General features: G+C 45.3%; 10 protein-coding genes and 2 pseudogenes across 15 annotated transcripts; 5 read left to right on the top strand and 7 right to left on the bottom strand.

Annotated features, from left to right (window-relative positions):
• Positions 1–5009: 5009 nt before the first annotated feature.
• LOC124707443 lies at positions 5010–15000 on the bottom strand (annotated as a pseudogene).
• A 4916-nt stretch (positions 15001–19916) lies between these two features.
• Positions 19917–26110, top strand: LOC124707192 (annotated as a pseudogene).
• Positions 26111–31473: 5363 nt separating this feature from the next.
• LOC124707193 lies at positions 31474–36290 on the bottom strand. Of its 6 annotated transcripts, none has more exons than XM_047238853.1 (7): positions 36003–36290; positions 34962–35021; positions 34747–34818; positions 34088–34202; positions 32812–33441; positions 32561–32688; positions 31474–31693 (listed from the first exon to the last, which is right to left on the bottom strand). In XM_047238853.1, exons 1-5 carry the CDS (start codon positions 36042–36044, stop codon positions 33386–33388), a joined length of 345 nt encoding a protein of 114 aa, XP_047094809.1. In that variant the 5' UTR covers positions 36045–36290; the 3' UTR covers positions 31474–31693; positions 32561–32688; positions 32812–33385. The 6 variants fall into 6 exon arrangements, with proteins under 6 accessions (XP_047094809.1, XP_047094807.1, XP_047094810.1 ...); XM_047238851.1 differs by having other exon boundaries at positions 32630–32688; XM_047238854.1 differs by having other exon boundaries at positions 31474–31683; positions 32630–32688.
• Positions 36291–57013: 20723 nt separating this feature from the next.
• LOC124648343 (ABC transporter B family member 5-like) lies at positions 57014–63083 on the top strand. Its single transcript, XM_047188127.1, has 12 exons — positions 57014–57283; positions 57491–57545; positions 58486–58661; positions 58875–59096; positions 59167–59405; positions 59552–60077; positions 60156–60429; positions 60506–61112; positions 61190–61418; positions 61664–61930; positions 62007–62270; positions 62385–63083. Exons 1-12 carry the CDS (start codon positions 57041–57043, stop codon positions 63081–63083), a joined length of 3801 nt encoding a protein of 1266 aa, XP_047044083.1. The 5' UTR covers positions 57014–57040.
• Positions 63084–63982: 899 nt separating this feature from the next.
• On the top strand, positions 63983–65290 carry LOC124648342 (pentatricopeptide repeat-containing protein At1g07740, mitochondrial-like). The gene has a single exon (XM_047188126.1). The coding sequence runs from the start codon at positions 63983–63985 to the stop codon at positions 65288–65290; it is 1308 nt and encodes a 435-aa protein (XP_047044082.1).
• A 428-nt stretch (positions 65291–65718) lies between these two features.
• On the bottom strand, positions 65719–68208 carry LOC124649686 (uncharacterized membrane protein YuiD-like). Its single transcript, XM_047189277.1, has 5 exons — positions 67990–68208; positions 67210–67366; positions 66449–66499; positions 66211–66306; positions 65719–65897 (listed from the first exon to the last, which is right to left on the bottom strand). The coding sequence occupies exons 1-5, from the start codon at positions 68178–68180 to the stop codon at positions 65838–65840; spliced, it is 555 nt and encodes a 184-aa protein (XP_047045233.1). The 5' UTR covers positions 68181–68208; the 3' UTR covers positions 65719–65837.
• Positions 68209–72614: 4406 nt separating this feature from the next.
• LOC124705686 (protein HEAT INTOLERANT 4-like) lies at positions 72615–77427 on the bottom strand. Its single transcript, XM_047237387.1, has 14 exons — positions 77272–77427; positions 76806–76844; positions 76664–76717; positions 76508–76571; positions 75910–75980; positions 74980–75104; positions 74815–74874; positions 74650–74708; positions 73686–73756; positions 73336–73374; positions 73197–73259; positions 73024–73071; positions 72814–72942; positions 72615–72728 (listed from the first exon to the last, which is right to left on the bottom strand). The coding sequence occupies exons 1-14, from the start codon at positions 77425–77427 to the stop codon at positions 72681–72683; spliced, it is 1026 nt and encodes a 341-aa protein (XP_047093343.1). The 3' UTR covers positions 72615–72680.
• Positions 77428–80650: 3223 nt separating this feature from the next.
• Positions 80651–81196, top strand: LOC124705987 (membrane protein PM19L-like). The gene has a single exon (XM_047237665.1). It carries the CDS (start codon positions 80651–80653, stop codon positions 81194–81196), a length of 546 nt encoding a protein of 181 aa, XP_047093621.1.
• A 3296-nt stretch (positions 81197–84492) lies between these two features.
• Positions 84493–85044, top strand: LOC124648341 (membrane protein PM19L-like). Its single transcript, XM_047188125.1, has one exon. The coding sequence runs from the start codon at positions 84493–84495 to the stop codon at positions 85042–85044; it is 552 nt and encodes a 183-aa protein (XP_047044081.1).
• A 4955-nt stretch (positions 85045–89999) lies between these two features.
• On the bottom strand, positions 90000–95621 carry LOC124707189 (phosphomethylethanolamine N-methyltransferase-like). The gene is made up of 12 exons (XM_047238847.1): positions 95323–95621; positions 95090–95214; positions 92517–92654; positions 92280–92420; positions 91970–92113; positions 91621–91731; positions 91397–91538; positions 90983–91263; positions 90708–90869; positions 90572–90625; positions 90405–90479; positions 90000–90327 (listed from the first exon to the last, which is right to left on the bottom strand). Exons 1-12 carry the CDS (start codon positions 95348–95350, stop codon positions 90232–90234), a joined length of 1497 nt encoding a protein of 498 aa, XP_047094803.1. The 5' UTR covers positions 95351–95621; the 3' UTR covers positions 90000–90231.
• Positions 95622–98749: 3128 nt separating this feature from the next.
• Positions 98750–105594, bottom strand: LOC124707188 (putative clathrin assembly protein At2g01600). The gene is made up of 15 exons (XM_047238846.1): positions 105479–105594; positions 105238–105307; positions 104930–105027; positions 104273–104411; positions 104068–104195; positions 103854–103946; positions 103691–103741; positions 102984–103049; positions 102826–102891; positions 102646–102726; positions 102484–102561; positions 101227–101403; positions 101083–101158; positions 100867–100991; positions 98750–99378 (listed from the first exon to the last, which is right to left on the bottom strand). Exons 1-15 carry the CDS (start codon positions 105566–105568, stop codon positions 99025–99027), a joined length of 1692 nt encoding a protein of 563 aa, XP_047094802.1. The 5' UTR covers positions 105569–105594; the 3' UTR covers positions 98750–99024.
• Positions 105595–108104: 2510 nt separating this feature from the next.
• LOC124707187 (serine/threonine-protein kinase STN7, chloroplastic) lies at positions 108105–114172 on the bottom strand. Its single transcript, XM_047238845.1, has 10 exons — positions 113788–114172; positions 113619–113708; positions 113078–113197; positions 112893–112994; positions 112289–112457; positions 112114–112207; positions 111917–112010; positions 111748–111804; positions 108567–108980; positions 108105–108421 (listed from the first exon to the last, which is right to left on the bottom strand). The coding sequence occupies exons 1-10, from the start codon at positions 114160–114162 to the stop codon at positions 108263–108265; spliced, it is 1674 nt and encodes a 557-aa protein (XP_047094801.1). The 5' UTR covers positions 114163–114172; the 3' UTR covers positions 108105–108262.
• Positions 114173–142193: the final 28021 nt, after the last annotated feature.

The following is a 142193-nucleotide window of genomic DNA, read 5'->3' as shown; positions in this document are numbered from 1 at the left end:
TGAAGAAGGGGATGCCTTGGGCATCCCCAAGCTTAGACGCTTGAGTCTTCTTGATATATGCAGGGGTGAACCACCGGGTGCATCCCCAAGCTTAGAGCTTTCACTCTCCTTGATCATGTTGCATCATACTCCTCTCTTGATCCTTGAAAACTTCCTCCACACCAAACTCGAAACAACTCATTAGAGGGTTAGTGCACAATATAAATTGACATATTCAGAGGTGACACAATCATTCTTAACACTTCTGGACATTGCATAATGCTACTGGACATTAATGGATCAAAGAAATTCATCCAACATAGCGAAAGAGGCAATGCGAAATAAAAGGCAGAATCTGTCAAAACAGAACAGTTCGTATTGACGAATTTTAAAATGGCACCAGACTTGCTCAAATGAAAATGCTCAAATTGAATGAAAGTTGCGTACATATCTGAGGATCATGCTCGTAAATTGGCGTAATTTTCTGAGCTACCTACAGGGAGGTGGACCCAGATTCGTGACAGCAAAGAAATCTGGAACTGCGCAGTAATCCAAATCTAGTACTTACTTTTCTATCAACGGCTTAACTTGGCACAACAAAACTCAAAACTAAGATAAGGAGAGGTTGCTACAGTAGTAAACAACTTCCAAGACACAAAATAAAAACAAAGTACTGTAGGTAAAAACATGGGTTGTCTCCCATAAGCGCTTTTCTTTAACGCCTTTCAGCTAGGCGCAGAAAGTGTGTATCAAGTAACATCGAGAGATGAAGCATCAACATCATAATTTGTTCTAATAATAGAATCATAAGGTACCTTTATTCTCTTTCTAGGGAAGTGTTCCATACCTTTCTTGAGAGGAAATTGATATTTTATATTACCTTCCCTCATATCAATAATAGCGCCAACAGTTCGAAGAAAAGGTCTTCCCAATATAATTGGACAAGATGCATTGCATTCAATATCCAAGACAACAAAATCAACGGGAACAAGATTATTGTTAACGGTAATGCGAACATTATCAACTTTACCCAAAGGTTTCTTTGTAGAATGATCAGCAAGATTAACATCCAAATAACAATTTTTCAGCGGTGGCAAGTCAAGCATATTATAAATTTTCTTAGGCATAACAGAAATACTTGCACCAAGATCACATAAAGCATTACAATCAAAATCTTTAACCTTCATCTTAATGATGGGCTCCCAACCATCTTCTAGCTTTTTAGGAATAGAGGCTTCGCGCTCTAGTTTCTCTTCTCTAGCTTTTATGAGAGCATTTGTAATATGATGCGTGAAAGCCAAATTTATAGCACTAGCATTAGGACTTTTAGCAAGTTTTTGCAAGAACTTTATAACTTCAGAGATGTGGCAATCATCAAAATTCAAACCATTATAATCTAAAGCAATGGGATCATCATCCTCAATGTTGGAAAAAATTTCAGCAGCTTTATCACAGGCAGTTTCAGCAGTTTTAGTAGTTTCAGGCAGTTTTTCGCGCTTTGCATTAGAAGTGGAAACATTGCTAACACCAATTCATTTATTAGTATGAGTAGGAGGTGCAGCAACATGTGTAGCATTAGCATTACTAGTGGTGGTAATAGTCCAAACTTTAGCTATATTCTTCTCTTTAGCTAGTTTTTCATTTTCTTCTCTATCCCACCTAGCACGCAGTTCAGCCATTAATCTTATATTCTCATTAATTCTAACTTGGATGGAATTTGCTGTAGTAACAATTTTATTTTCAATATCCCTATTAGGCATAACTTTCGATTTCAAAAGATCAACATCGGAGGCAAGACTATCAACTCTAGAAACAAGAATATCAATTTTATTGAGCTTTTCCTCAACAGATTTGTTAAAGGCAGTTTGTGTACTAATAAATTCTTTAAGCATGGCCTCAAGTCCAGGGGGTGTATTCCTATTATTGTTGTAAGAATTTCCATAAGAATTACCATAGCCGTTGCCATTATTATAAGGATATGGCCTATAGTTGTTACTAGAATTGTTCCGGTAAGCATTGTTGTTGAAATTATTATTTTTAATGAAGTTTACATCAACATGTTCTTCTTGTGCAACCAATGAAGCTAACGGAACATTATTAGGATCAATATTAGTCCTATCATTCACAAGCATAGACATAATAGCATCAACCTTATCATTCAAGGAAGAGGATTCTTCAACAGAATTTACCTTCTTACCTTGTGGAGCTCTTTCCGTGTGCCATTCAGAGTAGTTGATCATCATATTATCAAGAAGCCTTGTTGCTTCACCAAGAGTGATGGACATAAAGGTACCTCCAGCAGCTGAATCCAATAAATTCCGCGAAGAAAAATTTAGTCCTGCATAGAAGGTTTGGATGATCATCCAAGTAGTCGATCCATGGGTTGGGCAATTTTTAACCGAGAGATTTCATTCTTTCCCAAGCTTGAGCAACATGTTCAGTATCTAATTGTTTAAAATTCATTATGCTACTCCTCAAAGATATAATTTTAGCAGGGGGATAATATCTACCAATAAAAGCATCCTTGCATTTAGTCCATGAATCAATACTATTCTTAGGCGAGAGATAGCAGCCAATCTTTAGCTCTTCCTCTTAATGAGAAAGGGAACAATTTTAGTTTAATAATATCACCATCTACATCTTTATATTTTTGCATTTCGCATAGTTCAACAAAATTATTAAGATGGGCAGCAGCATCATCAGAACTAATTCCGGAAAATTGATCTTTCATAACAAGATTCGAGTAAAGCGAGGTTTAATTTCAAAGAATTCTCGCTGTAGTAGCAGGTGGAGCAATAGGTGTGCATAAGAAATCATTATTATTTGTGGTTGTGAAGTCACACAACTTAGTATTTTCAGGGGTAGCCATTTTAGCAATAGTAAATAAAGCAAACTAGATAAAGTAAATGCAAGTAAACTAATTTTTTTGTGTTTTTGATATAGCAAACAAGATAGCAAATAAAGTAAAACTAGCAACTAATTTTTTGTATTTTGATTTAGTGCAGCAAACAAAGTAGTAAATAAAACTAAGCAAGACAAAAACAAAGTAAAGAGATTGAGAAGTGGAGACTCCCCTTGCAGCGTGTCTTGATCTCCCCGGCAACGGCGCCAGAAAATATGCTGGCGCGTAGTTGACGTGGGAGTTAGAAATCTTTGTGGTGTAGCTTTTCTTCGTTCCCCGGCAACGGCGCCAGAAAATATGCTTGATGGCGTGTATTTCACACGTTCGTTGGGCAACCCCAAGAGGAAGGTATGATGAGCACAGCAGCAAGTTTTCCCTCAGAAAGAAACCAAGGTTTATCGAACCGGGAGGAGCCAAGAAGCACGTTGAAGGTTGATGGCGGCGGGATGTAGTGCGGCGCAACACCGGAGATTCCGGCGCCAACGTGGAACCCGCACAACACAACCAAAGTACTTTGCCCCAACGAAACAGTGAGGTTGTCAATCTCACCGGCTTGCTGTAACAAAGGATTAACCGTATTGTGTGGAAGATGATTGTTTGCGAGAAAACGAGTAAAAACAAGTATTGCAGTAGATTGTATTTCAGTAAAGAGAATTGGACCGGGGTCCACAGTTCACTAGAGGTGTCTCTCCCATAAGACGAACAGCATGTTGGGTGAACAAATTACGGTTGGGCAATTGACAAATAAAGAGAGCATGACAATGCACATACATATCATGATGAGTATAGTGAGATTTAATTGGGCATTACGACAAAGTACATAGACCGCCATCCAACTCGCATCTATGCCTAAAAAGTCCACCTTCGGGTTATCATCCGAACCCCTCCGAGTATTAAGTTGCAAGCAACGAGACAATTGCATTAAGTATGGTGCGTAATGTAATCAACAACTACATCCTTAGACATAGCATCAATGTTTTATCCCTAGTGGCAACAAGCACAACACAACCTTAGAACTTTCGTCACTCGTCCCGGTGTCAATGCGGGCATGAACCCACTATCGAGCATAAGTACTCCCTCTTGGAGTTAAAAGCATCTACTTGGCCGGAGCATCTACTAGTAACGGAGAGCATGCAAGATCATAAACAACACATAAGCATAACTTTGATAATCAACATAACAAGTATTCTCTATTCATCGGATCCCAACAAACGCAACATATAGAATTACGGATAGATGATCTTGATCATGATAGGCAGCTCACAAGATCCGACAATGATAGCACAATGGGGAGAAGACAACCATCTAGCTACTGCTATGGACCCATAGTCCAGGGGTAGACTACTCACTCATCACTCCGGAGGCGACCATGGCGGTGTAGAGTCCTCCGGGAGATGATTCCCCTCTCCGGCGGGGTGCCGGAGGCGATCTCCGAGGATCCCCGAGATGGGATCGGCGGCGACGGCGTCTCGGTAAGGTTTTCCGTATCGTGGCTCTCGGTACTGGAAGTTTCGTCACGGAGGCTTTAAGTAGGCGGAAGGGCAAGTCGAGAGGGGGCACGGGGGCCCCGGATGACGAGGTGGCGCGGCCAAGGGGGGCCGCGCCGCCCTAGGGTTTGGCTCCCCTGTGGCCCCACTTCCTTTCGTCTTCGGACTTCTGGAAGCTTCGTGAGAAAATAGGCCTCTGGGCTTTTATTTCGTCCAATTCCGAGAATATTTCTTTACTAGGATTTCTGAAACCAAAAACAGCAGAAAACAACAACTGGCACTTCGGCATCTTGTTAATAGGTTAGTTCCAGAAAATGCACGAATATGACATAAAGTGTGCATAAAACATGTAGATAACATCAATAATGTGGCATGGAACACAAGAAATTATCGATACGTTGGAGACGTATCAAACCCCAAGAGGAAGGTGTGATGCGCACAGCGGCAAGTTTCCCTCAGTAAGAAACCAAGGTTTAATCGGACCAGTAGAAGTCAAGAAGCACGTTGAAGGTTGATGGCGGCGAGATGTAGTGCGGCGCAACACCAGGGATTCCGGCGCCAACGTGGAACCTGCACAACACAACCAAAGTACTTTGCCCCAACGAAACAGTGAGGTTGTCAATCTCACCGGCTTGCTGTAACAAAGGATTAACCGTATTGTGTGGAAGATGATTGTTTGCAGAGAAAACGAGTAAAACAAGTATTGCGAGTAGATTGTATTTCGAGTAAAGAGAATTGGACCGGGGTCCACGGTTCACTAGAGGTGTCTCTCCCATAAGACGAACGAGCATGTTGGGTGAACAAATTACAGTTGGGCAATTAACAAATAAAGAGAGCATGACAATGCACATACATATCATGATGAGTATAGTGAGATTTAATTGGGCATTACGACAAAGTACATAGACCGCCATCCAACTGCATCTATGCCTAAAAAGTCCACCTTCAGGTTATCATCCGAACCCGCTCCAGTATTAAGTTGCAAGCAACAGACAATTGCATTAAGTATGGTGCGTAATGTAATCAACAACTACATCCTTAGACATAGCATCAATGTTTTATCCCTAGTGGCAACAGCACAACACAACCTTAGAACTTTCTGTCACTGTCCCGGGTGTCAATGCAGGCATGAACCCACTATCGAGCATAAGTACTCCCTCTTGGAGTTACAAGCATCTACTTGGCCAGCGCATCTACTAGTAACGGAGAGCATGCAAGATCATAAACAACACATAAGCATAACTTTGATAATCAACATAACAAGTATTCTCTATTCATCGGATCCCAACAAACGCAACATATAGAATTACAGATAGATGATCTTGATCATGTTAGGCAGCTCACAAGATCCGACAATGATAGCACAATGGGGAGAAGACAACCATCTAGCTACTGCTATGGACCCATAGTCCAGGGGTAGACTACTCACACATCACACCGGAGGCGACCATGGCGGCGTAGAGTCCTCCGGGGATGATTCCCCTCTCCGGCGAGGGTGCCGGAGGCGATCTCCTGGATCCCCCGAGATGGGATCGGCGGCGACGGCGTCTCCGGAAGGTTTTCCGTATCGTGGCTCTCGGTGCGGGGGTTTCGTCACGGAGGCTTTAAGTAGGCGGAAGGGCAAGTCAAGAGGAGGCACGGGGGCCCACACCATAGGCCGGCGCGGCCGGGGGTGGGGCCGCGCCGCCCTAGGGTTTGGCCACCCCGTGGCCCCTCTTCGTCTCGTCTTCGGACTTCGGAAGCTTCGTGGAAAAATAGGCCCCCGGGCTTTGATTTCGTCCAATTCCGAGAATATTTCCTTACTAGGATTTCCGAAACCAAAAACAGCAGAAAACAGAAGCGGCACTTCGGCATCTTGTTAATAGGTTAGTTCCATAAAATGCACGAATATGACATAAAGTGTGCATAAAACATGTAGATAACATCAATAATGTGGCATGGAACATAAGAAATTATCGATACGTCGGAGACGTATCACCAGCCATGCTTGCTTTTCCGGTTCTAAGCCAACTGCAGGAGCTGGGCTCTGGAGGTTTGTCGGAGTGGCGTACTTAGCTAACCGCGTTTGCTTCTCAAGATCGGCTCCCGACGTTCCTCCTGCTGTTCCAGAGGCCCCTGCTGTCGCAACCTGGTTCGAGAGTGCCCAGGTGTTGCAGTCTGGTACGTACGCGCACGCGTATCCGTGCGGGATCTCCTTGGGTGCCTCAGGTAGGAATTGGTAGTCACTAGGATCACCACCAATCTTGTAGACGACGTATGCCGATGAGTTCGGCACTTCGGTGCTGCCCATGCGAACGGCAGCGGAGGATGGGACCGGAGTGGCATCTCTCCTTTGTAAGTCCCTAGAGCTGGTCCCGACGGAGAATACCGGTGGCTCATGATTTCCTGGACCACGCGCGGAGCGACACGCTCCAAAGTGTTCACCGAGGCTCTCGAGTGGCGGTGCAGCGAATGAGCCACCATGTAGTTGATCTCCTGACGCAGCGACCTGGTGCGTTCTTCTGACGGGGCGGACAGGTCCACTCCATCGAGTGCGCCTTCAGGTGTGAACCCCTTCCATCTGACGCCATGAGAGCGGGTTCTGTGGAAAGAGCCGATGAGTTCGGCTTCGAGGACCGCCTTGATCTCGTCATGCTTTTTCTTGAGTTCATCAGGCAGATCCTCGTACTTGACCGGAGTGCTTCCCGCCATCTCGGATGTAGATGGCGATGCGGTGGATGTCGAAGATGGTCCCACCGGGCGTGCCAGAATGTGTTGACGTCAGAAACCCACTGGCGGGCAGCGACGGGCAACACAGTAGAGCCGGGAACAACTAGGGCTGCGGCTGGCCCCAGTCCCTCAGAGCGACGGCCCGCAAAGCCTCCCTGGTCACACGTCCGATGCTATCGCAAGGGCGTGCCACCTGACCTATACCTGGTCGGGAAGGTGTTGGATGATGCCTCGCTTAGTTTCCTGCATGGCATACACGTAAACATTAAATACGAGCCTCGATCGGCTCTCGAGTTATCTCGTGAATCGGCTCAAAGAGCCGATCCACCCATGATTCGTACAAGGTGTCCGAATATATGGTGGTCCTGCTTGATCAAGGTAAAGATAATGCAATCTACGACGATTTAGGGTTTTCACCGCATAATCGGATCATCCTACTCACGATTGGGCCTCGCGCTCGCGCACGGTGACCGTAAGCCGATCCTAGACAGGGCCTAAAAACCAACACGAGGTTGATCCTCGGAACGTCCTGTCTAGGGCTAGCGAACTCCACCCTACACGCCGCTGGATCCTCCAACCCTTTGTAAGGCCTAACTATTGCGGATGTTAAACTAATCCTTGCAGAACAAGGAGCAACCGTAACGGATCAGATCTACTAAACTATGATCAAGCGGGGTGCCGCCCCTACACCTAAGATAGGTGTAAGGGCGGCTAGATGCATGAGGGTTGCACTACGACAGCATAGGATACGAAGAACAATGCAAACCCTAACACATCTAAGATAACTACGTTGCTCGCCATCAAAAAGGCTTCAGCACGAGCAACGCATGAACAACGAGATAGGCTTGTGCTGCCTAGATCGCAAGATGCGATCTAGGCAGCATGGTGCTTACCGGAGAAACCCTCGAGACGAAGGAGTTGGCGATGCGCCGAGATTTGTTTGTGTTGAACGTTGGTTGTTGTTTATTCCATAAACCCTAGATACATATTTATAGTCCAAGGGACTTCCTAATTCAGGCGCGCACCTAACCGTGCACGGGTAAAACTCTAACTCCTAACCGACACGTAATCTAATATGTTACAGATACAAGGGCAAACTAGCCCAAACTTTGCATGTAAGGCCGATTCACGTATTTCTTCTATATATATATTCTTCAAGTCCATCTTGATCGCGGCCCACCTCTGACTCGGTCAAATTCTGGTGATAACACGCCCACAAAACCATTGTGTTCTACTCGTGCAACCATCTATGCATAGACACGGCTCTGATACCACTGTAGGATAACGTTGCATAGAAAACAAAAAATTTCCTACCGCGAACACGCAATCCAAGCCAAAATGCAATCTAGAAGACGGTAGCAACGAGGGGGTATCGAGTCTCACCCTTGAAGAAATTCCAAAGCCTACAAGATGAGGCTCTTGTTGCTGCGGTAGACGTTCACTTGCCGCTTGCAAAAGCGCGTAGAAGATCTTGATCACGATCGCTTCCGGCGCCACGAACGGGCAGCACCTCCGTACTCGGTCACACGTTCGGTTGTTGATGAAGACGACGTCCACCTCCCCGTTCCAGCGGGCAGCGGAAGTAGTAGCTCCTCTTGAATCCGACAGCACGACGGCGTGGTGTCGGTGGTGGTGGAGAAATCCGGCGGAGCTTCGCTTAGGCGTGCGGGATGTGGTGGAGGAGAGATACCGCTAGGGTTTGGGGAGAGAGGGGGAGGCTAGGGCGCCGGCCAAGGGCAACCCTAGGTGGTGCGGCCAAGAGTGGGCAGCCCCCTCCCTCTCCTCCTCATTATATAGGTGGAAATCCCCAAGTGTTGGTATCCAAGTCTTCGAATAAGACCCCAACAATGAAACCTCCCATATGTAGGGAAACCTACCCAAGGTGGGAATCCCACTTGGGGTGGGATTCCCCCTTCCATGAGGGGGTTGGCCGGCCACCCTAGGGGAGTCCACCTTGGACTCCTCCCCTTTAGGGTTGGCTGGCCATGCAAGGTGGAGTCCCTCCGGGACTCTACTTTCCATGGTGATTTCTTCCGGACTTTTCTAGAACCTTCTAGAACCTGCCATAAATGCACCGGATCATTTCCAAACTTGGAATATGACTTCCTATATATGAATCTTATTCTCCGGACCATTCCGGAACTCCTCGTGATGTCCGGGATCTCATCCGGGACTCCGAACAAATATTCGAACTCCATTCCATATTCAAGATCTACCATTTCAACATCCAACTTTAAGTGTGTCACCCTACGGTTCGTGAACTATGCGGACATGGTTGAGTACTCACTCCGACCAATAACCAATAGCGGGATCCGGAGATCCATAATGGCTCCCACATATTCAACGATGACTTCGGTGATCGAATGAACCATTCACATACGATACCAATTCCCTTTGTCACGCGATATTTTTACTTGTCCGAGGTTTGATCATCGGTATCACTCTATACCTTGTTCAACCTCGTCTCCCGACAAGTACTCTTTACTCGTACCGTGGTATGTGGTCTCTTATGAACTTATTCATATGCTTGCAAGACATTAGACGACATTCCACCGAGAGGGCCCAGAGTATATCTATCCGTCATCGGGATGGACAAATCCCACTGTTGATCCATATGCCTCAACTCATACTTTCCGGATACTTAATCCCACCTTTATAACCACCCATTTACGCAGTGGCGTTTGATGTAATCAAAGTACCTTTTCGGTATAAGTGATTTACATGATCTCATGGTCATAAGGACTAGGTAACTGTGTATCGAAAGCTTATAGCAAATAACTTAATGACGAGATCTTATGCTATGCTTAATTGGGTGTGTCCATTACATCATTCATATAATGATATAACCTTGTTATTAATAACATCCAATGTTCATGATTATGAAACTAATCATCCATTAATCAACAAGCTAGTTTAAGAGGCATACTAGGGACTTCTTGTTGTCTACATATCACACATGTACTAATGTTTCGGTTAATACAATTATAGCATGATATATAAACATTTATCATAAATATAAAGATATAAATAATAACCACTTTATTATTGCCTCTAGGGCATATCTCCTTCAGGCTTTATTGCACTTGGTGAAATGTCCGAAGAAGCTTCATCGTCGCCAACGCGCTTAGTGGCACACCGGGGGAAGGCGAACAAGATACATCCATCCAACGAAATCCTATGAGGCAACTTTCCAGAAACACACTATACACACGACCAATGTTTCCCACAGTCTGAGATGGCACGAAGAAGCCGAAATGCTCGAAATATGCGACACATATCAAACCGATTGCACATGATCTCAAGTTAGTTCTCAACTACCGCAGTCGTGTGTGATGAGCATCATGAATGCTGACAATGTCTGATATCTTTCTCACGTTCTGTATTTGTAAATCGTGTAGAGCTACCAACACACCGTGGATATTTAGGCCATAAGGGATCTTTCACATTGCACACGGGTTACCCTTCCTTCTGTGACGCGGGACCTAGAAAACCCTAATTTGTATTTGTGTGTGAAGCATCTAGAAGTGTTGCATGTAGTGTATGTACTCCCTCCTTTCATAATTAGGATGCATATAATTTGAGTTAAAGTCACGTAAACTTTGACTAAATGTATTGAAAATAATATTGGCATATACTACCGCCGCTTCATGAGTAAGGCTTATATTTTTTCTAAAAATCAAACTATGTAAAGTTTGACTAGATTTTTAGAATAAATTATTAACATGTACAATACAAAATCAATATTGTTATATACAAGTTTTCTCTAAACGTTTGGTTAAAGTTTAGATAGCTTGACTTTAAAAAAGAATTATAAGACTTATTCATTTGGTGAGGGAGTACAAGATTAACTCAATGATATGCAATTGGTATTACTATAAAAGGTTAATATTTTTATATATATTTAGTCAAATTTGATTTGACTTTGACCAAAACCAATACATATCCTAAATTAGGAAGGAGGGAGTAACAACCATGCTTTGAAGAAATAGTTAGACATGTACTCCAAATCATGGTTGCTGCTCCCTACTATATCAATATTTTTTGGGTTGAGTAACAATATACTAGAGTATATGTTAATATTTTTTTGCGCGCCTTCGTGCAGAAAAGATTACTGCTTCTCGGGCTCGATCCTACCGCCGAGCAAACATGGCTGAGTAATATCAGCTCAGCAACTACCAATGTCAGATTCTTTCAAGCGGTCGCGACACTATTATTTAGTACCTTGCTATATGAGCGAGAATGACTCAATGATCGTCACCGGCGCTTTTGTAGGCTGTGCGACCCTTGGCTCACATCGGTTTAGTATTTTTTTTGGCTCGTTTGGCTACTTGGCCGAACCCGTGTTCTTGCACGAACCGCTTCTCGAAGCACCCTCGGGCCAGGTCCTGGAGAAACATCCGGTTCGTCCGTTTCTAGCGAGCCACCCCTGTTTCGGTAGAACTCGATAACGCCGCGTTCCCGCAGAGCACCGCGGGAGATGGCGCGAGCTCGCGCGGGACAGCAAAATCTCGGCGGGATGAATTCGGTCGCCGCGCATGAAATTTCGTCACCGTATATAAGGGCGGCTCTCTCACCGCCAAATCCAAATCCCCCGTTTCCCCCCTTTTCGAGCTCATCAACCCTTCATGATCTAGCGACATGGCCGGCTCTTCCTCACCCGCACGGTCGGCGAGGCTTGCAGCGGCGACGATGGATGTGGCTGCGTCTACTGTCCGCAGATGGTCGTCTTCTTCCTCTGCATCGATGACTTCGGTTGTGGTAAGCTTCTGCAAACCTAGCCTTAGATCCAGATCTTGTGGGTACACAGGGATGGTTTGAACGTATCCATTGTAGGACATTCCTTCGTCCCCGGTCGAGGTTGTCCAGGTTGCATCTGACTCTACCATTGGGACGCTGGTGCTGCCTGCATCTTCGCCAGGGTCCCCTACTTCCCCGACCTCAGTGTTGCGTGGGGCACCTCTGATTGTAAGACCACTCTTACTTTTCTCGCTCTTCATTGATGTGGTACTGCTTAAGGATGTGGATGTGGATGTGGTAGTGGTAGTGCTTAAGGATGTGAATGTGGTAGTGGTAGTTCATTGATCTGCTAGTGGTACTGCTTAAGGATGTTGATGTGGTAGTGCTAGTTCATTGATCTGCTAGTGGTACTGCTTAAGGATGTGGATGTGGTACTGGTAGTTCATTGATCTGCTAGTGGTACTTCTTAAGGATGTGGATGTGGTACCGGTAGTTCATTGATCTGGTAGTGTTTTTCATGTAGGCGATCATACTATTGGGCTCCCCTGATCTTTTTGCTCCTACTGTCAATGTTGAGAAATCTCTGATTTCAAGCAAACCAGTCATGGTTTGGAAACCTGAGCTATCAGATTTTGTGCTCAACTGGTTGGTTCAGCTCGTCCATAGCGGCGTCTGTTTTAACATGGGATTCAAATGAAGAAGGTAGTTGCTGATGTACTTACATTCGCTGGCATACATGTGACCACTCTTCAGCTGTACAACCACATAAGAAAGTATTGGAGGACCAGTGGAGCGTCATACTGAAGATGAAAACTAATGGTAATCTGGACTAGAGCGAAGATGGTTGCTGCTTCTGTGCTGCTGATGAAGATACAGTAGGCGAGTACATTCAGGTAGTAAGCCTCATTGAGTTCCTTCATAGATCTATATATGTGAATGTCGTCCGCACTAACAGTTGTTCCTTGTAGATTGCAGTGCAACCCTAGGCATCGTCAGTACGTCGGGACCCCGATCACGAACTATGCTCATATGAACACGATCTTCACGGTTTATCAGCAGGGTGCAGCTGTACCAACCTAAGTTGATAATCAGGGCTATCAACTTAATTGCGGACAACGAAGAAGAGTATGCCCAGTACCGTAAGCTGCAGTCACCGGAGAGGAGGAGCTGGATAATGACCCGGCTTCGCAACCAGTTTCCAATTTCCTGCTTAGTGCTTCTGCATCCTTGGTCATGATCTGCTCATTTTGGGAGGTGGTCTCGTATCCCTCCATTAGCTAGGACTTGATTGAAACTGATCCCCGGTATGTAATGATGAACTTGTTCGAGGTGGTATATACTAACCCCTCGCGTGAACCTGCGATGCATCACAAAATATAGTTGCTTCGTCCACTAAGTAGTTGTTGTGTATTACCAGCACCTTTTGTGATGAACTAAATCTGTTGTGTGTTGTAATTCAATTATTAGCAGTGCTGGGTAACCTCACCACTGTAAATGGAGGGGTTACCAATACCACAGCTCGCCCCTATCTACAACCAAACAGCATGTGGGCTGCACGAGCAGGAAAGAAAGTAGTCTGTTCAGGCACCCAAACAATGGGGTGCAGGAAACAAAGCTTCCTTCTCCGGCTCAGAAAAGGCCACTCAGGCTACCAAACGATCAACATTTCATGCCCCATGACCCGTTCGCGACGGAGTGGTGCAGGAAATCCATGTAGGCTACCAAACGCGCCCCACATGTACATGCCAGTTTGTTTTTCGAAGTCATTTTCGATCCAAATTTTCAATTCGGCAACTTTTGGTTTCAATTTCAGTGAAAACTTAGCGGAAATTGGATTGTAGCCGGCCGTCCATTTTTCAGCAGAAAAGTGGGCACTGTTTTCATCGGAAAGTTCAGTTCTTGGGGTTCACTGAAGTGACTGAAATTCCGGTGACAAATGCCAAGCATTTGCTGGAACTTGTGCTTAGCGATAGCAACCCTGTCTCGGACCTCAGTTCATGAGTTTGAATGGCAGCATCGAATCAAGCACAGATTCATTCACGAATGATTCAGTACTCAGAAACGTAGTCCAACACAAACTTCACATGTGTCCGAGCTCAAGATACGTAGTAGTTGCAAAGAACATACTAAACGTAATGACGGGACATGGCAAACATGTGCCAAGGACCTGCCAAGAATCAAGAAATCAAAGCGTTAATGTCATGGAGGCCGGCGGACCGAGCATCCGGCAAGTGTTCAGGCGAAGAGCATCTGGGCGTGCGGGGTGAGGTCCTTTTGCGCCTCCTTGATGGTGCCCTCTGCGACGCCGGTGGCGGCGGCCACGTCCTTGACGGACCTGGCGGCGCCGGTGCGCTGCACGACCATGTAGATGACGGCGGCGGCGATGGACTCGGGGTTGCGGCGCACGTCGAGGCCCTGCTCGAGCCTCCGCACGGCCTCCCCGGCGTCGCGCACCTCCTGGTTGCCTAGGCCGAGGCGGGAGCAGAAGCGGCGCAGGTAGTCGGCGGAGCGCACGACGCCGATGTCGAGCACCTGGCCGCCGCCCTCCTCGCCGAGGACGCGCTTGATGTGCGTCGTCATCTTGCCGATGGCCTTCCGGGACTCGGCGCCGTCGGCGGTGACGGAGGCGAGCTCCTTGTAGGTGCGCGGCATGCCGAGGTTGCGGCAGGCGATGTAGAGGCAGGCGGCGTAGAGGGCGTCCTTGCCGCGGCCGCGCGGCGGGCAGCCCTTGGCGTCGTCGAGCCGCTTGTACGTGTCCTTGGCCTGGTCCCGGACGGTGGCGACGAGGCCGAGCCGGTCCGCCATGTCGGCGATGCCGCGGAAGGCGTCGGCGAGGGCCCTGTCGGCGGCGGAGTCCAAGGGCACCGACATCCTGGGGAGCGACTTGGCGTTGTCGCCGCCTGCGGCGGCGGCGGGGTTCTTGGAGTAGGCGATGGCGGTGGAGAGCTTGGCGTCGAGGAAGGGGTCGCCCGTGGAGCCGACGCGGCTGGGGTCGCGGTCGTCGCCGCCGCCGCCGGCGTCGCCGCTGAAGGTGCGCCACTCGGAGCCCTCGTCGATGAAGTGCGCGTCGAGGACGAGCGCGCACTCGGTGCAGATGGTGTCGCCGGTGGCGTGGTCGAGCACCACCTCCGTCGCGCGGTGGCAGTCCGGGCAGAACACCCGCTCGTCCGCGGCCGAGCCGACCATGGCTGCTGCTGCTGCCGCGGCGCGCGAGCTCGTCTCGATTTGGGGATGAATCGAGGCTGCGGCGGCGCGTGGGGAAAGTAAAGAGGATCGTTGAGAGGGGTGGTGGGCTGGCATTTATAGACGGAGTAGGTCGGTTGAGAGACGCGGCGGTGGGTGGGCCGTGCGCGTCACGGACAGGGACGCGAGTTCGACTCGGGTACGAGATTCCACCTAGGGAGAACTTTCCTTGCTGTTTCAGTTCCACTCACTCGTCACCACGTGGCTGAACTAATTATCGCAACAACGCACTTTGGTATCTTCCAAACCAACCAGGCAGGAGCTTTTTATTACACACTAAAGTGAGCATTGCATGAATATATTTGTAAATCAAGAGAAGCAGATTGGTGCACATCTGCGTTTTAAAAAATATTTAAAAATTATAGTTTTTAAAATATTTAAAATTTGGTGCACCTAGGGAGAAGCAGTACCAGAACTTCCAGTTTTTAAAATATTTAAAAATTGTACATCTGCGTTTTAAAAAATCGTCACGTTTATTCCACGAATACATAAACATCTCCTAAATGTTAATGCAAAGTTTCGGTAGAAATTGCATTTTATTTTAAACTACAGGAAAAAAAAAGTTTGTGGCTATAGTGGTAGATATCTGTCAGAAATTTGTCTTTTTTACACCTCGAAATACAACATATTTTTCTACAAAATTTCTACCGTACCTTCGAAATGTTTATATGTATGTAGGGTATTTAATTTCAAATTTTCTGAAACTAAAAAAATTTGATTTTCAAAAATCAGGAGCACTCATGCTCATGTGCCAAAGATACTTTTGCTAAATCAAGTGACAAAATAGTTAATTCACAAATATATATTTTGTTACTAGATGAACAAACGGTGTACCATGGTGAAAACCTTATTATACCCTATATAGAAACTAAACGATTTAGCGCCTCCGGTTAGATTTCTATGAATAATTGAATTCTCGGTCGAATCCCAAGGGCATGTTTATCATTAAAAGACATCAAGAAAGTCCACTACTCCATGTGTCGTAGATAATATTTCCTGCTGCAGGCTGCAAAACAAAAATGACAGTAAAATTTATTAAGACGAGCTTGGCATGTGTAAGACGTGTGGCACAGAAGATGCATCCATTTCTCTATTTTCTTACCATTCCAATTGATATTAGTGAGATTGGCGTTGTGAAGAATGTCATCTCACAACACCACGAATAAACAAACTGCCCCCCTGCCCCTTTCAAAAAAAAAAGTCATAAAATTGGCAAGGAGAGTGTATACAACACCCCCCCCCCCCCCCCCCATAGAGGTGGACTACATCCCACATGACTAGGTATAAGTGACGCACCTTTACCGGTGGTGGTCATCTCATGATGGTAGGTTGTGTCCGGCCACTCCTCACATATATCAATTAATGGCTAAGATTCCCTTGTGGTGCATGAGCCATGTGAATGTCTTACAAAGGTTCTATTGGCGTCGTCTAGAACTTCTCGCCTTGAATATTGGGTCCGACCAATTGAATTGGATGAGATATGAAGCTCATTCAGTACTATCATATGGAGTCGGTACTTTAGTAGGCAAAGAGGGTTAGAGCATCTCTACTAGACTCCTATAAAGGTTTCCAAAAGGTCGCTTTTGGGAGAGGGGAAATGATTTCCTGGGATCAATGACCGATGTTATCCACTAACTTCCTTAAAATTGCTCCTTGCAATTTCTGTGTTGCTTAAAAAATATTTATACAACTATTCCATGCATCTAGCTAGCCTAAAATTTTGAATGCAACCACGATTAGGATAAAATGTAGCACCGAGTGCATATTCTAGAAAATATCCTTCCCGGGAGATTTTTTTCTTCGCCTTTAATTTGGTTGTATTTTCTTTGATATTGTGTTCATTAACAACATCATCCCGATGTTGCTCCATATGCATACTTTATTCTTCAATCCTCTTGTTTACTTCCTAAAACTTCTTCATTTTTCTCCACCTTCATGGGTGCCTCATTTTTCTAGCTCCAGCCTCTTTTATGCCTTCTTTCTATTTTCATCGGCTTTGTTGTTCTCCTCGATTATGATGTTCAAATCTTCCAATAGAAGCATATTTTTCTTCAACAAACAATCTAAACTTCGCTTCCGTAACACAACCACACGAAGATTACTAGAAAATCCTAAAACAACTTGAATTGGAAAAAGTTCACATAATCCCTAATCGAGCAAGCCTTACAAACTTTACCTCGACAGACGAGTATGTGTTGTTCCTGATGCCGTTGAGGGGCTTTCCGTCCTTGTTCTCCATCCATGAAATCATGACAGTTGTGGTGGCGATCTCACTTGGAGAGCAGGAGTCAGGGTCACGAGAACACATTGGAGGAGAGCTGGCGGGGTTGTGGGAGCCTAAGCTGACAAGAGGTTGTGATAGCAAGGTCGTGTTGTGGTGGGAGACACCCTGCCAAGCTCCTAGAGGCCCTTATGAGTCATCGGCTCATTCGTACTCGTAGCTCTAGGTCGGCCAAATTAGGGTCGGTCGAGGAATATTCATTGGTGCAGAACGGTGGCGGGAGCTTAGGGAAGGGTAATTTCACGGGAAGGCATCCGGACGGAAAGGGTTAGACTGAAGGCGGCAAAAATGGCCCCGAGTGAAATTTCATTGAGGCGATTGTTCTCCTGGATGGTGAAAGTGTTGGAAGATTTTTTTCCTGGGCTCTGATGGAGCACCCTTTTCTAGGTTTTATGGTTTATTGGGATCAAGTGTGAACATATGGGGACTGGTGGAGATGCTTTCATAGGCCAAGGAAATCAAATGCTACGTAGGTTTGGGGTTGAGATGGTTGAAACCTAGTTTGTGTTGCAGGGCTCATTATAAACCGTTATGTGATTTCAAGTGCAACCTTGAGAGCTTTGCTTTTCCTTTCCTTCTTGGCAGGCATCGCCGCAACCCTAAGTCAATCGTGGGTTAGAGGTGTGCATGGGTGAGGCCATGAAAAGATATCGTTTGTGCCACTCTTAGAAATGTATGGCATCATTACATAATTTTAAGAGTATTTGCTCCCTACAAAAATCAGGATTATCATATTCATTCAAATAATGGGTATGAAGGGTGCAATCAGAGAGGATACAATCGGATAGTGGAGAAACCACATCCACAACCATGTTTTTTCAGATTATGAACCAAACCGGGGAGTGGCTACACAACATATATGAACGGAAACAGGGGCCTTCAGTCACGAATGCGGAGCAAATACAAGGTGGGTACTACTTGGTCGTGAATATTTGTCTAATGTTGCACTGAAAATATGACTTGTGTAAGAACTAGCTAAATACGTGTGATCTGCTAAAGAACAATAAAAATAGGGTGTTGATCAAAATAACTTTGTGTTCCACGAAAGTACGTCATGTGTTGTTTCCATCAATGTCATGACACACATCATCGTTCTCCTATCGTTTGCACCCATCATTTGGAACTCAGGAACTGTCGCCTCCTCTTATCTTAGAGAAAAGACAATACACCATTCTTCCCCCCCCCCCTCCCCCCCCTCCTCTCATCTTACACCCCATGTTTGCCTCTGGTCCATCACTCCATCCCCCGTGCTTTATACTGTAATTTTCTTAATAGTCAGAGTGAATTTTCGGACCTAGATAGAATTGATCTATTTTAAAACTATTTTACATTAAAATATAATTGAAAAAATTATGTAAGTTGACACACATAACTTGTCATGCTTAGATCTACTTTGTAATTTCCGAACAGGTCACCAACTTTTCATTATGCATCAAAACGGTAAATTATTCCAAACAAGTCACGAAACATTTATTATGTATATCAAAACTGTAAATTATTTAGTATAAATGAAGAAATCTCACAAGTTGTAAAAAACAAAATCAGATAAAACACATTTCTTGATGTACTCAAAGGACATAATTTTTACTGCACTCCGCATACTTGAAGATATAAAATGTGCTAATGGGCAGCGACATATCCGGCCCATTTAGCTTGTGCTTTCATACCGAGCGTTCTTCCTTCTGAAAGCCGACCTTCTTTTTCACCCCACGGCCCATAGCTACGAAACTTGGACGCTAACTCGACAGTGAAAAACGAGACCGGAAAATCTAAAAAAAAGGAACGGTCAACGTCATACTGATACCGCTACCATGTGAATTTTTGGGCCCGCATAATGAATATGACTTCCACTTTAAATTCCTCAGGATAAGACTGCAAAACGATGAAGATCAACATTCAGCATGCGTGCATATAAACCAGGATCTGCCAGATTTGCACCTCCCAGTCCTTAACATATCTCAGCATCTAGAACCTCGATGAAAAGTAATATCCTTGAGCATAGAAATTTTGCAAGAGCTCTGGCTTGCAGCTAGCGAACCGACAACTTCGAGCGCACGAGAAATACCACCGGAAATCACGGACCAGATATAACCTGACAAAACAAAGAGAAGACAGGTAAGACGACACATAGTAACCATCAGAGTTGCCAACCTAACGACTGGGTCAAAGCTGCTTAGTAGTAGTAATATTAGGAGAGTGGTGAAACCTGTGAATATGTTTGGGCAGACTCTGCCGAAATGTCTTGGGCATCAGCTGACGTAAAGAGCTGCTGAAGACAGCTGGGCGTATTACATTAGCTTCAAAATGTCTCCAGTCTGCAGTCAACCAATAAGAGTCCCCAAGGGACGGTGCTTCCAAATTTCCAACCCTCGGTCAAAAAGATCTCAGATTCTAGTGGCTATCACCATGCATTCGGTCTTGCTGATTCCCTGACTTGGACTTATCATACTGGTCGTCTCTAGGTTGTCCACACATCCTGTTGACACATTATCTATGCCATTTTCCTTTTGTTACTCGACTATGCAGCTGCCTGCTAAGTAAAAAGGCGACAGTTAGCCAAGCAACAGGTAGGGATAGCATGGGAGACACAACCAGTGCAAGAGCCGCTGACAGAGTGATGAGCGGAGCAGAAGAGGAGAATGGCTCGAAAAAGATGGCCAAGGGTGGCAAGGCGCCGTTCCATGACCTTTTCAGGAACGCAGACGCCATGGACGTGGTGCTGATGCTGGTTGGCACAATCGGCGCACTTGAGAGCGGCATGTCACAGGTGATCATGGCCATCATCTTCGGGCAGGTGGTCGATGCCTTTGGGGCGCAACCCCCGGCACCATCCTTCCCCGAGTAAACAAGGTACCCTTCTGATTCTGCATGAATCTGCAAGCCTGCAGCACAACTGAAACCTGTTACAGATTGGCCGATAGCTTACAGGACAATGATACGAAATTCAACATTGGTATAGATTATTCTGCAAAGAGATTTTCATTTGGCATGCCCTTGATTTGTAAATGTAAACATAGTTTTTTCTTTTGACAATACCAGCAGAATACTGATTTTGTAATCTGGCTGGCATGTTTCTTTCAGGTAGTTCTAGAGTTTGTCTACTTAGCCTTTGGAACACTGCCAGTTTGTTTTCTCCGTAAGTACGACAGATGCATATGTATGGTATCTTTGCATGGATTTTCCTGTTATGTACATACTTTCCAGAACTCTGTAAATATGACTGATAAACATGACCTTCATGGTATATTTGCATGGATTTCATATTATTTATATACTATCAAGAAGCAAGCAGATCCTAGCAAATGCTACATAGTACTATTTTTCATTTAAGAACATCTCTTCTGGTAACCCAGCCATGGGTATGATACTCAGCTACCATAAAGGAATCATACGATTCTCAACAGTGAAAAATATTGCAGACACTTCAGTACCATGGCATAATAGTTAATTATTGCAAACAAGTATCATGTTGCAGATACTTAACCATGTAAATACAACATATGAGTATGTTTGACAATAGTTGAACTCAGTATTATATTTCAGCTATTGATATCTTCGAAGACCATATGCTCAAAATCAAACATTTTGAGCACCCTAATATCTATAAATACCAGAGGCACACATAGTCAATATCAGATGTCCATTGACGCTTTTGCTGAATCATTAGACTTCAGAATGTCACTGGAATCATTATTTTCCATAACAACCATGCTCAACAGAGATATCATGTTGGACGGTGACTGGGGAGAGGCAGGCAGCTCGTATTCGATCTTTGTACCTCAAGTCGATTCTGAGACAAGACATGGCGTTCTTTGACACAGAAATGAGAAGTGGACAAGTAGTCTCTGGTATATCTGCTGACACAATTCTAATTCAGGATGCTATTGGCGAGAAGGTACAAACCCTGCACCTTCCGATTTGATTTACGTGCTAAAAAAGATAAATATGTTGCTCCGCTACTTTTCTAGTGATGATTCAGCTTATATATTACTGTATAGCAGTGGCGGGCCCAGAAATTTGACAATGGGTATTCAAAATTAAAAAATATTGAAAAAAAACACAGCCGAAATTAGTGAATATGTACTGGTAGTCGATCCGATGAGCAGCTGTTACCAAGCACTAGTTCTAACCAACAACACAAGTGAGCGCTCATGTCATACATGCATGGTATTTCAAAGAAAACAGACTAGAATTAATGAATCTAGCACTAGGTTTAAATGTTTTTAAAAAATTTATGGGTATTCAGCAGAATACCCATGATACCACATGTGCCCGCCCATGCGTATAGATCCTTCCGTGGTGTCATCTTTTTGTTAGGGGAGTTTGTGGACCATCTCCGGAAGCCAATTACAATGACAATAATTTTACTAGTAGTAAGACTCTGATATAATTTTGTATTAACAGTTTGCAATAAGTCATAATCTTATATAGTTTTACATTTCCCCATTCCATTTTTTAGGTCGGGAAGTTTCTACAGCTTCTTACCACTTTCCTTGGTAGTTTCGTGTTGGCGTTCATCAAAGGCTGGCTCCTAACTCTTGTAATGCTTTCTACTATACTACCATTAATCGTGGCAGCTGGAGTCATCTCAAAGACGCTGTCCAAAATATCTACCATGGGCCTAGCATCATACAGAGATGCAGGGGATATCGTTGAACAGACACTTGGATCCATAAGGACGGTAGGCCACTTGTTGATCCCGCAATCAAGCATGACAAATCCTGCACTAACCAGTACTCTATTATAACAGGTTGTTTCATTCAATGGCGAAAATAAAGCTATGGTCCTATACAACAATCTCATAAACAAGGCATACAAGGGTATGGTAAAAGAAGGGACTGTCCAAGGCTTTGGCATGGGTTTCATTTCCCTCATCAATTTCTCCAGTTTTGGCCTAATTGTATGGTATGGCAGTAAGTTAACCCTCAGCAGAGGATATAGTGGAGCAGATATCATGATTATATTGCTATCTGTCTTGATAGGTGCAAGGTTAGTACTAACACTATCAAAGGTTCTTCTCCAGCTTACTAACTAAATTCAACCATCAGATGACATGTTGTAGGATTTTATAACAACTTGCTGATACTAGCTAGTTTTGATGCATGTAATAATACATCCACAAATCAGATCTTAATATGTTATCCTTTTTTAACGTGGAACTTTTCAACTGTTTGGGGTAGGTCATTGGGTGATGCAACCCCCTGCATTGTTGCCTTTGAGGAAGGAAGAGGTGCAGCTTACAGATTGTTTAAAACCATCAACAGGAAACCAGAGATTGATTATAATGATAGTACTGGTGCTGTGTTAGAAGACCTCAAGGGTGATATAGAGCTGAGGGTGTGTTTTTCAGTTATCCAAGCAGGCCAGAGCAACTAATATTCAGTGGATTTTCAATGCATGTATCAAGTGGCACAACTATGGCCATAGTTGGGGAGAGTGGGAGTGGCAAATCAACTGTGATAAATCTGGTTGAGCGATTTTATGATCCACAGGATGGCGAAGTGCTGATCGATGGAATGAATATCAAGAGTTTTAAGCTAGACTGGATTAGAGGGAAGATTGGCCTTGTTAGCCAGGAGCCACTGCTCTTCATGACATCCATCAAGGAGAATATAACCTACGGAAAAGAGGATGCAACACTGGAAGAGATTAAAAGAGCAGCTGAGCTTGCCAATGCGGCAGGATTCATTGAAAATTTACCTAATGTACGCAATCTCTTCAACAATAGGCCAATCCCACGTATATAAACATAAACCTGATGCTGTCTCCATATGATTTCAGGGTTATGAAACAACAGTTGGCCAACGTGGTGCTCAGCTCTCAGGGGGACAGAAGCAAAGGATTGCGGTCGCGAGAGCCATCCTTAAAAATCCAAAAATTCTTTTGCTCGATGAAGCAACCAGTGCATTGGATTTGGAGTCTGAGAGGATAGTCCAAGAAGCACTAAACAAAATCATGACTGGGAGAACCACGGTTATTGTGGCACACCGTTTAAGCACTGTTAGAAATGTCCACTGCATCTCAGTTGTTTCTGAAGGAAAAATAGTCGAACAAGGTTAGTATCTCTCCTGCTTGATCTTTACTTTGATTTTGTGCCAAAACAGATAAATTCAATTGAAATGGTTCACTTAGGACATCATGATAAATTGGTTACGGATCCTGCTGGGGTATACTCTCAGCTTATTCAGCTACAAGAGGCACACCAGGAAACTAGCTACTCCCTCCGGTCCATATTAATTGACTCTAATGTGGATGTATCTAGACACATTTTAGTTCTAGATACATCCATATTGAAGTCAATTAATATGAATCGGAGGGAGTACCAATTGAATGCTGGATCAGGTCAATTATCGAAAAGAAGTCAATCACTCAGGCGATCAATTAGTAGAAGTTCAGCTGGGAGCAACCATCATTCTTCAATCCTCACTGTCAGCTTGTCTGGCCCCACTGCAGTACTGCAATATGATGGCGCAGATGGTGAGACGCAAAACAAGAATACTGATGGCAAAGTATCCAAGAAGGGCCCAATTGGCCGCCTAATTAACCTAGCCAAACCAGAAACAACAGTTCTTCTATTTGGTTCTCTCGCAGCAGCAATTGATGGAACTGTTTATCCAATGATGGGTTTGGTATTTGGTAGTGCTGCAAAAACATTCTATGAATTACCAGCAGAGAAGCGAAAGAAAGACTCTGTATTTTGGGGATTGCTATGTGTTGGCCTGGGTGTGATCGGTATGATATCCAAGCTAGCAAATAGTTTTCTATTTGCAATAGCTGGTGGGAAACTCACAAAACGCATTCGTGCTTTGACATTTCAAACCATAGTGTACCAAGAGGCTGCTTGGTTTGATCATCCTGCAAATTCCAGGTAAGCTTTGCTGATCAATTTTCACAATGGAACATCAAGTTCAAGATACTAACTGCCTCTTTCTTACAGTGGAGCGCTTGGTGGAAGGCTATGTATTGATGCTCTTAATGTGAGACGTCTTGTAGGGGATAACTTAGCCTTAATGGTTCACTGTACTGCAACACTTCTTTGTGGAATAATAATAGCAATGAGCGCAGACTGGAAGCTTTCATTGGTCATCTTAGTTGTGATTCTTTAATGGGTCTCCAGGGCTATGCTCAAGTGAAGTTCTTAGAGGGATTTAGTCAAGATGCTAAGGTGAGCCATGGATTAGCTTTATTTAGTCCCATTTGCCAAATTTTCCCTTTCTAAAGTGTAAACTCTGATAAGTGGACTCAGTACATACCTCATGCTGACAAAAGGTGGTTAAGTTAGCACATTTCATTAACACTAACATCTGTCCTACAATGCTGTAACAATAAGAAATTTAGGGAACATGGGTACACTTTTAGTTCATCTTTCCCTTTCAATTCGTTTCTAATTGATTCGTGATCATAGGCCATGTATGAAGAAGCAAGTCAAATTGCAACTGAAGCAGTTGGTAGCATCAGAACAGTATCATCATTTTGTGCCGAGAAGAGGGTAATGAAAAAACAGAAATGTCAAGGTTCTAAGAATCAGGGAATTCGAACCGGAATAGTTGGAGGCCTTGGTTTTGGCTTCTCAAATATGATGTTATATCTCACTGCTGCTCTTTGCTACTATGTTGGTGCAAAGTTTGTTAGTCAGGGCGATTCCAATTTTGGCGATGTTTTCAAGGTAGGTAACCACTAAGAATTATTTCAACAACATCAAAAATTGCTCTTGATTATCCTATCTTGATATGTGCTTCAAATTAATATAATGCAGGCTCTGTTTGCTTTAGTTTTGACCGTGGTTGGAGCAGCACAAACTAGTGCTATGGCTTCTGATTCAACCAAGGCAAAAGATTCTGCAACTTCAATATTCACAATCTTAGATAGAAAATCTCAAATCGATTCCAGCAGCAAAGAAGGTTCAACCATGGAGCATGTCAATGGTGACATTGATTTTGTGCATATAAGCTTCATATATCCTTCCCGTCCAGATATTCAAATATTCAGTGATTTCAACTTGAGCATTCCCTCTAGACAGGTCTTATTGAAATTTGAAACCAGAATTTAAACTTTTCATTTTCTCAAAAGTATTTCGAGGATTCAATTTACTTTCTAAGGACTAACTTAGTAACATGCTTACTGCAGACTGTTGCGCTTGTTGGTCAAAGTGGCAGTGGAAAATCTACAATAATTGCTTTACTAGAACGTTTCTATGATCCTGATTCTGGTGTAATCTTACTCGACGGAGTGGAAATTAAAACTCTAAAGCTCAGTTGGTTGAGAGATCAGATGGGATTGGTAAGCCAAGAACCAGCACTTTTCAATGACACAATACGTGCCAACATAGCATATGGGAAGCATGACGAGGCAACCGAGGAAGAGATTGCCGTGGCTGCAAAAGCAGCCAATGCCCATGAATTCATATCAAGCATGCCAGAGGGGTACAGCACGACAGTTGGAGAGAGAGGAACCCAGCTTTCAGGCGGGCAGAAACAGCGCATAGCTATTGCAAGGGCTATTCTCAAGGACCCAAGGATATTGCTCCTCAATGAGGCAACCAGCGCGCTGGATGCCGAGTCGGAGCGCATCGTTCAGGACGCATTGGACCACATGAGGGTTGGCAGGACAACTGTCATCGTGGCACACCGCCTCTCAACGATCCAAGGGGCCGATATAATTGCAGTTCTGAAGGATGGCATGATCGTGGAGCAAGGAAGGCATGACGCGCTGATGGGCATCGCTGGTGGAGCCTAGTTTTCGCTCTTAGAACTCCGCCCCAAGGCAACATGATGCAAATGCTTCGGCAACAGAGTGAATTTGAACTAGTACAATGTACAGTTGGCTTGGACAATCGAGATACACTACTAATGTAGATATAAAATGTTCCATGTGTGATTTCTGTAAAAAGTGTAGCAGAGAGTGTATCTGAACTTGAGCTGGATTGCCAGCAACTTTGCATACAGCCTGTAGGCACATTGTTACTATCAAAATAAGTCCATACATCATCGAAATCCTTGGAATAATTTTCTTTGTTTGGGGGTTACTGTTGGATAATTAGGCACAATTTCCATGATTAATTCCGGAATATAAAGCATGACGAAAGTAACTACTAACATGTGAAACTCGAACATACTAGATGCAGTGATCAACATGAACGAGTAGCAGAGCAAACGGTACAACATCCATCGCTAAACAGATCGAGATATGTCGCACGTACCGATCTGGTGGAGGTGGCGGTGGAGGTGTAGCAGACGATGTCGCAGCAGTAACGTTGTTGATGACAACGTTGTTGACGACGGGAACGATGGGTCGAAGTAGACGGCGTTGAAGACGACGGTAGGCAGCACCGCCCGACTTGGACGGAAGGCGACCCGTGATGAAGAGCTTGAGCAGTCGCGCGAGCGCTTCCCAAAAACCTAATTCGCCCTCTCCCGTACAGGATCGCAAGGACGAGCGGTTCCGGAGACCTGCTCTCCCGTTCGCCGATGCACGTCGGCGCGCGGGATGGAGTAGGCTACGGTGGCGGCGCAAGCAGAGAGAGGTGGAAACCCTAATTCGTGTATTAGATGTATTTCTGCGGTAGCCGGGCAAGAGATTATATAGGCTCGGGAAACCCTAGGCAACGTGGGCCACGCCCACATCGCACGAACGTTTCGAGTCGGTTACAGATAGCCCACGACCCGGGAGCGACCCGAACCGACTAACTGTGACGCGTCCGTCTAGGACTCTGTTCGTTTTCCTGAGGTGCAAAAAGTAAGGAAAGTCTCGGCTTCGAGGCTCAATCCACTCAACACGAGCGCGGCGCGCGCGTCGTGACGTGTCGAGTCGAGACGAGCGAGCGAGGAGGAGGAGGAGCGCGCGTGTGTAGCACTCCTATTCTCACTCACTTACTAGTGGTGAAACAACCCACCTTATAAGGTGGTCTAACTTCCTCCCAACTTTCCATGTGGGACTAAACTTCCCACCTCTTGCCACTCCCTAGTGAGCTGCCACCTACTTGGGCTCAAACTCACATGGCTGCCACTATGTGGGCTTTGAGATTTATAGGAAAAACTGAAATCTAATTTGGGCCACTAAAAGTGGGCCCAATATTTCAACAATCCCCCACCAGATCTCAAATCCCCATTTAGAGATTTACCAATACTCGCTGCTTGTTTATATACCGAGTGTTTCGGCGGAGACTGTTAAGTTGAACTTCCGCCTAGAACCTTAAGCTACATCCATTCACACTTGAACAATGGACTAAGCCTTGAATTGCAAGTTTTGCGTGAACGGGGTTTCACTCAAAGTCATGACCGAGTACATGGCTGCCGGTAGCCTACCCCGCGGGTGAAGCATATGCGTCATACTTCGTGGTCTCTTCATGAGTTTACTAGAGATCACCCAAATCTCATAGATTGCGACGTTTAACAATCGGACTCATATAGGTGTGTTATTTCAAGAATGCTCCGTAGGACAGCACCTTTGCTAAAATAGCCAACATAAACACATTAAGGCTTGTTGCCAACCTGCCTTACAGACAATTGAGAGTTGTGCATCTTCACATAGAGAGGGTTACAGAATACTCTCCTCAATTAAACCACTAGTTTGTTCTTCCCGAGTCCTAATTCACGGGATCTCCGATCACAAAGGTTGGGTTACCACTATGGTGTAACATCAACGGGTCTCAAACCCATCTCCCTCGATGCACTTTCTATCACATTACGTGATAGTCCCTTTGTAAAGGGATCTGCCGGGTTTTTGTCTGTTTGAATATATGTAACGATTATTACTCCGGAGTTTCGCAATTTCCGACGGACTTCAAACGTCTCTTGACGTGTCTTGATGACTTCGCGTTATCCTTAGAATTGTTCACTTTGACAATTACGGTTTGATTGTCACAATTCAAAAGGATTGCCGGAACAGGTTTTTAACCACGAGGCAAGTCCATCAAGAGCTCACGCAACCATTCTGATTCAACAGTGGTTGTGTCTAAAGCAGTAAGTTCTGCTTCCATAGTTGACCTCGTCAATATGGTTTGCTTGCAAGATCTCCATGACACTGTGCCACCCCCAAAGGTAAATACATACCCACTTGTGGCGTACAGATCAGCTACATCTGAGATCCAATTCGAATCACTATATCCTTCAAGCACAGCTGGGTGCCCTGAATAGTGAATCCCATAACTCATTGTACGACATAGGTAGCGCATGACCCTATCAAGTGCATGCCAATGATCAGTACCCGGGTTTGACATGAACCTACTCAACTTGCTAACGAGCAAAAGAGATGTCGGGTCTAGTCGCGCTCGCTAAGTACATGAGTGAGCCAACGATCTGAGAATATCTCAATTGATCTATGGCAATCCTCCGGTTCTTGCGTAGTGTCACACTGGGATCATAAGGTGTTGAAGAAGGCTTGCTATCAATATAGCCGAACCGGCTCAAGATCTCCTCAACATAATGGGATTGCGTTAGAGTAATCCCACTCTCGTTCTTAATCAGCTTGATGTTCGGAATCACATCGGCTTCTCCCGGATCTTTCATATCAAAGCTCTTTGACAAGAAAGACTTGACCTCGTGTATTACTTTCATGTTTGTACCAAAGATCAGAATATCATCCACATACAAACATAGTATAACACCTTCGCCCCCACCATGGCGATAGTAAACGCACTTGTCGGCCTCATTGACAACAAAGCCTACAGAAGTCAAAGTTCGTCAAACTTCTCATGCCATTGCTTAGGTGCTTGTTTCGGGCCATATAAAGATTTCAGCAACTTGCACACCTTTCTCTCTGCACCTTTTACTACAAACCCATCGAGGCTGATCCATATAGATTTCCTCTTCCAACTCTCCATTAAGGAAAGGCTGTCTTTACGTCCATTTGATGAACGATAAGACCATAGGAGGCAGCCATGGATAGTAGTACTCGAATGGTGGTAAGTCTAGCGACGAGTGAATAGGTGTCGAAGTAATCTTCGCCTTCTCTCTGTGTGTAGCCTTTCGCTACAAGCCGCGCCTTGTACTTTTCAATAGTACCATCGGGTCTTAGCTTCTTCTTGAACACCCATTTGCGGCCTACGAGGCTTGCATCCGTGGGGTCGTTCCGACAACTCCCAAGTTCCATTAGAAAGAATCGAGTCCATCTCATTATGGACAGCTTCTTTCCGATCATCTGCATCTGGAGATGCATATGCCTCTGCAATGGACGTGGGAGTATCATCCACAAGGTACACAATGAAATCATCACCAAAGGATTTTTCAATCCTCCGTCTCTTGCTCCGTTTAGGAGCTTCATTGTCATCCTTCTCAATAACAATCTCATGTGATTGTTCACAATACTCATTAGATGTACTAGATTCAGGAACTATCTCAGTAGAAATTCTAGCAATGCTATGCATATCTTTCATAGGAAACATATTCTCAAAGAATGTTGCATCACGAGATTCCATAATAGTATCAACATGCATATCAGGTACTTCAGATTGAACTACTAAAAATCTATAGCCTACACTCCGCGGAGCATAACCTAGAAAGATACAATCCATCTGTCTTTGGTCCGAGTTTGCGCTTCTTAGTAATTGGAATATTGACTTTCGCCAAACATCCCCATGTGCGCAAATACGAAAGTGATGGTTTTCTCCCGGACCACTCCTCGTAAGGGGTTTTATCTTTATTCTTGTTAGGAACTCTATTCAGGACATGACATGAAGTCAACAAAGCCTCCCCCACCATGCCTTTGATAAACCAGCGGTGGCTAACATGGAATTCACCAAGTCGGTCAGCGTGCGGTTTTTCCTCTCGGCAACCCCGTTTGATTGGGGCGAATAGGGAGGCGTCCTCTCATGAATAATACCATGTTCCTCACAGAATTCATCAAAGATTTTAGGAAAATACTCGCCACCACGATCCGACCTAAGACGCTTGATCTTTCTCTCTAGTTGATTTTCAACTTCGGCCTTATAAATTTTAAAGTAGTCTAAAGCTTCATCTTTAGTTCGCAACAAATAAACATAGCAAAATCTAGTCGCATCATCAATCAATGTCATGAAATATCTCTTTCCACCTTTTGTCAACACACCATTCATCTCGCATAGATCGGAATGTATGAGTTCTAGAGGTGCCAAGTTTCTCTCCTCGGCCGCCTTGTGAGGCTTCCGAGGTTGCTTTGATTGCACACAACTATGGCACTTAGAACCTTTGGCAATGGTGAAATTCGGAATTAAACTTAAAACTGGATAGCCGAGACATTAAACCAAAATTAATGTGACATAAACGAGAATGCCAAACACTGGTATCATCACTAACATTGCCACAAATATGGTTCACAGACCTATTGCTGAAATCAGAAAGCGAAAAGCGGAACAAGCCTCCGCACTCATAGCCTTTACCAATAAATTGTCCAAACTTGGAAACAACTACTTTATTTGACTCTAAAACAACCTTAAACCCATCTCTGCATAGAAGGGAGCCGCTAACGAGATTCTTGTTCATAGTAGGGACATGCTGCACGTTCCTCAGCTGCACGATCTTCCCCGAAGTGAACTTCAGATCTACCGTGCCAACACCACGAACAGAAGCATGTGACCCATTCCCCCACTACAAGAAATATGGTGACTTGCGACCCTCCATATTGGTCACTAGAAGGTCATTCTGCGCCATTTATGACCACGTCGTGACCAATAACTATTAGTCACCAGTTGAGTGTCACTGACGGATCACAACGACCTTTTGTTTTGAATAGTCATAGACGGTTACGACCAAAATCGAAGGTCATGGATTCAATGACCAAAACTTTGGTCAAGCGCACTCTGACTTGTCCAAGTCAGATCCGACGTGGCGAATCCTACGTGGCAGATGTGTGACCTTACCAAATGGTCATGCATCAAATCAGCCCAGTCCGATTCAGTGCTTTACATGGGCCTAGCCCGACAATTCAGCCAATTTATTTTACTTTTGCCAACATGCTCTAACAAGCTTAATGGGCCAAGCCCAAAATTTTGTTCATTTACATTCTGGGCTGCAACATTTTGAATCTGAATTTTATACCCATTTCAATCTAGTGATGTTTGGGTCGTGCCCTTTTCAGAGTTCTAATAACATATACTTATTTGTAGCAGTAAGTACCAGATATTTTGGTTAGCACATCCCAAAACACATAAATTTACACAATCGAAGAGTAAAATGAAATTATATATTGAAGTCATGCCAACAGTTCACATCTCCCAGGAATATAGAACATTTTAAAAAGTACGAAAAAGTAGCACATTACAACCATTCTGTAATGTAAATCTCTCAGGAACATAATTAACTGCAACGATATGACTAGTCTGAGCTAACTACTACAGTCCAGGCTGAGTATGATGCCTTCCAGTCTTCCAACTTCTTCAACCTGAAACTCGTGCAAAAGAGAGGAAACAATGGTTATTATGGCTGTCAGGTTTAGTATGAAAGCAAATATCTTCTAATCTAACAATAACATACACCAACTAGAAACAGAATAATTAACAGATCCACATGCAACTCGGAAAAATGGCAACTGAGATCCAAGAGACAACATATAAGCACATGTGCAACAGATAGATACAAGCGTACACCAGCTCAAAGTGGCGGTAGCTCAAAACCAAGCATTGTTCAAAGGCAAACCGTAGCAATCATCAGTACTGGATTAAACTCTATTGTGCTATAGATGGGGTATTTGAGTGAAATTAGTTACAAAATCATCACGAGCTATCATCTGTGTTCAACATTAGGTGTCGTTTTCAAATTTGTTAATTCTAAAAACAAACCTTAAGCATTAGCACTCGCTGCTATTTTCATATTTGCTAACAAAACATCCGCAAGAAAGCACTTGCTTGCAACTAGTTTCAGTGAAGCTTTTTAAGTTTAATAATATTGTTTATCAATGAAATTTACATGTGGCTACAAATCTTACTGGTTTTCCAAGTAAATACTCTCATTGTACTAATTAGTTGCAATGTAAATGTGCATAGTACAAACTAATCATTTCCAGCAACCAGCAACATAGGTGTAACAGCAGGTAGAAGGTTGGTTAGTCTGGTAGGAATCCAGTTTTACTTGCACATGAACACTAACCGGTATGAGTTCATTCTGTGACTAAAAAGTACTCACTAGATAGCAAGTTTACAGATTACACATACAAACTAAAGATTCAGTATGAGCATCCTAATGAATCTTTACAAACAATGGTAGACTATACTGCCATGTGAAATTCTAATTTAGTGTACTAGAACAGTACCCTACTCAATGAATCATGTATTGTTGGGTTAACTCCCTATTTGTTACTGACAGAGCAAGCAGTGCTTACCTGCACTGCAACAGCACATCCGCGGCCGACGCCGACCGCCGACCCCTTGCCCTGCAAAACTAGAAGTATCTGAGCAATTACCAGCCAAAGATGCAACAAACAAGAAAAGTTTGAAAGAGGTGTTCACAAATATTTTGCATTAATTTCACCTGAATAACCTCCAATTATCTCTCCTTACACACCTTAATGTACAAAGTCTCGTCCTTTAGCAGGCGTTCATCCCATACTGCATCGGCCGCAGCAGTGTTCCCCCTGTACCACCCCTGCGCGTCCCAAACCCCGCGTATGTACCCTGCCTTGGCACACGCCCATTCATCCACAACTGCGTGACGACTATTGTGCTCCCTCGCTGCCGCCTAAGCATCAAGTCTTACTATTATTAACAGTAAATAACCATTACTATTGCAAATACAGGAACACAATAGATCATATAATAAGCCTTCTTTTTTTAACTAAAATACAGGAACCGTGGAGAGTACTCATGTTAGTGCATAGCTCCAGCAATACTGCAGTTGTTAGTTATTTTTTGTGGGTTGATTTACATTTAGTTAATCCTTAACATGTTCTATCTACTGCAGTTGTGATCATTCAAGATTAGCAAGAGTGGTCAGTCATATAGCTGCAGGGAAGGAGGAAGAGACACTCCTAAGGGTGAACAACAGCAGCAGGTTCAAGTCCACGCCTCCTCCCATCCTCGTCCGCCCGGATCTGAGCTGTAGCCACTGGATCTGCCCGGATCCGTGAAGAGCTTGATGATTACTTACAGTTCTGCATATTGGAGCCACTACAGTCTGAACTGAACATTCCCATTCCTGTACAAACACTCCTCAGGTTAATAAGACAGAGCAACATAAATAGATACACATAAGTACACCGGCTTATTGGGTTTGCAAGCATGTCCCCAGATAAAAGAAAATAAAATATGGAAGTGCAAATCCTACTTTAAATCGAAACTACATTCTGCACAAACTGATAAAAGCTTGACACACCAGATTGGTTGCTATGGTTGGTGCACAGTTTGTGTGCTTATGCAAAGTGATGGTTGATGGATGGATACTAAAATAAACAAGCAAAGTGACTGCTGCCTGTGACCATCAGTTTTTGCAAACAAACACGTCCAACTACTGCTATGTACTGTGTAAACATGAACCTATGATCTGTGTGATTTAGTAAGACAAGACATGCCAGACAGACCTTAAGATAATTGGGAAAATATCAACCAAACTAATTGAAACACCTCACTTGATGTGTATACTGCATGGTGTTTTCTGCTGCAGGAGCAATATAGAAACCAGACCAAAGAAAATGAGTAAAGTTACTACTCCAACCATACAAAGCAGGGAAAGCACATTTCCTAAATAAGTGTTTGCCTTTGGCCACCACTAGCAACTTATAAAGTCAGACAACATATCAACAACAGCATAAGAAGAGGTGCCAGAGAGGCAGAGACCAACTCACCAGTGGCCAAATATGTTGCCAATAGCATCTTCTTTAGTACACTCCAGAATATGTTGCCAATAGCATCTTCTTTAATAACAAGGCCAAGTTGCTTCATTATCTCTTTTTTATATACCTATACATTAAGAAAAGAAATAATCCAGGTGGCAGCATAACCAGTCAATAGGACACAGACGGGCATACTGCATTTTACAGTAAATTACTCCACAGAAATTTACAGTAAACATAGATAGTCAATATTGCAGGTTCTACAACATAATCACACTGAATTATTATGCAGTCGAGAATTTTCTTAATAACTTGCATAATAATGCAGTAAAAAACTACTTAATCCATATAATGATGACCCTACACGCTAATCTCTAAAGCAGATAGCAACATGTACAACAGTGAGAGGGAGAAAGAGCAGAAGATGGTAATTTATGTCATGATATTACAGTAGAATCATCAAAGATTAGCATATTCAGATTGTGAACAAAGATCTACCAATCACATGACTGCAGATTGAACACGCAGATTATGTCAGAAAAATATTGGATTAGTTCACTAAATGTATTGCCATAAACACATAGTATGCTTGCAAGTTTACATACAAAGTTCAAACAGAACAGATAATGGAGAATAGTTACTGTGTACAAAATATATTAAGGTATACTGACCCTTCTCAGCATTGTTTGCCAAAGAACTGACAGAACTGTTGGCACATAAGGTTCTCTATACTTGCACCAACACTGCAACATGCCAAAAAGCGTCGATCAGGACACAAGAAAGGCATTCATCTACATGGTCAACAAAGGCCTGCAGGGCTGTGGTGCCAATGCATCTACAAGGTCAACAGAGGCATTCGGCTGCCGACAAGCACAGACTTCACCACCTTGTTCAGGAACTGGACAGTTGCCTCCACTGCAGCCTCGAGCCCATCGTGTCGCTCATCCTATAATTGGAAAAATGCTCATATTAGTACACTCCAGAACACTAGACAAGAAAAAAAAGGCTCATGGGAAGAACAGAGAAGGGCAACAAAAGATAAGAAACGAACAACCAAAACTTTTCTTAATGTTGATGCTTTGCATTTACAACAAGTATAATTTCGATTCTGGTTGATATTCTTCAACAGGTGACAGACACGCACACCCAAACATGGCATAGTTTACATCATTGACCAGTCATTGAAAATGGTTGTTCTAAAATTTGGTCAATTAAGAAACATGTGCCTTTGGTGTACCCATATAATCAACTGGTAAGCTTTGCAATTAACAGATAAGGTTGGTTAATCAGGCAGGTGGGACGCCGATTGAAATAAATGGTTGCACATAAAAACGTTGCCATATTCACATGGTAGTCCATGATTGATAACTTTTGATAATAACGTAACTAAGATGGCTCACTTTCAGGAAATGGCAACAGTCAGCATGCCAGAACCACAAGAAACAGATCTTTAGCATTTTTTTAAAACAAATGAGTACCTGTTGACACTAGTGTATATAAAGTATATATTAAGGTTGTTGAAAAATAATCTTGGTGTACCTATCAGCTTCACTATCACAGCAGTCTAGCTTCTTTGACCCACTCAGTTTCCAAACGATACTAAGAGCTATCCACAATTTATTTATTTGAGCGAACGGGTAATACTGATTCGTTTATCATTGCTCATCATAATGCTTCCAGATCTTGAAGGAAAAAAATATTATGAAGTAAGAAAAATTGTAGGCCGGTTCCACACAGAAGTGAAAAAGTTGGCCGAGCCGACAGGGAAATTCAACTACGGAACAACAACACCAAATGCATATCGCGGCCATCTAAGCTGTACAATACAACACCCCGAAACGCTCCAACACGAACCAATCTACTACCAAGAGAAGCAGATACAGACTCGCGGGTGGGGGGAATGGGGATTCAGGTGCGGGGATCTGACCTCATCGATGGTCTGGTTGTAGAACTCGGCGGCCAGATCCATCGGCCTCGTGGACTGGATCACCGCATGCTCTCACATGCGCCGACGACGGCGAGGCCATCCATCCGCGGGTTGTCGACGAAGGCTAGCGCCTCCTTGCTCTGCATATCAGACGCGGCAGCGGAGGCCATGGTGGGTTGCCTCTGCTGCGAGGTCAGAGAACGGCGATTAAGCGAAGATTTGGAGAGCGATGAGTGGGGGAGGGGAGGGGAGGGGCGGCGGTATGGGACATTGGATCGGAAGAGAAAGGGTGGGTGGCGGCGGAGAGTTAGGGTTAGAGAATAGGAGGCTGGGGACGGTACTTAGCGAATTTTTTGTTTCGCAGGGCGGGGAAGTGGGGCGGGTCGCGCGCGTCTAATTTTCGACTCCGCGGGCGTATTTTTGCTCAGAAATTTGACTCTGCACTTAGCTAACCTGCGGGTCTCACATGCCATGTATGCACCCACGTGGCAGGTAGACCCCAATGTCATTGGATTGCTCTCAGTAATTGGATCTTTTGGTGGCCAACATGTTAGTGGGTCCTAGATGTCAGTAGCAGATTTAAACCTAACAATATCTAGGCATATAAACGAAAGTTGCCAAATAGACACGTCTAGGTCTCAGATTTCATTTGTAGATTTAAATCAGTGCTATTCACACATATAGCCAACAGTTACCACATAGACATGATATGTAAGTGAAATTGAAATTGCAGAGGTGGCTGACCAGTCATTTTAAGGCATCACGGCATGGTAGTCCTGACAATTTAAATTGGTTGTAGTTGGCTAAATATAAAGTCGTGAACCGTTTCATCTTCTCTATGACCATTTCTTGTAAGAAAATCATGACTTTTCTAAGTAAAATGGTCGTGCTGATTTAGGGTTTGCACCTGAAAGTGCATGGAGCCCCCATGTGTGGTTTTGGTAATTAATGACAATCCCTATGGACTAATGTTTGCATTGAGTTATATTTGTAGGAGTTGTCCATAGGCAATGCTTGAACCATATGTTGGCTTCAAGGTTGCAATAAGAAGAAATTGATGAAGGATATCAAGTGTCAAGTATGTCTTGAAGATGAAGATGAAGTGAGCCCTCAAGTTATCTCAAGACATCAACATGATGAAGAATGAAGAAATGATGTGCAAGTTCAAGATGAGCCAACTCGAAGAGATCATATGCTTGAAGCTTGCCATCCATATGGTGTTCATGGATTTGAGAAGATGCGCCGAAGAAGAAGCTCTCCCATGGTGGATTATGGGGGAGCAATCTACAAGACTTCGTCAAGCAAGCACAATCAAGAAAGGCGTTCCATCTTGTTGCGGTCAAGACCATCATCATCAAGCTCAAGTGGAATGCGCAAGGTTAAGGTTTGCTCTTGATAGGGTTTCTTTCTCACCGGTCTCATGGTGTAGTTGGAGACCGGTTTATAGTTTAGTTGCCGTACTATCAAGAGGGCTCTCGAGTGAGTAACTCGATCGTATCGTTCGGAGAGAGCTCAAACCTTTGCATCCTTGCATCATCTTTCTTGGTTGTTATTTAGATCTTATCCATGTGATGTTTTAGAGCTTGTGCTTATTCTCATGACAAGCTCTAGTTCATCGAAAACGGATTTTGCATAGATCACTTGTTGCGTTTTCGAGTTTGGTGATTTTCTCGGTTTCTCATGTTGAGGTATTGCACCTCTAAAAATCATAGAAAATCACCCCCACTGATTTCCATATTTCCACTTTTTGTTGGGTAGCTCTTGTTGTCCTCTTTCCAACAAAATTAGTTTCATCTCATTCTGATTCTTTAATCTCAAGATATTTGCATTTCCATATTTGGGTTTAAAAGAAAAGAAAGAAAAAGGAAGAAAGGAAAAAGAAGAGGAGGGGCCGGAGGCTTGGGCGGTACCGCCGGCCTGGCCACGGCCGGAGGCTCCGGCCTTGGTACCGCCCAAGGTACCGGTTGGCTCGGGGAGCCTCAGTAGTTTTGCCAGGGAGGTTGGAGCCCCGGCGGTACCTTGGCCGGTACCCCGGCCGGAGGCTCCGGCCTCCCCTCCCGGCCCGCGCGCCCCAGGCCTCGCCGCGCTGCTCAACCATGGCCGGTAGTACCGGCCCTTCCTGGCCGGTACCTCCGGCCTCCCCCTCCCACGCGCGCACAGGCCTCCAACGGGCAGATTTTGGGGCCTCCTTTTATGCCCCCTCTCTCTCTTGTTTTATTAACACTTGCTCCTTCTTCCTCCTCTCTATCTCTCAAGCCTCTCACCTCCATTGTTGATTGACTTTTTGTGAGCTTGAGATCTCTCTCCCCTTCCCATGATTCTTGCATCTATTTGAGAGAAAGATTGAGGGGATCTAGATCCACACTTTGACCAAACCAAATCATCTCTTTGTGAGTGAATCTTTGGGATCTAGATCTTGGGGAACTTTGTGTTCTTCTTTTGTTCTTCCTCTCTTATTCCCCCAATAGCTTTTGTAGCTTTGTTGGAATTTGAGAGAGAAGGACTTGAGCATCTTTGTGGTGTTCTTGCCATTGCATTTGGTGCATCGGTTTGAGTTCTCCACGGTGATTCGTGGTGGTGAAAGCAAGAAGGTTGTTACTCTTGGGTTCTTGGAACCCTAGACGGATTCTAGACCTTTGTGGTGATTTGTTGGGAGCCTCCGATTAAGTTGTGGATGTGTGCCCCAACCTTTGTGTAAGGCCCGGTTTCCGCCTCGAAGGAAATCCCTTAGTGGAACCGTGACCTAGGCCTTTGTGGCGAGGGTCACCGGAGATTTAGGTGAGGCGCCTTCGTGGCGTTCGGTGTGTGGTGTGAGTACCGCATCTTGGGGTGAGGCCTTTGTGGCGTTGGTGTGCATCGAGCAACCACACCTCAAGGTGAGCCTCTTGTGGCGTTCGGGAGCACTAAGCAACCGCACCTCTCCACCGGAGATTAGCACTCGCAAGAGTGTGAACTCCGGGATAAATCATCGTCTCCCGCGTGCCTCGGTTATCTCTATACCCGAGCTCTTTACTTATGCACTTTACCTTGTGATAGCCATCGTGCTTGAAGTTATATATATCTTGCTATCACATACTTGCTTGTATTGCTTAGCATAAGTTGTTGGTGCACATAGGTGAACCATTGCTTAGAATAAGTTGTTGGTGCACATAGGTGAACAATAGTATATAGGCTTTGGGCTTGACAAAGTAAACGCTAGTTTTATTCCGCATTTGTTAAGCCCATCTCGTAAAAGTTTTAAATCGCCTATTCACCCCCCCTCTAGGCGACATCCGTGTCCTTTCAGCACCCTCCCAAACGACATACGACCATTTGATGTGAAATGGTCATGGAGTTATGACCAGTTTATACGTGGTCACTGTAAGAAGGTCATTAGTTAACACATTTCTTGTAGTGCCCATCAAGACGGAAGAATCCCGGGTGTCGTAGCCTAATCGACGGTACCTCGGAGGAGGGATCCTCACGAGGGGGAGAAGAAGTAGGGGCCATAGGGCGGAGTGCACACGGGACGGTGGTACGCGAGTTACCCAGCTTCGGAACACCTGCACGATGACAGGGCCTACTGCTGCTTGTCCGGAATTATCCGGGCGCTTTCGCGTTGTTACAATGAGTTGTGGTTGTGCCTCTAGGGCTCCCGGGATCCGGCTTATAAAGGCGCACGGATCTAGGGTTTACATGGAGAGTCCTAGCCGGATTACGTGACAGCCTAACTACGGTACAATATCTTGCCGTGCACGTCACGGATCCACCTTCCATATACGTCGTATCGGATCCGGGTTCCTCATGGGCCTCCATGGATCCGGGTTACTCCTATGTCGGTACGGATCCGGCCCGCCGATCCCGGGCTGGACTTCTTCCTTCATGATCAACAAGAATCGGGCCGCCCGATGGGCCACATGCCTCATCACCGTCTCGTGGGCCACCCGGGCTTGCCGGATCTAGGCACCGTCGATGGTACACCCATGAAGTATACCCACAACGAGTAGCCCCCAGAGTTCTCCGGGTTTCCCCTGCAGTTTCCGCCATGCTGGTTCCTTAAGTCTCCGGCATCATCGGCAACGCGGAGAAACTTGAAGAGCTCCAACTTTGCATTTTCTTCTTTTTCCAACTTATAGCCGGAAAATGCTCCCACCCTGCGGGACTTCATCCATCGACATTCCAAAGAACATCTCCGGGTTACTCCCTGCACGAACGAGAACAAACTTATCCTTACGCAATTACCCGGAATCTTAAAAGACTCAAACGGTTCCGGAAATCCTTCATCTTCAGATCACACTCAACAACGGAAGTTCCTTATTTCCCGCGCACAACTTCCTCATTTCCCGCGCTAAATCTTCGCAGATGCAAATCTTCAGCCGGAATTTTCGGGAGCGCGCAGATCAAATCACCTCCACGTCGTTTTACCGCATTTGACCTAAACACGTGTCAACCATCCAACGGTGTGACCGTTCGGTTTCCACCGTCGGATCCGGATCCCGAATCTCCGAGCGCGGCCTATAAATACCCCGCGGCCCGGTAAAAATTCATTCTTTCACCCCCTCTCACCACATCGTCTTCCTCCTCGCGCCGCGCCGCCCGCCGGATCTAGACTCCGGCGAACTTCGTCACGGTGAACCTCGCGCGCCGCCGAACCGAGGCTCCCTCGCACCAAGATCATCACGTTTGAACGAGAAACTCGCTCCGCCGCCGATTCGTGGTTACGCGAGTCGACTTCCTCCAAGTTCAGCCGACCTCAACTCCGCCGGAGCTCCGTCGAGCCACCGCGCCATTAGCGGTAAGTACGCCGGCCTTGTAGAAGACAACGTAGTGTAGAAGATAGGTTCAGTGATCCGGGTACTCAAACACTTTGTATGGGTGCAGCCGGAAGCATGCCACTCGAATCGTCACTTTGCACCGGTAGCTCTTCGAGTAGCCCGGATCTCAACCAAATAGAACCCATATGCCCGGATCCCATATCATTCCTGCCACCATATATTTCCGACTTAAGACTAGCTCAACCTTTTTCCGCATCTTCCAGCGCCGCTCCAAGCCGGATTCCTACCCTTCAAGAGCTCCAAGAGGAACTCGAGGGACAAGCTCGGATGGCAGCAAAGGTGCAGGAGGCGGAAAGCAAGAAGGCGTCCAAGGCCCGGATCCGCGAAGGAGAACGGGGTCAATGGTGGCCCTGCGAAACCACGTACGTGGAGCTTAGAGAGCTCCGGAACGAAGGAATGATCTCCTCACACTCGGAGCTTCACACGTGATTCCGTCGTCCCCAAGCCGGAAACCGGAGAAGTCGTTATGACCAAGGCTTGGGTGGAACGCGGACTTTCACTTCCTTGTTCGGAATTTTTCTCTCCATCCTCGGCACCTACGGGCTCCAGCCCCACAACATTTGCCCGAACTCATACCTTCTTCTCGTCCAACTTCGTGACTCTCTGCGAAGGACATCTTGGGATCCGGCCAGACGTTAAGTTGTGGCAGTTCTTTTTCCGGGTGAAGAAAGAAACCAAGGAGAAAGCTATGGTGAACTGCGGAAGCATGACGTTTATGCTCCGCCCTAGTCGCATGTACCCTCCCCATGACTCACACGAATCCGTCCGGTACTCGGAACGCCGGATGGTTTTATGAGAAGAATGCTTCGGTTCCGAAGGTCCATGAAGGCCTCGCCTCGGCTCATCAACGAACCTCCGGAAGAACTCGCGAGCTGGAGCTTCGTCCCTTCGCTCGCCCGGACCCCAACTCTGGAGAAGGCGGCGCGGAGAATCTCCTGGCTAGTCCACGACGGGCTAACCGGAGCCCAGCTTACACTTAGCTGGTTTTCCCGGAGAATCCAGCCTCTACGCTACAACGCGCGCCTGATGTGCGCATATACCGGGGCGGATGATCCTCTCCGGGTTACCCGCCACGATCTTCCGGCCGACTCTCTGAAGAGAAGGATCAAGACGTTGGTGAAGATTCCGAGGGGCCAACAGGTCCCGGAACTAACCAAAGACATTTTTACAAGCGACCAATGTCCTCCGGTAAGCTTCGTCCTTTTCACCGTTTCAAACTTCACAAACTTTTGGATGTTCATCTTTAACTTTATTCATTTTCCCTCCAGCTCAACACTTTGGCGGAGGAAGACTTTCGCGCCATTCTCCGTGTTCCCGTTACCGAAGACACGGCGGAGGAGGTTCCGGATGACGACGAGGAGGAAGAGGAACAGGCACCTCGCAAGGCGGCCCCTCGACCTACAAAGCGTCCCCGCGCCAAGGCTTCCGGCTCGAAGCCGGAGCTAGCGGCGAGGCCTCCGCCAAGAAACCGAAGACGGTAAAACCACCTCCGCTAGACTCAAGGAAAGCGGAGCGTGCACGTATACGGATGCTCTCAACAGCCGGCCAAGGCACGCGCCCCATTATCCCCGGCGCCTCGTAAGTTTCCGAGCATGACACGATTTTAACTTAGCGAAATTATCTCTTGTCTGAATCCTTTCACCTGTTTGCAGGAACCCGAAACCCGCCGCCACGCGGACCGCCAGCCAGGAGCCCATTACCAAATACATGAAGAAATCTCCGGCAGTCGGTCCAGCTACTCCGGCTCCGCCAAGTGCTTCTCACCCCACTCCTCCGCCATCTCCTCCTCAGGCTGACCCGTCTCCCCCTCCCGCCACCAACACTCCACCGGAAATTATTCCGGTCAGCAGCGACAAGGTAGGTGGAGAAGATCCCAAGGCCAAAGGCCCTGCCCAAGAAGATGCAGGAGAACAAGGCCAAGGAGGGGCTGAAGTCACTTCTTCTGAGAAGGCCGGAGATGGCGCTGGCGACATCGTCGTTTTTCCGAAGAACTTCGGAGATCCGGCCGACATCACTTCCACCCCCAAAGCGTATGCTACCAAGTTCTTCAACAAGCTGTCCGAGGCGGAGAAATGGGAGCTTGAACAAGACCTGCTCAACGCCATGCTCGAACAATGCCTCGGGGAAACCCGATGCCGCGACATCGGAGATTCAAGATTTTAAAAAGGATGTCGGCCGCTTCTTCGACAAGCTCGTTCGTAAGCAAAAGGTACTCCCCAGTAGCCCCCAAGCATGTAAGCGGAAACTGAAAAAGTAGTTAGCGCTTAGATGCTTAGAGAAAAATTACTTCCGGGAAAGTTTTTTAGAATGAACCAAGTAGCCCCCAAGCATTATGGCGGAAAAGTTCCGGCAATGATGCTTTTAAGAGAAACCACTCGCTACGAGCGGAATTCTTTATTCCCGCACCGTGTAAATTTTACAGGAACAAGCAGGCGCCGCACTACGAGCTGCACAAGAACATTGCCTTGCAGCGCCGCGTTACTCCGAGTCGGCGGAAAGTATCCGGACCTCGAAGGATGAGAATGCAGATTTGGCTAAACAACCGGCGGACGCCCAAGGTTGGTTTCCGCCTTCTTCGTCATTAACCAATTTCCGACTTTGAACTTACTCGTTAACTTATATTATTATAGGCGCATCCTCTTCCCTTGCTACAGCCTCGACCGAACTTGAGAACCTGCGCTCCTCGTACCAAGATTTGGAGACGAAGCTAAAGGAGGCGGAACTTAAGAAAGAGCAAGCCGAAAAGCAGCTGGCGGAGAAAAACTCCGAGCATGCGAAGGAGAAAGCGGAGCTGAAATTGAAGCTAAACGTTGACGAGTGAAACTATCAAATCTCAGCTAAAAGAGCTCAATGGACTCCGGAAGTATATGGAGACCGCGAACAACGACTGGGATTTGCTCAATGAGAACATCTTGGGTACCGATACTAGAACCTTGCCCGGATATTTGTTCCGACACTTTACTTTATGCTTATGTCCTCACCGTTGTGTGCGGAACCGCTTGGGTATTCCGAAGAGCGCCGGAATTTGTTCCCGCGAGATGACCTTCTTCAACTTGCAGGCGATGACCGCAAAGATCTCATCTCCGCCTCCCGCAAGATATGCTATAACTTATCCATCAAGAGGAGTCGTACTTGCGACGTCCGGAAACTTATTGGAAAGATGGATGTTCTGCCGGAGCCGGTAACGGATCCGCAAGCGTCGTCAGCCCGAGGCGCAGCTGCGATGGCCTTGACCATGTGCCTAGCGCATCATGCGGATCTTGATCTTGATCGGGTAACCACGGGCGTTCCCGCAGATGCGGATGTTAGCGCTCTCCCGGATGCGAGTGAGCGGCTACGACACCCGTATCGTGCGTAGGATCCGGCATGAGGAATTCTACGACAAGGTCGTCCTTCCCGCCGACGAGTCCTTAGAAGCGTAACTTCGAAGGAACTCGCCGCCAAGGCGCGACTCGCGGAATCCGGAACCCGGCTTACCCGGACCAGCTCGAAGAATACTCCCCAAGAGGAACCCAAGACCAGCACCGCTGCCTCTCGAAGAAAGTGATGAAGACGTGTCTTCTCCGGCCGAAGGCGCCAAGGAACAGGATCCGAAGGCAAGACTTCTCCGGCTAAGGGGGAATGAGAACTTTTATTCCCGCGGGAAAAAACAATGCATCATTTTGACCCCAGCCGAGGGTTTGTAATAAGACTTTAAATTCTTTAAGTAGCTAGGAACGAAACGATTATGCATGGGGCGGAAACACTTTATCCTCGCTATCCGTTTAATATTATGCGCATGTTTCGTTTTATGTCGGAAAGCAAGTGCTGACTTCGTTATTTTCCGGCTTGCCCGCTTGACCTTCCACGAGCCGGAAAACCTTAGCCGGAAACGCCGCGCCGGCGACGAAGCCCAATGGCAATCCGTCCATAACCGCGGAAACAAGCCCCCGGGCGTAGGTGCCGGAAATCGCTACTAGGAATCCACGAGTTCGCAACAGATAACAACTTAATCAGAAAACTTAAGCTTACGTCCTAAAGGACGATTTTGAAAATCACAACTTTCATACACGCCTAGGCGGAAATATCCAGCTCTGCGGTTTTAGTCGGAAAAAACATACACGATCTAAAATGAATAAGTAAAGGAGGTAAAAGACTCAAAGAGTGAACCATAAGCTTTATTTCATTGATCATGTATAATTATTACAGAGTTTGTAACTCGAAAAAATATTCTAAGTGTAGAAAGGACGTAGCTGTGCTATATTCCAAGGGCGATCTGTTTCATCGTAGATGTCATCCGGATCCTCACGCTTGCGTTTCCGGCGCCAATTAGCGGGTCTATCCCTTAGCTCGCGGAAATCAACAAGGTAGTACGACCCGTTGTGAAGTACTTTGCTAACGACGAAAGGTCCTTCCCATGGGGATTGCAGCTTATGGTCTTTCACCTGTCGAAGGCGGAGGACCAGGTCTCCTGCCATGAAGGAGCGTTTCCGGACTCGACGACTGTGATAACGTCGGAGCCTTTGCCGATAGATGGCGGATCTTTGGTCCGCTAAGTTCCGAGCTTCCTCGATCAGGTCCACGGATAGCCGTCTCGGCCTCGTCGACTCGTTTCTTCATTGTAGGCGGAAACTCGCGGTGAATCGTGGATGATGTCGGAGGGGAGCACGGCTTCGGATCCGTATACCAGGAAAAAGGGAGTAAACCCCGTTGATCTCGTTAGGGGTAGTTCGTAAACTCCACGAAACAGCTTCCAACTCGTCGGCCCAAGCTCCAGCTGCTCGTCGCAGCGGTCCTTCAAGGCGTGGTTTAATTCCCGATAATATTAGGCCGTTAGCCCTTTCAACCTGACCATTGGACTGTGGATGAGCCACGGATGCGAGGTCCGATCGTATCCCCATTGTCTCACAATAATCCTTTAATTCTCCTTGAGCGAAGTTCGTGCCATTATCTGTGATTATGCTGTGTGGGATGCCGAATCTCATCACGAGGCTGCAGACGAATTTTAGTGCCGTAGCACCATCGGCTTTTCTCACTGGCTTGGCCTCGATCCACTTGCTGAACTTGTCAACGGCGACCAGGAGGTATTCACAACCGCCAGGAGATGATCTTTTCAATTTACCAACCATATCGAGCCCCCAGACCGCAAATGGCCAGGTGATAGGTATGGTCTTCAGCTCTTGGGCTGGAGCGTTTGGTTGAGTAGCGTAGTACTGACAACCTCGGCAGGTCTTGACTATCTTATCAGCATCTTCTTTAGCTGTGAGCCAATAAAAGCCTAGCCGAAAAGCTTTTGCAACGAGTGATCTGGGAGCGGCATGGTGCCCGCAATCCCCTGCGTGGATCTCTCTGAGGATTTCAATGCCATCTTGATTGGAGACGCATTTGAGAAACACCCCTGTTGCGCTTCGTTTGTAGAGCTGTCCATCGACAATTGTGTAGGATCGTGCTCGTCTGATGATCTGGCGCGCGAGGACCTCGTCCTCCGGCAGCTTCTGATCGATGAGGTAGTCCAGAAAGGCTGTGTCCAAGCCGGAATGGTAGCCAATACCTCTTTAGCCGGAGACACCGCCACATCCGGGTTTTCCGGGTTAGCGCCCTTCACCGAGGGTATCCGGAGATGCTCTAGGAAAATTCCGAGCGGAATTGGTCTTCTGCCGGATCCGAGCTTGGATAGCATATCCGCCGCTGTATTGTCGTCTCTTCCGACGTACTTGACTTCGTATCCGAGGAAGCACTTGGCGAGCTCGTCAACTTCGTCTCCGTAGGCCGCCATGACGGAATTTCTCGGCGTTCCAGTGTTCCGGCTACTTGTTGTGCCACCAGTGTCGGAATCTCCACAAGCATATGATGTGCTTGATCCCGATTTCCTTAGCGATGCGCAGACCGTGTAGTAGAGCCTCGTATTCCGCCATGTTATTTGTAGCTTCGAAGTGGATCTGCGTAACATACTGCAGCTTCTTCTCCGGTAGGGGACTTCGTGGTGACTCCGGCTCCCGAGCCTTGATGCCGCTTGGATCCGTCGAAGTGCATGACCCATGTTTTCGGTTCCGGCTCCGGACTTGCATCCGGAGCTTCGTCCAATCCGCAACGAAATCTGCCAAGACTTGGGATTTGACCGCAGTCCTTGGCTTGTAAGCGATGTCGAAGGCGGATAATTCGATGCCCCATTTAGCTGTTCGTCCTGTTGCGTCAGCGTTGTTGAGAATTGTTGACAGCGGAGCTTTACTCACAACTGTTACTGGGTGCTCTTGAAAGTAGTGTCTCAATTTCCGGCTGCCTAGGAATACTCCATAAGCTAGCTTCTGAAAGTGAGGGTATCTTTGCTTTGACTCCGTCAGCACCTCGCTTATGTAGTAGACAGGTCTTTGGACGTCATATTCATGACCTTCTTCCTTTCGCTCCACCACGATGACGAGGCTGACGACCGTGTTGGTAGCCGCCAGATAAAGGAGCATTGGCTCTACTCTACTCGGGGCTGCCAAGATAGGTGGGGAGGTTAGTATTTCCTTCAACCCACGGAGAGCTGCGTCGGCTGCGTCGTCCCTGCACAAATTTGTCTCGTTTTCTTCAGCAGCTTGTACGGAGGTAGCGCCTTCTCGCCAAGACGGCTAACAAACCTCGCTGATTGCTGCAACGCAACCAGTTAGTCGTTGCACATCTTTGAGACAAGTTGGCCGTTTGATACACAGGATTGCCTTGTTCTTTTCCGGGTTCACCTCAATGCCTCGGTGAGAGACTATGAAGCCAAGGAGTTTTCCGGCTGGCACGCCAAAGACGCACTTCGGCGGATTCAACATCATCTTGTACCTGCGGAGGTTGTTGAAGGTTTCCGTGAGGTCGCCGATCAAGTCGGATCCTTTCCGGGTCATGACCGCGATGTCGTCGACGTAAGCGTGCACGTTCCGGCCAATTTGGTCCTTCGAGCACCGCCGCATCGTACGCCGGTAAGTAGCACCTGCATTTTTCAAACCAAAAGGCATAGTAACATAGCAAGTAAGTACCAAACGGGGTTATGAATGAAGTCGCCTTTTGGTCGGATTCCTTCATCCGGATCCGATGATACCCGGAATACGCATCAAGAAAACACGAAGTTCCGCCCTGCCGTCGAATCAATGACTTGGTCAATGCGCGGCAAGGGGAACGGATCCTTCGGGCAATGTTTGTTCAAGCCGGAGTAATCGATGCACATTCTTAGTATTTCGGTGTTCTTTTTGGGTACAAGGACGGGATTCGCGACCCAATCGGTGTGAATAACTTCTATTACAAAACCCGCTTCTAGTAACTTTGCTAGTTCCATTCCTATGGCGCGGCGCTTCTTGTCTCCAAAGCGTCGCATAGCTTGCTTCACTGGTTTAGCCCCGGATTGATGTTGAGGTAGTGCTCGGCGAGTTCCCTAGGTACTCCGGACATGTCGAAGGTTGCCATGCGAAGATATCCATGTTAGCGCGGAGGAACTCGACGAGCGCGCTTTCCTATTTAGGGTCCATGTTTGCCCCGACCGAAACCTGTTTGGAAGAGTCACCCGGAATAAGGTCATGCTTCTTAGTTTCTATCGCGGGCTTGAAGGAGGTTTTCTCGCTCGGAGATCTGCTTCTTGGTGGTCCGCATCTCGGCCGGATCCACCGCGGCCCCGTAGCCTTTCAGCTCTTCTCCGGATATGACGGACTCGCGAAGGCGGCTTCGCCCAACTCGCACTCATGAGCCTTTTTGTAGTCTCCGGTTATGGTGATCATACCGTTGGGACCCGGCATCTTGAGCTTGTTGTAGATATAGCACGCCCTTGCGTGGAACTTGTGGTAGGTGGGCCTGCCGAAGATGACATGGTAGGAGCTCTTGAAGGGCACAACTTCGAACGTGATCTTCTCCTCGCGGAAATTATGAACATCGCCGAAGGCCACGGGAAGTGTGATGCTGCCGAGGGAGTTCGCCTTCTTACCCGGAACCACGCCGTGAAACTCGGCTTGTGCTGTGCTTGAGCTGTTCCTTGGTGAGGTTCATCCGCTCCGAGTCTCCAGGTACATGATGTTCAAGCCGGCTCCGCCATCCATGAGGCACTTGGAGAAGTCATACCCGTCTATGCGGGGACTCACAACCAAGGCGTAATATTCTTTTGGCACAGAGGCGGGATGATCCGCCCGTCAAATGTGCACGGAACTTCCGACCACCCGACATATCGCGGCACGGCCGGAACCGTGGCGTTCAGGAACCGGGTAGCTGATTTTGCAGCGCGGATCGTGGGGGTTCCGAGGAAGGTGTGGTAAGCCCCCACGCTCTTCTTCTCGAAGGGGTTGGATTTTCCTCGCGGTTCCGGCTTTGGGATCCGGCGAGTTATCATCCTCGTCCATCGCCTCGGAACTCGTCCTCCTCCTTGTCCTTGTTCTTCCCCTTGCCTCCTTTGCCGCGTGGGCGGTGCTTCCGGGCTCGCTTGTATCCCGCCTCCGGGTCGTTCTTGAGGTCGTTGACCCATTTGCGATTGCGGTTGGTATGAGTGGACTTCCCCGTAGCCGGATCCAAGTGGGCCGAGCAGGGCATGTCTCCGTACTCCTCGTAGGTTTGCGGGGCGCGGGATCCGCCGGCGGTGACCTCGGTGCCATGCTGCCGACCCCCGCCGGCTCCGCCTCCACGGCCGCGTCCTCTTCCGCCTCCCGAACCTCCGCGTTGGAACGCCATGGCGACCATCTCGGATCCGCCACTCTTCCGGTCATCGGGGTTTTTGCGTTTGTGGCCGCTATTGTTACCGTTATCGCGGTTCTTCTTCTGCCGGTGCAGGGGGATTGCTCGTAGCTGCGATGTCACCGCCCGCGTCGTCATCGGCGGCGGTGTGATCACCGGCGATGGAGATCATCTCATCCGGAGTCGGCTTGTTGGCGTTAGCCAAACATGTAAGCTTATGTCTCAGCAATCCTCCTCTCTGCAGTCCACCAATAAAGGCGTACATGGCGGTGGTGTGATCGACGTTTTCGCACTCGTTCCCGCATGCCAACCATCGTGTGAGGAAGTTTCTTGAGGTTTCTCCCTTCTTCCGGATACAAGCTTGTAAGTCGCTTGTCGTGGCAGGTCTTTTGTAGGTGCCCCTGACGTGTTTCTCAACAGCGGTCTTCGAGTCGAACCAGCAAAAGATGGAGTTCTTCTCGAGGTCGCCGAGCCAGATCCGGGCTGGTCCTACAAGGTACAACTGGAGCATGCGGCTGGCGATGTTAGGGGTTCCTCCGGCGAAGGTTACTGCATTGTAGTAGTCCTCAATCCAGGTATCCGGCCTTTCAGTGCCATCATAATGCTTCAGATTTCCGGGTAGCTTGAGGGAGCTCCTTGGCTTTGGTTCTTCTCGAATCATTCTGCCAAAGCACTTCGGACCAATGTAGTCAGTTCTGTACTCGTTGAGGCGGTCCCGCGCGTCGCGCGAGCCGTGACGTGGAGATTTTGAGCGAGAGCGAGATCTTCGGCCGCCGCCTCCGCCTCCACCTCCGCCACCACCGCTAGGTGGAGGTGAGGAGACCTGCGAGGTGGTCGGTCTGCTTTCTTGCTTCCGGCTTCTGATTCTCCTCGCCCCTCTCGGTACTGACTCCGGCTCCTATGGCTGCCTTCGCCGTGGCGTTGGCTGCCTTGGTCGTGCCGGCGGGGCTCCGGGTTATGGCTTCGGCGAGGCTGCGGGTCGCGACTACGGCGAGGTTCCGGGTCGCGCTCCTCATTCCGACTCCTCCCGGGCTCCGGCTCCCGAGGGATGTTCCGGTTCCGGCGCGGTTCCGGCGAGCGCTCCTCGTTTTCGTTTCTTGGCAGCACGTTGTCGCGGATAACGATTCCACCATGCCCCCGGGGCCTCGGTGTTTCCGGCTGGACTACGGCGGCGAGGGGGTCGCGGGTAACCATTAGGCGGAGGAGAGGGGTTCCGGTACTTCTCACGTCCGAGTACATTGCATCCTTTCCCTTTCTTGGATCTCGACGGTGGCGTCTTTGACGGTACGGGGATAGGATTTGGGTGTTCCCCGACTTTCCTTCCGCGTTCCGAGGATCCGGTGCGTGATTCATCATCGGGGTGGCGATTGACACGGGCGTCCTTCGCGCGGTAGATACACATTGATCCGGATTGGATTCCAACCTCGCGCGAAGTGTCGGCCTTGCTCGCTCGCTTCACTCGCTGAAGCAACGAGCGTGCGAACGAATTCGATGTCAATCTCCTCGTTCTTCTTCTTTAAGATCTCAGCAGCCTTCTTCATATTGTCCTTTGGAGTTGCGAGCGGCTGCTGTACTGTGGGGGTGGCGAAGGTAATCCTGCGGGGAGGGATGGCTTCACGCCTGATCCTAGCTTCCTCCTCTTCGACGAACTTTACCTTGGCCTCCCGAGTGCTTCTCAAGCTCCCCGACCTTTGCAAGAGATTCATCGACCTCGCGGTCCTTCTTCTTGAAGTGTTCCACGAAGTTGGCTGCTTCGTCCTCTCGTCCAACGATCGCAGCTGCGGTATTTGCGAACTTTTTGGCAGTAGCTAGCATCTCCTGTCTTGTTGCTTCTAGAGCTTCCGGATCTGCGGCATCATCAGGGGTTATTGGTTTATTGAGGACACCAGAGTTTGCGACCGGGTCCATGCGTGCTTGTTCGACCAGCTCTTCCGGAGACAGGACATCCTCGGGGGACGGATCCGATCTAGCGGAGATCCGACATTGGACGGTCCGGGGTCGGAGGCGGTGTTTTCGTCTTCACCTTCCTCGCTCTTCCGGCGGTGCCACGGTTGCGAGGACCCGCTTAGGTAAGGCGGAATCGACCTCGAGCTGATCGTCGCGGCCGTACTCCTCAAGCTTTCGGACGAAGTCATCAGATTCCATGGACGCGGTATCACCGGAGATTGGGCTCAGGTTGCCCAAGATCGACTCTTCACCCGGAGCTTTGCTTTCTCCGACAGGCTGAGCCTGACCCGGATCTGCGACGTTTTCCGGTGCCTCTTCCCGCCCGGGACCAGCTCCGACCGCTTGAGGGGCGGTTCCGGCGGTATGGGCCAAGAAGTGTACGAAGTGACACCTTTGCTTCTCTAACACTCGGGAAACCCAGGCGGATCCGCATTGGTCTTCCACCTTTGTTTCCTCGCTCGGGGCGGATTGGGTGGGCTTTGATTTTTCCGGATCTAAGGCGGAATCCTCACTAGGAAGTTCCGGCGTCTCGGATCGGATCTTCGCGACCGCGTCCTCGCTCGCCGGCGGTCGCGTCGGCGCTACTTACCGGTGGGTTTCCATCGGAATCGACGGTTTCCCCGATGAAGATGTGTATGCCGCCAACCGGGACGATGGAGAGCTTGATGGGGTCGGTTTTAGCCGGAATCCAAGCACTCATCCGGAGGGACGATCGGCAGATTTCCGGCGTAGAGGACTCGCCCCACGGCGATGGTGTCGTCGTAGCTTCCCATGGCGGAACCCTCCCGGTTCCGGCCTCCGTACGCCACGAGCCCCACGGTGGGCGCCAACCGTCGTAGCCTAATCGACGGTACCTCGGAGGAGGGATCCTCACGAGGGGGAGAAGAAGTAGGGGCCATAGGGCGGAGTGCACACGGGACGGTGGTACGCGAGTTACCCAGCCTTCGGAACACCCGCACGATGACAGGGCCTACCGCCGCTTGTCCGGAATTATCCGGGCGCTTTCGCGTTGTTACAATGAGTTGTGGTTGTGCCTCTAGGGCTCCCGGGATCCGGCTTATAAAGGCGCACGGATCTAGGGTTTACATGGAGAGTCCTAGCCGGATTACGAGACAGCCTAACTACGGTACAATATCTTGCCGTGCACGTCACGGATCCGCCTTCCATATACGTCGTACTGGATCCGGGTTCCTCATGGGCCTCCATGGATCCGGGTTACTCCTATGTCGGTACGGATCCGGCCTGCTGATCCTGGGCTGGACTTCTTCCTTCATGATCAACAGCAACTGGGCCGCCCGATGGGCCACATGCCTCATCACCGTCTGTGGGCCACCCGGGCTTGCCGGATCTAGGCACTGTCGATGGTACACCCATGAAGTATACCCACAACACCGGGCGACCTGGTAAGAAGTGAACATGGATATGTCAGCACACACATGAACATTAGCACCTGTATCAATCCACCAACATGGAGATTGAAATACCGAAAGAACAGTAAAGAGATTACCGTACCCATCAGCATTGCTAGCGGTCACCGTGTTGACTTGCCTCGCCTTTTTCTTGCGGTCCGCCCTCTCCGGACAGTCCTTAGAAAAGTGGCCAGCCTCTCCACGGGTAAAGCGGCTCGGATCCGCTTTGTTTATCATCTTCTTCTTCTTGAAGGTTGTAGTCTTCATAGGCTTATTGAAGGAGGGCTTGTTATTCCCTTTGTTCTTGTCTGTAGGGTTTCTTACGCACCATGTTGGCGCTAGACCGACCCTCTCCTTTCTCGGTATTATCCTTAGCCCGAGCTTTCTCCTCAACATCAAGAGACGCTATCGGATTTTCAACCGATATCTCCTGTCTCTTGTGTTTGAGAGTTGTGGCAAAGTTCCTCCATGAAGGGGGCAACTTAGCGATGATGCATCCAGCCACAAACTTGTCGGGTAAGGCACACTTAAGGAGTTCAAGCTCTTTCGCAATGCACCTGTATCTCATGAGCTTGTTCGACTACGGAACGGTTGTTTACCATCCCGATGTCATGGAAGCTCTCCATGATGTACGAGTTCACTCTGCTGCATCGGTTGCACCGAATTTAGCATTCGGTGCATCCCGGAGCTCTTTACCATCCGTTATGTGCATGTACACATCACACGGACGATCGGCAAGAATACTAGAACGCATCCGACGAAGAGAGTATTGTTTTCCTTGAACTTGTTCTGATCTTGGTCAGATATAGTTCCTTCAGGTAAACCATCAGTAACGTCGAATATTTTCATATGAGTAAGCCAGAGCATGGCCTTAACTTGCCATCTCTTAAAGTGCACACCGGTGAACTTATCCGGCCTCAGTGCATCAGCAAAACCAGCCATCGTTAACTCAGGAAATTGCCTACAATTAGGTTTTTGGATTGTTGGATAATTAGGCACAATTTCCATGATTAATTCCAGAATATAAAGCATGACGAAAGTAACTACTAACATGTGAAACTCGAACATACTAGATGCAGTGATCAACATGAACGATAGCAGAGCAAACGGTACAACATCCATCGCTAAACGGATCGAGATATGTCGCACGTACCGATCTGCTGGAGGTGGCGGTGGAGGTGTAGCGGACGATGTCGCGACGATGAACGTTGTTGATGACAACGTTGTTGACGACGGGAACGATGGGTCGAAGTAGACGGCGTTGAAGACGACGGTAGGCAGCACCGCCCGACTTGGACGGAAGGCGACCCGTGATGAAGAGCTTGAGCGGTCGCGCGGAGCGCTTCCCAAAAACCCTAATTCGCCCTCTCCCGTACAGGATCGCAAGGACGAGCGGTTCCGGAGACCTGCTCTCCCGTTCGCCGATGCACGTCGGCGCGCGGGATGGAGTAGGCTACGGTGGCGGCGCAAGCAGAGAGAGGTGGAAACCCTAATTCGTGTATTAGATGTATTTCTGCGGCGGGAGCGACCCGAACCGACTAACTGTGACGCGTCCGTCTAGGACTCTGTTCGTTTTCCTGAGGTGCAAAAAGTAAGGAAAGTCTCGGCTTCGAGGCTCAATCCACTCAACACGAGCGCGGCGCGCGCGACGCGACGCGACGCGACGAGTCGAGACGAGCGAGGAGGAGGAGGAGCGCGCGTGTGTAGCACTCCTATTCTCACTCACTTACTAGTGGTGAAACAACCTACCTTATAAGGTGGTCTAACTTCCTCCCAACTTTCCATGTGGGACTAAACTTCCCACCTCTTGCCACTCCCTAGTGAGCTGCCACCAACTTGGGCTCAAACTCACATGGCTGCCACTATGTGGGCTTTGAGATTTATAGGAAAAACTGAAATCTAATTTGGGCCACTAAAAGTGGGCCCAATATTTCAACAGTTACACCATAGGAAAAGAATGACGCGATGCTTGACGAAATTGCCGAATGAAACTGACAGACATAGTGCGAAGGTGGGTCATCGTAGGGTTCAGGAGGCGTACCTGGCGCGGACGCCGGAGATGGACGGCTACGGCGTGACAAAAATGCAACCCCATGGACTCGCCGGGCAGGCAGCGGGTCGGCCGTAAAGCATCCAGCTAGCCAGACCATGTGCGACGCCAGGCTCCGGCTGCATTCCTCCGGGAGCAGGTCCTCCGTGCACTGCACCGGCGTCGCGCCATCCAGTGCGGCGTCGCGTTCGCGGCGAACGCGAACCGGAGTGCGAGGCCTCCGCTTGCTGATGGGTAGATCGTACGGAGGGCCATCCTGTGGCACGGGGTCGGCGAAGTTGCGCCGGCGAGCTATGGTAGAGATGTGCGCGCGGCGGCGGCGCGGTCGGGGATTTTTGGCTTTTGTTTTTTTTTTTTTGAAGCCTTCGGGGATTTTTGGCTGATGAGGTGCAGGCGTGCGGCCCAACCCTTGGGCTCAACTGGGCCAGGCTCAACTCTCATTCCACGATCCAAACAGTCAAACACAATAGTCTGGCGTCATCATAAAACAAATCTGAAGTCTCACTCCTCTACTTTTTTGGGCTGGAGAGGATGACATTGAGCAGAAAGGTTAGATTTTGATTAAAAAAATACTCCGTAAGAAAGATCATTTTCAGTTGAACTTTTGAAAATACTCCCTCCGATTTATATTACCACTAATAGATGTATCTAGACATACTTTAATTGTACATACATCCATTTTAGTGGCAAATAATATGTGTCAGAGGGAGTAATAAAAATCATTTTTTAATACGCGCCTAACATGGAAGAGACTGACCCCAAAGAAAAAGGTTTTTGTTTTCTCAACTGATAAGCTGATCAGAAGTTTTTTCTAAATTTTATTAGATGCACCTCTTATCCACAAGCTATTCCAATTAAACTTTAATCCCCGCATAGGTTTGTATGCATACATTACATGTTTCTAACTAGGGGAAGACTGTCTTATCAGACACTATACATATCATCGCCAAAGGGCGTAGGTCCTACACATTACGCCGGCCAGAATCTGCATAATAAGCTGCAGAAGAAGACCAGGCCATGCCATTTGGTGACGTTCTCACATACGCCAACACACTGTAGGACATCCCTCCGCCTAGGAACACACCTACATCCAAAAGAGGTGATGCTCCAACCATTCAAAACATAGATCCTGGGCTCTGCCATTTGGATTACTCCGGCGGCTACAAGATTGCGAACGTGCGACGAACTATTTCCAGATCTGAACACTCGTAAATCCTGCCAGGCACAGACGACGAGAGATACTAATATTAGAAAAATGTTCAAGACAAAATCAAGTAAATGTTTGGGCAGAAGCAACCAAATGTCCTAGTCATGATTTGATGTAAACAGCTAGTAATAAAACAGCTGGCCATATTAAAATTAGCAGTAAAATTTACTCCAGGCCACTATCAAGGAAGAAGAGTTCCTGGAGGGATGTTGCTTTCTCGGTGGAGATCTCAGATTGCAGCAGCTGTCATCATGGATTTGGTCATAGCCGGCTTTCACATGTCCGCTAAACAACCAACATCACTTTCAGCCACAGCCAAGATCACTTTCACCCGTCATGAAAAAGATGTATACACTAATAAGAGGTGCACTCACAAAACATCATCCGAGTGCTCTACTGACTACTATGGATTGGGACAGAAATTGCTCCAGCCCTGGAAGTTTTGGAAACTTCTTTATTGTGTATAATTCAATCTGTTCTATGTTAGGAGTAACAAAATGAGAAAAATCCAACAAACAATAAATCAAAAGAATAATGAAGATGGAAAAAAAAATGGTTGACAAACTTTCTTCAAACACCTTTTGAGTTTAATGTTCACCGGAAAATCCAACAAAAATAGGAAAAAGCATGATGATGCAATATTCAAACAGAAGGATATAAGCACATCTGTGCAGGAGTGCACTGTGAAGGGTGAGCGCTAACCATATGTTGCTGTTCTGGCTGGTTTTATTATCCTATTTGTCTCTATGTTGTCCTCACACCTTGTGGACACATTATCTGTGTTATTTCTTTTGTTACTCAACTATTAACCACATCTCATTTATGGTTACTCTTGTGAATGCAGTTAACTGCTAACTAACAAGACAACGACGCTATAAAAGCAGAAGCTACGCTACTCTCTACATTACAGCCAGAGCAATAGACAGACAGCTAGTCAGTTGCCTGGTAGGCATACCATGGGGAAGGGTGAAGAAGCAGGGGAGGAGAAAGGCAGGAAGAAGATGACCAAGGGTGGCAAGGCGCCGTTCCATGACATGTTCAAGAACGCAGATGTTACCGACATGGTGCTGATGCTGGTCGGCACGGTTGCCGCGGTTGGAAGTGGTATGTCACAGGTGGTCATGACGATCATCTTTGGGCGGATGATCGATGCCTTTGGGGGTGCCACCCCCGACACCATCCTTCCGCGAGTCAACAAGGTACCCTTTTGCTTGTGTATCAATCTGCAAACCTGCAACACCACTGAAACTTGTTACAGATCGGCTGATAGCTTAAAAGACCCTAATATGAAACTTGACACCTTGATTTGACACTGGCATCAATATGATCAAAGGTGGTCATATATTTTTTATGCACAATATCAGAATAATAGAGATTTTGTAATATGGCTGGCATATTTCTTTCAGGTGGTTCTCCAGTTTGTGTACTTAGCCATTGGAACATTGCCTGCTTGTTTTCTCGGTAAGTATGACCCCCACACATGATCTTAATGCTATATTTGCATGGACTTCCCAATTATTTATATACTTTCCAGATGCAAGTAGATCCTATTGAATGCCACTATTCCTAATCAAGCCACCCAAGGTATGATACTGAACTACCATAAAAGAGTCGGATGCAACAAGAACTGTTGCAGATAAACTTGAATACCATAGCATATACCATATAGAAAGAAGACCAACTTTTAATCCTAAACCCTAGCGGAAGTTCGATCTTCAACCCTGAACTCCAAAACAATTTGATTTACCACCTCAAACTACTAAAATTGCATACTTTTCACAAGCGGTTTTGACTGATGCGGATGCCACGTGTGGTCCACGTCATTGACATGTTGACACCATGAATAAACAACCACAGAGGAATAAACAATCTATGACAAACTACACCGTCAAAACATTCACAAAAAATTACTAGAAATGGAAAAAATGTTGTCATGGCAGATAGAAAAATAGGATTTGATGACATGGCAGAGATACGACAATGACGTGGCATGTGCATGGCATCCACAATTCCACATAAGTCAAAACCGCTTGAGGTTGAAGTGGACTGCTTCAATAGATCAAGGCTGCATTTCACACAGTTTTAGATTTCAAGGTTGAGAGGTGAACTTTGGCCATGGGGGTAGAGAAGTTGACTTATTGTTCCAAATATTTATGACGTTGTATATTCTCGTACTTGATCGTCTGTCAAGATAGCATATGAATATGTCTGGTTATAGTTGGAACTCGCATTAGATTTGAGTATATTAATGTCTTCGAATAGCATATGCTCAAAATCTAGTACTTTGAGCATACCAACGGCTAATGCTCAATATCAGATCATCTATTGATGCTTTTGGTACATCATTATATTTTATTATTGTAAGTAAATCATTCTTAAAATTAATACCTATGCTTACCAGAGATATCATGCTGGACCATGACTGGGGAGAGACAGGCAGCTCGCATTCGATCTTTGTATCTCAACTCAGTTTTGAAACAAGATATGCCGTTCTTTGACACGGAAATGAAAAGTGGACACGTAGTCTCCGGTATATCTGCTGATACAATACTAATTCAAGATGCTATTGGTGAGAAGGTACAACGCCTGCAGTTTCTTATTTTGCTTTACCACCAAAAGAAGAAAATGGGTTGCTTAGTTATCATATACAACCGGTGCTTTATGTGGTTGTTTGGATAACCGGGTTTAGCAGTCAGTTTTTAGAAAACGAGGCTTCGGCTGATGTTTAGGAAAACGAGGATAAGTCATAATATTGTTTAATTTCTTTGCATCCCCCATCTTTTTTTCTAGGTCGGGAAGTTTCTACAGCTTATCACCACTTTCATTGGTGGGTTTATTGTGGCATTCATCAAAGGCTGGCTCCTAACCATTGTAATGCTTTGTACTATACCACCATTAGCAGTTGCAGCTGGAATCATCTCAAAGATGCTTTCCAAAGTATCTAGCGAGGGCCTAGCATCATACGTCGATGCAGGAAATATTGTAGAACAGACAATTGGATCCATAAGAACGGTAGGCCCTTTGTTGATGATGCAATCAAGAACGACAAATCCTCAACTAATCAATATACATACTATAACAGGTGGTTTCATTCAACGGTGAAAAGAAAACCATGGACCTATACAACAATCTCATAAAGAAAGCATACAAGGGCACCGTCAAGGAAGGGGCTATTAAAGGTTTCGGCATGGGTTTCCTTTCCTTCGTCTATTTGTCCAGCTTTGGATTGATTATATGGTATGGTAGTAAGTTAACTCTCAGCAAAGGATATAGTGGAGGGGATATCATGAACATATTGTTCGCTGTCATTATAGGAGCAAGGTTAGTTCCCAGCTTACTAACTAAATTCAACCAGTATAGATAGACAAGTTATAGTACTCTACAACAGGTTGCAAAATACTTCCATAAATCCAATCTTAAGATGCTACATGTCTTCTAACGTGCAATTTTTCAACTGTTTGGGGTAGATCATTGGGTGATGCAACCCCCTGCATTGCTGCCTTTGAGGAAGGAAGAGTTGCCGCTTACAGATTGTTTACAACAATCAACAGGAAACCAGAGATTGACTATGATGATACTACCGGTATTGTGTTAGAAGACATCAAAGGTGATGTAGAGCTGAGGGATGTGTCTTTCAGTTACCCAAGCAGGCCAGAGCAAGTAATATTTGGTGGACTTTCAATGCATGTATCAAGTGGCACAACAATGGCCATAGTTGGGGAGAGTGGGAGTGGAAAATCAACTGTGATCAATCTGGTTGAGAGATTTTATGATCCACAGGCTGGTGAAGTGTTGATCGATGGAATGAACATCAAGAGATTTAAGTTAGACTGGATAAGAGGGCAGATTGGCCTTGTTAACCAGGAACCAATGCTCTTCATGACATCCATCAAGGAGAACATAACCTATGGAAAAGAGGACGCAACACTTGAAGAGATCAAGAGAGCAGCTGAGCTTGCCAATGCAGCAAGGTTCATCGAGAATTTGCCTAATGTACTTAACAAAATGCAATCTTTACCCCAATTCCACGTATGTAAACATAGTCCTAATGATGCTCTCATATGATTTCAGGGTTATGACACAACAGCTGGACAACGTGGTGCTCAGCTTTCAGGGGGGCAGAAGCAAAGGATTGCGATCGCGAGAGCCATCCTAAAAAATCCAAAAATCCTTTTGCTCGATGAAGCGACTAGTGCTTTGGATTTGGGCTCTGAGAGGGCAGTTCAAGAAGCACTAAACAAGATCATGGTTGGGAGAACAACAATTGTTGTGGCACACCGTCTGAGCACTGTTAGAAATGCTCACTGCATCTCAGTTATTTCTGGAGGAAAAATAGTCGAACAAGGTAAGCGCTTCCCCTGCTCGACTTTACTTTGATTTCATGCCAAAACAGATGAACTAAATCGAAGTGGTTCACTTAGGAAATCATGATAAATTGGTAAAAGATCCTGCTGGGGCGTACTCTCAGCTTACTCGGCTACAAGAGGCACACGGGGGGATAAATGCTGGAGTATCAGGTCCATTATCTGAAAGAAGTCAATCACTCGAGCGATCAATTAGTAGAAGTCCAGGTGGGAGCGGTCGTCATTCTTTAATCCTCCCTGTGAGCTTGCCTGGCACCAACGATGGTGCAGATGGTGAGAAACAAAACAAGAACACTGATGGCCAACCATCTAAGAAGGCCCCAATGGGCCGCCTATTTGGCCTAAACAAACCAGAAATGGCAGTTCTTTTATTTGGTTCTCTTGCGGCAATAATTGATGGAACTGTCTACCCAATGATGGGTTTGGTAATGGCCAGTGCCGCAAAAATATTCTATGAATTACCAACAGACAAGCGACAGAAAGATTCTATCTTTTGGGGATTGCTATGTGTTGGGCTGGGCGCCGTTGCATTGATATCAAAGCTAGCAAATAGCCTTCTATTTGAAATAGCAGGTGGAAAACTTGTAGAGCGCATTCGTGCTTTGACATTTCAAAGCTTACTGTACCAAGAGGCTGCTTGGTTTGATCATCCTGCAAATTCTAGGTGAGTTATCCTTATCTATTCTCGGAAAGTCAGAATGGAGCAATAAAGATACTAACTCCCTCTTTCACCTCTTATAGTGGAGCACTTGGTGGAAGGCTATGTACAGATGCCCTTAATGTGAGACGTCTTGTAGGTGGTAACTTGGCCTTAATGGTCCAATGTACTGCATCATTTCTTTGTGGACTTGTAATAGCAATGATCGCAGACTGGAAGCTTTCATTGGTCATCTTAATTGTAATTCCTTTAATGGGTGTCCAGGGTTATGCCCAAGTTAAGTTCCTAGAGGGGTTCAGTCAAGATGCCAAGGTGAATCATGAATTAGCTTTATGCTATGAACTTTTAATCTAATCCCATTTCCGCCTTATTCATTTCTAAAGTAAAAAACCTCAAAAAGTAGACTCGATACATACCTCATGCTGACAAGAGGTTTGATAAGTTAGCACAGTTGATTAACAGTAACCTCTGTGCGACGGATGCTGTTAACTGTGCTTTTCATGTTCCTCTTTTCTCATGAACATGCTTATCTTACCCCTTCCTTCTGTTTCTGATAGACCATGTATGAAGAAGCAAGTCAAGTGGCAACTGAAGCAGTTGGTAGCATCAGAACAGTAGCATCTTTTTGCGCCGAGAAGAGAGTGATGACAATATACAATCAGAAATGTCAAGCTTCTAAAGATCAAGGAATTAGAACTGGAATAGTCGGAGGTCTTGGCTTTGGTTTCTCATATATGATTCTGTATGCCACTTCTTCTCTATGTTACTATGTTGGTGCAAAGTTTATTAGTCAAGGCAACTCTACTTTCGGTAGCGTCTTCCAGGTAACCACTAGAATTCAAAAATATTTGCCTGGAATATACTATTATGATATTTGATTTGTATCATTATATAATGCAGGCTAACTTTGCTCTAGTTTTGGCCATGATTGGAGCATCACAAACTAGCGCTATGGCTTCTGATTCAACCAAGGCAAAAGATTCTGCAAATTCCATATTCATGATTTTAGATAGAAAATCTCAAATCGATTCCAGCAGCGGGGAAGGTTCAACCATGAAGCTTGTCAAGGGTGACATTGACTTTATGCATATCAGCTTCAGATACCCATCGCGTCCAGATATTCAAATATTCAGCGACTTTAATTTGAGCGTTCCCTCTAGAAAGGTCTTACTTAAACCAGAAGTTTAACTTTTGTCATTTTCTCAGTTATTGCGAAGATTCAATCTACTATACTTCAGTATTTTTTCCAAGACTTACCTAGTAACATGTTTACTGCAGACTGTCGCGCTTGTTGGCCAAAGTGGCAGCGGGAAATCTACAGTAATTGCTTTGCTAGAGCGTTTCTATGATCCTGATTCTGGTGTAATCCTTTTGGACGGAGTGGAAATCAAAAGCCTAAAGCTCAGTTGGTTGAGGGACCAGATGGGATTGGTAAGCCAAGAACCAGTACTGTTCAACGACACGATACGAGCCAATATAGCATACGGAAAGCATGAAGAGGTAACCGAGGAAGAGATTGCTGTGGCTGCTAAAGCAGCCAATGCCCACGAATTCATATCAAGCATGCCACACGGGTACAGCACGGCAGTTGGAGAGAGAGGAAGCCAGCTATCCGGCGGGCAGAAGCAGCGCATAGCTATTGCAAGGGCCATCCTCAAGGACCCAAGGATACTGCTTCTGGACGAGGCGACGAGCGCGCTGGATGCCGAGTCGGAGCACATCGTTCAGGACGCGTTGGATCGGATGATGGTCGGCAGGACGACCATCATCGTGGCGCACCGCCTCTCGACGATCCAAGGAGCTGACATAATCGCAGTTCTGAAGGACGGCGCGATCGTGGAGAAAGGGACGCACGAGGCCCTGATGGGCACGGAAGGAGGAGCGTATGCTTCGCTTGTAAAACTTCGCCCAGTGCAACATGATGCAAGGCTTGGACCAGGGAATCAACTCGAACTACTGGAATGTACGGCGGCTTAGGCGATCGAGATATATTGCTAGTTAAAACCGGGCTCCTTGGCGAATCCTACAGGCCATTTCTAATACCTGGCATTTCTGTATGAATTGTGGCATGTGCCATGTAATGTACTTCAACTGTGCCACTGACAGGCTTGGGTACAACACATAGGCATACATTGTAATTCCATACATCAACCAACAATATATATAATTATTTATTGGGAGGCAGCCTATCAGGTGGTAGTGGAATGACCTTGAGGGGCTAGAGGTTACGAAAAATTGGATCAAAATTTGCAGGCAGTGAATGAAGTGGTGCTCCCAGACTTGCGGGAACTAAATTGAAGAACATACTACTGGGAATGGAATATTATAGAGTTGAAGCAATGTACGTACCTAGCGCGGACGGCGTTGGCGACTGCTGGATCAGCGTCGTCATGGACGGCAGCGTGCCCGGTATCCAACCCCATGAGCAGGCAGCGGCCCAGCGATTTGAGCATACGATCGAGCCGGTCCGTGTGTGGCGCCGAGCACCGGCTGCGCTCCCCACCCGCGGGCAGATCCTCCGTGCACAGCGCACTGCGAGAGCGAGCGGCGCGCCGTCCCGTGGCTAACGCGAACCAGAGAGCCGAGGCCTCCGCTGCTAGGAAGGAGGGGGATACGCCTCTGGCGCGCCGGATCGGCGAAGTTGCGCCGGCGGGATGCGGCGGTTGAGATTGGCGTGCGCCGGCGTGGTGGCGCGGCACAGCGGCGGCGGGGCCCGGTCGCTCTTCACTTCCTAAACAGAACGAGAGAGGCGTAAAACCAACGTATACGTTAACCTACAGCGTTTACGTATTTCGGTCCATCACAATTCACAAACTTGGCATTTGCCAAGTGCGCGCCGCTGCTGGTGGGGGTTCACCGGTGCTTCCGGAACCCCGATGCCCGCCGCCGCCGCGACCCACCGGCGGGACCCGAGCAAGCTCCTCTACAAGCCCCGCCCCCCGCCGGAGCCGCACCCGTTCCTGCTCCACCTCAAGTCGCTCCCGTCCCCGGTGGCGGCGGCCGCCGCGCTCCTCTCCGCGCCGCGCCGCCTCCACGACCACCCCTTCGCCGCCTGCGTGCTCTACCGCCTGGCCCGCGCGCGCCTCTTCCCGCTCCTCCTGCCCCTCCTCTCCACACTCCACGCCCGCCGCGCCCCGCTCCGCGCCACCGTCTTCGCGGCGCTCATCGACCGCCTCGGCGCCGCGTCCCGCCCGGACGCCGCGCTGCTCGTCTTCTACCGCGCCGTGCCGGCCTTCTGCCCCCACTCCAACGCCACCTTCCACGCGCTGCTGCACTGCCTCGTCTGCAACGGCCGCGTGGACGCCGCCCGGAGCGTGCTCCCGCGGGCCGCCAAGCTCGGCGTCCGCCCCAACGCCGTGTCCTACAACATCATCCTCAAGGGCGTGTGCGCCCGGGACGGGTCCGCGGGCGCCCGCGCGGTGCTCGACGAAATGCTCGGCCGCGGCGTCCGGCCCACGGCGGCCACATTCAACACGCTGGTGGGCGCCGCGTGCCGGGAAGGGGACCTGGACGCGGCGGCGCGGCTCAGGGAGGAGATGGTGCGCCGGGGCGTGGCGCCCAACGCCGTGACCTACGCCATGCTGATGCGGGGCCTGTGCAACTCCGGGCGGCTTGAGGATGCCAGGAAGATGATGTTCGACATGGAGTACCAGGGGTGCCAGACCGAGGTGGCCAACTACGGCGTGCTGATGAGCGCCTACGCTGGGCAGGGCGACGTCGATGCCGTCAGGGGACTGCTCTCTGACATGCGCGGGCGCAAGCTCAAGCCCGACGACGCGAGCTACAATGTGCTGATAAAGTGTCTGTGCGACAATGGCGGTAGGGTGGCCGAGGCGCACAAGGTGCTGGTCGAGATGCAGCTGAAGGACGGCGTGGTGCCGAGCGCCGCCACGTACCGCGTCCTGGCGGACGGGTGCTGCAGAGCCGGCAACTTCGAGCTGGGTCTGCGGGTTTTCAACGCCATGATGGCGAGCGGGCACCGCCCTCTGGCGCACACCTTCAGGCACCTGGCGAAAGGGCTGGGCGACGACGGCAAGGCCGATGAGGCCTGCTTCGTGTTGGAGAAGATGGTGGAGAGTGGGGCGTGGGTGGATGCTGAAGGGTGGCAGTCCCTTGCTGAGTGTGTTTGCAGCAGAGGCGCAAGTGAGCTGAAGCTCCTCGATGATCTAGCCTTGTCATCCTGAAATTTCAAATTATCATCATCCTGAAATTTCAAATAGCTGTGCTGCTGTGACAGGAGGCTAGCGGTTCCATTTGTTTTCCTCTTCACGTTGCTTCACTTACAAACTACTCTATATTTAGTAGTAGTTGAGGGAAAATGTATAATACTCCTCGGTATGCAACAATTTCAGACATTTTTCTTCAATGGCAGATAAAAGATGTGCATCATACTTCTGATTAAGTGAAAGCTCAGTCAGCTTCTGAACTGAAGCTCGGTTGATTATTTCCAGTTAGAAAATCATGTGCTGTCTTTGAACACTCCGTATTGCTTTCAGAACTGATGGTTTTATTTTAAGCCCTAGTAGAGTGATGATTCTCTCGAGAGATCATCAGCCGTCTACAAAGCACAAGATATATGCCGTACCCAGCAAAAAACAATTTATGCAACGAATTCAACACAAGGACAGTGGCACTTTGATACTGATACGAATGAAACTTTGCACACAAAAAAGAAGTCCCTTATATAAGTAATGTGGTATATTTGAGCACAAGGCAAATGCCAACTATTTCTCATACAGATTTCCCCATTAAATATGCTACTGTACAACCAACAAGCGCTCCGGTAAAAACCTGCACAGAAACAAAAATCAGCATAAATCAGCAGTAGCGCAAGCAGGTACCATCGATATAATAATACTAGCGAAGTAACAACTGGGAATTCATTATACATGTACACCTAGCATGTAAAGAGGCTGTTAAACTGTTACAACAACATTTGATGCACGTGGAAGTCAAATTCGTCATCAGCCACCCAAAGGAAAAATATAAATCTGAACTAGTATACTCCCATCGTCTTTTCATGATGATGACAATAACTTGAGGGCATGGAATACATTTACTGTGTCCGCAGTCTACACAATAGAAGAGACATGAAAAGAGCTACCTGAAATGGACTGTGTCCGAGAAATTCCCGAAGCGGCCTAAAGGTAGAGATAATTGGATGTTCTGGTGATAAATCAGAAACTATTTGATTTAACAACTGCAACAGAAATAATAGACTACATTAGAGGACGGAAAGAAAATTATAGATCATTGCTAACATGCAAACTAAATCAGAAAGTAATAACACAAGCAATACTCCCTCCGATACATAATAAGTGCATAGAAATCCACAAGCTTACCGCAGCTTGTCGACCTGTGTGAAACCTAACTCCTGATGCATCATACATAACCTGTAAGGAAATAAAAAAGCTTAGAAAACCATTCTTAAAAGAGCTTATGCTGATACACGCATATCTGATCTTCTAAAATCAAATAACAATTGAGAAAAGGAAACTAGGAAGTAATATTGAAGAAGACCATTTGAGGCAGAGTTGCAGACTTTACATTGCAAAATTAAAGTATACTAAGTTACTGACCAGCTTGTGAACTCACAAATACAAATCCGAGTCAATTTCTTAAAAAATAGCTCTTATTACTTTGATACCAACAGCTTTATAGAGTTTTAAATGAATGGCTTCAGGCTGGAGATGAGAACACTAGAATACAAGTTGGCCATAAAAGTAGTTAACCGCCTCATGAAAGCATGTGTGCATTTATGATTTATCACAAACTTGAACTACAAGGCCAAATCCATCACTATATCAAGCTAGTAGACAAGACCCATCACTATATCTTTTAGCAAGGTGTCTTTTGGGCAAAACCCATTTCCACCCCCAGCAAAGCAAGAAGAAATCAAATGCCTTCTGAATTGGCATTGACAAACATGTGCATTTAAAAGTGGCATACAATACCAAAAAGGGAAAAGCATGCTACTGTTGTTTATGGAGATGCAACTATTCACGAGTATACCAAGTTCAGAGAGAAAAGGCACTCTCTCGATTGCGACATTCACTTGCTTGAAAAAGGAAATGCATGTAAGCTGATTGGGTCAAGTACATACAACGGCAGAAAAAACCAACGCAAGGGCGAAAACAGAGCTATCCGCGCCTTCTTGTTGGCCAACCGCCACGGCCAAACTTGCCACCGTAGCAGAAAGGGACGAGATAACTCCAGAGGAAATGAGAAACTTCCTTGCATCCCATCTCTTCTCCTTTAACCTGCAAGTCTAGGACGAAACAAAGTACAGCTTAAGGGACAGCAGAGCAAACTGTGCAACTTTGAATTCAACTAAAATGATTCTGAAGATACAGTGACCAGGCAGGCACTTTCGTTTGATCATTCTTGTCCTTTGAGCGGTATAGTGTTGATCCAGATATCAGTGACCTCCAATTTGTGCTGTGAAGATGGTGTCTAGATTTACCAAGTGAACTGGAGGCACTAGGTTTGTGCCCGAATCGAGTGGAAAATATTTCAGCTCTCCTCAAATGGAGGATCAAACAACTGGACTAACTAAACCCCAAACGATGGCGCAACTAATAATAAAATCATGTTCACTGGTTTGCAATGGCATATCACAAATCGCGTATATATTGGCCAATAAATCCTCCTCCTACAGAAAGCAAAATTCATCACCACAATCACGTTTCCTGAGACTCCTTTGCTTCAACATCACGGGAGGAGACCCTCCCGCTAAGTTTCGATCCGACTTTTCCCAAGCACGAAACCCGATCGCAACAACCTACTCGCACCGACACCTAAACGAAGGGGGGGGAGCCGGACGGGTACCAAAGTCTAACCGCGTTGGATCTAGCGAGGGAGGGAGGGGGGAAGGAGGGCGCACCAGATGGAGAGGACGTTGACGAAGTTGGCGATGGCGAAGGCGAGGATGGCGGCGCCGAGGGGGAAGTTCCCGCCGGCGCCGGCGGAAGGGACTCCCCCGGCCAGGTCGGCCACCGACGCGGTGGACGGCGTGGTCGTCCCGGCGGCGGCGGCAGCGCCCCCCGCCGCGGTCAACATCTCGGTGCTCCTCATGCCGCCGGTACCGTCGGTAGTTGGGACGGTTCACTCTGGCTCAGGCTGGCTGGCTCCGTGTTCGGTGTTCCTCCCTCTCGGGCTCGCCTAGCGTATTCTATTCTGACGTGTGGGTTGGGGAGCAGCTTGGGAGTTTGGGGAAAGTCAAGTGCTTCTTTCTTGGCTTAGCCAGTTGACCCTCGAACGGCACAGTAGTGCTTGGAGTTTGTAAGAAAATATTTTGGAGCACACTGCAATTCTCCAAACAACACTACACGCGACTATGGTCGTCCGGCACATATCGCGGTATCTTACGACACTGTATAGTAACATAAAGTTAGAAATGGAGTAGGATGATTTTTCTGCCAAGCCGCTTCCCCAAGAGGGACGGGAAGCTAGAAATGGCTGTTGGTTGGTTCTTGGCGATTTAAACCAAATCTAGGGAGCTGAAGATAAGCTAGAGATGGGAGTATATTTCCTTCTTCTCCAAAGGCGAGGGTTTTCGAGTAGATTTCGTGACTGAGTTGCCGCTTTGCTTAGCACCTCCTACTCAACGGATCTTTATATTGTGGTGTCCTACTCCTATTCGTCCTCGTCATCAGCCCCCGTTCAGCAGATCCTAAGATCTTGCCACTTTCCACGTGCGAGTCTACATAAGATCTAGGACAAGGGTGTCTTCTTTTAGATATTGATCTATGTGGTAACAAAGATATTTGTGTTGCCACATTTAAAGAAAACATCCAAATGTTTCCTATTCAAATCCGACTTGGTGAAGGGCCTTACTTCAAGTTTTTTTTGGAATAGCTCAGTCATCTCTATTTGATGCGAGAACCTCGATCTTGATGATATTATGCAAAACATGTCCGCCATTTGAGCGTCTTACCCACTGAAATATATTTGTCAGCCCCTCTCGTTGTGGTGTCTTAAGAGAGTGCATTATAAGCCTTCACAAGATAAAGTTGCGATGAAACTAGTCAATTAGGAAGGCAAGAACATCACTTATATATGTCGGGTATGACCGCTATAGTCAAATTTGTCCTAGTTGTGCACATCTTCGTATGGGATGGCCTTGGTTTGAGTGGAATGACCTTGCTAAGATTTAGGTGGGTGGGAAATTAAAAGTGCTTGAGGCCCCTATGTGTGGTTTTGGTAGTTAATTACAATCCATGTGGCCTAATGTTTTTATTGAGTTATATTTGAAGGGATTTTCCATAGGCGCAATGCTTGAAGACCATATGTTGGATTCAAGGTTAAAAGAAGAAAGTAAAAGAGGATGGAGTTATTGTGTGGAACTAAAAGGAATTCATGTTAGCTTCTCTGTTAAGCCATGTGGGTTCAATATCTTTAGAGTTTGATTCCAAGTGAAGAATTCAAAATATGGCGCTAGGTCGAGATCATGTTGGACTTATGAGTTGAGCTATGGTCAAACCAAGACTTGGAGCAATCAATCAAATGAAGAATTATTGATGCATCTCAAGAGTTTGTTGTATATCATGAGGAGATACAAGTTTGAGTAAGATGAAGTGCAATGAGTGGATTCAATATTGGTCAACACACAAAACATAAAGGATGTGCCGCATATGTTCATGTCATCTCGTGGTGTGGTAAGAATGTGTCATTCATGTTTTGTAAGGTAACCCATGATCTACGCGCTCTGTGTATCTCCGCTCATCTGGTAATAATGTACATGTAAATATGTGTTTTAATGAAGCTATCAAATAGTTATATATACACACACTGAGGAGCAAATTGTGAGTCTTCATCAAGAACTAATGATCAAGTGGAGCATTCTAACTTCAAGGAAACAGAAAGCATGGTCATCAAGATTAAGCATGATCCGCAAGGAAAAGGTGTGGCCTTGCTAGGTTTTCCTTTTACCGATCTCAAGGTGGTTGTTGTGGGTTGTTGTGGGAATGGATTATAATATAGATAGCCACACTATCAAGAGGTGATTTTGGTTGAGTAGTTTGATCACATCGTCTTAGGAAGCTTAATCTTTTGCATATTTTCCATCTTCCTATTTTATTTCTTGGTGTTTCTCTACATGTGGTTCTTGACCTTGTTGCTAGCTTTCCAAAAAATCCAATTTTATCAAAAACAAAATTTATATGCATCCTCTACTGCGTTTTTGGTTTTAGAGGTTTTACATGTTCTTCGTATTGGGAAGCTCTCTTGCTAATTCTTGTTGTTTCTATGCATGACGAGCTATATCTTGTTGTTGGTTTAAAAACAAGCCCAAAGTTCATCGAAATGGGAGTCCGGATGCAAAAGATATTGCAATTTTAGTGTGAGCTGTTTTACGATTTGGAGGCCCGGTTTCCAGTCCGGAATTTTCTAGGTTTATACTAGGATCCATACCAGGTAATTTCTAGGTGGATTCCAGAAGAGTCCACTAGCCCTTTTTCTGGTCTAGTTTCTAGCCTTGTTTTTTTCCGGTTTGCCACCGGACTTTGCAAAAACTGCATCACGGCTAGATTTCTCTTGCCCTATAAAAGGGGTCTTCTTCCCTAATGGTTTTTAGGTTCTTGAGCACGGATTTTCCATCATTATTGACCTCCAAAAGTTTGAGTTCTCCCCATTCCTCTAATATTTCTTGCATCTTTTTGAGGGGTTTGAGAGAGGAGATCCAGATTTATAACCCCTCCAATCAATTCTCCCTCGTAGTTAGGAGAACCATTTGGATCTAGATCTTGAGTCATTATTGACTTTGTCATTGTTCTTTCCCTCCAACTCCTCCATGGTATTTGTTGCTTTGGTCGGATTCGAGCATCGTTGGTGTTCTTCCTTTGCATACTTGCATAGTATTTCGCCCTCAATTACGATTGGTTTGCGTGAGAGACAGTGAGCTTGTTACTCTTGTATGAACGCATTTAGGAAGGCATTAGAGCGCAAACACCACATTTTTATGGTCTAATCAGCATGGTCAGGTCTTGGGTTTTCACACTGGAGAAGGTCCGATCTCTATACAATGCATGTCTTCAAGAAGGACATGACTATGGAGTTACCATTGGCAGGTACAACCAACAAAGTTTATACCTAGAGCTTTCATCCCAAAACCTAAGAGATGGAGCTCAAAAAACACCGCCAAGAATGAAGTCTTCTAGGGTCACCGCTAGGGTTCCAATGTTAGACGGGATGCGCGACATTTTTCCCACCCCTAGTCAGCCCCTTCGTGTGTGCTCAATATCCGTAACGAGGGAAACTACACAAAATTTGTTTTGCGGGACTATGCGTGGCCCTCATCTACAAAATCTTTTTTTGCGGGACTTTTTGATAACACTGCTGCAAAGCATCGATCGTATTTGATCTTCTCGACCCGACACAAGCATGCGAGATGGAACTGCTAGAGCCTATCTGGTCTTCTTCAAACATGGCTGCCATAATTCTCCCCTCACCTACATCTCGGTAAGCGCGACAATAAAGATGCCAAGGCTGGCCCAAGGTGGATGGAGACCGCCACAAGCCAAGGGAAAATGAATCTTCACATCAGACCTCACTTCCCCGTAGGGGCACAGGCGAAGAGCCATCAAGCTGCCTACCACATAGGTAGATCTGGCACATGAAGATTCAAGAACGCATGCACACCTCATGGGTGATTTGTTGTGTGCTTCCCTGATTGGAGTAGCTCGCGAGGGATCATAGGGTCTTCCAACTGGCGCTAAGAATTCGTGACCACGCTGGGATCACATGTCTCTCGATCCAATCCAGCACCGTAGAGCACGCTAGGACCATCGAGAGATCGACTTTAATGGGAGCACCACACCGTCGCCTTCCACCAACGGCCTCCTACGGTGACGGCAGGGTAGAGGGGACTTTTGGGTGGCATCATGGGGGCCCTCCATAGTCGCCCGAGTCAAGCCGAGAGGCTGGGTCCAGCTGTATCTTCTATAATCTTTTCTAGCAAAAATTATGCAAGTTTGACGTGAGTGTCTGATTCTAACAACACCTTAAGCAAACATTATATTTATGAAAAAAAAACTGTGTATCATAACTGAAGAAGAGTGGTAAGATTCTAATATTAGACATGCCAAGGCGTGATTAAGAATCTGTGCACCTTGGGTTAGGCAAAGTTCTCAGTGGAGCATAAAACAAACTCAAAGCTCTCAGTATATCATACCAGGTCACAGATTCACATGTTAATGAAACCGGCAACAGAGCGTAGCAGAATCAAATAGATAATTGAGATGATATTGCCAAATTTAGGTATCCAAAAAGCTATACATGATGAAGGTATTATTAACTCTCACGAGGTGCACCTTCTCAAAGTCATATCTATCCCCTAGATATTTACGATTTGCACAACGAAAAGAATGCAGTAGAGATACTCTTAAAGACTTTGTAGGAGTCTGATCGAGGTGTAACTATTGGAATAACACACTTTGTATGGATGGTTCTACAACTACAAGGGACCACATTTGAATATGTTGATCAAGATTCAAGATGTCTCCCCTGGCATTCCAAATGTTTACTGGCTCTTCCAAGTCAGAAAGGAAGCTTAATTCACAATGCTCGCATTGGTCTTCACATCCATTTATGTGCCTTCCCATAATACCTGTTGATGTAATTTTTCTGCAGGAACACAGCTGATACATACATTAAACCAAAGCTAGATTTTATGGTCCATTCTGAAATACTGAGTAGCATTATTGCAAACCTTTTTTATGCTTAAATCAGGAGCGTCCAGGGCATTTACAGGATAAAATTTGTAGAATTGGATGTTTTCAAATGCATTCTTTAGCTTAGGGTCCATATTATCAATAGCTTCCTTTCTGGCTTCTTTAGCCTGCATAATTTTTTGCAGCAGCATAGTATTAGAACGCACCAAATTCTCTAGGGAAAATACATATTATCTTGGTTTACAAACCTGTCTCAGCTCTATCTTTCGTTCTTTAACCTTCTCCTTCAGGAATTTCTGTTGATGAAATGAGGCAAAGGTAGGAAGAAAACTCAGAGGTAATGGCCAATTAATTGATCATCGGGTGGTGTGCTAAGTATCCTTTATAATAGACCAAGCAGAAAAATCACTGGAATGTGCACCTTAAAATTTTCTTTCTCATCCTCTGGCAACACCTCACCTTCAACTAGGTCATCAATAAAATCCTGCATTGCAGCACGAAGATTGAACACAGATGCTCTTCCAAGGGTAGAGTCAGAGAAAAAAAAACTCTATACACACCTTATAATTATCCATTTCCCAGTCAAAGGATTGCACTATCTGCAACAGCCAACAGGCAGCACAGAGATTTATAACAACAATTAACAGCTACTTGAAATCGAAATCCTACAAATTTCATTTCTAAAAGTGGAACTGGGGTGCTATTTCATTATCTCTCAATTAAGGTTTGGTAACAATAGGAGGGAATAACGTTTCATCGCCTACAAAAGATTTCATGCTCTCTTGTGAGAATTTTTTTCTATCGTAATTATGCTTTCTCTAATTATTAGTGAACAACTTGCTTTACGTAAAATAAGAAAGTAGCAACCAGGCAATACTTCTACCAAATGGACCTACTAAAAGAAGCTTACCGGGTGTTCTAGAGGATATATGATATCGACAGTTGTATCATGGTCATCTTCAGGAGAAAGTGGCATATAATCTGCAATATTATTACCAGATGCTCATAAGCAGATTCCATCAAACACTTCAGATAGAATATATCTAACTCAAAGCATAAAATCTACTAGTATACTATTGTTGGGATGTGTGCAAGTATGTTCTTTTACCACATGGTGTGCTTTTTAATGGTTTGGGTGAATGTAATGTCTTCATGTTATTTGTGTGATCAATGACCTTGGGCTTTGGCATGTTTTTTACTCTGTAAGACTATTGCAGAACGTTCATGCTTGCATCACAAATGTGGATTTGACTTTGACCAATGCACTATGCAATACACAATTCAAAAAGAAATATCTTACAAAAAACACCGTAGGGGGCTCCCCAACGGTTTTACGGTAAAAAAAAGTATGTCATTTATAATTTTTAAATGAAATGTGGACATCCAACAATAGCAAATCAACCAACTAAAAGTCTGTTGGAGGTCCAAAGGCCATTAGACTTGTCAATCGCATGTAGATTGAGTGCCACTCAGTATGATCAACAATCAATTAGGAAAGGGCTACTGGTTCCACGGCTTTACAGGCGTTAAGGCATCTTAGAGTGATTTGGGGGCACTTTGACGCCTAAGCGACGACTAGGCGGGGCGTTTTAGACGTCTAAAGTGGTCGATTCTCCAGGCGGCAGGGCGGGGAGTTGACGCCTTTAAAACATGATCCCACATCATAACTGCAGCCTACAAGTAGTCACAGTCTACCAGAATATCGTACACAAATTCAGACAGTGTAGTTTACATATTATATTAGACTGGACCAAGGCACAGATAGGTGACGAAACATATCCTCTGAAAGGGGATCCAAACAGAATGACAACTATTTTCTTAGACACGCAACTATACAGATCGACCCTATGAAAAATAATCACAAGGCAGCTTACATGGCATGCAGTAGTCGAACTTCTTGACTCGCTCAGTTTTCAGGTGCTTCAGAGCAGACCTGTAAAATATACAAAATTGGGATGATATATCCAGTCACAGAAAAGGTACATGTTCAAGATGATACATTTTCAGCGAGGAATGAAAATGGCATCAACAAAACTGACCTTCGCTGGGTGCAACAAAGAGTGAATATTTTGGTTTCCAAACTCTCAATCCTGCTGAGCCTATAGAACAAGCAAGACTAAAGTGAACAAAAATGCAACGACAATGAGAAAATAAATGTAGGAATACAACCAAAACATAAATAAAGAAATGTAGCATGGAAATACCGGTCCTCTAGTGGCACATAGGGCACCCAGTCCATCTTCATTGCCTTCATTGGTACTATTTCTTCATTTTCCCTTTGGACAGATATTATACCAACTTTATCTGATGGTGGGTAAGGACAATCAACCTGCACCAGAAACATGATTGCAAAAGCTAAATCAGATCCACCATCAGCAAATAACAGAAACTTTCTAGTCTCAGTCGATGAAACAACCATAAGCTACAAATATGCCAAGAAAATTTTCCCACGGCAAGCTTACTTTCAGCAGAAGAGGAAAAATCATTTGACGCGTTGGTTAGAGTCAATAATTCATACCAATGAAACATTGTCGAGTAAAATAATGTGCCACAAACATTGAGAGTTACTCCTTTAGGGATTATAGAAGACAAAAAGGGACCCAGGCCAGATAAACATAAGGGGTATACTAGGAACGAAAGGTCGGAAGCTTTGAGACTGGCATTATTACAGGATATAGAGGTACTAACTAGTAAATGTTCATAGCAGAATCAAGACTACCAAAGGTTTTACTTCACAGCGCCATTGTCACAACAGTAACATCACTGCCAAGAACAAGGGAGTTCCTCGCAAAAAACGATATGCAATTGCAAAGTTGGTTCTTATAATTCCTAATTGATTTTTTTTTAAAAAAAAATCTACATAAGCATTTCCGATTTTGTACTGCAAGTCAAATTATCTTTACCTACAAATGATGAAACGGGTGTGCATTTTCTGTAATGCGAGGAATAAACAGAATTAGTTCGCTAGTGTAATCATGAGAAAGTGCAACTGAAGATAGTGTATGAAGGAACATTCTATGTAATGCATTTTTTTTATCAATGCAGTGCAGAACTTAAGATAAGATAGAAAACATTCCTTTGCGAGGGAGATAAGATGTCAAATGTTTAAATCAAGAGAATGGATGAGAACCAACCGCAACTACAATAGGAACAAACACCATCTTTTCGCTCTTTTGTTCACCTTTAGCAACATTCAATAGCTGAGCTGCAGACCAAAAGAAATGAGATAAACATACAAATTGCATGAAGTAACCATTCAACATGCTGGTACAAATTAAACATACAACAAAGGTTCTGCATCATAACCAGTTTTAGTATTCCATATATCTATGATGTGCATTGTGAAAAACAAAGTTAACATCTACAAACCCTGGAGATACTAATCAACTGGAAAACATACTAGCCTGACCTCGAAATTTCTCATCACATGGAAGCAACAAAATTAACTTTAATGTTGAAAATGCATAAAAGAATCATTTACTTGCAGGTTGTGTCGAGGGAATATTTCAGCATCTGTAAGCTATTTCAAAAGTACCTTTACAGCATCATTACAAAAACTTTCTAAACCACAAACTGACTATTCTTATATCACTGCTATACTGTAAATTACTTGACAGCAGAATTTACCCCAGATGAATCAAACAAGATACGATACTATACTCTCGGTTAGAAACAAATTATGAAAGTTAGATATTGAATGATAACTTCAGTGTGAAGAGGGGGCGTACTTACGTTCAGTGCTTCCAAATAAGTAAACCGTCTTGCCATAAAGGTCTCCCCCTTCTTCTAGAGCTTTCTGCTCACCAACAATAAACCATGTATGATACAGTAGAGAAGCATAGTATTCAAAGAGAAGCCTAGCAGGTTATCTGTCAGATATAAGCGTACCTCTATATTTTGGAAGTTCCAGTTGAACTCGTGTATCTTATCAATGTGTTCCCACTGCAGGAGAATTACGAAAAGTACGAAGAAATAAATAGCTGTAGGCATGTAAAAAAAAGTGCATCACTAGATGGTGATGTACAGAAACCTCGGTCCCGATGGAGAAGGCCGACAGCCAAAGGTCCTCCTGGACACAGCAATACACCATTATTAGTCATAATGCACGGAAGCAATACATCAGACAACTGACAAGGCATACTCATGAATAACCAATCATAACACAACATCAAAAACGTGCACATCACAGTGTACGCAACTGAGAGAGCGAGAGATTGTGGAAACAAAACTTGTGAATTCTGACCCTTTATTAATAAAACCATCGACACATTAACTTGCAAGTGTTACACTGCAAGTCTGCAACCCTGTCAGACATGTGTTGATAATCGTCATGCCCGCAATGCAGTCATAATCCAAATTATTCCAACCAATGCAGGGGTCGCAGAATCATGCGCGCAATGCAGATATTACCAATCATCGAGACCGATCAAGCTACAGATCCTAGCAAACGGAACGGAAGAACGCATCTTTGAGAGAAGGTATCGGGGGCTCCTCACCAGATTCCGCTTCTCGCGGGAATACTCCGCCTCGGGATTGGGCGTCGCCCTGGCGCGCTTCCCCGGCCTCAACGTCGTCGCCGCCGCCGCCGCCGCCGTGTCGGTCGAGCCGTCGGCCGCCGCAGCCGTGCGTTTCTTGCTCCTAGGACGCGCCATTGATCGCGAATGCTACAGGGGCTAGGATTTTGTTTTTGGGTCTGGACTGGAGTCGGCCGCTCTTAAATTGGCGCGCGTGGCGTAGAATTCACGCGGTCCGCGGCGATGTGGGCAAAACCAACGAGAATCTGTATCGGATCCTGAAGCCCTGAACTTCCCATTTTTCTGTTCTTCCTTTTGCGCAAACCTAGCCAACGGCCCGGCGTACCGGCCCACGTGCCCCGACCCCAGGCCCCGGCACGGCACAGAAGGTAGACGGGCCGGCACGGCGGCCCGTTTGGCACGCGGGGCCAAAAAACAGCCTGTTTTGTTTGTTTTTTTTTCCTGTTTTTCCGTTTCTAACTTGAGACTGTCCGAATTTTTTTTGGAAATGATCGAAAAAATTCAGAAAAAAGGTAATAATATGAGGCAATATTTCATATGGGATAAAAAATATATTTATTAGATGATGCCTTGTTAAAATACCTTACATCACAAGATAAGGAAAAAGAATACACCGGCTCTAAAAATCTAAACTACATTGACCCTAGTTCATGCATCTTATGGGGATAGAGATCCAGTGCGCTGTCTATTTCAGGGCATAGCGTGCCCCGAGCCTTGCATCCACCGTCCAAAATGATCATACGGCCAAGGCACGGGTCAACCAAGTCCAACCGTCACGCACGAGCGCAGCATTCAGATAGAAGAAGATCGCGCAGCTCTTGCAGCGGAGCTTGTCGGTCCGGCCGCCGCCGCCGCTACGCCCACCTTCAGCAAAGAAAAAGATCTAGAGGTGACGCACGCTGGTTCTCTCCGCCCACCTCCGGCCGCGACGGAGCCAAAAACGGCCGCGACGGCACCAGAGAAAACGGCGAGACAATGCCTTCCGCCCAGAGCACCTGCAGGAGTGGTCTTAGAGGGGAGTCGGCGGCGCCGAGCGGAGGTCGCCGTCACAGCATGGCGGAGGAGGTCGTCGGCCCCGAGCGGAGGTCGCCGTCGCAGCGTATACATGGAGTCATCGGGGCGAAAGAGCCTGTTGCAGCGTATACATGGAGTCATCGGAGCGGAAGAGCCTGTTGCAGCGTGGTGGGGAGGAGGATCTCGTCAGGGTGTGGGCGGAGGGTGCCCACGGCAAGTGTGTGCTCGCCTCCCCTTCCGACGGTGAAGCCGACGGCAGCGGCGCATCTCTGCCCAGGAACGCCCGTGCAGTTTCTCCTTTTCCCACTTGATGTCTCTCCTTGGCTAAACGAAGGTAAGTGATGTCTTGGGCCGTTGGATTATTTTGGACGGTGTGCCCTGTAATAGACAGGGCACTGGGTCTCTGTCCATCTTGTGGTGCCTCACCAAGTGGCCGCCAGTCCTACCCGCGAGAACCAGATTAAACTGGTGTTCGCATCTATTATACACAAATCTACACACGTTGACACCATCCTCCACATAATAATGCCTGGTGAAGTGCTTCCATATTTGGGGGGGGGGGGGGCTCTTCTTCTTCTAGCTTCAACTTCAAATAATGTTTCAACATCTTCCTCATCCATCTGGGTATGTCGTAAGGGTTTTACCTCACCACGAGGGCCCTGAACCTGGGTAACATCGTGTCACCTCTCTGAAGTGTCACCACTGCTTTGCTCCGTGGTCGCCATGGCCGTGACTAGCATGTAGCATTGCTGCCAGCCCCCAGCGGTTCGATAACCACAAGGGTCTTGCCGAGGACCCGTATTCCTTTGCGATACCAAAGCCCCCGACATTGTTTGACATGGATAATATGGATTCAATCTCAACAGGAAGCAAAGCATTTCCACCTAATTTTTATTTTTGAAACTTACAAATATGATTATCAAAAAATTTAAAATAAACAAATTATTATAGCTCCAGAGCAAGAAAAAAAGGTTGTCCGACTCCGTAGATCCTTTTACGGGAGACAAGATCTTGTTAACACCCGAAAGAGCATTCCGCTTGGGAAGAGGAAGAGGCGGAAAGCCAGTGTGAAGTTGATAAAGGGCCTCAGTTCCCCATTCGGGGGTTACACATACGCCTCCATGGAGTCACGTAATGCTCTTCAAGAGGTCGAAGAGGGTCGTCATTCGACCATAAGGAGCATGAGCGGGGTGGATGTCGCTGACTCTATAAGATAGCTCACATCAGCAACATGAGGATTTCCCCAACATTGATTAGATCTAGCTTGCACCTAGTCGTCCCCTGCCTCCAAGGGTAGCCAAAACTAAGATACCAACATCGACACGAGATGGAGATGAACACACTTATTGAGGAAGCTCGTGCGAATGGCCTCCCATATGTACACTACTAATGTTGGTGCCTCGTCCTCGGCCTTCCGGACAACATCGCTATCGGGCAAGCCTCGGTTTGGCCCGCGAGAAGAGGGGCCACACTCTGTTAAAATATGTTGACTAGTTTTTTTTCCATCAGTTCAAAATTTTGGTTGAGTTAGCTAGTGCATACGAGATTAAATTCCATCCAAAGCACTATTAATATAAATTAGTTGCAATCTGACATAAGGTCTCTCGGGATCGAATCCGGCCAAGCACACTAATAGTATAAAATAGTTGTGATCTAACCTCGATTCTACGTCTTAGCCTAGACGTGATTATTGGAGTATTACAAATACCTCGTTGCATAGCTTTTTTCATCAATTCAAACTTTTAAAATAGTTGGTTATCGCATACGTTAGTACCTAATAATTAATTATTCAAGGCAAGAGGAAATACCAATTTGTACATTGCACTTTGATATTTTTTTAAACTGCAACCAACACTAGAATCGAGAAGTGGGGACAAGCGTAGAACAGCAGAGAATGGATGGAGCACAGTAGAGTGAACTTGAGAGTGAAGTAAAGCTTGGGCTGATTCGAGCGTGTCATGGCAAAGCAGGGACGCACGTATACCGGCGAGCACGCCACGTACGGCCTGGGAGCTGAGCACGGGAAGCCGCTGGAACCGTCGTGGCAGTCTAGCACAGCTACTCGAAACAGCTCGCCGAGTAAAGCCCACACCCGCTGTACGGCACGTGTCCCACTCACATCACACCTGTCCTGTTCCTCACTCCCTATACATATCGCACTACCAGCCACTCCAGTAGCTCATCAAACCATCATCCAAATTCTATTCGATCATCATCATCTTGTAGCTTTCAGTTCGATTTTCTTGCATCCGAACCTCGCACTCCTCCTCTCAAGTAGCTAGCTAATCAAGCAAAGGCAGCTCGATCAAGAAGAAAGAAAGAAGCAATGGCGGGCGTGGGGCGGAACATGGTGGCACCACTGCTGGTCCTGAACCTGATCATGTACCTCATCGTCATCGGCTTCGCGAGCTGGAACCTGAACCACTTCATCAACGGCACCACCAACTACCCAGGAGTCGCCGGTAACGGCGCCACCTTCTACTTCCTCGTCTTTGCCATCCTGGCCGGCGTGGTGGGCGCCGCCTCCAAGCTCGCCGGCGTACACCACGTGCGCGCCTGGCACGGAGGCAGCCTCGCCAACACCGCCGCGTCGGCGCTGGTGGCCTGGGCCATCACGGCGCTGGCCTTTGGGCTGGCGTGCAAGGAGATCCACATCGGCGGCTACCGTGGGTGGCGGCTGCGCGTGCTGGAGGCGTTCGTGATTATCTTGATGTTCACCCAGCTGCTGTACGTGATGATGCTGCATATGGGCTTGTTCGGGAACCAGTTCGGTGCTGGTTCCGGCGGGTATGGTGCCGGAGACCACGGGTATGGCACCGGCGACCACCACAACAAGGGCATGGGCACCGGTGCCGCCGCCACGAGGGTCTGATAAGCTTGCTTTGCTTGAACGGATCACGGATAAGATGTAGTACGACGTATGTAAGCGTGTGTGTGGAGCATAGCGTGAGTGAGTGTAGATGTATGTATGCATACATGGTTGTGTTTGTGCGTGCATGGTCTGTTTTTTTAAGGGAGTAGTGCATGTACAAGATCTACTTGGCTGTGTTCAATTTTATCAATCTTATTATGTTGCAATGAAATCGGATGGATAGGTCGAGGCTGATTTGCAAACGTGTACCGACAATGTTTTGAGTTAAATGTATGGATGTGCTAGTTATAAAAAAGATGGGGCGATTACATATCCGTGCAAGTTAGTTTCAATCTTTGAGATTTCGGCTCTTGGGTGCATATTCTTTATTTGTTTTGAATTACATATTCGATATATTTGTGAAGGTTAAAAGATTCTAAATGAGAAATCATGTACATCTTCACATGCAACGTGTCTTTCCATGAAGAATCAACTTACCCGCTTATTAGGGACATTTTGAAATGTTAAAAAAATATTAAACGAACAATCAAGTGTAACTCATGAAATTTGATGCTAAAAGAGGCTTGTGTGATATGTTTTGTCTTTTACATCGATCAAAAAAGATATATTTTTTTGCGAAACTGTATAATTGTCGAGATGTACTTATAAAATGTTTTGTTAGAACTTTTAACAATTGCAAATATGGAAAATGTTCTATTAGAATTTTTAACAATTGTAAATATGTTTTTTAGGTGGAGGAAGTCCTTGCAACGGGACCCGGATTAAATTTTTGCAAGGTCGAGGGAGTATCTGCATCGGGGAAACCAGATTGAATTTTCTCAATGAATAAGACTTATATTACTCCATTTAAATGGGACAAAGTCTAGCATAGTATTTGTAAAAAACATCAACAAGAAAATACAAAATCACTATCATTTTAAAATATATTCTCATATGATATCCATAAAATATTATATTTTGTTCATAGGTCTTTTCTAAAATTTGGTTAAACTGGATTTGGCTTAGATTTTTTTGGAGTAACATGCAAGCAAGAAAGAGTAATACTGGGAGGTGGCATTTACATTGTTTTGTACTTTATGAAGGCGCGGGGATCATCTAGTTTCATTTTGTTTTAAAAATCCGAGAAGAATTGGTTTGCAGGTAAACATACTAAATTAGTGCACATCGAGGGGACGTCCCTTGCAGGGTACTTTCACAACTTACTACCAATCGTCACTCGTATATACGGTGGACTAATTTCTTTTTAGAACTGCAATTTTTTTTTTTGAGAAACACAGTACAAACGCAGACGCTCACATACACGCGCATACACTCACCCCTATGAACGCACACACGCACACCCTACCCCTATGAGCACCTCCGGAAGACTGAACCGGCGGATTGAATCTTGAAATTGATGAAGTCACCACAGGCGCCTCGCTGTCGACGGGAACGTCGCCTCCCACTGAATGAATATTCCGCCTTTATGAGACACACATATGTCAACCCTGGGGTTTGAACTCTGGTGGGCTGGGGATACAACCATCCTCCTAACCATCCAACCTCAGGTTGGTTCTCTAGAACTGCAATTTTTAGTACAATGTATACGGACGATACAAAACCTGTTTGATCCAAGTAATTAAGTCATAAATCTGATTGATCAGAGTTAAATTAAACGTTGGTCACTGAATTCTACGAGAATCTTCGACTTGTTATATGCCGAGAAACTCTCATTACGCTACAGTAACCCCTGTGGAGAATCGCTCTTCTTGAGCCTTCCTCTCTTTGCTCCCACCGCCGGCCTCTCTCCCCCTCGCCGTCGCCGGCCACGGTGGCCGACGGTGGGTGGGAGAGAGGTCTGGCTTCTTCTAGATTTAGCTTCTGTAGTTTTTAGCCTTCCCCTGGCGAATAAGGAGGTGGTCAGATCCGGATCTGATGATGCTTCTCCTCTAGTTCTTCGATCTGATCTTGGAACGGAGAAGAGCATTGGTGGATCTCATGCTACTACCTTGATGCCGCATCCATGGCGGGATTCTGCCTCAGCGGATCTTGCTCCTTCCATCCCCACTCCTTCTTGCTGTAATAAAGTGGAGGCTCTTGAAGCTGCTCCAGCAAGTGCTCAGATCCGTCGCCATCGACCTCATCTCTGCTTACCTCCCCAGATTCGTGGCAGTAATCTTGGGTCTGATGGTTGGCTGGCTTCCCTGCTGTCGTGGTGCTGTGTTTCGAGTGATTTCTGAAGCAGCGTTGGGGTCCAAGATCCTGTTCTTCATGGAGCTTTTTTGCAGCGTTCATGATCTGGGCGCTGATCTCATTGACCAAGATGGTCTCTTCAACGCCGGTGTGCTCCGGCAAGTCTTCAACCTCCTTTTGGAGGCCCTTCATCGACGCAGCCGCTGGGAGCTTTGCCAGGCCGACGGCCAGTGGTGCTGTCCCCGTCGTCGTCTATCGCTGCAGCGAGCTGCGTTTGCTGATCCGCAGTAGAGAAGAGGATGGACTAGATTGTAATCTCAGATCTTTTAGCAAGGTCTTTCCTACAAAAGCTAGGGACCTATGTGTGTTTTTCTCATTTTATGGGGTTCTTTGTAACTTATTTGTACCTCCTCTGTTATTTTAATGAAAGGTTCGTGGCCCTTCTAGGGCGCTCCTCTGTTCAAAAAAAAAACTCTACCAGAATCTACACCCCTATACGGGATAGTTTAAGAGCATTGACAAATTTTGCCTCTATTTTTAATAACTTTCATTTTAATAATTTAAGCTAAAATAGTAGCTCCAAGAGCATGGCTAAAAGTGGCCCTCACATAACATTTTTGTAAACTTGCTAGTTAGCTTGTACTAGTTGCCAGATGTGCCAATCCAAAGCCAAACATACAACAATTTTTTTTTCTTTTGATAATTGAGGGTGTGTATTCCTTTTTAAGCTTTCTGGTTTATTAGCCAATGAGAAAGTACAAATGAAATTGTTTTAGTTGATTCGAAAGGAGATTCTTTGAAGTGGTTTCATTCTTTGATGAGCGGAGCAAGATATGCTGCTGGAACCATCGTGTCAGTCTAGCACGGCTACTCGAAACAGCTGCCAAGTAAAGCCCACTCCGACTGCAGGGCACGTGTCCCACCACCTGTAGGCCTCACGTCACACGTGTCATTCCTCATCCCCTATATACATATCGCACTACCAGCCACTTCAGTAGCTCATCAGAACCACTACCAAATTCCAATCGATCATCCTCTAGCAGTTTCCAATTCCATTTTCTCGTATCCGAACCTAGTACTCTAACCAATCAAGGCCAGCTCGATCAAGAAGAAAGAAGGAAGCAATGGCGGGCGTGGGGCGGAACATGGTGGCGCCACTGCTGGTCCTGAACCTGATCATGTACCTCATCGTCATCGGCTTTGCGAGCTGGAACCTGAACCACTTCATCAACGGCACCACCAACTACCCAGGAGTCGCCGGTAACGGCGCCACCTTCTACTTCCTCGTCTTTGCCATCCTGGCCGGCGTGGTGGGCGCCGCCTCCAAGCTCGCCGGCGTACACCACGTGCGCGCCTGGCACGGAGGCAGCCTCGCCAACACCGCCGCGTCGGCGCTGGTGGCGTGGGCCATCACGGCGCTGGCCTTCGGGCTGGCGTGCAAGGAGATCCACATCGGCGGCTACCGTGGGTGGCGGCTGCGCGTGCTGGAGGCGTTCGTGATTATCTTGATGTTCACCCAGCTGCTGTACGTGATGATGCTGCATATGGGCTTGTTCGGGAACCAGTTCGGTGCTGGTTCCGGCGGCTATGGCGCCGGAGACCACGGGTATGGCGCCGGAGACCACCATAACAAGGGCATGGGCATGGGCACCGGCGCCGCCGCCACGAGGGTCTGATTAGCTTGCTTTGCTTAGACGGACCATGATAAGATATGTATGTTGTGTTTGTGTCGAGTGGAGTGTGAGTTGAGTGTAGATGTATGTATGCATACATGGTGTGTTCTAGGCGTTCATCGACTGTTCCCTTCTTTAAGGAGGGAGAAGTGCATGTACGAGATCTACTTGGGTGTGTGTAATTTTATCAAGCTTCTCATGTTAAAGTTAAAATCAGATTGCATCGGTCCATGTGCTGATTTGCATACTTTTTCTGCTTTGTCACCGTCAATATCTGAAATGTGAGGGAAATGAGTCAACTCTTCTAAAAGAAGGGAAAAAAGGTGTTGCAGTTCTGAACAGGCCGCCCACGTATACACGAGCTTGGTCTAATTTAAATCAAATTAGCAGCCGGGCGAGCATTACCGACTCATGGCCTGTTTCCACAGCATGCTCTCGCCATTTGAGCTGGGCGATTTTCTATGCAGCAGCTTGGTATTTAAACAGCTCGGGTTGTATACAAACTGAACACGTGCATAACTATAGAGCTACCAATTTCATCGATCCATCCAACAAGACCAACATAGTATCATTTACATAAGCCAGTGCACTAACAACAGTGCATATATATACGACTTGGCGGTATAAGGGCATCTTGAGCTGCGGCTCAATTTTATTTTTGACATCGGTATAAGGGCATCTTGAGCTGCGGCTGAATTTTATTTTTGACATCGGTATGAGGACATCTTCAGCTGCGTCTCAATTTAATTTTTGACAGACCGCCTTTCCATTTTATCTTATTTTTTATAGTTTAATCTAAAACAGCTTGTCAAAGATTCGTGGAAAAAATCAAAATGATTGAAGTTCTTCTATTTGAAATTGTCTTGAACTTAACACCTACTGCATATTTGTAATATAGGGGTGGAGATCAGTTCGATCTCTGATTGAGTAGTTTATATTTTTGTTGACCTTCTCTAGACGGAGGAGGTCAAATTAAATTGTTTTACTTTGGATATAAGATAGATGGAATCAGGCTTCGTAGAATTTGGAAACATGACATCGGGTTTTGGAGACCCACGTGATCACTTTCGTAGATAGAATCACACTACGTACGATTTGAACCACGTTGAGTTTTGGAGACCGGTGTCTCTACCGAACTGAACTAAGAGCATCTTCAGCGGCGCGACCGGAAATGCGTCTGGGCCCTGCTCCATCGGGCCCACCTCACCAATCCGATCTTTCCGGAAAAAATATTCCGGCGCCGATATAGGATGTTAAGGGACCTGTTCTTGGTCATTCTACGGGGCGTCAGGAACTACGACCCCTACTTCCAATGCAGGCCCGATGCAACATGTGCGCTAGGCTTCACCTCCTACCAAAAATGCTCTGCGGCTATTCGCATGCTCTCATATGGAATGGATGCTGATATATTCGATGAGTATCTTCGAATGGGTGAGAGCACCTGCCTTGAGTCCATGTACAGGTTTTGCCGAGCCGTGATTGCCGTGTTCGGAGAGTATTACTGTAGGGAGCCAAATGTTGAGGATACAAGGCGGCTCCTATCTATCAACGAGTCTAGAGGGTTCCCAGGGATGATTGGCAGCATAGATTGCATGCACTGGGAGTGGAAAAACTGTCCATTTGGATGGCAGGGTCAGTACAACGGGCATGAGGAGGGACGGACTGTCATTCTTGAAGCTGTCATATCTCAAGATTTATGGATTTGGCATTCATTCTTTGGCATGGCCGGTTCCAACAATGATATCAATGTGTTGCACCGATCACCGGTTTACGAAAGGCTCATGCAAGGCAAAGCTCCCCGGGTGAGCTATGAGACAATGGAAATGCATATGACAAGCCATATTATCTTGCTGATGGCATCTACCCTGATTGGGCCACACTGGTGAAGACTGTCCGTAATCCAAACTCCGAGAAGACGAGGAGGTTTGCCAAGATGCAAGAGGCTTGCAGGAAAGATGTGGAGCGTGGATTTGGTGTGCTCCAAGCTCGGTGGGCAATTGTCCGTCACCCGGAAAGAACATGGTCGCTGAAGACCATGCATGAGGTGATGACATGCTGCGTGATCATGCACAACATGATCGTTGAGAACGAGCGTCCTGATGGCCGCAATGAGAACCAGTGGGAATTCCAAGGTGAGTTGGTTGCGCCAATTCCTGGAGCTTCTACTTGGGCGGACTATCTACATATGAATGTAGAAGTCACAAACGATACCGTCTCCAAACAGCTGCATACGGATCTGATTGAGCATCAATGGACCATGGCTGGCCATGAAGATCATGCCTAGAGGACTAGTATCTTATTTTCATGTAGACTTTTCAAAATTTAAATGTAATAACTATGACTTCGTTGAAATCCTATTTGTTGTTTCAAAACTTCATATGATGCAAACGCGGAAATGCGCCGGGCCGCTGGAGCCACCCCAGGGTGCAAACGGACGCGCGGACAAAAACGGTCTGTCTCGCGTCCGCCGCGCGATGCAAACGGACATTTCGGACGTCCGAAATGCGTCGCGCCGCTGGAGATGCCCTAAGAGCATTTTCATTTGTTTGTGACGAAGTAATTTTTCTATTTCTAACATATCTTGCATACGCATAGCCTCTACAATTCGGAAACAACAATATTGCAAAAAAAATTAAATTAATGTATTGTCAAATAAACAATATAGTTTATAATCATTATAGACCAATAATTAAATAAGATAGTTCACAAGAAACAGAGTCTAGATGCTCAATCGCGATCAAGGATCTTACGATGCACATGAAGAAACTCCTCAAATTTTGGTGGCTAAGTTCAACTAATTCACCTTGAAATTGACACCCTTGGTCAAGAAGGCTATCATCATGATCCATCAACAATTATGTTGGCATAATCACACAAACGGTCACCACCTTCCAGATGGTTTCAACGCTTCATGTTGTAGCAATGTGTTCAACAATAGCCCATCAAGATTGGAGCATGTGAAATACCTGCTCCACATCCTTCGTGCGGGCCTCTTGTTGCTTAGAAAACCTCCTCTTCTATTCTTCAAGACCATGCACATTGTCTTCACAAGTGTGGGCTGGTCAGCATAGATATCATCTGTTAAGTAATAGGTCTTATCGTATGCATGGTCATTGATCTTATAGTTTACTACTGATGTGTTGTCTTCAGCAAGCCTAGAGAATATAAAGGAGCGCTGGAGGACGTTGATGTCATTGCGGGAACCTTCCATGTTGAACAAAGAGTGCCAAATTTATAGATCATGTGAAGCAAGAGCCGTAAGAATGATAGTGCATGCCAAGCAAAATGGCACTTATTTCACTCCTAGTGCATGCAATATATTCTTTCAATCATCCCCAGAAATTCCCTTGCCTTGTTGATAAAAAAACAACCTGGCAGTGTTAGTAACATTTGGCTCTCTCAAGTAAACATCGCAGAACACCGCAATCACGGCTTTGCAAAACTAGTAGATCGAGTCCAGACATGTGGTCTCTCTCATCGTAAGCTCATCAAAAAGATCACCTGCAACTCCATACGCAAGCATGCGAATAGCTACTGAACATTTCTTGGTATGTAGTGAAGCCAAGCTTACCGACAACATCTGGGTTGCATCTGAAGTACGAGTCATAGTCCCTCATATTGTCCAGAATAGGCAAGAAGAACTTTCTTGACATCCGAAAGCGGTGACCGAATTTGTGCTCTAGGTAGGTGAGATTGGTAGAATGGAAGTAGTCCTTGTTCACCCTAGGCATAAAACCAGAAACCGAAGGCCGAACCCAAAATAATCAAGACCAAACATGAAGTAACCTCAAATTCAGTCTTCGGTTAGCAACTCAGTCCTGGACATCAGATGAGCAAAATAATCTTGTGCGTCATTCGGCCCCGTGCGGTCCACCTAGGTGCCCTAGTCCCCAGCCAGCCCATACAGACCTACTCACTTCACTTGTCTATTCCCATCCTCAGTTCTCTCCTTCTTGACCTAACCGATAGTGGAGGGGAGGGCTGTGTCAGCGCGTGAGTGCGGCCAGACGGGAAGGAGGCATCGGCGATGTCCTCTAGCCTGGTGACGCGAGATCTAGGGCGGCGTCCTAGCTCTGTGTTGCTGCGTCTAGCCCTGGTGGCATCAGCGTGGGCCTCTGCGCCCGATCCGGGCCAAGTTCTAGTTCGTGCGCCTCTGTCTAGCGGCCACGCGTTGGCCCTTTTGGCAACCCGGCAACTCGCCCCTCCTCGAATCTCGGTTGATGGCGTGGGGGCTACTGGCGTGGCTTTTGAATAAAGTTGGTTGTCCTGGGATTCCAAATCACGCCAAGATGATGAACTGCCAGATGCGTGTGTCCATCGACCTGGTCAGAGTGTCGTGTTCCGCAAGGCTCCACCAGCGAACTCCATTGGGCGATCCATGCCTGGAGATTGTTGGACCGGAGGGGATTCGGTCGAGCGCACCCGTGTTTTTCTTTGGCTGTTTTGTTTTAGAGGAAGTGCTACGAAGCTCTACTGGTTGTTACCATCATAGAGCATGCTTTCTCGTTCCATGGTGAAGTCAGCCGACGAAGTATGTCATTGAAGCGGGGATTTGTGGACTAGCAATTGTGGTTCTATTCTGTGTGGCGATGAGGAATAGGCTTAGTATTTTGTGACTTCAAGCATCGGCATCATTTGTGGGGGTGTCAGTACATGAGAAGTTCAAAGTCTTACCTTGCGAAAGGCATTGTTTTGCAAGTGAGGACTTTCTGCTGGGTGAAATCATAAGATCTTTGATCGGGCGACCACATCGCGTGTGCACTATTTTTTTCTTGAAGGCGCCGTTTTTAGTACGAATGGATCACTGTAGCGGGCTTTTCTTTTTTGTAATTCTTCTTTCTTTGTTTGCCGTTAGGGTAATATATTATTGCAGAAACTAGGTGTAATTGGTATCTCCGCGGTATTAATATATGTTTTTTTGTCAAAAAAAAAGCCGAAACACAATCTTACCCCCATAGTTCATGGAAAACCTCCCACACATCACATCACATTGCAAATTCACAAATACTAGTACAATACACATCTATTACATATCGGGCGCCTAATCAGGCCACTGCAACAACAATCACGCAACACTAGCATGGCCTCAGAAAGATCGGGCGAGCACCGATTCTCTTATTTATTACGATGAACTGAAGCCGCTCTGCTTCCGGATCATCAGGTGACATGGTGTCGCTGTCGGCGGCCAGATCACTTGGTCGCGATGAACAGCCCCCACTTCTGCTCGCCTGCAGAGCTCCGCTTCAGCTTCGCGCTCCAGCCGTTCACAATGTCGTCATAGTCCTCCTGATCATACATGGATGGAGTGAGAAACCAGAGATGATGAAGAAAATGCACAAATGGAACGGGGTTCAGAAAGTCACCTGGGTGAAGTCTGCCAGGAAAGCCTCTTTGGTCTTCTCAGTTTCAGCTAGCTCCCTTTCCAGAACCCTCAGGAACTGAACCCCAGCGCAGGAAAGTAATCATCATGTTAACGGATTGCTACAATTGTCCAAGAAATTTACAAGAATATGACCAGAAAGTGCATAACCTGGTCGGTGCGGTCTTCGGCAATAACATCGTGGAAACCAGCATCCTCAAGCATCTGGGATCGTGTGTAAAAGGAGGTCAGAATAGTTAACCCGTTTGAAACAATTCTGCCTGACTGTCAGACAATAGAAACAAACCTTTCCATAGGTCTTCACATCATGGAGGTCATAGCCTCTCTGCTGGATGTATGCAGCAAAATCCTCTGATGGCTTCCCAGCGTTTCTGCAGTAGTCACTGATCAGGACTTTGCCGCCTGATTTCAGCCACTTGAAGAAGTTTCTGAACAGAGCAGGTTTGTCCTGAAAAACACGTGCACCACTTGTCAGAAATATTTGGGCTACATCTATTACCAGTTATCTACATGCACAAAAAAATTGAGTTGGAACAGTATAGTCTATGCAGTGAAACATACCTGAATGTGAAGGATGGTGTCACGGCTGTAGATGACATCGAACGTGTTCTCTGCATATTCCTTCGTGGTGCAGTCAGCAACCTCAAACTCAACTGAGCACGAGCGCCCGATTGCGCGCTCAATCGCGAATGAAACCATGTTGATGGAAAGGTCGATGCCGAGAACATGGACATCATAGGTTTCAGCCATGTAGAAGTCGCCTCCTCCGATGCCACATCCGACATCAAGCACCTTTTGGCCAGGTTTCAGGTCCAGCTTGTCCACAAATTCCTTGGTGGTCTCTGTTGTTTAAGACAGAAGCTTTGGTTATAAATTATAGCAGTGCAAGGTATAAGTCACTGGATTTTAGTGTTTTCTCTAAGAAGAAAATCACAGGGGAATTTGGTGGTGAGGAAATGAAATTAGTTAGCTCACCGAATCCACCAGTGCTAACATAACCCTCTCCAAACACACGCTCGTAACGCAAGATCCCAGTGGATTTGTACTGCACATTGTCCAGGAATCTCTGAAAGCCCTTGTCTTCTGTGGACTTGACCTTCTCCCATAGCCAACATATCTATGATGCAGACACAAGGTTTTGTCAGTAATTCTCTCTGAACAGCACCGATGCGATAGTCGTATAAAGGAATGGGAAGTACCTGGTTTTGGTTTTTCTTGCTTTTGACATAAGCTCCAATGCACTTGGAAGTTACCAGAGAAAGCTCAAACGAATTCCCTTCTTGGTCATAGGAGTGGCATTCCTTAAAAATCTATTTGTCATATATAGAAAACAGTTAGCTACTAATGAGATAAGCGAAAGCAGTATCTATTTGTCACCACGATGGATATGACAATTAGAATTTTGCACCAGTAAATTATGAATCAGTTATCTAACAAAATGATAAGTGGGTTCAGAAAGCTGCAGCACAATAGACTTCAGGTGGAAGTGCAGAGGAAAAAAAAAGTTCAGATTTTTTTTTTTGCGACAATGTTCAGAGTTATGCCAACCTTTGTGTAAAACCTTGGCTCCCGGTAGTGCGTTGGGTTCACTTTCCTCTTGGAATCTCCAGACTGGTGAAAGCACGATTCCCTGATGAAAATATGCCCACCAACCTTCAGCCATTTCACTATTCTGCCTATCAGCTTCTCAACCTACAGCACAAAGTAATACCAGTTATAAGTTATGAAAGTTGTAAGAGTATCACAAGACGAAGTAACAAAAAGTTACATCTTTTTTTTTACTGAAGTAATCAACTCTTTCTCTCTTTTATCAAACACAAACATTAGCATGATTGAAGTACGGCCTGATCTTGCATACCTCCTCGTCGTTGAGGTACATGAGCAGCCAGTTGGAGAAGACCAGGTCGATGGAGTTGTCCTCGATCTTGAGCTCCGGCGACGTGACGTCGGCACACTTGAAGGTGATGTTCTTGTAGATTTGCCCATTGATCTCCTCGTTCTGCAGAAAATCACAGATCAGAGAAGTGGAGAAACTTACTGACCTGGACTCATCTCTGAATTCCAGCTACCAAGCATGACAAGAAAGGTAGCTCACCTTCTTGATCACACTGTCGATGAAGTCCAGCGCCAGGACGTGGCCGGCCTCCTTGGCCAGCTCCCCCGTGAAGCGGCCAATGCCGGCACCTAGCTCCAGCACCGATTTGCCCTCGTAGGACGGGAGTATGGACAGCACCTGCAGGTCAGATCAACACTGCAAGTCACACCTTGGTACTGTTGAATGGTGGAACAGTGTCAGTGTTCGTGTCCGATCTTGGGGGCTAGTCCCACCCACCCACCCACCCACCGCTTCATGATCCGTTTCGAGCTCGAGCTCTGCCAGTGTCTCCTCTCGCGTCGGCTCTGCCTCGGCCATGCTCACTCTACGTCTATCTCCTGAGACGATTGGTCCGCGTGTGAGTGTGTGCAATGGAGACTGCAAGGTCTTTCCTTTTATCAGGGGCTCGATCGCGATGATGCGCAATAGCAACGTGCTCAATGATGATGATGACGCTATGCGACAAGCGAATCAAATAGCTAAAAGAATGCTCTGACGAGTGGCCATTAGGGGGCTGAAAGAGCAGAGAATCGTGGTGGGCAGACGGAGAGAGACTGCAGGGGAGAGGGAAAGAAAGAGCCATAGGCCCATAGCCCATGGTTGTCCAAGATTAGGTACAAAAAATGGCGTAGTTTATAGGGGAATCCGTCGTGTGCTTGTCTTTTTTATAAAGTCATGATTATAATATATAAGCTATAAAGTCTAATATATGTTGTTACTGTATAATACTATGTTGCATCCATCCCAATGCAATTTTTTCTGCAAGATTCCAAGTGTAATGAATCATATGTCACTGGACCGTCCTTTTTTTTTCAGGACGTGTGAGTTGCTCTTGGTCTTGAATTGGCCTTTTTTTTTTACCTCCAATCCTCTTTTCAACTGAGTAGTGAAGCTACGGTTCCCTCTTATCCTTCTTCTTCAGCTCCGGCGAGACGAAGAGGAGTCGAATCCGCATCCAGCCAGAATAGATGAGCCCAACAAACCTGGTTCTGTGGTGGTTGCAAGTTGTAAGACAAGTGGCTTAGTGGTAGTGGACAAGTCCCTACACCCAATTTGTTTTTTTCCAATGCATATATTTTCATTTTAAACATTATCTTTGAAATTTTGATCTTCATGGTTGAAGTTGCAACATTTTTTGCAATCCTTTAGCTCTCTTCTTTTTGTATGATTAGGGTTCTCAGCACAATTTTAAAGAATCAATCTGACGATTGTTTTTCACCTGAATTTTATCCTCCATTAGATTTTTTTTGTTTTTCTATGTAGTAACAAACTTTAGAGCTATTTTATCCTGAAATATTGCCTACGTTGGGCTAGAATTAAACAGTAGTGGTGAGATATTATTATTACTTACTTTTATTCAGAAAAAGTTTTTTCTAGACAATTCGAACTTTCAACCAAAATTTGAAGTAATGAACTTCGGAACTTTGAGCCAACATGGAGCGGTGATGCAAATATTTCAATTCAGCAAAGAAGCGAATGCCTCCATGGCATGCCATGTCAGCAAAATAATCTCCCATAATAGCCTAAATTGGAGTCAAATGGTTGTGGTGGGGTTATGGATTGAATGCCTAGTTCAGTAGGTCAGGGTTGAATTACTCAAATGAGGATAGGATTGGGATTTATGATTTCTTCGTTGGTTATGACTGACAAGATTCATGCGCTAGCTAATGCAACTAGAAGTTTTAACTAATGGAAGCGTGGACATCGAAGGGCAACAATATTTTTTTGGATAAATTGCAAAACCCAGGACACGAACTCGAGACCATAGGTCCTAAACTCCTAATACCATGACAAAACAAGCTTCATGCACTAGGCAACATAACTAAAAGTACAAACTAAAGAAAAGGGCTAGTAAAATCTACTTATACACTTCAACCGTGACAAGGACAGCGAAGAGGAATAAGTGAGAAGTGCAAGATGATTAGATTGTCAATTCAAGCCTGCTGAGTTACATATTCAGGTATTCTCATGAATTATGTGGTTCTAGTGGCAGTTTATAGTGTGTTGCAAGGTTGTCAGAATCGATTCCCAACACAGGCAGCCCAGTCCTCCACTACGCTATTGGTTGCCTGTCAACATTTATCAGAAGAAAGGTAAAAAAAATTACACTGCTTTCAGCGATCCGACAGACAACTACCTGCCATCTTTCTGAGAGGCTCCTGATCATAAATGGAAAGTCGAGATTCGACGCGAGCCCAGGGGTGGGCGTGAGTGTAGTCGTGAGAAAACAGAAATTGACATGCTAGAAAGAAGAAGAAGAAGAAGAAGAAACCTAGCATCAGCGTCTTGCCCAGCGCATGACGCTAACGTTGATTCATTATCTTTGGCCGACAGAGAGGTCTGCCCCGAAGCGAATTGGTACCAGTCCAGTCCCTATCGCGGCTTTTCTTCCGATGGCGGAAAGCCAACCACACCGCATGCATGCAGAGGAAGAGATATAGTACGACAAATTATGAAGATTGTTTTTATTTTTTTGCATGACAACGGTCGATCGAAGAAGGATCTAGTATCTCTCTTCATGCCACGCGTATCAGAATAAGGAGGAGATATACGGCAAGTGAAATTGGTGGTACCTCGGGCCGTTCCTCCTTGTCGAGGTCCTTTGCGCGGGAGTCGAGCATCATGGACTCGACGGTGAGGTCCCTGGAGTGCTCCTCCCAGTAGCTCTTCTGCACCTTGCGCTCCACCTCCACGAACCCTGCAGATCAGGGTATGGCGAGGAACGCAAAGCCAAGAACTCCATCACGATCCGGCCAACAGCAACAAGAACAAAAGAGAGAGCATTATCCGGCGTCCACCGGCTCACCGTTCTCGACGACGGTGATGGTCTCCATCTTCCTTCAAAGGTTCTCTTACAGGCAAAGAAGCAGCAGAGGAATGTTCACTGCAAGTTCAGAAACTGTGCTTGCGTTGAAAGAGTGTGGTTAAGGCCGGTTTGTTGGGGTGGTTTGTTCAGGCGCCCTCGACGGCGAGGCGGGATCGGGAGAAGCCGCGCGAGCGGCGGTTGTTGGAGAGGCCCCTCTGTTGCATATATCAGCCGCTAGTCAGGGAGAGAGTCGCTCCCGACGCCTACGGGAGAGGAGGAGCCAACAAGAACCTCTTGTGCTGCGGTGGAGTGCCAAGCGTGTGTTGTGGATCTCCGGCGAACGGGTCGCTGGTTTTTATAGCCGCGCGCGGATCATGCCGGGCGTCGCGGCTGCCTGGCGCGGCAGTGCCACGGTGGCGGAAACGAATCCCGGGGTGGATCTGGGTGGGGCCGCGGAGGTTCTCGCGGGGCCGGGTGGCAGTCTGCGAGCGCGCAACTTGTCGCTCAGCCTCGTCGGTTGGTGGTGCGCGTCGTCACTCTCCTCAGTCTCCATCCATGAATCAAGCACGGCCGCGGCGAGCGGGGAGGAAACGGCCCTCGGAATCTCTTCGGCTCGCCAATGGCCGCACAAGGGGGACACCGTGACAGTGCTATGCCGGACCACGACGAGCGAGGCGATTCCCGCACCACATGCATCGCTCTCACCCGCTCGCGCGCGCTTTCAGGGTACAGGGTGAAAGCTCTTCAGCACCAAGTTTTACCCGCCGCCGGGGCCGACCAAAGATTCTACCCCCTCCATTGCACAATCTTAAACTAAAACCACGCCAAAAACTATGGAACGGATGAAATTTAAAACTGGCCATATATATCAGAAGATTTCTCATGTTTGGTACCGCAAACAGTCGAGCGGAAAGAAAGCTCCGCGTAGACGAGACACAAAGAGCGTGAGACTCTGTTGTGACGGTGCAAAGAGCGTGAGACTTGACATACTCGCCGCCGTGCCCTCCTACTACTAACAACCATCCCTACACGGCTACACCCTATCAAACCCCATCATCACTCCCACAGCAAGTTTAATAGAAGAATAGCTCGTTGTTGGCTATAAGCCATTGCCACGTCAATACGTATAATAGTGAACTCTATAAATCTACATCCCTGAAAATGAGTCTATTGATTCTCTTCCAGTTAGCTGGATCATAGGGAAGATGATTTACTTCACGAGTGATGTCTCTAGTTCAAGTCAAGGATGGCCCAGCTACGCTAGGGAAAAAATAGAAAAAGCATTTGATTCTTTCATGCATACTCCACTTGGCTCGCTGAGGAGGGAAAGCTCTTCAACAATTAGGAGTGGAAATAAAGTTCGAAAGCTCTTGAGCTTAACGAGTACTCGAACGACTTGGCTCCACTAAGTTCAAACTCGGATACTGATGAGTAGAGCCACGCTGGAAGCTTTGGCTCGTTAAGAAAACGAGGATAGCGAGTCGACTCAATAAGCTTGTTGATATCCTTACGGTGATAGTAGTATACTAGATCATAGATTAGTCAACATCAAAGAAAAACCGACACTAGTAGCCAAAAAAAAAAAATACATGATCACTCTAGTTAAATTTGCAAAAATCTGCACGAAGAGGCATAGATGATGAACCATCCTCCTTGTACTCTTATTCCATGATGTGGTTGTGTTGTTCTGCTTCCTAATGAGTTTATGAAGCTTATCGAGCTAACTGGAGAATTTAACTAGCCGGGCCAAGATGAAGTTTTAACCTCGTTATGTTAATGAGTTAAGTCGAGCTATCCCGTTAACTAATGAGTATTAACGAGTTGAGTTGAGATGGCTCAGTATCCATCCCTATAATCAACAAGTTCTACCGGTAAGGGCTAGCATAAAATTCTACTCCATTGTTCCATAATTTTGAGGTGAAAATTGACTAGTTCAGAACATTTCTTGTGTTTGTTACCGCAAACCGTCAAGCTGAAAGAAAGGTCCGCGTAGGCGCAAAGAGGGTGAAACTCTTTTGTGACGGCACAAAGAGCGTGAATCTTGAGATACTCGCCGTACTGCTAACCATCCAAGAAACAACTTGATCGTCGTTACAAGTGGCAACGACCACTTCACTGCCTTTCTAGGTTTCCAGTACTCACCTGGTGAAGGTTTCTTGAGCCGATGAGATCATAGCGATTCCATCACGGCCATGGGGCCACTATTGATGGCATTCTCCGTTTCAAAGGGACAAAACCAAAACATTGATCGCCCTGTTTCTGGTTGCTGCAGATGCAAGGCAGCGCTACACTCACCTAGTATGCGCGTGGCGCCGATGCCGTGGGCAGGCATTGTTGTCTAGCCTAGTAGGGATCGTGAGATATTATGCAGCAGCTGGGTGGTGTCGTGGCCTGACGCAAGTACCTCCGTGGAGCTAAATAATTGGGGGTGGTGGATCCCCTGGGACCTACATGATTGATACCTTTGCCTGCTTGATTGTACTGGGCGTAGTACAATATGTTGAGGATTGCAAAGTTTACTGATTCTTCAGAGTAGATCGAATCTTTGCTACATTCATGCAGATCATCGCAATGCACCCAAGTGGAGAGGCACATCATAATTTCTAGTGCCACTATTAACATTGCTTTCAGTGAGGGGGAACATCAATGTTGATGGTGTTGACATCGTTTTAGCAGATACACCAATCTTATCGCTCCATTTCGAGGGTGCGAGAGAATCAACCAAAGACAACGACGGAAAAGGCTTTTCTGAAATAGTTGCCAATTGCAGGAATTACCAGCTGTTGCAGCAGCAATTTTCACTTGTCGGACTGTTCATGGGATCTACCCTCCTGCCGCACCCTACAAGGATCAGAAAACTTTAGGGCAGGCAGGTGGTACATGTCGCCACGTAGGTGGGGAAGCAACAACTGCAACCTACAACGATCAGGAAACTATAGGGCAGTTGATGATGCAGCCATGTAGCATGTAGGTGGGGAAGCAACTGCACGGTGGCTCTTCTCCCGATGCGAAAAGTCAGATCACCGATTGAAGATTCTTCTGTTTGTTACTCTTGTTTAACCCAATAGACGACAAGTATTGTAATTTGCAGAGAAGATTCACTGTCATCATCTCGTTTTATTTTCTGCCGAAACAAGGCAACTAGCAAAGGGTCGATCCATTGCGAAAATGAGGAGGACAATGACATCAGGCAAAAAAATAGTACGTGGTCCTAGCAAAGGATCGTCGTGACTTTGAGTCTTGCCTACTTTCTTTAGACATCTTACCTACCCTAAATTTCAAGGACAACCTTTAGCATGTATGAACCTGGACGATTAACCTCTCATGATTCAGATGAAGGGGAAGTATAATACATAGCGGGACATGGAGCATATAGAGCACCAACAGCCAAAAAAGGTGCAAGATATACTGAATGTGAGATGGCAAGTTAGCAACTGAACAGAACGCAAACTGTTCAACCATCCATTGCATTCCCACTTTGTTATACATAACCACGTCCTACTATTTATTGACATATAGCTGATGTTACACAAGTCACTACTTTCTTTACAACAAGGGTCACTAGGCAGTCCCGTGTGGTGATGAGCCAATACACATATCATTACACGAGTGGCATACAGGAATGGCCAGGCGCAATGCATATTACAGTCACACGAAAAATCACATTTCCTCAGGATACTATTAGCTCCTGCTCTATGCAGCCTATAGAAGGCTGCCACCAAATGGGTTGGCTTGCTGTTGTGAGTTGTTGGCCGCCGGGAATGCCCCGAAACCATTATCCAGGAAAGGGTTAAACGCAGGGGCAGCGCCCGGATGCTGCGGCTGAACTGCTGGTCCGAAGGGGTTCTGATGGATCATCGGCGGCATCTGCTGCTGTTGAGACATGGCAGCCATTTGAACTGAAGGCGGGGCAGCGACATGATTCGACATTGCGAAAGGATCATTTGTCATGAATGGGTTGGGAGCTGATGAACCATACAACTGCTGTTGTTGTGTCTGCCTATATGCCCCCTCGTCATAAAGGCTATCCAAGATAAGCTTGTCTAGTCCACCACCCTGCATATAGAGTGATTAAATTTAACTATTTTTGCAGGTGAAGGGAGCTTCATAGATAAAGTAGAAATTCATTCTACTGTTTAGTGAAAGCAACTGATAAACTTGTGACCACAAGAGAAGGGTTTGAGCAGACAAAACACCAAATCACATAAAACGAATACAATCAACACCCAGTGTACCATTAGATTGTTATAAGTAACGAATCGAAACAGACAGATTTTATGGTCAAGAATACTGTGTTAAAACTATCAAGGCATATTAACACAAATAGGTACAAACCTAACAGCAAACAATTTCAACTACAAGCCAGAGTAAACATTAAATCCACTTCACACCCTATGAGATAACAAGGTGGAAAAATGAAATGATGCTATCAAGGAGTGCAAATGACTATTTATTTGACGGTGTACGAGATACACGTCAGAAGAATTGGACATCAACAAAAGACAAAAGGGAAGGTACCACGCTTATGCCCCTTCTTATTCTTTGCACAACTCTGGTACTGTTGACAAGGTATAGGAGGTTGTACAACAAATTGTACTCTTCAATGTCATTAAGGGTGCAAGTGGCATACACAGGTGGATATGGACTCTGAAACTAGTAGAGCTCTCCAACACTTGGAGATTGAAGATGCAGGACGAGAACAAGATCACATGGATTAGATACTTACACTTACGATCAATGACTAGAGTTTAATCCAGTTGCCTAATAACTTCTACTTTAAGATCAAAGAAAGTACACAAGAACAAGATTAACTCCACATTTTGATTAAGAAGAGCTGCTAGCCTAAATTACTTGTATAATGCAGGTATGCATGACCATCTTTCTAATTCAGCCTACTAGGTAACTCAAAATGGCAGCAATTACAGAGGAAAACATCAACATAAATAAGTGTCTGTAGTGACCAACTGCACAACCTAACATTCCTACGTCACTACATGAGAAGATCAAGCAGAGCATATAAGCCCTGTCCTCATATATATATGCCTACTTCTCGGTGATAGCTTGCAACGATTATTTAACTTGTTATACTTCCACTCAGTAGGAGTTCGGTGTCATGGTAACAAACAATTACGGTGTCAATAATATTCGTCTTGCAACGGTTATTTAACTTGTTATACTTCCATTCAGTAGGACTTCGGTGTCATGGTAACAAACAAAATACGGTGGCAATAATAGGGGTGCCATGTCAGAATAAGTACAAGTTGTACATTGATTCTGCCAAAAGCATAGTTGAACAACTGAGCTGGTTCTCTAAATGTGATTCAATGTGATCCAAATTTTACAAAAACTTAGAACTCCAAATAACAAACCATGACTAATACTGCCCAAAGCAATCAAAAAACGCCTCAAAAGAGCATGTGGGATTATGGATATCCACAAGAACCTTTAACCATTGCAACGAGCAACGATGGCCAACAGCCCAACAGTATCAATACGATAAAAAACCTCAGAAAAGAAAAGAATAACAAGAGCGGAGAAACTAACCAATTGACTATCTGCAGCAGACGAATTTGTGTTACTTGGAGCAGTAACCAGGGCAAGTTCCCATCCTGTTGGATCAAATCCTTTGTCTTGCCATCCAGTGGTGCTAGTTGTTGAAGTACTCGCATCTAATACATAGAGATACAAAATATCTCTCAGTTAGTTGATTAGGAGGCAACATCGTTAAAAGTCACTAAGAATTCAATCATGACTTGGTACCTGATGAAACAATGGCTAATGCAAGAGCATTGCTCTCCTCTATTGCTGATACACCAGGGCTTGGATCATTTAAGCCCTATCAACAGAGGATATTTAGATTGCCAAAATCAAAGCAGATTTAAATATAGGTGTTCTTTTTCTTACCAGTAAATCACCAGTATCGGCCACAACAGTCTTGGAAGGAGGTGAAACAACTTCTGCAACAGGCTGTTCTGGAACAGGTTCTTCAACTGGTGGTCTTTCCTCTTCAACAGGATCTGGTACAGAAACTTCCTCTGATTCTTCGGGTTTATATGTAAGAAGAAGCCTCTCAGGAAATTCCTGAAGGAAAGACAATGCAAATATTATGAATTGACCAACTGAATAGCCTAGATGGGGAGCATAACTAACAGAGTTGTACTCCAAAGCTAGCTTACATGAATAAAAGAAAGTTAAGTATGTTGATGTGCCTAAACATGTTACATAGTAGTTAAAATAACAAGCTAATGTAATAGGCTTGTTATATTTACCACATAAAAGGTATGCCTCAAGGATGCAAACTATTATAAATAATATAACAAGGTTTAGGCTAAGGCATGGTTGGCATTGTGGTGGATTATGATAACCTCATTTGATTGAGCCGGTTTTAGATACTAGGGTGATTGGCTAGCCTTTTAATCATGTAGCTAACAAATAGTAGGGATGTTAAAAATGGGTTTACTCAAACCGTGCAAAACCCACCACGGTTCCCTATTCCATTTTTTGAACTAGCTGAACAGCTCTACTGGACTATATAGATACTTATGATTGTACTAGCATCTGGAGCTGCCAGGTTGGACAGGTTTGTTCCAACCTTTTTTTTAACACCCCTGATGGATATTATTGAGTTCAACATATATGACTAAATAAGAGAACAAGCATTGGATAACAGAGTCAAGACATTTTACAACTTGTTCATAGCAGATATAAAATCACAGCAACCGCAAATAGAACCTATGGAAATTTGCATGCTGACATTATAGTAGCCATTTCCTGTACATCCACTAAATCTATAACAAAACCAAAGACAAATGGCGCACGCTATTCCTTTAAACAGATGAGAACAGGCTATCTTTTATGTAATATTTTGGAGATCAATTTAGTATCACCTTTTCCCCCCATACATTTGTATCACACCTATGCTATGTGATCAACTGCAGATTGGATCATGCTGGATGCATCTAACATTTCAATGAAACAGGATCTTCACTAAAAAATATCTAAAAATAACAAATACAATGCTCCTTGCCTCATTTCCAAGCAACTAAGAATATACAATCGATACCTAATTACAAGAAGCAAATAACACAATTGGTAGAATAAGAACATGCAAATACCTGAAAACAGAAACAATAATTTCAAATGTATCATCTAAGTACTGACCAGTGGATCTCGAACTGGAACCATCCGCGGAGCGTCCCTCACGTACTCCTCCATGGTCACAAGAAATGTTTGCGGTGGCTGAGGAAAATTACTTAAATGAGACGATTTGCCTAAAAGCTGATATAAATAATTAAAAAATAGAGAGCTGGCACAAAACCTCACCTCCCTCAGAGTGGGAAACTGAAAGTTCCTCGCGAGTTCTAGACCCCTGCAATTTTCATAGAAGTCTGATAGACTCCCTGCCTGCATCAAAACCAGACCGGGTAAGAATCAGAAGATACACTATAATTTTGATCTTCAAAATCCAGATACACTCCACCATATCCTCTTCTCAGCAATTACCTGCTGGCCAGCCCTTCTGTAAATTTCGAGGGCCTTAAGTGCTTCATGTCTTGCCATCTCAAAAAACTACACCCATAAACAGGAAATTAATATATCTTACATGCAGATTGTTGATCACACCACAGTAGTACAAATAGTAACTTGAAGATGCCTTTTACCTTATCGACAAGGTTAATAATTCCATCATTTATCGCGCAATAAATTTTGAAACTCTCTTTTAGCACCTGTAGAAAACAGAGTGAGTCACTCCAGAAGAAAAATCAACATATTGTAAGTGGTGCTCAAGTGGAGAAAAATACATCATTTTATTTGATTATCTGGCAAAACAATATAGGAATATCAAAGCAAAGGTGAATAACTTCTAATTTAAATACAATCACAACAAAGACATAAATCAGGTGTACAACTGAATAATTCTAGACAAGGAATCTCTGTAAATTCAACACGGTTATGATTAAGAATACGCAGAATCAGCCGATACAGAGCACTGGAGAAATATTTGTCATGGCGGTGATATGAATCATTTACGGAGAAGGAAGAACCAAAATCTGTTCCCTAGACTTGTTATGAGACAAGAAGATAACTATCTCCTATTATAAGGCAAGAACAAAACTCTAACTGCGACATCTGTTCCCTATACTTGCCAAAAAATTCCACGTGCAGCTTATTATGAGACAGTTCCGTTGGTTGCACCTCCTCCAAGGTCCAACCAACTTTATCCATAACAACAGAGAAATCTTTTTTCCCCAGTTCCTCAAATAAGTTTATGATGGATATGCATCACGTGAAATCAAATATTGCTTTAAAGTAATGAGCTTAGAACAAAAACACAGTAGAGGCTATAACCCAAACAATTAGAGCTTACCAAAGCTAGAGCATACTGCACCAAATAGTTGTTATTTGCGGCTCCTTCAGGCTGCAGCACCAAAATGTAAATTTGTGTTATGCAACATACGGTGATAAAAATGACAACAATTGAGAAATTCTCGGATCCAAGATTTTTAGCCTAGAGTAAAGAGGATAATCACCCGGCATCCAACAAGTCGATATAGTAACTGCTGCAAAGCTGGCAACTGCTCTAATAGATCTTGGGACTCTAGTTCACGAGTTCTACTGTGCCCCTGATGAAATAATAGCATCAGTTAAAGCAGTGATTAGTAGGTGAGAATCCATACTCAGATTTAGTATGTGTGGTCATCAAAACTAGTGACTGGTTTAAAAAATTGATACGATTCTTCAGACCTTTTCAGGACCTTGACCTTGTTTGGATAAACGCTCAGCCTCTACATCATATTTTAGGATCCTGAAGCATTCCAATCTTTCCTCCAAGAACTGACCATATGTGCGAACCCATGCAGAACAGTCCCAAGCTGGACAACAGTCAATCTTAGTATAAAGGATGATAAGCACCTCAGCGGTATTTCCTACCAAATGAAGGGATACTAACCAACTGGGCTGGAGTCATCCTTGAAGTTTGAGAGCTGCAGAATCCGCCCCCTTTGTGAGAAGTTAAGAAGCTCTTCCCGGAATGTAGGATCCCCCTCTCGTAGAAGTCTATGAACCACTACAAGCGCCTTCAGTGCTACCTGTATGTTACAGAAAAGGGATGGGGTAAATAAATTGACTGCTTTATAAGATTCTGAAAGATTTCAGGATTGAATCGTTTTTAAGGTGTAAACTTTAGTTAATATTACTAATGAGAAAAGGGATGATAGAGTTGAAAGCAACCAGCAAAACGGAGAAATATCGCATGCAGAATCAACAGCTCTGGCATTGTAACATAGCGTATTTTGCACATCTGGCTCCAGCATTTGATATGTTTTTTCATCTGTTTTAATTTAATAAACTAACAGTACTACCATTTTTACATAAATCCAAGAGAAATTGTAACAACCAACCTAGGTTACATCTAAATACAGAAGTTACAGATTGGCAATACAATAAAGCAATTGCAAATACTAAGACTCTTCTACGATGCCAGTAGAACCAGTGTCATCATAGCGGGCAGAGAGATATCATTTGAGAGTCCAAAATGCATGTAATCAAGCTATCATCCAAGGCAACATCAACACAAGAGCATAAATGGAGAGGAAATGAAGCTTACAATCCAATTGCGGGTCTTGGAGAGACGGCGAGAGAGCGCGTGGATGCAGTAGGCGATGTCCGCCCGGGGCCTGGCGATGGACGTCGCCGCAGCAATCTCTGTATCCCCACCCACCAGACAAGTGAATAATCAAACAACGAATGAAACCAAAATAGAGAACACAAGTTACCCCCTACCCTCCCCTTGGGGCCTCGCACCTAGAGGCACGATCTAATTATGAACCCCAGGGAACTCTAAATTAGGGGCGAAGCAAAAACCGCGCAGATATAGGGGCGCGCGCGCGTGGGGAGGAATCTTATCAAACGCACTTCGGAGGTGGCGCTCCTTGGGCGGGCACTCCACGTGGTTAGTCGCCTTCACGATCGCCACATCCAGATCCTACAAAACAAACAGAATCCCCAATCAAACCCAGCGCAGATCCGGGGCTCTCAGGCGCCGCCAGCCCACACAGCATACAGAAAAAACTAGGGTTCCGACGGATTCGGCGCAGATAATAGGTCAGAAAAATCAGGGGATAGGGGATAGGGGTTCGGGATCCGGCGGGCGGACCTTGAAGTCGGAGTTGATGTTGGCGAGGCTGACGGTGGTGGTGTCCTTGATGGCGCCGTAGGCCTTGCGCCAGCTCTGCATCGACGCCATTTCGCCGCCGTCCGCCGGCCGCCGGCCGCCGCCCGCGATGCTCCTGGGCCGCTGTTGCTCGCTCGCGACGGTTTCCTTTTTTTTTTCCTCTCCGCGTTGGCGTTGCCGTGTCCAAGTTTCGTGTGGTGTGTGACAGTGTGTGTTGTGGGAGGCTGTTTTTGTGGGTGTGATAATGGGGAAGTAGCGGGTGTTTTCTGTCAAGTTGACGGCGTCTCTCTCGCGGTCGGCGCCTGCGCGCGGAAGGTTCCAGACTTGCGGTCCATTTTCTAGGGACACCCTTGGGAACTCGTGAATTTGCTGCTGCTGCGGCGTTCTAGACTAGAAGAATGAACTGCTCTTCGCTTCATATGTTCACATGAGAGTTAATTCTTCTAGCTGACGTCAACAGTCATATTCTGCTCTCCATCTTTGTTGATCGATCACAGAAATTTATAAACAAGAAACCTTAGTTGTCATTCTCTACCTCTAGAGCCATGGGTCGCTCCCCCTCTGCAAGCGACGGCCATTTCGATGATGTGGGGGCGGAGGGACTCAATTATCTTCTCTCTTCGGTGTCATGCCACGGCAAATGTCGGTCTAACGGTGGTGGTTTTCCTTGCTACAATCCCATCTCGAGGATGTTTGGTTCGATGTTGCTAAGAAGCTTGACACATGTTGTCTCTATGAGACTTTTATGGATGAAAGAGTTCGTTCTTCTTGCAAACGTGCTTTTGGTGTGGCCATTGTGGGCATCGTTAGCGACAGTCGTCGTGTTGTTCAATAACTACTTCAAGTTTTTCGGAGCAAGGTTGTCGTTCTAGTCTGGTGACTGGTAGCATATATCGGGTGGTATCCCCACCAATAGGCTTGTCATGACTGCCAATCCCCTTCGTACTCGGCATCCTACTATTCGGGCAATTCATCGAGGTACTTAAATGTCAAAAAAATTATTGATGTTATCTATCGTCATTGAGGCTGTGATGACAAACTTAGTGAGAATTGTTTTTCTACGTTTATTTACCTTTGTTTACGGCTTTTCTTTCTCCGTGAGTTTAACTGTCCAATTATCCCGTTGTATTTCAATTACTTTTATTTCAGGTTTTTCTTCATCGGTAGGTTTAGTTGTCCCATTATCATGTTGTATCCACTATTCTCTTCATTTAATAGTATAAGCCACAACTAAATTTTAAGATTATTTTTGCTGCTCGTCAATCTGCACACTTTGTTGTACAAATTTTTTCTCCATGACTCTATTGCTTTTCCTGAAGAAAAGAGAAAATGTTTTGCTTTAGTTTGAGCAAGAATTTACTAGAACTGCAAGGTGTTTTGTGTGATTTGCTACCAAGAATGCCCAGACCGATTCGCTGTCGGAATCTTCTTTTATACTAGTTAGCCGTCTCTGGCATAAACAAATGACGTTGATTAGTTAGGACTTAGGAGGGTCACCTGAAGAATTGAAAACTAAACAAACAAAAAGTAGGCACTGACTTCTCCGCCTTTCGGTTGCTCCCTTCTGCGTACAGTATTGTGAACCCTTTGATGAAAAAACGTGCTGGACTCATGCTACCATATGGACCAAACAGAGTGTCAGACGAAATTTCATGCGATAACTTATGACGACGATTCCGCAACACAATCGGCTTGCTGATAACACAAAATTGTACTGCCATTGTTGCCCAACGAGCAATTTAAGAAGTTAAATTAAGACAAATTATGGTTGTTTGTCGGTCGAAGCATTTGGACTTTTGGGGCAGACTATTAATCATTTGCCCAGTACCATATCCAAGTTCCTAAGCAACCATATAATCATTATAGAGTTTTATTAGATGGTAGTTGAGCATTTTTGCTGCAGATGATTGTTCATGATTGTGTACGAAAACTTAAGTAAGCCAACTTGCACGCGTTGACGTGATGTGGAGCGTGGACACAGTCCAGCCTGGTCCAGTCGCGCGTTCCGACAGTACCAAGAGGGTCCCTGTGCTCTTCTGGCCAAGGCTTTCCCTGTCCATGGCTCCATGCAGCACATCAGCTTATATTTAAAAAAAGATATACAGCACAGCAGCACCAGCACTCTTTGTTGTTTTTGGCTTGCTAATTGACACAGGACTATAGGTCATCTCTAACGACTAATCGCAAACGGACATGTTGGTTACATAGGTACAATCATAATATTTCAAACAGTCCTTAACTAATCCTGGCCATAGAGTGACTAGTGGTTGGCACCTGGCAGTCACATGGAGCAGAATGACCAAGAACTGAAGTACTGAACCATGGGGGGCACTCAGATAAATGCAACAAAAGATAGGGACCAAATGATACAGCTGAGCCATAAACTTCACTCATTACTTCATCACTCATCAGTCAGACAGTCACCACAAAGGTGCAGTCCACCGACATATAGTTGCGATGCCAATGATAGTATCAAAGCACAACTGACCTGTCATGGAATCTTGCACCCCATGATAGGGGTACTTCCAGATCAGCAAGCCATCAAACATCAACACCCAAGCACATTGGAGTGGCCATGAACATATAATAATGATCATGTATAAGGCCATCAGGGTCTCGAAAACTTTGCTTCCATGTGAAACATATATGTACATCTATCTTCGTATCGGTATACGTATATTTATCGTAGTGTTTCCCATGGACAAATATATATCATGACCATAGCTACAGAAGAACTGGACAATGTACATAGCTGTGCCTGCCTGCCTACTCCTCCCTGGGGATCCACCGGCTCCACCAGATGCTTTTGCTCTGGCTGGTAAGCTCACCCATGCTCTCGTTGATCGTTCTAACAACTTTTCTTTGCACGCGCAGCATGGACGCGAGCACATTGCGCTGAGCACTGTCTTTCTTCGGTTTGATCTCCTGCACAAGAAAAAAAATAACACAAATGGTCAGTGTTCTCAAGCCAAATCATCTTATGTTTACCCCACTTACATCAAACTGCTTCAACAACTCATATTGTTAATCAGTAATCACTGGCATGTTCTTCTCACTATGTCATACATACCCTGAGGTCTTGAAGCTGTGCTTCTGTGAACCCTCCTGCTGCTTCTGTTCCTGATCTTGCCATGAGGCTGATGACCCATCGAGCTGCCTCACTATAGTCCTTCTGAGTCGCACGAAACAGTTGCAGGCTCAAGTTCTGCATCACTGAGAGGCCGAGGAGCCCTTCACTGTTAAAATACGGATGCGCCAATGCAGCCTTGGCGCTGGTCCTTTGCCGCGCTTTGTACCGGACCATCGACGTCAGGAGTTCCCATCCGATACCACCATCTAAATCCAAGATGTCAAAACCCCTCCGAAGATCTGGAGTAGCTCGTGGTTCTACCAAATTCCTCCAAGCTTCCAAGTCATAGTTACATCTCTTCAGTTGGCGGTTAAATTGTATCAGGCTGCTGTCAGTTCTCAGTGCTGGAAATGCCTGCAAAAGAATGATTTGTTCAAGGTAATTAAAAAGTACAAGAATTCTAACTCTGACTCTATTGGATCTAAGATGAAGTCATGTGATGTATTGAGAGCAAAAGTTATTGTAATATGTTGCCAATGAACTTCCCAGTTGTTTAATGCAACTCCACCCAATCGGGAGTTGAAAATGACAGTTCAAATGTGTTAAATATGGCGCCCCTGTCGTGTGGAGATGCATAAATGCTACCTGGAGCAAAGTGTGGAGATGCAGCTAACAGCACAACACGTTTCACATATGGGGTCTTTTACGGTACAATTTACTAGTCATATGGACTAGTAGTATTTTGGAAAATTTATATGGTAATAAAATCATGACACGGATTTGGGTGGATTTGTTGCCATCTTTACTGCAAATTATGTCACGTCAGAATTTGATAATCCGTTCCTACTTGCCAAGCATGCAAGTGACACGTACTATTTTTTGTCCACTAGATGTTAACCGACTCACCCCTAGCAGGCTAGTAAGTGGACCATATTTTGGGTGCAAGGTTATTTTCTGTGTCGAACATTAGTTCAGCCAATGATGCCCACGTAATCTGCATTACGATTGATTTTTTTTTCACCCATGAATTTACTGGTACTGTAGGCTGCAACTGAAAGTAATCATACCTACTTTGAAAATTCGAGGAAATGTCATGTAATTTAGATTATATTCGAATGAAAAGTACTAAATCCAAAGTGTAATATGCAAGTAAAAAAATTTCGGCAATTTTGGTGGGTAATTTTTTTTCTCAATATGGAATATTTGTTCTTAATTTTCCTAAGAACATATCAACCATGGCGCCGGAGGCGCCGCTACGGAGGCCGCCGGCAAGGAGGACGACATCAGGCAACTCGCACACTGGATCATCGATCGCTGGCGGCCGCACGCGCTCAGCCGCGCACGCCCCTCCTTCGTGCGGCGTCGTCATCCACGACGGCCTGAGCCGCACACCTTCGACTCTAGCTCGAAGGACGTCGGGGACGGTTCAATGTCGCCGCCCCAAGGAGGAGGATGTTGCGGGCTCGCCACAACCTCCGCAGGCAAAGTAAAGGTGGTGGGAGATGGAGGCGGAGGCGCAGGCGACCTTCCGTGGCGGCGACGACCCGGATGACTTCCCGGGGCAACACCTCATCATCGGCCTCTCCGTCGACGAGGACTACCGGCAGATCAAGCTTGACCCGCGGCAGGCGGCGGTGTGCTCCGCCATGGACAACGGCAAGAACTTCGTCGACTTCGCCGGTCCTTCCGAGCCATCGGCGCCAAACGAGGAGGAGGACGACTGGTCCTTTGACGTCTCCGATGACGACGGTGGCGGCAACAACGCGGACAACCTTGACTACAACACCTTCCAGGGGCGCCGCCGCGCCGCTAGTTTATTTTTTAAAATTTTTAGTTTAAATTTGAGTCAGTTTTGTATAAAACTAGTCTAAATTCGTATGAATTTAAGATTTTATTACATACGATTTGGGGGGGGGGGGGGGCTGTCGTTTGGGGGCGCCGGTGTGGGAGCAGCACCCAAATGGAGAATGTTGTGCCGACGCCCTCCATACGGCTGTGTCGGCACCCCTGTCGGCGCCTATTTGGAGGGCATCGGTGGAGATGCTCTTACCACTGCCATTTAGATAGAAATGCATCTTCATTGTAATAGAGTTTTTACCTATTTTAAACTTTGTTTTGCTAATATGAGATTGTCACTCACCCAAACCACTGAATTTATCTATGAAAAAAAATACAGTACATTATTTCATGGAAAAGTTATTATCATTCTTGTTATTTTTTAAACAGAAATGAACAATTTTTTTATAATTGACCAATTTCTCGGTTCAGATTTGGGCACTCCATTTATACTTTCTCCACTCCCATTGGCGGATTTTCTCTATATGAACTGTAATGAGATCCAAATTCTCTAGGCACATGCACGGATTGTTTATAAAGAAATAAAATACAGAAGGTACTAGAAGCTTCCCTAAAAAGAAAATCTATTATAAGAAATGTTAAGCGAAGGAAAGTTTTTCTTTATTAGATGTGCGCCTGCCAAATTAATACTTAGATGGAAAAATACTACTCTTCGAAACGACTAGTATTGATTAAATTGGACCATTGGATCTATTGATTGGATGGCTAATATTTGCTTGTCCCTACCGTAAAAAGCCTCTTCACATATATACTAACAATACACTCGGCATGTAATATAACAGAACTATTTCTGAGGTTATGCAAGTACAGATTAACACGCACTCAAATATGTAATCTCATGTAGCAGTCACAAGGACCAGACAAGCAAATCATTAGTTTCCCTTGCAAGTTAAAGCAGTCACTACAAGCTTGAGCAAGAAATAGAAAGGTGTTTCAACGGGACATGAACAGACTGGACGAGTCTGTCGATAGCAATATAGGTAGAAGGGAGAATAGTAATATGCCTTTCACACCATTGGATAAGTTTCGTGCAGGACAGTTTGAGAATTCGGAGTTCCATAGCACTGTGTCCTAAATTTAGGACCCATGGAACGAAGAGGTTTTCACAGGAGACAGTTCAATTATTGCAGTAATAAGGAAAGGCATACATTAGAATGCAGGAATTTCAAAGTAAAATGTCTATTCCCGCATGAAATCAGGAACCAATAATAGTTTGATGCTACTTTTAGAAGTATAAAAGCTAACCCTACCTTCCTCTGGTTTTACTAAAACAAAAGGACATAAATCTGGCGAACACATAAACACAGATACTGTGATGACATACCATCTGCAAGTATATGATGCCCAAGCTGTATATGTCAAATCTGTCAGGAAGGTTCAGCTGCCAAGGAAAAATGGTTGTATTAGCTGAAGATATTATCTTGATTGGAACAACATTATGACCTGAGAGAAATAACACAGTTCCATCACGGATTCAAGCTTTTAATAAATACCTGCCACAGAACTGGAGATAGAGCAGTTGCAACTGGAGCAGAGGGAGCGGATGGTGTTTGTGTGCTCATGATATATTGCTCTGGAGCAGCATACCTGCAAATTATTGGTAAAGTTTCAAGCAAATCCCTAGCAAGCAGTTATCTTGGAATCTTTTTCCTGGTAATACAGTTCCTAATCATAAAGGCAGCTTGGTTACCTTGGATCCAAAAGAAACTCCTTAGGAATATAGTTGATGCCGACTCGTAAATCAGCTGCTGCTCCAAGATCAATAATTTTGAAAGTACGGGAATCTTCCAGTGGGCAAAAAGCGAAAGATCAGTACCGAAGATTTATTTAATGAAATTGCAAGCAATATATGTGGTGGTTATTACCTTCTGAAAATATCACATTTTGGGGTTTTATGTCCCTGTGCACAATCCCTGTAGAATGAAGCCCATCAAGAGCAAACAAGAGTTGTCTCATCACCGTTTGAACAATCTTATTCTCTCTCGCTATTCCCTTTGGCAAATCTTGAACATTTCCGAGAATCTTAGTCTCAACCTAATCAAGCGCAAACAGATTTGCACTGTCAAAAATGCAGCAATCTCACTTTTTCTATCAAAACTGTCGAGTTAACGGTACATTAGAAAGATTAATCGTCTTCCTACAAATAGGCGAGAAGAATTTTTTCGGGAAGGGGAGTACAACCCTGGCCTCTGCATCAATCGATGCACAGAGCCTTTTACTAAGAAGTTCAGGCTTTTATTAAGGTGAGAAGAATAAATGATTTTCATGTAATGACAAGATAACGTTCACAAGACAAACCTATCAATCTGTTCTCACTAACCATTCCTACATTCTATCTAGCAAAGTGCCTACAGTTTATTCCAACAATGAAATAGCATGCTACAGCTAAGAACTGGTTGGTTAACAGGAGTCAATTTGAAAATGCAACTTGACTGATTAAAAAGGGCCCTTCAAGTCTGATGTGCTTACATTGTAGGGGAACTCCTTACTTTGCATGAGAGCAGAAAGTGTGTCCTCACCTTCATAGCGCCAAATAAGCCAGTATTCATCTCCCTTACCTTTTGCTTTTTTCTAGGAAAACATTACATATTGTGAGTTCAGGAATCAATCAATTAAACAGCTAAGAACTCCAGCACTCAAGCTAGAGCATGTACCTCACGAAAGCCGTAAAGAAAATCCGCGCAGCTGCTAGCACATGCCCTCCTGACACGCTCATTCATCCATATCTCTACTGCGCCATATTCTGTTGCCTTCTTCACCACCACAGCACCTTGCTTCAAGATTGACAAAACAAGTCGTGTGCATTAGTAAGACAGGTTTTGCCCACTTAACTGACACATAAAGTGGATATAAGCTGCACTTCAGAAGCTTTGTTTTGCAAAATTTTGACAGGGTTTTAGACTTTATAGCTGCCCACCTGAAACCATTGATTTCTGCTTCGGCAGCAACTACTCAAATTGATTTATAAATCGGGACAACCAATATTGAATGAGCATGTCACAATGTGCAGAGAGAGACATGTTCAGTTCCTTCAGGAGCAACTTCAGTCCAAATGATAACATTTCAATTTACCCGGTTGCTCCATGTTCTCTACTAAGGCAAGGAGCAACAACCACCAGCTACCCAAATTCTACACACACACACAAAAAAAAAAACTGAAGCGAAACATGCATATGCAAGTACCTCGGCGTTCACCTTCTCCGCTGCTTTGGGGTCAGATAGCGACGCCTTGTACACGACCCCGAACGCGCCCTCCCCAAGCTTCTTCCCGGGCACGAAATCGTCCTGCTCAATCGCACCATATTAGCACGAATCGAATAAGGACGAATGAATCGGAAGCTCAGAACAGTAGAGAGTGTGCTACCTTGCGGAAAGTGGGGCGGTAGAGGCGCTCGGCGAAGGCGAGGACGAACATGTCGAAGAAGCCCGGGGCGACGCCGGGGGTGGCCCAGAGGTAGGACGCGGCGGCGAGCGCGAGCGCGGTTCCGCCCGCGGTGATGGTGAGGCCGTCGTTGTGGGGCAGCGTGCTGCGGTAGATGACGTCGCCGCAGGCCATCACGGTGCAGGGGAGCCCCACGCCCACCGCCTCCACCAGCTGCCGCCCCACCTCGGCCCCGAGCTCCGCCGCCGGCCGGAACGACGCGGCGGAGGTCCCCGCCGGCCGGCGCCGGCGGCGGAGGCGGGTGTCGTGGCCGGGGAGGAAGGATGTGGAGAGGCCAAGGCTGCTGCTCGTCGCCATTTTCTTTTCTTTTTTTGATTTTCCGTGGTTCGAAAATGCGGTTACACTACTTATTCGTGCGCCATTTTTGTTTTTTGAATTATCGTTTGGATAAAATCGAACTTGTGGGAGCAGATGCGTGTGTCACGTGGCGCCTGGCCCACCTGTCACTCGCTGAAGATAGCAGTGGCGCCGCGTGCGGGCTCCATTTGCGGGAATTTGTTTCTTCAGAAAATTACAAGCTAAAATCCACATGTGATTGTAGAAGTAGAGTTGATGATTTTATTTCAAAAAAAAGGAGTTTATGTATTCTTCATGATTAATTTGTTAGTATTACTAATCTTATTACTAATGAGCAGTTTCTCGGTCAACAATATCAGGTTGATTTTGAGTGAATTGTATTTGTGCACAGAATACAAGAATGGAGATGATAATTGTGGCTGTGGGGAGATGGACAAGGAGAGAAGCATCACCTTGAACGAGCTAGTGGCTAGGATTAGCCCTCAGGTTGGTACAATGCCAGGCCGGTAACCATTGTGCGATTGACTCGTCGGGACTACTACTGGTTGAATTTCGTGATCAAAATATCTGGGATGTAAATGGCACGCTACCGGATATAGAAATTACAATGGCTAAAAGAAATTACAATGGCTAAAACAAGTTGAGTTTTCTTTCCAAAAATTCAACCGGACTATTAATAATCAACAACAGTATAAACAATATAAATTAAGAAATATGTACTTTGATCACCTAGCTAAGATTACAGACCAAGGTTTTGATTACCGGTTTGATTTTTGCTCGGAGGGGACTGGAATTGGGGGTAACCATAAGCTGACAACTAACGTTACAGAATTACAGATAAGATTTGAATTTAAATTTTAGAAATATGAACATTCTTGGATACCATTCGCCGCCATACTTGGGTTGGGTCTGTTTCACGATGAGGGGGGAGTGAGACGGAACTGAGCGATTATATAAGATCGATAGAGTTGTAGGGTTGGATGGACGCCTAGGCTAAACCAGAAGCCAAGCTGGCTGAGAACCTGTAATCGTGTTAATTCAACCGGTAACCAAATTTCTGCTACAAACACTAGCAAGACGCGTCGTGATCCTCACCGATCTATCACTAGAGCTGGACAAAACTTTTAATAGTAAAGTTTTTTTTTTGAACACTAGTCGGGGTCGACGACCCCAGCGGAGCAATCCATTAAAACACAGGTGGCAGGTACATTTTACAGTAAGGCCCCTTATCATCACTCGTCCTAAAGAACCAACTATTTGAAGATAAGGCCTCACACTTTACAAAAAGCACCCTAGAAGTGAACAAGAGAAAGCAATCAAGGACCTCAGTGCCTCTGCCACCACACGTCGGCGAGCACCAGGCGTCTCCGCCGAGCTCAGAGAGCAGCACGCTCGAAAGCTCTACTCCGGCGAGAAGATCCAACCGCTGGCAACCAGAAGACGACCGGGGACGCACCACTTTGCCTTCTAACGGCGTCGAGCTCCAGCTGATGAACCAGAAGGCCTCCAAACTGGAGGTTGAAGAAGGGTCACCTTGTTGACCGAAGATCATGGCGATGAGCTTAGTCGCCATGTGTTGCGCTCGAGGAAGAACAGCTGCTCCAGAACGCCTCTCAGATCCCGATGCATCACCCCTCTTTCCGTCACCGTGACGGCCAGAATGGGCAAGACCACCAGTACAGAGAGCACCACCAGCCTTAGCCCTGAAATCACCTCCAATAGAACTTGCTTCGGCCACCATGGACGTAGCAGAATGAATAGAGAGGAAAATCCCAAGGCAAGCCTCAATTTTATTGGAAAGAAAAGAGGGAGGAAGATAGGGAGCGGCAGCAGACGAGTCAAACCGTCGCCATGGATTTGGCATATCAGCGAAGGCATGAGCACCCTCCACGAATTTCCTGCAACTCCAAGCCTCGTCGCCATCAACATGATCCAGAGGCAAAGAATTAGAGGAAACAAAGGAGGAGCCGGATCCATCCGCTACTTTATTAGCCATGAAGGAGAAAAGCCTAGAAACTACAAGAAGAAGAAGTCAGACCTCCCACCCACCCGCCGCCGGCCACCATGGCCGCCGACGACGGGAAGGGCGAGCGGCCGGCACGGAGATTAGGGGAGAAGTTGTTCCACTCAGGGTAAATCGCCACCAGGGCAGATGATTGATTATTTGGTGGTGGGGAACGATAAAGAAGAAAGCTAGGGGCAATAGTAAAGTTTGTTATAGTAGAACATGTGAAAACATGCTCTAATTTTTTTTAGTAAAAAGCATTGAATTTCTGATAGAGAGAAGTCATGATTTCAAGTTCTTTCTTACTTAGAGCATCCCCACTCGTCTCCCCGACTAGGCCCCTGAGCGACGTTTTTCCAATCCGGACGGCGTTATTCGGCCCAGTCGTGCCCCCGGTTCCTCGATTTTGTCCAGATTTGGGCCTAAATTCATCCGGCGATCCCACGCCATCCCCGGCCCCCCGGGGAGCGGTCGAGGACTCCGGACGAAACGAAAGTGCGCGAAACGTCGAGGAAACTTCCCGCGCGTCTGGTGGCCCCAACTTGTCGGCGAGAGACACCGATCGTCGTCCTCATCGCATCGTCTTCCGCGCGCTGTAAAGCTCGCCGCCGGTCAGTATTCGCCGGCCGCGTAGCTTCCACGCGGCGAGTTAATGCCGTCGCCTCGGTATCACGCGCGCCTACCTCTATTTATCGCCGAAGTACCGCGTCTGCCCCGCATTCACCTCGCTCGCCTTCCACCAAATCTTCCCCGAACTCGAAAGAGCTAGCAATGGCGAACGACGGTGCGGCCAACAACGGCTTCGGCCGCCGCTCTCTCCACCAATGGGAGGGATGTCTCCTCCACGCGGCGGGATACCCGGCGCCGCCGGACTTCCGCGCGCCGGGGGATGGAGGCTGAGCGCAGGCGGCGTGCCGATCCCGCCGCCGCCAACGGGTGGGGCCTCACTCGAAGCGGCGATCGACGAGGTGCTCGTCACTCTCAGTGACGAGCAGCGCGTGGATCCGCATTTCTTCCTCGACAACCACGAAGCGTGGATCGCATTCTTCCGGCGAAGGTATGACCACGAACTCGCGTCGTACGACGGGCCTCTGATAACGCGTGAAGCACACGTCCGTTGGGAACCCCAAGAGGAAGGTGTGATGCGCACAGCAACAAGTTTTCCCTGAGAAAGAAACCGAGGTTATCGAACCAGTAGGAGCCAAGAAGCACATGAAGGTTGTTGGTGGAGCAGTGTAGTGCGGCGCAACACCAGTGAAACCGGCGCCAACGTGGAACCTGCACAACACAATCAAGATACTTTGCCCCAACGTAACAGTGAGGTTGTCAATCTCACCGGCTTGCTGAAAACAAAGGATTAAGCGTATCGAGTGGAAGATGGTGTTTATTTGCAAAGAACAGTAAAGAACAATGATTGCAGTAGATTATATTCAGATGTAAAAGAATGGACCGGGGTCCACAGTTCACTAGTGGTGTCTCTCCAATAAGATAACTAGCATGCTGGGTGAACAAATTAGAGGTGGGCAATTGACAAATAAAGATTCAATACATATCAATGATGATTACTATGAGATTTAATCAGGGCATTACGACAAAGTACATAGACCGCTATCCAACATGCATCTATGCCTAAATAATCCACCTTCGGGTTAGCATCCGCACCCCCTCCAGTATTAAGTTGTAAACAACAGATAATTGCATCAAGTATGGTGCGTAATGTAATCAACACAAATATCCTTAGACAAAGCATCGATGTTTTATCCCTAGCAGCAACATGATACGTCTCCGACGTATCAATAATTTCTTATGTTCAATGCCACATTATTGATGATATCTACATGTTTTATGCACACTTTATGTCATATTCGTGCATTTTCTGGAACTAACCTATTAACAAGATGCCGAAGTGCCAGTTCCTGTTTTCTGCTGTTTTTGGTTCCAGAAATCCTAGTAAGGAAATATTCTCGGAATCGGACGAAATCAATGCCCAGCATCCTATTTTTGGACGAAGCTTCCAGAACACCCGAGAGCCGCCAGAGAGAAGCCCTGGGGGCCCCACACAACACCCTGGCGCGGCCAGAGGGGGGCCGCGCCGCCTTAGTGTGTGGGCCCACCAGGCCCCCTCCGAGGCTCCCCTTTCGCCTATAAGAAGCCCCTGACCTAAAACCCCGATAGGAATAAGCCACGGTACGAGAAAAGTTCCAGAGCCGCCGCCATCGCGAAGCCAAGATCTGGGGGACAGGAGTCTCTGTTCCGGCACGCCGCCGGGACGGGGAAGTGCCCCCAGAAGGCTTCTCCATCAACACCACCGCCATCTTCATCACCGCTGCCGTCTCCCATGAGGAGGGAGTAGTTCTCCATCGAGGCTCGGGGCTGTACCGGTAGCTATGTGGTTCATCTCTCTCCTATGTACTTCAATACAATAATCTCATGAGCTGCCTTACATGATTGAGATTCATATGATGATGCTTGTAATCTAGATGTCATTATGCTAGTCAAGTGGGTTTTACTTATGTGATCTCCGGAGACTCCTTGTCCCACGTGTGTAAAGGTGACAGTGTGTGCACCGTGTGGGTCTCTTAGGCTATATTTTACAGAATACTTATTCACTGTTATGAATGGCATAGTGAAGTGCTTATTTATATCCCTTTATGATTGCAATGTGTTTTGTATCACAATTTATCCATGTGCTATTCTAGTGATGTTATTAAAGTAGTTTTATTCCTCCTGCACGGTGTAATGGTGACGAGTGTGTGCATCCGTGTTAGTACTTGGCGTAGGCTATGATTATGATCTCTTGTAGATTATGAAGTTAACTATTGCTATGATGGTATTGATGTGATCTATTCCTCCTACATGGTGTGAAGGTGACAAGTGTGCATGCTATGTTAGTACTTGGTTTAGTCGTGTCGATCTTTCATGCACTCTAAGGTTATTTAAATATGAACATTGAATTGTGGAGCTTGTTAACTCCGGCATTGAGGGTTCGTGTAATCCTACGCAATGTGTTCATCATCCAACAAGAGAGTGTAGAGTATGCATCTATCTATTCTGTTATGTGATTAAAGTTGAGAGTGTCCACTAGTGAAAGTCTAATCCCTAGGCCTTGTTCCTAAATACTGCTATCGCTGCTTGTTTACTGTTTTACTGCGTTACTACTGCTTGTTTACTTCCTACAATATTACTACCATCAACTGCACGCCAATAAGCTATTTTCTGGCGCCGTACTACTGCTCATATTCATTCATACCACTTGTATTTCACTATCTCTTCGCCGAACTAGTGCACCTATTAGGTGTGTTGGGGACACAAGAGACTTCTTGCTTTGTGGTTGCAGGGTTGCATGAGAGGGATATCTTTGACCTCTTCCTCCCCGAGTTCGATAAACCTTGGGTGATCCACTTAAGGGAAAACTTGCTGCTGTTCTACAAACCTCTGCTCTTGGAGGCCCAACACTGTCTACAAGAATAGAAGCACCCGTAGACATCAAGCTATTTTCTGGCGCCGTTGCCCGGGAGGAAAGGTAAAAGGTACTCACACTCCGGATCTCGGCTACTAAGCTATTTTCCGGCGCCGTTGTAAGTACTCGAAGCTATTTCCTTTAGACTCTGCAATTGCATCTTTTTGTTTCTTGTTTACACTAGTTAGGCATAATGGAAAACAACAAAAATATGAGAGATCTTTATGAACTTTATCTTGAATTAGGACATGATGTGTTTGAAGAAAGAATTAAGAAACCCATGGAACTTTATATGCATGCTAATGGGAATGTTATTACTATGAATGCTTTGAACACCATTGTTGCTAATGCTATGGAAAATTCTAAGCTTGGGGAAGCTGGTTTTGATGAGCATGATATTTTTAGTCCCCCAAGCATTGAGGAGAAAATTTACTTTGATGATACTTTGTCTCCCATTTATGATGATTATAATGATAGTAGTCTTTTGTTACTTTTACCACCTGTTATGGAGGATAAATTTGATTATGATTACAATATACCTCCTATGTTTGATAGCTACTTTGTTGAATTTGCTCCCACTACAATTAATAAGAATGACTATGCTTATGTTGGGAGTAGTAATTATTTTATGCATGAGACTCATGATAAGAATGCTTTAAGTGATAGTTATATTGTTGAGTTTGCTCATGATGCTACTCGAAAGTTATTATGAGAGAGGAAAATATGGTTATAGAAATTTTCATGTTACTAAAATGCCTCTCTATGTGCTGAATTTTTTTAAGCTACACTTGTTTTATCTTTCTATGCTTGTTGCATTATGCTTCTTGAACTTGTTTATTTACAAGATTCCTTTTCATAGGAAGCATGTTAGGCTTAAATTTGTTTTGAACTTGCCTCTTGATGCTCTCTTTTGCTTCAAATATTATTTCTTGCGAGTGCATCATTAAAACTGCTGAGCCCATCTTGATGGCTATAAAGAAAGAACTTCTTGGGAGATAACCCATGTGTTTATTTTACTACAGCAATTTTTGTTTTGTTGAGTCTTGGAAGTTGTTTACTACTGTAGCAACCTCTCATTATCATGTTTTTGTGCCAAGTAAAGTTTCTATGCTAAAGTTGATGTTATATTTGGGATCGCTGCGCAGAAACAGCATTGCTGTCTCGTCACGAATTCTGGCATAAGTCTCTGTAAAAAATTCGCAAAAATCTGCAAAATTACGAGCGTGATCCTCAGATATGTACGCAACTTTCATTAGTTTTGAGTTTTTCCATTTGAGCAAGTTAAGTGCCCCTTTCAGGTTCGTCTTTACGGACTGTTCTGTTTTTGACAGATTCTGCCTTTTATTTCGCATTGCCGCTTTTGTTAAGTTGAATGAGTTTCTTTGTTCCATTAACTTTCAGTAGCTTTGTGCAATGTCCAGAAGTGTTAAGAATGATTGCGTCACCTCTGAACATGTGAATTTTGATTATGCACTAACCCTCTAATGAGTTTGCTTGAAGTTTGGTGTGGCAGAAGTTTTCAAGGGTCAATAGAAGAGGGTGATATACTATGATCAAGAAGAGTGAAAGGTCTAAGCTTGGGGATGCCCCGGTGGTTCACCCCTGCATATTTCAAGAAGACTCGAGCATCTAAGCTTGGGGATGCCCAAGGCATCCCCTTCTTCATCGACAAAGTATCGAGTTCCTTCTCTTGAAACTATATTTTTATTCGGTCACATCTTATGTACTTTACTTGGAGCGTCTGTTTGTTTTTGTTTTTGTTTTGTTTGAATAAGTTCATCCTTGTGTGGGAGAGAGACACGCTCCGCTGGTTCATATGAACACATGTGTTCTTAGCTTTTAATGTTCAAGGGCGAAAGTTGATCGCTTCATTTGTTGTTATATGGTTGGAAACAGAAAATGGTACATGTAGTAATTCTAAAATGTCTTGGATAATGTGATACTTGGCAATTGTTGTGCTCATGTTTAAGCTCTTGCATCATATACTTTGCACCCATTAATGAAGAAATACATAGAGCTTGCTAAAATTTGGTTTGCATAATTGGTCTCTCTAAGGTCTAGAAAATTTCTACTATTGAGTTTGAACAACAAGGAAGACGGTGTAGAGTCTTATAATGTTTACAATATGTCTTTTATGTGAGTTTTGCTGCACCGGTTCATCCTTGTGTTTGTTTCAAATAACCTTGCTAGCCTAAACCTTGTATCGAGAGGGAATACTTCTCATGCATCCAAATCCTTGAGCCAACCACTATGCCATTTGTGTCCACCATACCTACCTACTACATGGTATTTCTCCGCCATTCCAAAGTAAATTGCTTGAGTGCTACCTTTAAAATTCCATCATTCACCTTTGCAATATATAGCTCATGGGACAAAATAGCCTTAAAAACTATCGTAGTATTGAATATGTACTTATGCACTTTATCTCTTATTAAGTTGCTTGTTGTGCGATAACCATGCTTCGGGGACGCCATCAACTACTCTTTGTTGAATATCATGTGAGTTGCTATGCATGTCCGTCTTGTCGGAAGTAAGAGAGATCTACCACCTTAATGGTTGGAGCATGCATATTGTTAGAGAAGAACATTGGGCTGCTAACTAAAGCCATGAATCATGGTGGAAGTTTCAGTTTTGGACATATATCCTCAATCTCATATGAGAACACTAATTGTTGCCACATGCTTATGCATTAAAGAGGAGTCCATTATCTCGTTGTCCATGTTGTCCCGGTATGGATGTCTAAGTTGAGAATAATCAAAAGCGAGAAATCCAAAATGCGAGCTTTCTCCTTAGACCTTTGTACAGGCGGCATGGAGGTACCCCTTTGTGACACTTGGTTAAAACATGTGTATTGCGATGATCCGGTAGTCCAAGTTGATTAGAACAAGGTGCGGGCACTATTAGTATATACTATGCATGAGGCTTGCAACTTGTAAGATATAATTTACATAACTCATATGCTTTATTACTACCGTTGACAAAATTGTTTCATGTTTTCAAAATAAAAGCTCTAGCACAAATATAGCAATCGATGCTTTCCTCTTTGAAGGACCTTTCTTTTACTTTTATGTTGAGTCAGTTCACCTATCTCTCTCCACCTCAAGAAGCAAACACTTGTGTGAACTGTGCATTGATTCCTACATACTTGCATATTGCACTTATTATATTACTTTACATTGACACTATCCATGAGATATACATGTTATAAGTTGAAAGCAACCGCTGAAACTTAATCTTCCTTTGTGTTGCTTCAATACCTTTACTTTGATTTATTGCTTTATGAGTTAACTCTTATGCAAGACTTATTGATGCTTGTCTTGAAGTACTATTCATGAAAAGTCTTTGCTTTATGATTCATTTGTTTACTCATGTCATTACCATTGTTTTGATCGCTGCAGTCATTACATATGTTTACAATATGATCAAGTTTATGACGGCATGTCACTTCAGAAATTATCTTTGTTATCGTTTTACTCGCTCGGGACGAGCGGAACTAAGCTTGGGGATGCCGATACGTCTCCGACGTATCGATAATTTCTTATGTTCCATGCCACATTATTGATGATATCTACATGTTTCATGCACACTTTATGTCATATTCGTGCATTTTCCGGAACTAACCTATTAACAAGATGCCGAAGTGCCGGTTCTCGTTTTCTGCTGTTTTTGGTTCCGTAAATCCTAGTAAGGAAATATTCTCGGAATCGGACGAAATCAATGCCCAGCATCCTATTTTTGGACGAAGCTTCCAGAACACCCGAGAGCCGCCAGAGAGAAGCCCTGGGGGCCCCACACAACACCCTGGCGCGGACAGAGGGGGGGCCGCACCGCCTTAGTGTGTGGGCCCACCAGGCCACCTCCGAGGCTCCCCTTTCGCCTATAAGAAGCCCCTGACCTAAAACCCCGATAGGAATAAGCCACGGTACGAGAAAAGTTCCAGAGCCGCCGCCATCGCGAAGCCAAGATCTGGGGGACAGGAGTCTCTGTTCCGGCACGCCGCCGGGACGGGGAAGTGCCCCCGGAAGGCTTCTCCATCAACACCACCGCCATCTTCATCACCGCTGCTGTCTCCCATGAGGAGGGAGTAGTTCTCCATCGAGGCTCGGGGCTGTACCGGTAGCTATGTGGTTCATCTCTCTCCTATGTACTTCAATACAATAATCTCATGAGCTGCCTTACATGATTGAGATTCATATGATGATGCTTGTAATCTAGATGTCATTATGCTAGTCAAGTGGGTTTTACTTATGTGATCTCCGGAGACTCCTTGTCCCACGTGTGTAAAGGTGACAAGTGTGTGCACCGTGTGGGTCTCTTAGGCTATATTTTACGGAATACTTATTCACTGTTATGAATGGCATAGTGAAGTGCTTATTTATATCCCTTTATGATTGCAATGTGTTTTGTATCACAATTTATCCATGTGCTACTCTAGTGATGTTATTAAAGTAGTTTTATTCCTCCCGCACGGTGTAATGGTGACGAGTGTGTGCATCCGTGTTAGTACTTGGCGTAGGCTATGATTATGATCTCTTGTAGATTATGAAGTTAACTATTGCTATGATGGTATTGATGTGATCTATTCCTCCTACATGGTGTGAAGGTGACAGTGTGCATGCTATGTTAGTACTTGGTTTAGTCGTGTCGATCTTTCATGCACTCTAAGGTTATTTAAATATGAACATTGAATTGTGGAGCTTGTTAACTCCGGCATTGAGGGTTCGTGTAATCCTACGCAATGTGTTCATCATCCAACAAGAGAGTGTAGAGTATGCATCTATCTATTCTGTTATGTGATCAAAGTTGAGAGTGTCCACTAGTGAAAGTCTAATCCCTAGGCCTTGTTCCTAAATACTACTATCGCTGCTTGTTTACTGTTTTATTGCGTTACTACTGCTTGTTTACTTCCTACAATATTACTACCATCAACTGCACGCCAATAAGCTATTTTCACGGCGCCGTACTACTCGCTCATATTCATTCATACCACTTGTATTTCACTATCTCTTCGCCGAACTAGTGCACCTATTAGGTGTGTTGGGGACACAAGAGACTTCTTGCTTTGTGGTTGCGGGGTTGCATGAGAGGGATATCTTTGACCTCTTCCTCCCCGAGTTCGATAAACCTTGGGTGATCCACTTAAGGGAAAACTTGCTGCTGTTCTACAAACCTCTCGCTCTTGGAGGCCCAACACTTGTCTACAAGAATAGAAGCACCCGTAGACATCAAGCTATTTTCTGGCGCCGTTGCCCGGGAGGAAAGGTAAAAGGTACTCACACTCCGGATCTCGGCTACTAAGCTATTTTCCGGCGCCGTTGTAAGTACTCGAAGCTATTTCCTTTAGACTCTGCAATTGCATCTTTTTGTTTCTTGTTTACACTAGTTAGGCATAATGGAAAACAACAAAAATATGAGAGATCTTTATGAACTTTATCTTGAATTAGGACATGATGTGTTTGAAGAAAGAATTAAGAAACCCATGGAACTTTATATGCATGCTAATGGGAATGTTATTACTATGAATGCTTTGAACACCATTGTTGCTAATGCTATGGAAAATTCTAAGCTTGGGGAAGCTGGTTTTGATGAGCATGATATTTTTAGTCCCCCAAGCATTGAGGAGAAAATTTACTTTGATGATACTTTGTCTCCCATTTATGATGATTATAATGATAGTAGTCTTTTGTTACTTTTACCACCTGTTATGGAGGATAAATTTGATTATGATTACAATATACCTCCTATGTTTGATAGCTACTTTGTTGAATTTGCTCCCACTACAATTAATAAGAATGACTATGCTTATGTTGGGAGTAGTAATTATTTTATGCATGAGACTCATGATAAGAATGCTTTAAGTGATAGTTATATTGTTGAGTTTGCTCATGATGCTACTGAAAGTTATTATGAGAGAGGAAAATATGGTTATAGAAATTTTCATGTTACTAAAATGCCTCTCTATGTGCTGAAATTTTTTAAGCTACACTTGTTTTATCTTTCTATGCTTGTTGCATTATGCTTCTTGAACTTGTTTATTTACAAGATTCCTTTTCATAGTAAGCATTTTCGGCTTAAATTTGTTTTGAACTTGCCTCTTGATGCTCTCTTTTGCTTCAAATATTATTTCTTGCGAGTGCATCATTAAAACTGCTGTGCCCATCTTGATGGCTATAAAGAAAGAACTTCTTGGGAGATAACCCATGTGTTTATTTTACTACAGCAATTTTTGTTTTGTTGAGTCTTGGAAGTTGTTTACTACTGTAGCAACCTCTCATTATCATGTTTTTGTGCCAAGTAAAGTTTCTATGCTAAAGTTGATGTTATATTTGGGATCGCTGCGCAGAAACAGCATTGCTGTCTGTCACGAATTCTGGCATAAGTCTCTGTAAAAAATTCGAAAAAATCTGCAAAATTACGAGCGTGATCCTCAGATATGTACGCAACTTTCATTAGTTTTGAGTTTTTCCATTTGAGCAAGTTAAGTGCCCCTTTCAGGTTCGTCTTTACGGACTGTTCTGTTTTTGATAGATTCTGCCTTTTATTTCGCATTGCCGCTTTTGTTAAGTTGAATGAGTTTCTTTGTTCCATTAACTTTCAGTAGCTTTGTGCAATGTCCAGAAGTGTTAAGAATGATTGCGTCACCTCTGAACATGTGAATTTTGATTATGCACTAACCCTCTAATGAGTTTGCTTGAAGTTTGGTGTGGCAGAAGTTTTCAAGGGTCAATAGAAGAGGGTGATATACTATGATCAAGAAGAGTGAAAGGTCTAAGCTTGGGGATGCCCCGGTGGTTCACCCCTGCATATTTCAAGAAGACTCGAGCATCTAAGCTTGGGGATGCCCAAGGCATCCCCTTCTTCATCGACAAAGTATCAGGTTCCTTCTCTTGAAACTATATTTTTATTCGGTCACATCTTATGTACTTTACTTGGAGCGTCTGTTTGTTTTTGTTTTTGTTTTGTTTGAATAAGTTCATCCTTGTGTGGGAGAGAGACACGCTCCGCTGGTTCATATGAACACATGTGTTCTTAGCTTTTAATGTTCAAGGGCGAAAGTTGATCGCTTCATTTGTTGTTATATGGTTGGAAACGAGAAAATGGTACATGTAGTAATTCTAAAATGTCTTGGATAATGTGATACTTGGCAATTGTTGTGCTCATGTTTAAGCTCTTGCATCATATACTTTGCACCCATTAATGAAGAAATACATAGAGCTTGCTAAAATTTGGTTTGCATAATTGGTCTCTCTAAGGTCTAGATAATTTCTACTATTGAGTTTGAACAACAAGGAAGACGGTGTAGAGTCTTATAATGTTTACAATATGTCTTTTATGTGAGTTTTGCTGCACCGGTTCATCCTTGTGTTTGTTTCAAATAACCTTGCTAGCCTAAACCTTGTATCGAGAGGGAATACTTCTCATGCATCCAAATCCTTGAGCCAACCACTATGCCATTTGTGTCCACCATACCTACTGATACGCGTAGATGCACACGTCCGTTGGGAACCCCAAGTGGAAGGTATGATGCGTATAGAAGCAAGTTTCCCTCAGTATGAAACCAAGGTTTAATCGAACCAGTAGGAGCCAAGAAGCACGTTGAAGGTTGATGGTGGCGAAATGTGATGCGGCGCAACAACAGGGATTCCGGCGCCAACGTGGAATCTGCACAACAAAACCAAAGTACTTTGCCCCAACGAAACGAGTGAGGTTGTCAATCTCACCGGCTTGCTGTAACAAAGGATTAAACGTATCGAGTGGAAGATGTTTGCAAAGAAAACAGTAAAACACAATTGCGATAGATTGTATGCTATGTAAAGAATAGGACCGGGGTCCACAGTTCACTAGAGGTGTCTCTCCCATAAGATAAAAGCATGTTGGGTGAACAAATTATAGTCGGGCAATTGACAAATAGAGAAAGGCATAACAATGCATATACATGATATGATAAATATAGTGAGATTTAATTGGGCATTACGACAAAGTACATAGACCGCCATCCAACTGCATCTATGCCTAAAAAGTCCACCTTCGAGTTATCATCCGAACCCCATTCAATATTAAGTTGCTAAGCAACGGACAATTGCATTAAGTATGGTGCGTAATGTAATCAACAACTACATCCTTAGACATAGCATCAATGTTTTATCCCTAGTGGCAACAAGCACAACACAACCTTAGAACTTTCGTCACCTGTCCCGGTGTCAATGCAGGCATGAACCCACTATCGAGCATAAATACTCCCTCTTGGAGTTAAGAGTAAAAACTTGGCCGAGCCTCTACTAATAACGGAGAGCATGCAAGATCATAAAAAACACATAAACAATAGATTGATAATCACCATAACATAGTATTCTCTATCCATCGGATCCCGACAAACACAACATATAGAATTATAGATAGATGATCTTGATCATGTTAGGCAGCTCACAAGATCCAACAATGAAGCACAACAAGGAGAAGACGACCATCTAGCTACTGCTATGGACCCATAGTCCAGGGGTGAACTACTCACTCATCACTCCGGAGGCGATCATGGCGATGAAGAGTCCTCCGGGAGATGAATCCCCTCTCCGGCAGGTGCCGGAGGCGATCTCCTGAATCCTCCGAGATGGGATTCGCGGCGGCGGCGTCTCCGGAAGGTTTTCCGTATCGTGGCTCTCGGCATCGGGGTTTTCGCGACGGGGGCTTTAAGTAGGCGGAAGGGCAACGTGGGGGCCACACGAGGGCCCCACACCATAGGTCGGCGTGGCCGGGGCCTGGGCCGCGCCGCCCTATGGTGACGGCGCCTCGTGGCCCCACTTCCTTCCCTCTTCGGTCTTCTGGAAGCTCCGTGCAAAAATAGGACCCTGGGCGAAGATTTCGTCCAATTTCGAGAATATTTCCTTACTAGGATTTCTGAAACCAAAAACAGCAGAAAACAGCAATTGGCTCTTCGGCATCTCGTTAATAGGTTAGTTCCAGAAAATGCACAAATATGACATAAAGTGTGCATAAAACATGTAGGTATCATCAATAAAGTAGCATGGAACATAAGAAATTATCGATACGTTGGAGACGTATCAGCATCCCCAAGCTTAGTTCCTGCTCGTCCCGAGCGAGTAAAACGATAACAAAGATAATTTCGAAGTGACATGCCATCATAATCTTGATCATACTATTTGTAAACATATGTATTGAATGCAGCGATCAAAACAAAGGTAATGACATGAGTAAACAACTGAGTCATATAGCAAAGACTTTTCATGAATAGTACTTCAAGACAAGCATCAATAAGTCTTGCATAAGAGTTAACTCATAAAGCAATAAATCAAAGTAAAGGTGTTGAAGCAACACAAAGGAAGAATAAGTTTCAGCGGTTGCTTTCAACTTGTAACATGTATATCTCATGGATATTGTCAGCATAAAGTAATATAACAAGTGCAATATGCAAGTATGTAGGAATCAATGCACAGTTCACACAAGTGTTTGCTTCTTAAGGTGGAGAGAGATAGGTAAACTGACTCAACAATAAAAGTAAAAGAATGGTCCTTCAAAGAGGAAAGCATCGATTGCTGTATTTGTGCTAGAGCTTTTATTTTTAAAACATGAAACAATTTTGTCAACGGTAGTAATAAAGCATATGAGTTATGTAAATTATATCTTACAAGTTGCAAGCCTCATGCATAGTATACTAATAGTGTCCGCACCTCGTCCTACTTAGCTTGGACTACCGGATCTTCGCATGCCATGTTTCAACCAAGTGTCACAAAGGGGTACCTCCATGCCGCCTGTACAAAGGTCTAAGGAGAAAGCTCGCATTTCGGATTTCTTGCTTTTGATTATTCTCAACTTAGACATCCATACCGGGACAACATGGACAACAGATAATGGACTCCTCTTAAATGCACAAGCATGTAGCAATGATTATTATTCTCATATGAGATTGAGGATATATGTCCAACACTGAAACTTCAACCATGGTTCATGGCTTTAGTTAGCGGCCCAATGTTCTTCTCTAACAATTTTGCATGCTCCAACCACTAAAATGATAGATCCTTCAGACAAGACGGACATGCATAGCAACTCACATGATATTCAACAATAGTTGATGGCGTTCCCAGAAGCATGGTTATCGCACAACAAGCAACTTAATAAAATATAAAGTGCATAAGTACATATTCAATACTACGATAGTTTTTAAGGCTATTTTGTCCCATGAGCTATATATTGCAAAGGTGAATGATGGAATTTTTAAAGGTAGCACTCAAGCAATTTACTTTGGAATGGCGGAGAAATACCATGTAGTAGGTAGGTATGGTGGACACAAATGGCATAGTAGTTGGCTCAAGGATTTTGGATGCATGAGAAGTATTCCCTCTCAATACAAGGTTTAGGCTAGCAAGGTTATTTGAAGCAAACTCAAGGATGAACAGGTGCAGCAAGACTCACATAAAAGACATATTGTAAACATTATAAGACTCTACACCGTCTTCCTTGTTGTTCAAAACTCAATACTAGATATTATCTAGACCTTAGAGAGACCAAATATGCAAATCAAATTTTAGCAAGCTCTATGTATTTCTTCATTAATAGGTGCAAAGCATATGATGCAAGAGCTTAAACATGAGCACAACAATTGTCAAGTATCACATTATCCAAGACATTTTAGAATTACTACATGTAGCATTTTCCAATTCCAACCATATAACAATTTAACGAAGAAGAAACTTCGCCTTGAACATTATGAGTAAAGCCTAAGGACACATGTGTCCATATGCAACAGCGGAGCGTGTCTCTCTCCCACAAAGTGAATGCTAGGATCCATCTTATTCAAACAAAACAAAAACAAAAACAAACCGACGCTCCAAGTAAAGAACACAAGATGTGACTGAATAAAAATATAGTTTCGGGGAGGAACCTGATGATGTTGTCGATGAAGAAGGGGATGCCTTGGGCATCCCCAAGCTTAGACGCTTGAGTCTTCTTAAACTATGCAGGGGTGAACCACGGGGGCATCCCCAAGCTTAGAGCTTTCACTCCTCTTGATCATAGTATATCATTCTCCTCTCTTGACCCTTGAAAACTTCCTTCACACCAAACTTCAAGCAAACTCATTAGAGGGTTAGTGCACAATTAATAATTCACACATTCAGAGGTGACACAATCATTATTTTCACTTCTGGACATTGCATAATGCTACTGGACATTAATGGATCAAAGAAATAAATCCAACATGGCAAAAGAGGCAATGCGAAATAAAAGGCAGAATCTGTCAAAAACAGAACAGTCCGTAAAGACGAATTTAAAGCTGGCACCAGACTTGCTCAAATGGAAAAACTCAAAACTAATGAAAGTTGCGTACATATCTGAGGATCACGCTCGTAAATTGGCAGATTTTTTCGAATTTTCTACAGAGAACTGTGCCCAGATTCGTGACAGACAGCAATGCTGTTTCTGCGCAGCGATCCCAAATATAACATCAACTTTGACATAGAAACTTTACTTGGCACAAAAACATGATAAGGAGAGGTTGCTACAGTAGTAAACAACTTCCAAGACTCAAATATAAAACAAAGTACTGTAGTAAAAAAAACACATGGGTTATCTCCCAAGAAGTTCTTTCTTTATAGCCATTAAAAGATGGGCTCAGCAATTTTAATGATGCACTCGCAATAAATAAGAGTTGAAGCAAAAGAGAGCTTCAAGAAGCAAATTCAAAACACATTTAAGCCTAACCGACTTCCTATGAAAAGGAATCTTGTACACAAATAAATTCATGAAGAACAAAGTGACAAGCATAGAAAGATAAAACACGAGTAATTTCAAGATTCTCAACATAAAGAGGGGAAACTTAATATTATTAAGATGCATATAACCATGTTTCCCTCTCTCATAATAACTTTCAGTAGCATCATGAACAAACTCAACAATATAACTATCACATACAACATTCTTGTCATGAGATACATGCATAAAATTATTACTCTCCACATAAGCATAATCAATTTTATTAGTTGTAGTGGGAGCAAATTCAATAAAATAGCTATCATTATTATTCTCATCACCATAATCATCATACATAGGAGGCATATTGTAATCATAATTAATTTTCTCCTCAATTGTAGGTGGACTGAAAATATCATATTCATCATTGCAAGCATCATATATAGGAGGTAAAGTATCATCAAAGTAAATTTTCTCCTCTATGCTTGGGGGACTAAAAATATCACAACCAGCTTCCCCAAGCTTAAACTCTTCCATAGCTTTAGCAATAATGGTGTTCAAAGAGTTCATGCTAATAACATTGCTACAACTATTTTGCAAACAAAGTTCCATGGGTTTTTTAATTTTCTCTTCAAACACATCATGTCCTAACTCAAGATAAATACTATAAAGATCTCTAATTTTCTTGTTGTTTTCCATTAAGCCTAACTAGTGAAAATAAAAACAAGTACAGGACTAGACATGATAACAAAATAAATTAAATGCAAGTAACTAATTTTTTTTTGTGTTTTTGATATGGAGAGCAAGACAGTAAATAAAGTAAAACTAGCAACTATTTTTTTTGTGTTTTGTTTAGGTGCAGCAAACAAAGTAATAAATAAAATAAAGCAAGACAAAAACAAAGTAAAGAGATTGAGAAGTGGAGACTCCCCTTGCAGCGTGTCTTGATCTCCCCGGCAACGGCGCCGTAAATTTAGCTTGATACGCGTAGATGCACACGTTCGTTGGGAACCCCAAGTGGAAGGTATGATGCGTATAGAAGCAAGTTTCCCTCGGTATGAAACCAAGGTTTAATCGAACCAGTAGGAGCCAAGAAGCACGTTGAAGGTTGATGGTGGCGAAATGTGATGCGGCGCAACAACAGGGATTCCGGCGCCAACGTGGAATCTGCACAACAAAACCAAAGTACTTTGCCCCAACGAAACGAGTGAGGTTGTCAATCTCACCGGCTTGCTGTAACAAAGGATTAAACGTATCGAGTGGAAGATGTTTGCAAAGAAAACAAGTAAAACACAATTGCGATAGATTGTATGCTATGTAAAGAATAGGACCGGGGTCCACAGTTCACTAGAGGTGTCTCTCCCATAAGATAAAAGCATGTTGGATGAACAAATTACAGTCGGGCAATTGACAAATAGAGAAAGGCATAACAATGCATATACATGATATGATAAATATAGTGAGATTTAATTGGGCATTACGACAAAGTACATAGACCGCGCCAACTGCATCTATGCCTAAAAAGTCCACCTTCAGGTTATCATCCGAACCACATTCAGTATTAAGTTGCTAAGCAACAGACAATTGCATTAAGTATGGTGCGTAATGTAATCAACAACTACATCCTTAGACATAGCATCAATGTTTTATCCCTAGTGGCAACAGCACAACACAACCTTAGAACTTTCATCACACTGTCCCGGTGTCAATGCGGGCATGAACCCACTATCGAGCATAAATACTCCCTCTTGGAGTTAAGAGTAAAAACTTGGCCGAGCCTCTACTAATAACGGAGAGCATGCAAGATCATAAACAACACATAAACAATAGATTGATAATCACCATAACATAGTATTCTCTATCCATCGGATCCCGACAAACACAACATATAGAATTACGGATAGATGATCTTGATCATGTTAGGCAGCTCACAAGATCCAACAATGAAGCACAACAAGGAGAAGACGACCATCTAGCTACTGCTATGGACCCATAGTCCAGGGGTGAACTACTCACTCATCACTCCGGAGGCGATCATGGCGATGAAGAGTCCTCCGGGAGATGAATCCCCTCTCCGGCAGGGTGCCGGAGGCGATCTCCTGAATCCTCCGAGATGGGATTCGCGGCGGCGGCGTCTCTGGAAGGTTTTCCGTATCGTGGCTCTCGGTACTGGGGTTTTCGCGACGGGGGCTTTAAGTAGGCGGAAGGGCAACGTGGGGGGCCACACGAGGGCCCCACACCATAGGTCGGCGCGGCCAGGGCCTGGGCCGCGCCGCCCTATGGTGACGGCGCCTCGTGGCCCCACTTCCTTCCCTCTTCGGTCTTCTGGAAGCTCCGTGCAAAAATAGGACCCTGGGCGAAGATTTCGTCCAATTCCGAGAATATTTCCTTACTAGGATTTCTGAAACCAAAAACAGCAGAAAACAGCAACTGGCTCTTCGGCATCTCGTTAATAGGTTAGTTCCAGAAAATGCACAAATATGACATAAAGTGTGCATAAAACATGTAGGTATCATCAATAAAGTAGCATGGAACATAAGAAATTATCGATACGTTGGAGACGTATCACCTACCTACTACATGGTATTTCTCCGCCATTCCAAAGTAAATTGCTTGAGTGCTACCTTTAAAATTCCATCATTCACCTTTGCAATATATAGCTCATGGGACAAAATAGCCTTAAAAACTATCGTAGTATTGAATATGTACTTATGCACTTTATCTCTTATTAAGTTGCTTGTTGTGCGATAACCATGCTTCTGGGGACGCCATCAACTACTCTTTGTTACTTATGCACTTTATCCCACCAAACACAACATGTAGCATTACAAATAGATGATCAAATGGAAAAACTCAAAACCAATGAAAGTTGCGTACATATCTGAGGATCACGCTCGTAAATTTGCAGATTTTTTTGAATTTTTTACACAGACTTATGCCAGAATTCGTGACAGACAGCGCAATGCTCGTTTCACGCGCAGCGATCCCAAATATAGCATCAACTTTAGCATAGAAACTTTACTTGGCACAAAAACATGATAAGGAGAGGTTGCTACAGTAGTAAACAACTTCCAAGACTCAACAATACAGTAAATAAAATAAAACTTGGGTTATCTCCCAAGAAGTGCTTTTCTTTAACGCCTTTCAGCTAGGCGCAGAAAGTGCAAATCAAGTAACATCAAGAGATGGAGCATCAACATTATCTCCAGGGGCGTGGGAAGTTTCTTCCACAATGCATGTTATCTTATCTATGTAAGTTTTAGATGCCCCCTTTTCATTACTCTTAGGCTTGCTATTCTCATCAAACAAATTTTCAGGAACAAGCCAAGCATAGTTATTTTCCAAAGCTTCATACATCCCTAGGAGCTTACTAGGTATTGGCGCCTTAATTTCTCTACCATCATTAACATTATTAGTATACTTAATTCTATCCATATCCATCTTTTTAAGGATACTAGCAAAGTTGGTGTAAGAACCAAGCATTTTATATTTAATAAAGACTTTTCTAGCCTCTCTTGCTACACCACCAAATTCTTTTAGAAGAGTTTCTAAGACAAAATCTTTCTTTTCTCCTTCCTCCATATCAGAGAGTGTAAAAAACATGTGCTGAATTATAGGATTAAGATTAACAAATTTAATTTTCAACATGTGCACTAAAGAAGCAACAGTAATTTCATAAGTAGGAGCAAGTTCTACCAAGTGTCTATCTTCAAAATCCTCAGCTATACTAACATGAGTGAAAAAATCTTCTATATTATCTCTTCCAATTATAGACCCTCGGTCTACCGGTATGACTTTTAGAGTGTACTTAGGAGGAAACATGATGAAATAAGCAAAGAGTAAACTAAACAAGTAAAGCAAAGACAAGTAACTAATTTTTTTGTGTGTGTTTTTGATGTAGAGAACAAGACAGTAAATAAAGTAAAGCTAGCAACTAATTTTTTTGTGTTTTTGTTTAAGTGCAGCAAACAAAGTAGTAAATAAAATAAAGCAAGACAAAAACAAAGTAATGAGATTGGAAGTGGAGACTCCCCTTGCAGCGTGTCTTGATCTCTCCGGCAACGGCGCCAGGAAAAGTCTTGCTGGCGTGTAGTCGACACGTCCGTTGGGAACCCCAAGAGGAAGGTGTGATGCGCACAGCAGTAAGTTTTCCCCCAGTAAGAAACCAAGGTTATCGAACCAGTAGGAGCCAAGAAGCACGTGAAGATTGTTGGTGGAGGAATATAGTGCGGCGCAACACCAGTGAAACCGGCGCCAACGTGGAACCTGCACAACACAATCAAAGTACTTTGCCCCAACGTAACAGTGAGGTTGTCAATCTCACCGGCTTGCTGAAAACAAAGAATTAAGCGTATCGAGTGGAAGATGGTGTTTGTTTGCAAAGAACAGTAAAAACAGTAGAATTTATTCAGATGTAAAAGAATGGACCGGGGTCCACAGTTCACTAGTGGTGTCTCTCCAATAAGATAACTAACATGCTGGGTGAACAAATTACAGGCGAGCAATTGACAAATAAAGATTCAATACATATCAACGATGATTACTATGTTATTTAATCAGGGCATTACGACAAAGTACATAGACCGCTATCCAGCATGCATCTATGCCTAAATAATTCACCTTCAGGTTATCATTCGAACCCCTTCCGGTATTAAGTTGTAAACAACAGATAATTGCATTAAGTATGGTGCGTAATGTAATCAACACAAATATCCTTAGACAAAGCATCAATGTTTTATCCCTAGTAGCAATAGCACATCCACAACCTTAGAACTTTCCATCACCTGTCCTGCATTTAATGGAGGCATGAACCCACTATCGAGCATAATTACTCCCTCTTGGAGTTACAAGTATCAACTTGGCCGAGCCTCTACTAGCAACGGGGAGCATGCAAGAACATAAACAACACATATATGATAGATTGATAATCAACTTAACATAATATTCTCTATTCATCGGATCTCGCCAAACACAACATGTAGCATTACAAATAGATGATCTTGATCATGTTAGGCAGCTCACAAGATCTAATACAATGAAAGCACAAGCGGAGAAGACAACCATCTAGCTACCGCTATGGACCCATAGTCCAAGGATGAACTACTCACGCATCAATCCGGAGGCGGGCATGATGATGTAGAGCCCCTCCGGTGATGATTCCCCTCTCCGGCAGGGTGCCGGAGGCGATCTCCTGAATCCCTCGAGATGGGATTCGCGACGGCGGCGTCTCTGGAAGGTTTTCCGTATCGTGGCTCTCGGTACAGGGGGTTTCGCGACGGAGGCTTTAAGTAGGCGGAAGGGTAGGCCAAGTGGCGGCACGAGGGCCCCACACACCAGGGCCGCGCGGCCCAGGCCCAGGCCGCGCCACCCTGGTGTCTGGCCACCTCGTGGCCCCACTTCGTCTCCTCTTCGGTCTTCTGGAAGCTTCGTGCAAAAATAGGACCCTGGGCGTTGATTTCGTCCAATTCCGAGAATATTTCCTTACTAGGATTTCTGAAACCAAAAACAGCAGAAAACAGCAACTGGCGCTTCGGCATCTTGTTAATAGGTTAGTGCCGGAAAATGTAAAATAATGCTGTAAAGTATGTATAAAACATTCAAGTATTGTAATAAAAGTAGCATGGAACATAAGAAATTATAGATACGTTTGAGACGTATCAACCATCTAGCTACTTCTATGGACCCATAGTCCAAGGATGAACTACTCACGCATCAATCCAGAGGCGGGCATGATGATGTAGAGCCCTCCGGTGATGATTCCCCTCTCCGGCAGGGTGCCGGAGACGATCTCCTGAATCCCCCGAGATGGGATTGGCGGCGGCGGCGTCTCTGGAAGGTTTTCCGTATCGTGGCTCTCGGTACAGATGGTTTCACGACGAAGGCTTTAAGTAGGCGGAAGGGCGGAGTCGGAGGGGTCACGGGGGCCCCACACGCTAGGGCCGTGCGGGCCCCCCTTAGGCCGCGACGCCCTAGTGTGGCGGCGCCCCGTGGCCCCACTTCGTTTCTCCCTCGGTCTTCTGGAAGCTTCGTGGAAAAATAAGACCCTGAGCGTTGATTTCGTCCAATTCCGAGAATATTTCCTTTGTAGGATTTCTGGAACCAAAAACAGCAGAAAACAGCAACTGGCGCTTCGGCATCTTGTTAATAGGTTAGTGCCGGAAAATGTATAATAATGATGTAAAGTATGTATAAAACATTCAAGTATTGTCATAAAAGTAGCATGGAACATAAGAAATTATAGATACGTTTGAGACGTATCAGCCTCCTCCTCCTCCGGCAAGGAATAACGCCGCCGACCTCCGCCGATGGTGGAGCGCGCCTAACCGCACCCTTGAGAATGTTCTCGCTCACATCGAGGACGGGAACTCCCCCGACCTGGGGATGCCGCCGCCGGTGGCGCCTACCGTTTCGCGCCGGCACGGTAGTTCCTGGATGCCGAGGAGGATGGCGCCATCCTCCTCCTCGTCTGGCTCGCGGTCGGCGTCTAGGTCCGGCGGGTCGACGCCGGCCACCGTCAAGCAGGAGTGGGCGTCTCCTTCGACTGTCAAGAAGGAACCGGCGTCGCCACCGCCGACCAGAGGGCGCAGCAGCGGCGCCCTCGTCATCCGCGACCAGCCTTCCGCTCCGCAGAGCGGGCGGAAGAGGAAGTCATCGAAGAAAGAGGCCGGCGCAAACCAGCTCGCCGAGGAGGAGGCGAGGCGCGCGGAGGAGGCCGCGGTGGCGGAGGCGATCGCTAGGTCGCTGAAGGACCTGGTGCCCGCCGACAACAGCCTCCCCGAGGACGCCGCACTGGAGTGGTCCAGGCGGGACTGGGAGCGCCAGGAGGCGAAGCAGCAGCGGCGGCTGCTGGATCTGGCTGTCGCACGTCAATTCGCCGCTCGCGCCGCCACACCATCCGCCGCTAGGAACACTGCGTCCAGGGAGGTGGTGAAGCTCGAGGAGAGCAGCGACGACGACATGTACCTTCCGTCGCCGCCACGCGCCGGCGACGCTGGCCAGGGCACGAGCCGCTGGTACGAGGCTCCGCCGCCCCAGGACAATGCCGGCTCGAGCGACGACGACGACGGCGGCGACTACACGTCCTTCTACCGCCATTTCGGCATGTAGTAGGCCGTTTTTTAGTTTAAGTTTTAGTTTGCCAATCGCCGAATTCAAATATATGGACGAATTTGGCCTATTTATGTACGAACTCGCCTCTATATGTTAAATATCATTAAATTTCGCTTATGTTTGAACGAACTCGCCAATTTTGTCTGAATTCGCCGAAATCCGTTACATCCATCCTGGGCTCGCAGCTGGGAAAATGGGCCTCCCCAGGCCAAATGTTCCTCCAATCCGGACGACAATTTCGTCGGATTTGGGCATGGAGAGCCCAAACGGTTGGAGATGCTCTAAGAGAGTAGTTCTTCATTATTTTTAGGCGACGAGACAAGTTGTCCATAGGCACCATTGCCAACTCAATTTGCTGACTTGAACAGAATGGGCTAGAAGAGTATCATGAAACATTCTGTGATTCTAACCGAGCTCATGTCTAGCCTTTTAAACGAATCCATTTTTAATTTAAGCCCAGTCCGGAGCTATCTCGATCACCGCCCCGCAGCGGACGCTAGCTGGGCCTAGCCCATTCTGTCGTTTTCCTTTTTTTACATTCGTTTTAGGTTTTACCTTCAATTCCAGTCCACTTTGCTGTAATTTAAATTTGAATTTAAATTACAGATAGAGTTTGCTCTTTGCTGGCTAGGTGGTTCTTCAGGTTTTTCTTCTAGGTTTTTCGATTGTCACCGATTTTTCGTTTTTTGCTTGTCAATTTTTATTTTTTTATTTTCAAACTTTTTATTTTTGAATTTTTTTCAAGTTTGAACTTTTTCCCATTTTTGAACTTTATTTTTTTTTCAAGTTTGAACAATGTTTTAATTTTGATTCATCTTATATATCTGAATAATTTTTAATTTGAACAATTTTCAAGTATGTTTTTTTCAAATTTGAATATTTTTCTAACGTGAATAAATTTTAAAATCTAAACAACTTTTATATTTGAACATTCCTTTAAAGAATTTATATTATTGGAATCCCCCCTAGATAACCGAAACAGGAAACCAGGTCCAGTGGTGCATGGGAACGAAGCTACCGAGGGTAAATGGGCTGGCTCAACTTGACTTTTCCTTCATCACTTCAGGGCCGCAATAAGATATATATTGGAGCCTCCGGCGCGAACGCACTCACGCTGCATACTCCCTCCTGTGCTAATATCGTAAGTGGGCTCAACTTGACTTTCTCCAGTTTTGTGAAGGTTTAGTTAGTTTTCTCTCTTTTATTCTTCACTTCTTTACGATTTTTTCGTTTTGTTTTGTTTTGTTAGTTTTCTCATGTTCATTTTTCTTTTTGCTTGTTTTGCTTTCATTTCTAAAATTCATGGGCATTTCCCAATTTTGTGAACATTTTTAAATTCATGAAAATTTATTAAAGTTTATGGATATTTTTTCAAATCCATGAACTTTTTAAATTCTTGGACATCTTTTCAAATTTGCGCATATTTTTAAAATTCATGAACATTTCCTAAATTGAAATTTTTAATTTTTTTGATTATTTATAAATTCATGAACAATTGTTTTAATTCGTGAATATTTTATAAATTAATGAACCATTTTTTAGTTGTAAACATTTTTTCAATTCCGTGAACATTTTTTTATTATTTTAAACCCTTTTTAAAATCCGTGAATTTTTTTGGGTTCACTAAAATTTTCACTCTGTCTAAGCAGCGCAAACAACCGGTTTCACTCTTCTTTTCCCCTGAAAACTAACAATCAGTTTCACACCATCGAAGCGGCAGCCTAATGAAGTAGCACAAACTAAAAAAAGAAAAAAAAACCGAATGGAAGCTAATGTTAGAACTTATGGGCCGAGCCCATTTTGGATAGCATAAGCGGTGACCAGAGACTTGCCGCTAGAGGCGGCATATATATAGCTAGCATCTCTTATGAAAGACTTATCCATTGCAATTATGGAGCAAACCCTGATAATCCCGTGGCCCATGGATCACTTAAGCCTGTATATACATATTGTAGATGGTTATAATATTCTACCAATATGTTGAAGCATAAGTTTTTGAAACACTCTCTCTATCAAAAAAAATTGACTCAACATGATGTATCTAAGCATCAAGAGTGAATTCCATTTTATACCCCCTAGTTTGCCATTTGTGACAACAATTACCCCATTTAATGAAAATTCCACCTTGTAACGCCATCTAAAGGTATAATAGATGCCCCCCATGGGGGTCTCACAACGATTTGAACTTCTCAGCCATAGGATGCTCTCAGCTGGAGCATCTCAGCCGTCCAATCTGAGCAGAAAACGAGTGTCCGATTGGCCCTCCCACTAGCTAACCTCATGCAACAGTCATATGTTACCCGCCAGTGTCTGCACGTGGGACCTACTTCCGTTCGGACCCGCATGTCGGTCACTGCGGGTAGATTTCGTGGGTGGTGGAAAAGATTTCTACCCACAGGGGTAGATTGGGTAATTTCTCACGCAGTGATCAGATGAGCCAAAACTGAGAGCCCGTGGTCACAACCCTAGCCATTCGTCCCACGCTCCCAGCCGCCGCGGCCCCATCTCCTGCTCCTCGCCGTTGTTGGCCTCCTCCCCGTCGCCGCCGCTCGCGCCACGGCACGGCCGATCCTCTTCGCCCTCCATTTCAGCACATCTGCATACCGCTGCCATGGCCATGTGCTTCCACGGCCAGCAGCAACAGAGTTTGCCCCATGGGGCCGGCGGCTGGCGCCGGAAAGAGCGGCGCATAGGAGGAGAGGGGGCCTGCTCTAGCCCACCCCCTGTATCCTCGTCCTCTCCTCCCCCAACCTCTCTACGAAGGAGATGGGAGGCCCTGAAGGTTGGCGATGGGAGGTCCTATAGGTGGTGATGCGGAAGAGCATCCGGGTCTTCGAGGAGCTACTCCAAATCGCCGGCCTCCTCCACGTCACGCCCTCCTCCGACCCCTCTATCCCTGAAGCACCAGGTGAGGTGCCCCTCTTTCTCGCCGTGACTTCTCCAGCCTCTGTTCGTCCTGCACGTGAGGTGTTTGATGAAATTCCTGTGTGCTGATCCTTTCTTGGCTCTCTATTTTTTTGTTTCTTGCGGAGCAGCTGCCAATCAAGTTGGGCACTATATGCGGCGATGGCTTGTTCGTGATTCTTTTCGCGTTCTCCCCATGGTGAGAGCATCAAGAGGAGACTCGTCGGTGGGCGGCATCAAGAGGTGTTGTGCTTCTGGCTAATTTCATGTTTTTATGACATTGCATCAAAATTGGAAATATTGCATTTTTCTTTTGTAATTTTTTTTGTTGCACATGATGTTGTGGAGGATGAGTTGAGAATTGACCTTGCTGGTACCGAAGGGGGCATGCAGGTTGCATTTGAACCTCATTTACCTATTAATAGTCTCTACTGTCATTTGTAGATTAAAGTTATTGTGCCATTTAGTTTCAGTTTGTCCTACATCTATGAACTGTTTGTTAATCCTTTGAATTGCATGCTCTGGCCATGGTGTTGCTGCGAGGTGACAATGAAGTTTGCCATGTCCAGGTTGTTGTGTCCCCAATTCATTCCCTTCATTATGAATTCAATTCATACGTGCAATCCAGATGCGACTTGACCCTTTCGTGTGTTATATGTTTTCAGCTCGACGACGGCCTTCTTTTCAGATGGATACATGGAGCTCTGGCCATGGAGTTGCTGGGAGGTGACAACGAAGCCTACCATGTCGTGGTTGTTCTGTCCCCATCCCTTCCCTTCAATTCTGGATTCAGTTCATACATGCAATCCAGATGTGAGTTGACTCTTTCATGTGTTATGTGTTCTCTGC

This window comes from Lolium rigidum, chromosome 4 (genome assembly GCF_022539505.1).
Source record: "Lolium rigidum isolate FL_2022 chromosome 4, APGP_CSIRO_Lrig_0.1, whole genome shotgun sequence".
Classification (NCBI taxonomy): Eukaryota; Viridiplantae; Streptophyta; class Magnoliopsida; order Poales; family Poaceae; genus Lolium; species Lolium rigidum.
This window is presented reverse-complemented; position numbering and strand designations above follow the sequence as displayed.

Bases quoted from the DNA above. Each gene is read 5' to 3' on its own strand.
- LOC124707193 (XM_047238850.1), bottom strand. From the start codon at position 36,044: ATGGATCTGGCCGCCGAGTTCTACAACCAGACCATCGATGAG. The intron at 34,819-34,961 runs GTGGTGAAGTCT...GGCATGTTGCAG, and splicing joins CTGTCCAGTTCCTGAACAAG to TGTTGGTGCAAGTATAGAGA. The intron at 33,442-34,087 runs GTGAGTTGGTCT...GTGTTTGTACAG, and splicing joins GGCAACATATTTGGCCACTG to GAATGGGAATGTTCAGTTCA.
- LOC124648343 (XM_047188127.1), top strand. From the start codon at position 57,041: ATGGGGAAGGGTGAAGAAGCAGGGGAGGAGAAAGGCAGGAAGAAGATG. The intron at 57,284-57,490 runs GTACCCTTTTGC...TATTTCTTTCAG, and splicing joins TCCTTCCGCGAGTCAACAAG to GTGGTTCTCCAGTTTGTGTA. The intron at 59,406-59,551 runs GTTAGTTCCCAG...TGTTTGGGGTAG, and splicing joins GCTGTCATTATAGGAGCAAG to ATCATTGGGTGATGCAACCC.
- LOC124648342 (XM_047188126.1), top strand. From the start codon at position 63,983: ATGCCCGCCGCCGCCGCGACCCACCGGCGGGACCCGAGCAAGCTCCTC.
- LOC124649686 (XM_047189277.1), bottom strand. From the start codon at position 68,180: ATGAGGAGCACCGAGATGTTGACCGCGGCGGGGGGCGCTGCCGCCGCC. The intron at 67,367-67,989 runs GTGCGCCCTCCT...CTAGACTTGCAG, and splicing joins GTCAACGTCCTCTCCATCTG to GTTAAAGGAGAAGAGATGGG. The intron at 66,307-66,448 runs GTAAGCTTGTGG...TTTCTGTTGCAG, and splicing joins ACACAGGTCGACAAGCTGCG to TTGTTAAATCAAATAGTTTC.
- LOC124705686 (XM_047237387.1), bottom strand. From the start codon at position 77,427: ATGGCGCGTCCTAGGAGCAAGAAACGCACGGCTGCGGCGGCCGACGGC. The intron at 73,260-73,335 runs GTGTGTATAGAG...GCTGCAATGCAG, and splicing joins GGGAAATGGATAATTATAAG to GATTTTATTGATGACCTAGT. The intron at 73,072-73,196 runs GTGCACATTCCA...TTTCATCAACAG, and splicing joins ATGAGAAAGAAAATTTTAAG to AAATTCCTGAAGGAGAAGGT.
- LOC124705987 (XM_047237665.1), top strand. From the start codon at position 80,651: ATGGCGGGCGTGGGGCGGAACATGGTGGCACCACTGCTGGTCCTGAAC.
- LOC124648341 (XM_047188125.1), top strand. From the start codon at position 84,493: ATGGCGGGCGTGGGGCGGAACATGGTGGCGCCACTGCTGGTCCTGAAC.
- LOC124707189 (XM_047238847.1), bottom strand. From the start codon at position 95,350: ATGGAGACCATCACCGTCGTCGAGAACG. The intron at 92,114-92,279 runs GTATGCAAGATC...TTTGTGCTGTAG, and splicing joins TGTACCTCAACGACGAGGAG to GTTGAGAAGCTGATAGGCAG. The intron at 91,264-91,396 runs GTGAGCTAACTA...CTTAAACAACAG, and splicing joins TGTTAGCACTGGTGGATTCG to AGACCACCAAGGAATTTGTG.
- LOC124707188 (XM_047238846.1), bottom strand. From the start codon at position 105,568: ATGGCGTCGATGCAGAGCTGGCGCAAGGCCTACGGCGCCATCAAGGAC. The intron at 104,196-104,272 runs GTTAGTATCCCT...ACTGTTGTCCAG, and splicing joins GGATGACTCCAGCCCAGTTG to CTTGGGACTGTTCTGCATGG. The intron at 99,379-100,866 runs GTTAGTTTCTCC...CTCTATATGCAG, and splicing joins CTGCTGCAGATAGTCAATTG to GGTGGTGGACTAGACAAGCT.
- LOC124707187 (XM_047238845.1), bottom strand. From the start codon at position 114,162: ATGGCGACGAGCAGCAGCCTTGGCCTCTCCACATCCTTCCTCCCCGGC. The intron at 112,458-112,892 runs GTAAGCACATCA...GCGCTTGATTAG, and splicing joins GTAAGGAGTTCCCCTACAAT to GTTGAGACTAAGATTCTCGG. The intron at 108,422-108,566 runs GTATGTATGACA...TTTCTTGTGCAG, and splicing joins CACAGCTTCAAGACCTCAGG to GAGATCAAACCGAAGAAAGA.